The following is a 142,719-nucleotide window of genomic DNA, read 5'->3' as shown; positions in this document are numbered from 1 at the left end:
CTATAGAAATGTTTGGGAATCCAAATGGTTAGACAGACTCTTGTGGAAGAGAAGGGAAGGGGTCTTCAGCTCACCCCTCAGCAGGAGAGGGATGCTGCCAAAGAGAGCCAGCAAAATATGGAACAAGAGACACTGAACCTGAAGCCAAATTCCCATAGCTGAGATCAGCAGGGTGAGTTGAGGACTCCACTGTACCTCTGGGATCCTGGTTCTGGTAGGGGAGAGGTACTCAGAGGGGGCAGGTCCCTACAGTCCCATCCCCCCCTGTAGTTGGAGAGCAGCAATTTTTTAAGTGCTCCAGCTGAAGAGCTACAGGAGCTGCATGTGGGGCCCTCTACACCTGAAAATGTTTCAAATGCTATGTCTGTCTCTTCCCTCAGTCATCAGTATGCAAGACAGGTGACAGAAAGCATCATCCACCACATTCAGTTTCACCTTTGAAGCTGTAGCAGGCAGGGAGAGAACAAGGACAGTCTCAGGGGGCGCATCTACATGACACATTTACTGCAAAGCTGACTCATTAGTTCCACTGTAAACCTCTCCCATCTCCCGTCTCCCATCTACCCAATTAGGCAGGAGTAAACTACTTAACTCTGCAGCAGGATAGTACATATAAATACAAGTATTATCCTGCTGCAGGGTGTTTTACTCTACAGCAATGCACATGTAGACAGAGTAGACACGGGAGGGGTTGGCTGGGACATGAGGGTGCTTCAGTGTGCAGGCTGCCTGGCAGCTAGCTGGGCACTAGAGCATTCTCGTGCCCCGGCCAGCCCCTCTGCAGCACTTTGAGCCAGGTCAGAGCAGGCCCAGGCTGGCAGATTGACCCCAGGGTATGTTGCTAGCCAGGGCTGCTCCACCCTGTGGGGGCCAAGGGGGATCCGGGAAAGGGTCGGCTGGGTTGTAGCCACAAACCCAGCACATACAGAAGGGTACTTTTTCTACCACTGGAGTAGAATTAGGCACAAACGCATACTGGTTCAAACAAAGATGGCTTTACTTACACTGTCAAGATGTACAGCGTAGGAAGAAAGTTAACTTCAAACTTCAGTTTCAGTTTAACCGAGGAGTTCTGATAAGACGAGATATCTTTAATACAAGCATGCAGGACACGGGGGTACGTCGGGGTCGGTCGGCGGCGGGGAGTCATCGGCGGTTGATCAGTCCGCCACGTTCACTCCAAGATGAGCGCGGAGTTCTCCAACTTGGGCGGAAACTGCTCCAACCTTTTATACGGCTAGCGAGCCAATTGCTAGTCGCCACGTAGGAATAATTTAGAACCGGCCAATATTAAGGTGTGAATTTGCATATGAGTGGCGGGAACCTTTCCACGCCGGGGTTCTCCACCGTGCCGAGAAATTCCCTCGTACAAAATCTCACCGTGCCTTGTGCTAGAAAGTTCCACTGTGCTGAGGCACTTCAACCACTAGGCTCTGACACACCCCAGCTCAACATGCTGTGGTCCCACGTGCACGTGTAAACACAGCACCTGGGAAGCAATACATTCCAGTGTGATATGCACTGGAATGTATTGCTTCCACTTAATTGCACCCAAGGTGGAGTTACACATTACATTTATACCAAATTAAATCTGTGTAATGTTAAGTGATTTTAAAGTTAGAATGTACTGTGAACAGTCACATGTTAAGGGTTAATACCATTAATCCATTCTTCTCCAGAGGATAACAGTGTACAAGAAAGCCAGGGAAACTGAGGCATGTATCATCGTCATCATCATCATCATCATCATCATTATTATTATTATTACTATTATATGAAAGACCTGTTTAACCCAGAAATATTACAAAAAGTATCATGCTCTGTCACATGGAGAAATCCTAATTTACACTAGTATGGCAGCAGTCCCATTAATGCTGATTTACACTAACATTGACTTCAACAGCACCAGCTGAGGATCTGACTTACCTACTCCAATCTAGCCGCCTTACAAAAGATACGGTAGTATTCATGAAGCTGGGATTGTTCCTCAGCCTGAATTCATGGTGGACCCCCCAGAAGCCTGCATCATACTTTTCGACACCCGAAGTCACTGTCAGCCATAACTAAAGTATTCCTTACTGGGGCCAAGCCACCCAATGCATGACTTCTTGAGTTAGGGGAGCAGTAGGTATGCTGTGTCTGCAATGACCAAGGAGGGAATAGTCAGCCTGTCCAAGTCCCATCTCCTTTCCCCCACATCATTTCTGGGAAATCAGAGTTCCTGAATACATGAGCATCATGTACATCTCCCAGTCATTGGGTAATGCTGATGTTAGTGGAGTGCCCCAGGTGTTCCATAACTGCCTTGAATATAACCGAAAAGAACCCCTTACAATTGATGTAACTTGAGACACAGGGAGTGGGGCATAGAATGGGTATGTGGGCCCTATCAAAGACCCCCACGTGGTTCAGGAAGTCCAACTATTTGAAAACAGCAATGACCTCCTGCAGATCCTTGAGCTGGATGAAGCAAAGCCCCAGCTCCTCAATTATGGCATTGCATACTTTGTTCATGGACATTGTTGCCATTGACTTTCCCATGCTGACCTGGTTGGCAATGAAACAGAGGCTGTTGGTGTGTGCCATCTTCCAGATCACCAGGCTCACACCTTTCTCTGTGGACATGGGACATCAAAGCCCAGTGTTATGATGCTTTAGAAGATAAACCAGTGAAAATGGCTGGTTTCCCTGGCACATGGCCTGAAAGATGCAGTAAATTCCAAATACTCATCCCCAAGATTGTGAGAGCCTTAGTAGTGGCCAGAGGAATGTCCACATTGAGTTAAACTGTTGGCCCGTTGATGCATAATACATATCTACAAGAGTCATTAACTTTCCATTCATTTTAATCGGATTTGGATCATTGTCATCATCTTCATCTGAAGTAACAAGCCAAGGTAGGTGCCTAATTATCTTTCAGAACCTGGCTCTAAAATCTCCAAACACCAATCTAAGATCTATTGGATACCATTACAGAATCCAAGATACTATATACCTGAACTGGAAAATCACACCTGCCTCAACATATTAGATTAGAAAATGGGATTTCAAAAGTACCTAAAGGATTTAGGAGCACAACTCCTGATGGTGTCAGAGGGACCTGTGTTTCTCATTCACAAATCAGTGGGAGTTAGATGCCTAAATACATATGAGGATCAGGATAACCTCATGCTTTTATGCATAAAATCACATCTAGGCAGACAACTAGGTGCAACAGATAAGTACAGTAGTAAGGTAGGGTGGTACACCTAGGTCCTCAGGTCACCTGGCTTCAAGTCTCTCCTCTCGCACAACTGCTCTGTCTAGGAATGTATGTCTGGCTACAAAGTTCACTCACCTGCAATTGCAGATAGTCATGAAATAGACACTAAGACCAAAAGAGTCAGACTTGCTGGATTTGAATTAATGAAATGATGTATTATTGTGATTTATAAATCACACAAAGGATCTACTGAAAACATTTACCAAAAGTAGACTTCACTGGGTGCATCTATGCTTGCAATTAGCACATAGAAATAAACTCTGGCACAGTTTGTGCAGGAAATTGTTGCTCCCAAGTGCAGCATGTACACGTGTGCCTACAACACAGCATGTTGAGCCAGGTCAGAGCACCCCCAGCTGATCACCCTGCCAGCCCAGGGCTGCTCCGCTCTGGCTCAACATGCTGCATAGGGGTTGGCTAGGGCACCAGGGTGCTGTTGTGCCTGGCTAGCCAGCAGGCAGCCGCCACACAGTAGCACCCTTGCGCCCCAGCCATTCTTGGTCACCATCTATATGTGAACTTCGGCTCACATAACTACTCCACTGTATAATAGTACTTGTCCCAGACAGTACTATACTACAGCAGAGTTAATTTACTGTGCCCTTGTTAGGGCAGTGACACTTTACTGTGGAGATAATTAGTCAGCTTCACAGGAAAGTGCATGACTAGATGCACCCACTAAGAATAAAACTGGGCATTACCATACAGCATTTAAATCTTAAATTAGAAGGTTCTGAGAAAGTTAGGCTGTGAGGTTATGTAGCCTTCTCACAAGGCTAACAGGTAAGGGTGATTTATTAGACTAGATAGTCCACCAAAACAAGGATGTACAAGGATTAACAGAAAACATCTTTTCCTACTTTGTGGGAAGGCTGCAAAATCTGGTGTAACTAAGACGTGTATGATGTCATTGAAAGAGGTTTTAGTATTTGGTGAGAACTAATGTGGAGTTTTTGTACTAGCCATGGAACGCATATCTGATAATCATGCCTACACCTTACTACAACTACCCTGTATGACTCAGAGGTTATGCATGCTAGTGTTTAGGTGCTTTGTAGATGATAAATCTGGTGGAGCTTTTGCCACTCTAAACCGAGCCTGTGGTCATTCTTTTTGTAACAATGAAGTTTTCAGGTGAGATAAACTATCTTCAGCAGCAACACAGACAGCATCTTGCACGATGTGCACAAAGACCACCCAGACTTAGAGAATCCAACAGGGTCTACAGGAGCAGCCATTCTGGCCCCCCCCCCCCCCCCCAAAGTAGTCAGTATTTCTCCCTGTAAAGGCCCTTAGGCACTGAAAATACAGTGAGAAATACACTTATTCTGCATTTAAAGGCTGCAGGTGATGGAGAATTTACCATATTCCTCAGCAAACTGTTCAAATGAAAAATTACTTTTATTCAAGAAGATGGATAGTTTATGTGACGCCCAGAAGCACAGATGTTTCAATCCACCCCACTGTTTTATACTCATTCAAAGAAACTGTTTTCTGTCCTTAACTCTAGATTTGCTTCATGCTTTAAGAAAAAAACTCCTGTGTTCAGGTACAACTAATTTAATTTGCTCTTTCATTGAGCCAAGGTCACCTATTTTGCCGAGGTCCATTTGAAGTTCCTCATGCTCATAACATCCTAAATGTTTGTCTTCCCTTCCAACTTTTCAGTCTCCCTTCTAATACTTGTTCTCAGGTCACCAGTAATATGTTAACTATTTGTGATACCTTCACAATTAAATTGATTGGGGGTTTTTTCCAACTATTTTATTTTTTCTGATTTCTAGACCTGACCTTGAATTTGAAGAAGTAATTTCTTTCTCCCCTGAAAAATGTTGATCATTAAAACTGAAGGCAAGTCTCCCATCTCAAAAAAAAAAGTTGGGAAAATACTTATTTTGTTAAAATGCATGATATTGAGAGTTTCTAAATGAAAAAGTGGTTTGGTTACAAATTTACATTTAATTTTTAAAATAATTGAATATACACTAGGAAAGATTGAAAATGGACAAAAAGGGAAAACTTTAAAATGTTTTTTCTTGACCCTGACCAATTTCTATTGCTTTATTCTGGTGATTGCCTGAAGTTTCAACTTTTTCAGGTGTCAAATGTTAATTCTACTTGCTGCTGGAAAGAAATTTCAGCCTCACCAAAGCCTATTCTTAGCCAGTTTCTGATTCATGACAATATTTTCTTATTTTATTTTAGGGAGCTATCCCAAACCAGCCATTAGAGCAGGCCATAGAGGTATTTCCCCTCAAGAAACAGTGAGATTTACTACCTTAGGAGGGAAACTAGTGAGTTCTAATAATCCCAGGCACACTGTCTTGTCGATATGATTTTGGACCGGTCTTGTTCCTTCTTTATCTAATTCTCCCATCTAGAAAAGAAAGGAACAACATGTCACAGCCTGTGTACAGCAGCCTCATGTAAGAATTAACAATCAGCTAATATTTTTAAGGATAAATGGTGAAAAAATTCTTAAAGATTTTAAAACTTTATTTTAACATACTTCTTTAGGAATCAATTTATTATTGGTCTTGCATTTAAAACCCATAACTTAAATAATTTTGAGGTGATGCTGAGGTCAGAAATAAATAGCTTGTACATAAATAACTGAGCAACAATGCTGGAGTTTGTTTTTCTTTTTTTTAATGGAAAAGGCATCAGCATCGATGGCTAGGACCTCTCACTCAATCTGATGCCAATTTTGTAGCATAATAACTTGTGGTTGTCACATCAGACCAATTTCACAATTTAGGGAAGCCCCACGGTTGTGTTTGATTGATACTACAGTCCAGGGATAATACACAGGGCAAGAATTTCTCTAGGTGATTTTTGTTATTGGACTTAAGTCATCAAAAGACATGTCTAAGTGCCTTTGATCATCTAGTAAGGAACAACCAGGCAGATCAATGGAGGACGAACCTGTTTTTAAATTAAACTGCATCCTATTTAATATTCCCTCACTTTCACATTCAGCAACTGGGTTTCAGAGTCAAATCCACCCTAAAACTTGAGCCTGCTTAAAGTCTGAGATGGAGAAGTGCTGGGTTTTTGGTCATAGCTGTGTTGGTCTAAGGACATAGGCAGGCAAGATTCTTTGTGTAGATGTGATATCTTTGATTAGTCTAATAATATATATATATATATAATAAAACTTAAATATTATTAGATATCTTAAATATTTTAAATATGAAATATTTAATAACATTAAATCATACATGCTTTAATAATAAATTATTAAATAAATAATAGTTATAATAGTTAATAGCAATATTTGTGCTTTATTATATATAAAGCTTAAATATTATTAGACTAATATATACATACATACACATACACATATAGGTTTTATTATCTTTTATTAGTCTAATAATGTCTAAGTTCTTAGGCAGGCAAGGTTCTTTGGGTAGAGATATATCTTTTATTATTGGTCTAATAAAAGATATCACATCTACCTAAAGAACCTTGCCTGAGGTGGAGAAGTGGCTGTTCTGTTCTTCTTTTGGGAGGTTATGCGCTTAAATCAGTACACTATATATGCAGAGGAAATAGCTGTGTCATGGGACCTCCCTGGCCACCAAAGTGCAAACCCACCCTGCGCCCATTATATGCGAATCACGTTTTGGAGAAGCCGGCAATTGCCTGATGGCCCTTATTAACACCTTCCAGCTGATTGTGCTAACAGTGATTGCCCCTTAGCAGCCGAAAGGTGGGGGGAAAGACAGCTATGGGTCCAGGAAGCGTGGGAAAGGATTGCATAGGCAGAATTGGTGATGGAGGAAGAACAGGGGCCAAGGCATGGGGAGGGAGGGGTGATGTAGGCACACAAAACCCGGGTCCAGGTTTGGGACTCCTGGTGGGGGGGCAGAGGGCAAGTGGCCCCCTGCGAAAAAGGGGAAGAATTGAGGAACATAAACGGGGAAAAGGGGAATGAGGGCTTCCCAGAAAATGCAGGGGGCAGAAGAGGGGGCACGTGCCGGACGGGGAGCGCAGAGTGGGGGAGCTTCCATGGGGAGGAGGGGAAATGTGGGGGCTCGGGGCTCCTGGAAAGGGGAGTTCATGGGAGAGGGCAGGGCGGGAAAAGGACGAGAGACCCGTAGCGTAGGGAGGAGGCCGTGGAAAGGAGCGAGGGTAGAAGAAACCCCCTGGCAAAGGAGAAATTGAGGTGTCCCCAGAAGAAATTAGGGGCGCTGGGCTGGCCTGTGGGAAGAGGGACAGGTGCCAGGAGCACCTGGCGTGTGTCACTGGCAACGACAGGCTGTGCAGCCCCCAGGTTTTAGAAGACAGCAATTCAAATGGCGGGTGTCCCCGGCGCTGGGCTCCCCCTTTCACCGAGCATCCCGCAGGCAAATGTCTACTTGAAACCTGCCGCTCACGGGAGCGGAGGCGTCCGGGGCAGCGCGGCCCTGGCGGGGGCGGGGGCGGCCGCCTCGCGCTTCTCCCTGCCCCGAGCCGCAGCGCCCCGGACAGCCCGCGCCACACGCTTCATCCAGGGTTGTGTCTGTTTTCAGATTGGTTTAAACAATAATGGAGAAAGACGTCCAAGTACACACCTGCAGCAAGACTGGCACTTATGACACGTCACAGAATCACTGTGCCATACTATCCTGCGTATTTTATTCTATGTCCTATATAAAGCACGCTGTATACGCTTGTAGATAGCATGCATATCCAATGTATGCATTTAATACCTAGTATACGTAGGTGAGTGGCCCGGAATATAACTCCTTCAAAACAGGATGGGATTTTTGATGGAATCAAAACGATGGAATCAACACGGGGCTTAAGTGGAGATTAACTCGAATTGACTGACACTTAATACCTAGGTAGACTGATACCCAGCAGTGTATATGTATTTGATCCAGTGTATTTAGTGTATAAGGCAATCAGGACTCGTAGTAGAGATGAAATCTTCAGACCAACAAGATTTTTGCAAACAAACAAAATCTTTAAAATGTTAAAGAAATGTTTTAACTTAAAAATTAAAAATTTTTAAATTTAAAAACAAAGAAAAAAATTTAAAAACTTTTAAGAAATCAAAATTTTAAAATATTTTTAAATTAAAAAATATGAGTATGCATGTATTTTATCGAGTATATCTAATGTATGTAACGCGATCAGGACTCGTAGTAGAGATGAAATCTTCTTTAGACACACGATTTTTGCAATAAAAAAATCTTTACAAATTTAAAGTTTTAATTTAAAAATTAAAAAAATAAAAAATTTTAAAATGAAAAAGCCGAAAAATATTTTACATTATAAATTATTTTAAAAATAATTTAACTTTAAAAAAATTAAACATTAAAAATATTAAATTAGTTGTAATTAAAATATTTTTTAAATTTAAAATTAAGAAATATTTTTAAAAAATCAAAGAAATTTTTCTTTAACAATGTAAAGATTTTTTTTTTTTTGCAAAAATCTTGTTGGTCTAATAAAATAGATCATCTCTACTACGAGTCCTGATTGCCTTTTCCTCTAGACCAATACAGCTACAACCTGGAGATCTTATGTATATATAACTTATTCGGTTTAAGTGCATAACTTTACGAAGACAAAGTTCTTTGGGTGAATCTTAGGATTCCAACTATTTAAGTTGGTCTAATAAAAGATATCAGATTCACCCAAAGGACCTTGTCTGCCTATGCCCTTAAACCAACACGACTACAACCTACACCCCTGTAACTTTACGAAAACACAGATTTAAACGTCTAGATGCCGGGTTTTTTGCTTTTCTGAAGGGTTCAGACTGAGTAGACTTGGTTCAAAATGAGTGTTTCTTAGTTCTCATTTTATTGTCGACTTTATTCCCCCCCTTCAGACTTTAAACGGGCTCCAGTTCCAGGGCGGATTTGCGTCCTCCATCCAGTGGCTGAATACGAAGTTGAGCGACAGTTAACACACATGATTTAAACAGGTTCACACGCCATTGATCTGCCTGGCTGTGCCTCACTGAAGAATTAGGCTAAAATAGACGAACGGTGTGAATGTGGGCCAGCAAACCCCAGACCTTAGTGTCCCGCATTGTGCCCGTGAAGTACCCGCAGTGACACGTTGCTCAGAATGATCGAGTTAATCCCCACTTAAGCCCCGTGTTGATTCCATCGCTTTGATTCCATCAAAAATCCCATCCTCTGTTTTGAAGGAATCATTTCCCGGGCCAATCACCTCGGCATGAAACCAGCGGTGGTTTATTTGCCGCAGAGCCTTTTTTTGACTGCTAACTGCCAATGTGGATTTAGGAAAGAGACCAGAACTTGCAGAAGTACACACTAGAAAACATGAACGTCTCTTTGGCAGTGTCGAATGAGTGCAAGGGTTTGGGTGCATGTGGTTTTGGACGAGTGTGGGTTCCAGTGTGTATTCTTTTTAAACATGCTCATTCACATTGCCAGGGCACATGAGTGCTCGGTGGGGATCTAGTCACCAAATAAGGGATAAAAAAAAATCTCCTAGGGCACACACTGGATTTACCCTGGCCTGCAAACCTACATGTGATGGCCCAGGAAGTCCCTTCCAGCTCTGTGTTCCTGCGAATACATTTGTAGTTTTTCGTGTGTCCTTTTCTTTGTTGAGGTGTTAATGTGTTGTTTTTAAGGGCCTGAGTTTGATTTTTTTCGGAGAGTTTGTATTAGTGTTTGCACGTGTTTTGTTGGTTTTATCCGACTGTTTTTGAGCACTCTTGTTGTTTCGGCCTCTTCTATGCACAGTTTCCCGTGTTTAACTGCAGATATGGGGTTTCAAATAGATTTGAACGACGCTGTGTTTGAAAACCTTGACTTCAGTTGCATGCAACATGCCCCTTGCACCCGTTTTACATTGTGGTAGGTGAGCATGAAGAATAAATACTTGGCTATCGGTACTTTGGTACTCTGGCTCAAGCCATAACAGTGGAGGTTTGGAAATCATGCACGGATAGTTAAGCCCTGGGATGGCTCATTCGGGAAGGTTTTAGAATCGCCTTCGCTGGAGGTTTTTAAGAGAAGGGCAGACAAATATTTTGTCAGGAATGGTTTAAATGGGATTGAGCCTACCTTCCCGTGGTAGCTTTAACTTCCATTTTCTATTATTTCTGTCCTGTGAAAATGGTCCCTTTAGTTCAAAAGCAATGGGCTTTTCTGGGGAGGCCAGTCTAATGACTACAAGCTGCAAATGGAAGTCGCAGGTCGTGGGGTTGTCCCGCTACTTGACCTCAAGTTCCCCGAGTACCTGGTAGGCAATGAATAGGGTGCGGTCTATGATGATGATTAAAGACCTGATGATGATTAAAGAACAAAGAGACCTTTGGACAGAGGTGCTGTCCCAGCATATAAAAACCCAGTGCCCGTCCTGAGACAGACTCTTCCACTTGAGGCCAACCTTGCTGCCTTCAGCCGAGCCCTGCAGGAGAGGATAATTCTGACACGGAGATGCCCCGGGAGGATCGCGACCGATGCGCCTAGGAAAAGGTAGGTCTCGCTTGACTTTACGGAGTACTTCCTTGACGCTTAGCAAAATGGCTTGAACGTGCGTATGCTGGGTGGCAGGGAGAGCGTGCAGAAGGAGGTGGGATCTTCCCGGACACTCCTCTGGAGCAGCACCGGGAGAGTTTTTTAAGTCCCCAAAGCAGGGGAAATTTGTCCTCCCGTCCCCCACCCGCCACCAGCCGCTGCTTCTGTCTCCGCTGACCCGGGGCTGGGGGGTTTCAGAGCGGCCCCTGCCGGGCCGGGTGAGAAGGGCTGGGGCAGCGGGGAGAGCTCAGCCGCATGGCCGTGCGGGCTGGCACGCGCCCCGGATGCCCGTGTCGGTGTCCATTCTCTCCGAGCCGATTTCCCTCTCGGCCAGCTCTTGCCGAAGAAAGGCAGCTCTTTGGTGAAGGCGGCGGGTCGCACCCGTGCTGATCTCAGAGCCGAGCCGAGGGGAGTAGCCCTGCCGGGGACCGCAGTGGCAATGGCACGCATGGTCCCCTTCCAGCGCCCGCTCCCAGCAGAGGGGCGCCGAGGGAAGGTGGGTGGGTCTTTGGGTAAATTTGATAACTTTTATTAAACCAACTTAAATAGTTGGGGGGGAAACAATCCAACTATTTAATTTGGTCTAATAAAAGATATCAGATTCACCAAAAGAACCTATAAGGGAGCAGGACGGAGGAAACTGCCTAGGGCAGGGGGGCAGAGCTGCTCCCTGCGGGTTCCCCGGCTTCCCCCAGCCTCATCTGCCCGTGCCCCTGGTCTCCGCTGGATGCTGATCCCCTCGGGGGTGATCTCCAGGGGCCCCCTCGGATTTGCCTGGGGAATTGTTGTGTCTTTCCAGAAGGAGAAAGGTCGATTAGTCTCTCGGATGGGGACCGCCTGGGCTCTAACCCCAGGGGCGCTCTCTCTTGGTATGACTTTGGGCCGGTCTTTTTCCTTCTCTGTCCCAAGCTCCCATTTGCCAAAGCGAGGAACCCCATGTCCCAACCTATCTCATATTGATGAGCACCTTTGGGGACAACAGTATGAGAGCGGACAGTCGGCTGATATTTTTGCAGTCTTAGACCCAAACACCTTGCCTTGCCTATGCCCTTAACCCCGCAACCCTAAAGGTCACTTGAAACGTTTTAAAATGTCAGTGCTGCTTTTTCCCCCCGCTTTAATAGACACGCATCCATTTGTTGCTGGTCTTTAATGTAAAACCAATCATGTAAATGATTTCAAGGCCGTGTTGAGGCCAGAAGTAAACGGCCTGTTGGTCAAAACCTGCCAACAGTGCTGCAGCGGGGTTGCCCTTTCCTTTTGTGAGAGCACTGGCGGTGTATCAGGTGGTGGCTAGGATCTCTCTCTCACCCGATCTGCAGCTGGCTTGAAAGACAGTCATTTGTGATCGTGACAGCAGACCAGTTTCAGGGGATTCCCGTGGTAGTGGTGGAGTGATCTTGTAGCCATGACGGTCCAGGAATAGTGCGAGAAGCAATACGTTTTCTGGGAGGTATTTTCTATTGAACTTGAGTGATCAGAAGCAATGTTAGAAACTGCATCGGCGGGCTGTTATCTTTCCCGCTGCTTCACGTTCAGCCACTGAGTTGTGGACTCGGATCCACCCTAGGACTTGAGCCCCGCTTAAAGATGAAGTTACTTTTCTTTGAATGCGTGTGCTTTTGGTGAGGTTGTGCTCTTAAAGCCCTGCTAGTGTGGAATGAAGAGGGTTGCACAAGCAGAGCCCGTGGCATTGGCCCGATCCTGCCCTGGGCACGCTGCACCAGGGATGGGGTTGCAGGCAGGAGGTAGGATGGCCATCAGAGAGGACAGTCCGGTTGCCATCTGTCCTCTATTGATACAACACCCGATGCTTTTATGTCCTCTATTTGCTTTTGAAGAGAAAAATAGAGGACATAAAGGCGTAAAGATTTGTATCAATAGAGGGCAAAGTAGCAGAAAATCCTGATGTCCTGTGTGATGACCACCCTAGCAGGAGGGGAGCAGGAACAGTGCCCAGGGCTGGGGTCAGGATCTTGGGAGCAGTGATAGCATGGGGCCATGATCCCTCCCTGCAACACATGCTGGTCCTGCGGGCAAGGGCATGCGGGCATTGGATCGCGGCTCTGCCCAGAGGCACGGGCTTGAACTGTCATCACCCCAAAACCCTGATCTGGGCCATGGCTATGCAGCTCCCAAGCACTGCTCCCTGCCCACCTAAGGTCCCATCCCATTTCCCCAGGTGAGGGCACCCTGCCAGTCCAGTTCCTAGGTATATATATCTCCATTTCCAACCAGGAGCAGAGGCACTTACCAAGGTTTGGTGACTTGGGGTCCTCACCTGAACCCCGATAGCTCATCAAACTACCTAAGTGGCCCTCCAGCCCCAATAATTGCCTATCCCTGCTCTACTGTATATATATGGTATTCACATTAAGTGCATAACCTTAAAAAATACACACAGATTCAAAGAAAAGTAACTCCTAGATAAGCTTTTGATTTCTCTTCAGGGCTTCAGCTGATCTGGTGCAGTAAGAAAAATCGCAACCCGTTTCCAATTTATTAATCTTATATTAGACTAATAGCAAAAGGTTTCACTTCCAGAACTTTCGCAATACCATGAAGTGCAAAGAGTCCATAGCGCGTCCGGTTTGGCTTTTGATCCGTTACATAGAGCCAAACATAGACAGCGAGCTCTACTTCCAGCCTGTGCACTTACCCCAGCAAAGAAAAGCCACAGGGGCAGCTGCACGATAGTTGTGAGCCTCCATTTAATAGAAGAATCCATGACTTAGCATCCGAACCAGACCTCTGTGTCAGCCTCCTCCTCGGGAACCTTGAGGAAGATAGGCCTCTCCCCGCACATGGGGCACAAAATGAACATGAGCCTTGAGAGGGATTCTGGTCGGCGAAAGGACCGACGAGTACAAGTAGGAATAGGAACCTGGCCATGCCATTCCTTGCAAAGTGTGCAACAAGGTGACCACATCTTCCCAGGAACAGGATCCCATTGCAGGCATTCCCTGTGTTCAAAGACAGAAAGTGCTCCCTCATTTGGACACTGAACGTTTGGGGACAAACCACACAGAAACCTCTAGGTCCAATGCTAGCCTCGGCAGCTACACCTACAATGGCGGGACTCTGATGAGGAAGGTGACCCCAGACATAGCAGTGAGGAACTGCCCCATCTGAGCTCCTGAGATGAGCAGCTGTCAGAAGCGAGGATAGCGCCACAAACTTGCCAAGTCTTCCCAAGAACAGGATTCCAATACCAGCGCTCTCTGTGTTCAATGACAGAAAGTGCTCCCTCATTTGGACGCTGAACCTTTGGGGACAAACCGCACAGGAACCTCTCGGTCCAATGCCAGCCTCGGCAGCTACTCCTACAATGGCGGGACTCTGATGGAGAACATGACCCCAGACATAGCAGTGAGGAACTGCCCCTCCTGTCCTTCTGGGATCATACTTGCCACACCCATTTTAGACCCAGAAGCTGCGCGATGCCACGCAGTGCCCAGATTCCGTCCAGGCACAGGAGCCAAACGGCAGCACTCTCTCAGCCCAAAGCGTAGATAGTGTGTCCCGGTTTGGCTCTTGATCCTTCACATCAAGCCGCACAGGGACCGACAGCTCTGCTTCCAGCCTGTGCAGCTACCCCAGCGATGAAGAGCCACTGGGGCAGTTGCACTGCAGCTGTGAGCCACCCATGGAAAGGACAACCCATGACTTAGCGTCCCAACCAGAGCTCTTGCTCAAACATCCCTAAAAATAAGTGCTCCCGGGTGAGGCCGAGGTCACGGGTCATGCCAACTCCAACTTCAATGGGAAACACTCAATGTAGGAATCTAGAAAGCTTTTCGCCCTCAAGCCTCCAGGCCCCACTCTACACCCAAAGGTCAGGGGGAGATTCTTTCAGGCTCCACAGACCAGTCTTGCCAGTCTGAAAGATTCTCCACCGCCACAAGCCAGGTCTCTGGCAAGGAGATATCTGTGCCGGCCCCTCTTAAGGAACCTTGAGGAAGCCAGGCCTCTCCCTGGACATCGAGCAGGAAAAGAACATGAGCCTGGAGAGGGATTCTGGTGGGGGAAAGGACCGGCGAGTACGGGTCGGAATGGGAACCTGCCCTGCCCCACCCTTGCAGGCAGATTGTCTCTGTGCTCATGAAACGAGCAGCTGTCAGAAGCCAGGCAGTGCCACAAACTTGCCACATCTTCCCAGGAACAGGATCCAAATGCCAGCACCCTGTGCGTTCAAAGACTTCAAGAAAGTGCTTCCTCTTTTGGATGCTGCTCCTTTGGGGACGAGCCACACAGTATCCAATGCCAGCCTCACCATCTGCTCCTTAAATGATGGGATTCTGATGGAGAAGGGGAGCTCAGACAGGCCAATGAGGAGCTGCCCCTCCCGTCCTTCTCGGATAATACTCTGTCTCTACCCAAGACGTTTGGCTTCCAGAAACTGGACGAGGCCATGCAGTGCCCACATCCGTCCTGGCACGGGAGCCAAACGGCAGCACTCTCTCAGTCCAAAGAGTAGACAGTGCTCCCTGGTTTGGCTGCTGGTCCTGCACAGCAAGCCGCACGGGAATCTGCTTCCAGCAGGCACGGCTAGCCCACCGACGAGGAGCCACTTGGGGCAGTGGCACTGCACCTGCGAGCCACCCATGGCAAGCAGAATCCATGACTTAGCGTCCCAACCAGAGCTCTTGCTGGAACAACCCGAAACATCAGTGCCCCCGCTTGAGGCCTAGGTCACAGCACAAACCAGCTCCAACGGCGAAGGGTAACCCTCAGCCTAGGTATCTGGCAGGCTTTCGGCCCTCCCGCCTCAATTCCCCACTCTCAACCCAAAGCCAATGGAGGCATTCTTTCGGACGCTACAAACCAGTCTTCCCTGCCTGGAAGAGAGGTCACAGCCCCCGAGCCCGCTCTCTGGGAAGGGGATGTCCTTGCCAGCCCACCTCAGGGAACATGGGGAAGCCGTGAATCTCCCTACACAACTAGGTGCAAGCTGCTGTGGAACCTGGCAGGCGAGAATGGGTAGCAATAGGAAACTGCCCCCTTCCCCTATCCTTCTTGGCAAGTTCTCCCTCTCCGAGTGACACCATCAGCTGCCAGAAGCCACAATGGTACCACATCTTCCCAGGAACAGGATCCAAATGCCAGCACTCTCTGTGTTCAAAGACAAGAAAGTGCTTCCTCATTTGGATGCTGATCCTTTGGCGACGAACCACACGGGAACCTCTCGGTCCAGTGCCAGCCTCGGCATCTACTCCTAGAATGACGCGACTCGGATGGAGAATGTAGCAGTGAGCAAGTCCCCTCCTGTCCTGCTTTTGGAGAAAACTCCCCCTCCAACGTAGAAGTTTCGCTTCCAGAAGTTGGGCGATGCCACGCGCTGCCCACGGTTGTCCAGGCACAGGAGCCAAACGGCAGCACTCTCTCAGTCCAGAGAGTAGAAAGTGCGTCCCGGTTTGGCTCTTGATCCTTGGGATCAAGCTGCACAGGAACTGGCAGCCCTGCTTCCAGCGTGTGCAGCTATCCTACCAATGACGAGACACTGCGGCAGGTGAACTGCAGCTGGGAGCCAGCCATTCCAAGGGGAATCCATGACTTAGCGTCCCAACCAGAGCTCCTGCTGGAACATCCCTAAACGTAAGTGCTCCCAGTTGAGGCCTAGGTGACGGGTCAAGCCAACTCCAACTTCCATGGGAAACACTCAGCATAGAAAGCTTTTCACCCTCAAGCCTCCAGGCCCCAATCTAAACCCAAAGGTCATGGGGGGAGATGCCTTCAGGCTGCACAGGCCAGGCTTGCCAGTCTGAAAGATAGTCCACCGCCACGAGCCAGGTCTCTGGCAAGCAGATTTCTGTGCCAGCCCCTCTTCAACATGAGCCTGGAGAGGGATTCTGGTGGGGGAAAGGACCGGCGAGTACGGGTCGGAATGGGAACCTGCCCTGCCCCACCCTTGCAGGCAGATTGTCTCTGTGCTCATGAAACGAGCAGCTGTCAGAAGCCAGGCAGTGCCACAAACTTGCCACATCTTCCCAGGAACAGGATCCAAATGCCAGCACCCTCTGCGTTCAAAGACTTCAAGAAAGTGCTTCCTCTTTTGGATGCTGCTCCTTTGGGGACGAGCCACACAGGATCCAATGCCAGCCTCACCATCTGCTCCTTAAATGATGGGATTCTGATGGAGAAGGGGAGCTGAGACAGGCCAATGAGGAGCTGCCCCTCCCGTCCTTCTCGGATAATACTCTGTCTCTACCCAAGACGTTTGGCTTCCAGAAACTGGACGAGGCCATGCAGTGCCCACATCCGTCCTGGCACGGGAGCCAAACGGCAGCACTCTCTCAGTCCAAAGAGTAGACAGTGCTCCCTGGTTTGGCTGCTGGTCCTGCACAGCAAGCCGCACGGGAATCTGCTTCCAGCAGGCACGGCTAGCCCACCGACGAGGAGCCACTTGGGGCAGTGGCACTGCACCTGCGAGCCACCCATGGCAAGCAGAATCCATGACTTAGCGTCCCAACCAGAGCTCTTGCTGGAACAACCCGAAACATCAGTGCCCCCGCTTGAGGCCTAGGTCACAGCACAAACCAGCTCCAACGGCGAAGGGTAACCCTCAGCCTAGGTATCTGGCAGGCTTTCGGCCCTCCCGCCTCAATTCCCCACTCTCAACCCAAAGCCAATGGAGGCATTCTTTCGGACGCTACAAACCAGTCTTCCCTGCCTGGAAGAGAGGCCACAGCCCCCGAGCCCGCTCTCTGGGAAGGGGATGTCCTTGCCAGCCCACCTCAGGGAACATGGGGAAGCCGTGAATCTCCCTACACAACTAGGTGCAAGCTGCTGTGGAACCTGGCAGGCGAGAATGGGTAGCAATAGGAAACTGCCCCCTTCCCCTATCCTTCTTGGCAAGTTCTCCCTCTCCGAGTGACACCATCAGCTGCCAGAAGCCACAATGGTACCACATCTTCCCAGGAACAGGATCCAAATGCCAGCACTCTCTGTGTTCAAAGACAAGAAAGTGCTTCCTCATTTGGATGCTGATCCTTTGGCGACGAACCACACGGGAACCTCTCGGTCCAGTGCCAGCCTCGGCATCTACTCCTAGAATGACGCGACTCGGATGGAGAATGTAGCAGTGAGCAAGTCCCCTCCTGTCCTGCTTTTGGAGAAAACTCCCCCTCCAACGTAGAAGTTTCGCTTCCAGAAGTTGGGCGATGCCACGCGCTGCCCACGGTTGTCCAGGCACAGGAGCCAAACGGCAGCACTCTCTCAGTCCAGAGAGTAGAAAGTGCGTCCCGGTTTGGCTCTTGATCTTTGGGATCAAGCTGCACAGGAACTGGCAGCCCTGCTTCCAGCGTGTGCAGCTATCCTACCAATGACGAGACACTGCGGCAGGTGAACTGCAGCTGGGAGCCAGCCATTCCAAGGGGAATCCATGACTTAGCGTCCCAACCAGAGCTCCTGCTGGAACATCCCTCAACGTAAGTGCTCCCAGTTGAGGCCTAGGTGACGGGTCAAGCCAACTCCAACTTCCATGGGAAACACTCAGCATAGAAAGCTTTTCACCCTCAAGCCTCCAGGCCCCAATCTAAACCCAAAGGTCATGGGGGGAGATGCCTTCAGGCTGCACAGGCCAGGCTTGCCAGTCTGAAAGATAGTCCACCGCCACAAGCCAGGTCTCTGGCAAGCAGATTTCTGTGCCAGCCCCTCTTCAACATGAGCCTGGAGAGGGATTCTGGTGGGGGAAAGGACCGGCGAGTACGGGTCGGAATGGGAACCTGCCCTGCCCCACCCTTGCAGGCAGATTGTCTCTGTGCTCATGAAACGAGCAGCTGTCAGAAGCCAGGCAGTGCCACAAACTTGCCACATCTTCCCAGGAACAGGATCCAAATGCCAGCACCCTGTGCGTTCAAAGACTTCAAGAAAGTGCTTCCTCTTTTGGATGCTGCTCCTTTGGGGACGAGCCACACAGGATCCAATGCCAGCCTCAGCATCTGCTCCTTAAATGATGGGATTCTGATGGAGAAGGGGAGCTCAGACAGGCCAATGAGCAGCTGCCCCTCCCGTCCTTCTCGGATAATACTCTGTCTCTACCCATGACGTTTGGCTTCCAGAAACTGGACGAGGCCATGCAGTGCCCACATCCGTCCTGGCACGGGAGCCAAACGGCAGCACTCTCTCAGTCCAAAGAGTAGACAGTGCTCCCTGGTTTGGCTCCTGGTCCTGCACAGCAAGCCGCACGGGAATCTGCTTCCAGCAGGCACGGCTAGCCCACCGACGAGGAGCCACTTGGGGCAGTGGCACTGCACCTGCGAGCCACCCATGGCAAGCAGAATCCATGACTTAGCGTCCCAACCAGAGCTCTTGCTGGAACATCCCGAAACGTCAGTGCCCCCGCTTGAGGCCTAGGTCACAGCACAAACCAGCTCCAACGGCGAAGGGTAACCCTCAGCCTAGGTATCTGGCAGGCTTTCGGCCCTCCCGCCTTAATTCCCCACTCTCAACCCAAAGCCAATGGAGGCATTCTTTCGGACGCTACAAACCAGTCTTCCCTGCCTGGAAGAGAGGCCACAGCCCCCGAGCCCGCTCTCTGGGAAGGGGATGTCCTTGCCAGCCCACCTCAGGGAACATGGGGAAGCCGTGAATCTCCCTGCACAACTAGGTGCAAGCTGCTGTGGAACCTGGCAGGCGAGAATGGGTAGCAATAGGAAACTGCCCCCTTCCCCTATCCTTCTTGGCAAGTTCTCCCTCTCTGAGTGACACCATCAGCTGCCAGAAGCCACAATGGTACCACATCTTCCCAGGAACAGGATCCAAATGCCAGCACTCTCTGTCTTCAAAGACAAGAAAGTGCTTCCTCATTTGGATGCTGATCCTTTGGCGACGAACCACACGGGAACCTCTCGGTCCAGTGCCAGCCTCGGCATCTACCCCTAGAATGACGCGACTCGGATGGAGAATGTAGCAGTGAGCAAGTCCCCTCCTGTCCTGCCTTTGGAGAAAACTCCCCCTCCAACGTAGAAGTTTCGATTCCAGAAGTTGGGCGATGCCACGCGCTGCCCACGGTTGTCCAGGCACAGGAGCCAAACGGCAGCACTCTCTCGATCCAGAGAGTAGAAAATGCGTCCCGGTTTGGCTCTTGATCCTTGGGATCAAGCTGCACAGAAACTGGCAGCCCTGCTTCCCGCGTGTGCAGCTATCCTACCAATGACGAGACACTGCGGCAGGTGAATTGCAGCTGGGAGCCAGCCATTCCAAGGGGAATCCATGACTTAGCGTCCCAACCAGAGCTCCTGCTGGAACATCCCTAAACGTAAGTGCTCCCAGTTGAGGCCTAGGTGACGGGTCAAGCCAACTCCAACTTCCATGGGAAACACTCAGCATAGAAAGCTTTTCACCCTCAAGCCTCCAGGCCCCACTCTAAACCCAAAGGTCATGGGGGGAGATGCCTTCAGGCTGCACAGGCCAGGCTTGCCAGTCTGAAAGATACTCCACCGCCACAAGCCAGGTCTCTGGCAAGCAGATTTCTGTGCCAGCCCTTCTTGAACATGAGCCTGGAGAGGGATCCTGGTGGGGGAAAGGACCGGCGAGTCCGGGTAGGAATGGGAACCTGCCCTGCCCCACCCTTGCAGGCAGCTTGTTTCTCTCCTCGTGAGACGAGCAGCTGTCAGAAGCCAGGCAGTGCCACAGACTTGCCACATCTTCCCAGGAACAGGATCCAAATGCCAGCGCTCTCTGTGTTCAATGGCAGAAAGTGCTCCCTCATTTGGACGCTGAACCTTTGGGGACAAACCGCACAGGAACCTCTCGGTCCAATGCCAGCCTCGGCAGCTACTCCTACAATGGCGGGACTCTGATGGAGAAGGTGACCCCAGACATAGCAGTGAGGAACTGCCCCTCCTGTCCTTCTGGGATCATACTTGCCACACCCACTTTTGACCCAGAAGCTGCGCGATGCCACGCAGTGCCCAGATTCCGTCCAGGCACAGGAGCCAAACGGCAGCACTCTCTCAGCCCAAAGAGTAGATAGTGCGTCCCGGTTTGGCTCTTGATCCTTCACATCAAGCCGCACAGGGACCGGCAGCTCTGCTTCCAGCCTGTGCAGCTACCCCAGCGATGAAGAGCCACTGGGGCAGTTGCACTGCAGCTGTGAGCCACCCATGGAAAGGACAATCCATGACTTAGCGTCCCAACCAGAGCTCTTGCTCAAACATCCCTAAACGTAAGTGCTCCCGGGTGAGGCCGAGGTCACGGGTCATGCCAAATCCAACTTCAATGGGAAACACTCAATGTAGGAATCTAGAAAGCTTTTCGCCCTCAAGCCTCCAGGCCCCACTCTACACCCAAAAGTCAAGAGGAGATTCTTTCAGGCTCCGCAGACCAGTCTTGCCAGTCTGAAAGATACTCCACCACCACAAGCCAGGTCTCTGGAAAGGAGATAACTGTGCCGGCCCCTCTTAAGGAACCTTGAGGAAGCCAGGCCTCTCCCTGGACATCGGGAAGGAAAAGAACATGAGCCTGGAGAGGGATTCTGGTGGGGGAAAGGACCGGCGAGTACGGGTCGGAATGGGAACCTGCCCTGCCCCACCCTTGCAGGCAGATTGTCTCTGTGCTCATGAAACGAGCAGCTGTCAGAAGCCAGGCAGTGCCACAAACTTGCCACATCTTCCCAGGAACAGGATCCAAATGCCAGCACCCTGTGCGTTCAAAGACTTCAAGAAAGTGCTTCCTCTTTTGGATGCTGCTCCTTTGGGGACGAGCCACACAGGATCCAATGCCAGCCTCACCATCTGCTCCTTAAATGATGGGATTCTGATGGAGAAGGGGAGCTCAGACAGGCCAATGAGGAGCTGCCCCTCCCGTCCTTCTCGGATAATACTCTGTCTCTACCCATGACGTTTGGCTTCCAGAAACTGGACGAGGCCATGCAGTGCCCACATCCGTCCTGGCACGGGAGCCAAACGGCAGCACTCTCTCAGTCCAAAGAGTAGACAGTGCTCCCTGGTTTGGCTCCTGGTCCTGCACAGCAAGCCGCACGGGAATCTGCTTCCAGCAGGCACGGCTAGCCCACCGACGAGGAGCCACTTGGGGCAGTGGCACTGCACCTGCGAGCCACCCATGGCAAGCAGAATCTATGACTTAGCGTCCCAACCAGAGCTCTTGCTGGAACATCCCGAAACGTCAGTGCCCCCGCTTGAGGCCTAGGTCACAGCACAAACCAGCTCCAACGGCGAAGGGTAACCCTCAGCCTAGGTATCTGGCAGGCTTTCGGCCCTCCCGCCTTAATTCCCCACTCTCAACCCAAAGCCAATGGAGGCATTCTTTCGGACGCTACAAACCAGTCTTCCCTGCCTGGAAGAGAGGCCACAGCCCCCGAGCCCGCTCTCTGGGAAGGGGATGTCCTTGCCAGCCCACCTCAGGGAACATGGGGAAGCCGTGAATCTCCCTGCACAACTAGGTGCAAGCTGCTGTGGAACCTGGCAGGCGAGAATGGGTAGCAATAGGAAACTGCCCCCTTCCCCTATCCTTCTTGGCAAGTTCTCCCTCTCCGAGTGACACCATCAGCTGCCAGAAGCCACAATGGTACCACATCTTCCCAGGAACAGGATCCAAATGCCAGCACTCTCTGTCTTCAAAGACAAGAAAGTGCTTCCTCATTTGGATGCTGATCCTTTGGCGACGAACCACACGGGAACCTCCCGGTCCAGTGCCAGCCTCGGCATCTACTCCTAGAATGACGCGACTCGGATGGAGAATGTAGCAGTGAGCAAGTCCCCTCCTGTCCTGCTTTTGGAGAAAACTCCCCCTCCAACGTAGAAGTTTCGCTTCCAGAAGTTGGGCGATGCCACGCGCTGCCCACGGTTGTCCAGGCACAGGAGCCAAACGGCAGCACTCTCTCAGTCCAAAGAGTAGAAAGTGCGTCCCGGTTTGGCTCTTGATCCTTGGGATCAAGCTGCACAGGAACTGGCAGCCCTGCTTCCAGCGTGTGCAGCTATCCTACCAATGACGAGACACTGCGGCAGGTGAACTGCAGCTGGGAGCCAGCCATTCCAAGGGGAATCCATGACTTAGCGTCCCAACCAGAGCTCCTGCTGGAACATCCCTAAACGTAAGTGCTCCCAGTTGAGGCCTAGGTGACGGGTCAAGCCAACTCCAACTTCCATGGGAAACACTCAGCATAGAAAGCTTTTCACCCTCAAGCCTCCAGGCCCCACTCTAAACCCAAAGGTCATGGGGGGAGATGCCTTCAGGCTGCACAGGCCAGGCTTGCCAGTCTGAAAGATAGTCCACCGCCACGAGCCAGGTCTCTGGCAAGCAGATTTCTGTGCCAGCCCCTCTTCAACATGAGCCTGGAGAGGGATTCTGGTGGGGGAAAGGACCGGCGAGTACGGGTCGGAATGGGAACCTGCCCTGCCCCACCCTTGCAGGCAGATTGTCTCTGTGCTCATGAAACGAGCAGCTGTCAGAAGCCAGGCAGTGCCACAAACTTGCCACATCTTCCCAGGAACAGGATCCAAATGCCAGCACCCTGTGCGTTCAAAGACTTCAAGAAAGTGCTTCCTCTTTTGGATGCTGCTCCTTTGGGGACGAGCCACACAGGATCCAATGCCAGCCTCAGCATCTGCTCCTTAAATGATGGGATTCTGATGGAGAAGGGGAGCTCAGACAGGCCAATGAGGAGCTGCCCCTCCCGTCCTTCTCGGATAATACTCTGTCTCTACCCATGACGTTTGGCTTCCAGAAACTGGACGAGGCCATGCAGTGCCCACATCCGTCCTGGCACGGGAGCCAAACGGCAGCACTCTCTCAGTCCAAAGAGTAGACAGTGCTCCCTGGTTTGGCTCCTGGTCCTGCACAGCAAGCCGCACGGGAATCTGCTTCCAGCAGGCACGGCTAGCCCACCGACGAGGAGCCACTTGGGGCAGTGGCACTGCACCTGCGAGCCACCCATGGCAAGCAGAATCCATGACTTAGCGTCCCAACCAGAGCTCTTGCTGGAACATCCCGAAACGTCAGTGCCCCCGCTTGAGGCCTAGGTCACAGCACAAACCAGCTCCAACGGCGAAGGGTAACCCTCAGCCTAGGTATCTGGCAGGCTTTCGGCCCTCCCGCCTTAATTCCCCACTCTCAACCCAAAGCCAATGGAGGCATTCTTTCGGACGCTACAAACCAGTCTTCCCTGCCTGGAAGAGAGGCCACAGCCCCCGAGCCCGCTCTCTGGGAAGGGGATGTCCTTGCCAGCCCACCTCAGGGAACATGGGGAAGCCGTGAATCTCCCTGCACAACTAGGTGCAAGCTGCTGTGGAACCTGGCAGGCGAGAATGGGTAGCAATAGGAAACTGCCCCCTTCCCCTATCCTTCTTGGCAAGTTCTCCCTCTCTGAGTGACACCATCAGCTGCCAGAAGCCACAATGGTACCACATCTTCCCAGGAACAGGATCCAAATGCCAGCACTCTCTGTCTTCAAAGACAAGAAAGTGCTTCCTCATTTGGATGCTGATCCTTTGGCGACGAACCACACGGGAACCTCTCGGTCCAGTGCCAGCCTCGGCATCTACCCCTAGAATGACGCGACTCGGATGGAGAATGTAGCAGTGAGCAAGTCCCCTCCTGTCCTGCCTTTGGAGAAAACTCCCCCTCCAACGTAGAAGTTTCGATTCCAGAAGTTGGGCGATGCCACGCGCTGCCCACGGTTGTCCAGGCACAGGAGCCAAACGGCAGCACTCTCTCGATCCAGAGAGTAGAAAATGCGTCCCGGTTTGGCTCTTGATCTTTGGGATCAAGCTGCACAGAAACTGGCAGCCCTGCTTCCCGCGTGTGCAGCTATCCTACCAATGACGAGACACTGCGGCAGGTGAATTGCAGCTGGGAGCCAGCCATTCCAAGGGGAATCCATGACTTAGCGTCCCAACCAGAGCTCCTGCTGGAACATCCCTCAACGTAAGTGCTCCCAGTTGAGGCCTAGGTGACGGGTCAAGCCAACTCCAACTTCCATGGGAAACACTCAGCATAGAAAGCTTTTCACCCTCAAGCCTCCAGGCCCCAATCTAAACCCAAAGGTCATGGGGGGAGATGCCTTCAGGCTGCACAGGCCAGGCTTGCCAGTCTGAAAGATAGTCCACCGCCACAAGCCAGGTCTCTGGCAAGCAGATTTCTGTGCCAGCCCCTCTTCAACATGAGCCTGGAGAGGGATTCTGGTGGGGGAAAGGACCGGCGAGTACGGGTCGGAATGGGAACCTGCCCTGCCCCACCCTTGCAGGCAGATTGTCTCTGTGCTCATGAAACGAGCAGCTGTCAGAAGCCAGGCAGTGCCACAAACTTGCCACATCTTCCCAGGAACAGGATCCAAATGCCAGCACCCTGTGCGTTCAAAGACTTCAAGAAAGTGCTTCCTCTTTTGGATGCTGCTCCTTTGGGGACGAGCCACACAGGATCCAATGCCAGCCTCAGCATCTGCTCCTTAAATGATGGGATTCTGATGGAGAAGGGGAGCTCAGACAGGCCAATGAGGAGCTGCCCCTCCCGTCCTTCTCGGATAATACTCTGTCTCTACCCATGACGTTTGGCTTCCAGAAACTGGACGAGGCCATGCAGTGCCCACATCCGTCCTGGCACGGGAGCCAAACGGCAGCACTCTCTCAGTCCAAAGAGTAGACAGTGCTCCCTGGTTTGGCTCCTGGTCCTGCACAGCAAGCCGCACGGGAATCTGCTTCCAGCAGGCACGGCTAGCCCACCGACGAGGAGCCACTTGGGGCAGTGGCACTGCACCTGCGAGCCACCCATGGCAAGCAGAATCCATGACTTAGCGTCCCAACCAGAGCTCTTGCTGGAACATCCCGAAACGTCAGTGCCCCCGCTTGAGGCCTAGGTCACAGCACAAACCAGCTCCAACGGCGAAGGGTAACCCTCAGCCTAGGTATCTGGCAGGCTTTCGGCCCTCCCGCCTTAATTCCCCACTCTCAACCCAAAGCCAATGGAGGCATTCTTTCGGACGCTACAAACCAGTCTTCCCTGCCTGGAAGAGAGGCCACAGCCCCCGAGCCCGCTCTCTGGGAAGGGGATGTCCTTGCCAGCCCACCTCAGGGAACATGGGGAAGCCGTGAATCTCCCTGCACAACTAGGTGCAAGCTGCTGTGGAACCTGGCAGGCGAGAATGGGTAGCAATAGGAAACTGCCCCCTTCCCCTATCCTTCTTGGCAAGTTCTCCCTCTCTGAGTGACACCATCAGCTGCCAGAAGCCACAATGGTACCACATCTTCCCAGGAACAGGATCCAAATGCCAGCACTCTCTGTCTTCAAAGACAAGAAAGTGCTTCCTCATTTGGATGCTGATCCTTTGGCGACGAACCACACGGGAACCTCTCGGTCCAGTGCCAGCCTCGGCATCTACCCCTAGAATGACGCGACTCGGATGGAGAATGTAGCAGTGAGCAAGTCCCCTCCTGTCCTGCCTTTGGAGAAAACTCCCCCTCCAACGTAGAAGTTTCGATTCCAGAAGTTGGGCGATGCCACGCGCTGCCCACGGTTGTCCAGGCACAGGAGCCAAACGGCAGCACTCTCTCGATCCAGAGAGTAGAAAATGCGTCCCGGTTTGGCTCTTGATCCTTGGGATCAAGCTGCACAGAAACTGGCAGCCCTGCTTCCCGCGTGTGCAGCTATCCTACCAATGACGAGACACTGCGGCAGGTGAATTGCAGCTGGGAGCCAGCCATTCCAAGGGGAATCCATGACTTAGCGTCCCAACCAGAGCTCCTGCTGGAACATCCCTAAACGTAAGTGCTCCCAGTTGAGGCCTAGGTGACGGGTCAAGCCAACTCCAACTTCCATGGGAAACACTCAGCATAGAAAGCTTTTCACCCTCAAGCCTCCAGGCCCCACTCTAAACCCAAAGGTCATGGGGGGAGATGCCTTCAGGCTGCACAGGCCAGGCTTGCCAGTCTGAAAGATACTCCACCGCCACAAGCCAGGTCTCTGGCAAGCAGATTTCTGTGCCAGCCCTTCTTGAACATGAGCCTGGAGAGGGATCCTGGTGGGGGAAAGGACCGGCGAGTCCGGGTAGGAATGGGAACCTGCCCTGCCCCACCCTTGCAGGCAGCTTGTTTCTCTCCTCGTGAGACGAGCAGCTGTCAGAAGCCAGGCAGTGCCACAGACTTGCCACATCTTCCCAGGAACAGGATCCAAATGCCAGCGCTCTCTGTGTTCAATGGCAGAAAGTGCTCCCTCATTTGGACGCTGAACCTTTGGGGACAAACCGCACAGGAACCTCTCGGTCCAATGCCAGCCTCGGCAGCTACTCCTACAATGGCGGGACTCTGATGGAGAAGGTGACCCCAGACATAGCAGTGAGGAACTGCCCCTCCTGTCCTTCTGGGATCATACTTGCCACACCCACTTTTGACCCAGAAGCTGCGCGATGCCACGCAGTGCCCAGATTCCGTCCAGGCACAGGAGCCAAACGGCAGCACTCTCTCAGCCCAAAGAGTAGATAGTGCGTCCCGGTTTGGCTCTTGATCCTTCACATCAAGCCGCACAGGGACCGGCAGCTCTGCTTCCAGCCTGTGCAGCTACCCCAGCGATGAAGAGCCACTGGGGCAGTTGCACTGCAGCTGTGAGCCACCCATGGAAAGGACAATCCATGACTTAGCGTCCCAACCAGAGCTCTTGCTCAAACATCCCTAAACGTAAGTGCTCCCGGGTGAGGCCGAGGTCACGGGTCATGCCAAATCCAACTTCAATGGGAAACACTCAATGTAGGAATCTAGAAAGCTTTTCGCCCTCAAGCCTCCAGGCCCCACTCTACACCCAAAAGTCAAGAGGAGATTCTTTCAGGCTCCGCAGACCAGTCTTGCCAGTCTGAAAGATACTCCACCACCACAAGCCAGGTCTCTGGAAAGGAGATAACTGTGCCGGCCCCTCTTAAGGAACCTTGAGGAAGCCAGGCCTCTCCCTGGACATCGGGAAGGAAAAGAACATGAGCCTGGAGAGGGATTCTGGTGGGGGAAAGGACCGGCGAGTACGGGTCGGAATGGGAACCTGCCCTGCCCCACCCTTGCAGGCAGATTGTCTCTGTGCTCATGAAACGAGCAGCTGTCAGAAGCCAGGCAGTGCCACAAACTTGCCACATCTTCCCAGGAACAGGATCCAAATGCCAGCACCCTGTGCGTTCAAAGACTTCAAGAAAGTGCTTCCTCTTTTGGATGCTGCTCCTTTGGGGACGAGCCACACAGGATCCAATGCCAGCCTCACCATCTGCTCCTTAAATGATGGGATTCTGATGGAGAAGGGGAGCTCAGACAGGCCAATGAGGAGCTGCCCCTCCCGTCCTTCTCGGATAATACTCTGTCTCTACCCATGACGTTTGGCTTCCAGAAACTGGACGAGGCCATGCAGTGCCCACATCCGTCCTGGCACGGGAGCCAAACGGCAGCACTCTCTCAGTCCAAAGAGTAGACAGTGCTCCCTGGTTTGGCTCCTGGTCCTGCACAGCAAGCCGCACGGGAATCTGCTTCCAGCAGGCACGGCTAGCCCACCGACGAGGAGCCACTTGGGGCAGTGGCACTGCACCTGCGAGCCACCCATGGCAAGCAGAATCTATGACTTAGCGTCCCAACCAGAGCTCTTGCTGGAACATCCCGAAACGTCAGTGCCCCCGCTTGAGGCCTAGGTCACAGCACAAACCAGCTCCAACGGCGAAGGGTAACCCTCAGCCTAGGTATCTGGCAGGCTTTCGGCCCTCCCGCCTTAATTCCCCACTCTCAACCCAAAGCCAATGGAGGCATTCTTTCGGACGCTACAAACCAGTCTTCCCTGCCTGGAAGAGAGGCCACAGCCCCCGAGCCCGCTCTCTGGGAAGGGGATGTCCTTGCCAGCCCACCTCAGGGAACATGGGGAAGCCGTGAATCTCCCTGCACAACTAGGTGCAAGCTGCTGTGGAACCTGGCAGGCGAGAATGGGTAGCAATAGGAAACTGCCCCCTTCCCCTATCCTTCTTGGCAAGTTCTCCCTCTCCGAGTGACACCATCAGCTGCCAGAAGCCACAATGGTACCACATCTTCCCAGGAACAGGATCCACATGCCAGCACTCTCTGTCTTCAAAGACAAGAAAGTGCTTCCTCATTTGGATGCTGATCCTTTGGCGACGAACCACACGGGAACCTCCCGGTCCAGTGCCAGCCTCGGCATCTACTCCTAGAATGACGCGACTCGGATGGAGAATGTAGCAGTGAGCAAGTCCCCTCCTGTCCTGCTTTTGGAGAAAACTCCCCCTCCAACGTAGAAGTTTCGCTTCCAGAAGTTGGGCGATGCCACGCGCTGCCCACGGTTGTCCAGGCACAGGAGCCAAACGGCAGCACTCTCTCAGTCCAAAGAGTAGAAAGTGCGTCCCGGTTTGGCTCTTGATCCTTGGGATCAAGCTGCACAGGAACTGGCAGCCCTGCTTCCAGCGTGTGCAGCTATCCTACCAATGACGAGACACTGCGGCAGGTGAACTGCAGCTGGGAGCCAGCCATTCCAAGGGGAATCCATGACTTAGCGTCCCAACCAGAGCTCCTGCTGGAACATCCCTAAACGTAAGTGCTCCCAGTTGAGGCCTAGGTGACGGGTCAAGCCAACTCCAACTTCCATGGGAAACACTCAGCATAGAAAGCTTTTCACCCTCAAGCCTCCAGGCCCCACTCTAAACCCAAAGGTCATGGGGGGAGATGCCTTCAGGCTGCACAGGCCAGGCTTGCCAGTCTGAAAGATAGTCCACCGCCACGAGCCAGGTCTCTGGCAAGCAGATTTCTGTGCCAGCCCCTCTTCAACATGAGCCTGGAGAGGGATTCTGGTGGGGGAAAGGACCGGCGAGTACGGGTCGGAATGGGAACCTGCCCTGCCCCACCCTTGCAGGCAGATTGTCTCTGTGCTCATGAAACGAGCAGCTGTCAGAAGCCAGGCAGTGCCACAAACTTGCCACATCTTCCCAGGAACAGGATCCAAATGCCAGCACCCTCTGCGTTCAAAGACTTCAAGAAAGTGCTTCCTCTTTTGGATGCTGCTCCTTTGGGGACGAGCCACACAGGATCCAATGCCAGCCTCACCATCTGCTCCTTAAATGATGGGATTCTGATGGAGAAGGGGAGCTCAGACAGGCCAATGAGGAGCTGCCCCTCCCGTCCTTCTCGGATAATACTCTGTCTCTACCCATGACGTTTGGCTTCCAGAAACTGGACGAGGCCATGCAGTGCCCACATCCGTCCTGGCACGGGAGCCAAACGGCAGCACTCTCTCAGTCCAAAGAGTAGACAGTGCTCCCTGGTTTGGCTCCTGGTCCTGCACAGCAAGCCGCACAGGAATCTGCTTCCAGCAGGCACAGCTAGCCCACCGACGAGGAGCCACTTGGGGCAGTGGCACTGCACCTGCGAGCCACCCATGGCAAGCAGAATCCATGACTTAGCGTCCCAACCAGAGCCCTTGCTGGAACAACCCGAAACGTCAGTGCCCGCGCTTGAGGCCTAGGTCACAGCACAAACCAGCTCCAACGGCGAAGGGTAACCCTCAGCCTAGGTATCTGGCAGGCTTTCGGCCCTCCCGCCTCAATTCCCCACTCTCAACCCAAAGCCAATGGAGGCATTCTTTCGGACGCTACAAACCAGTCTTCCCTGCCTGGAAGAGAGGTCACAGCCCCCGAGCCCGCTCTCTGGGAAGGGGATGTCCTTGCCAGCCCACCTCAGGGAACATGGGGAAGCCGTGAATCTCCCTGCACAACTAGGTGCAAGCTGCTGTGGAACCTGGCAGGCGAGAATGGGTAGCAATAGGAAACTGCCCCCTTCCCCTATCCTTCTTGGCAAGTTCTCCCTCTCCGAGTGACACCATCAGCTGCCAGAAGCCACAATGGTACCACATCTTCCCAGGAACAGGATCCACATGCCAGCACTCTCTGTCTTCAAAGACAAGAAAGTGCTTCCTCATTTGGATGCTGATCCTTTGGCGACGAACCACACGGGAACCTCCCGGTCCAGTGCCAGCCTCGGCATCTACTCCTAGAATGACGCGACTCGGATGGAGAATGTAGCAGTGAGCAAGTCCCCTCCTGTCCTGCTTTTGGAGAAAACTCCCCCTCCAACGTAGAAGTTTCGCTTCCAGAAGTTGGGCGATGCCACGCGCTGCCCACGGTTGTCCAGGCACAGGAGCCAAACGGCAGCACTCTCTCAGTCCAAAGAGTAGAAAGTGCGTCCCGGTTTGGCTCTTGATCCTTGGGATCAAGCTGCACAGGAACTGGCAGCCCTGCTTCCAGCGTGTGCAGCTATCCTACCAATGACGAGACACTGCGGCAGGTGAACTGCAGCTGGGAGCCAGCCATTCCAAGGGGAATCCATGACTTAGCGTCCCAACCAGAGCTCCTGCTGGAACATCCCTAAACGTAAGTGCTCCCAGTTGAGGCCTAGGTGACGGGTCAAGCCAACTCCAACTTCCATGGGAAACACTCAGCATAGAAAGCTTTTCACCCTCAAGCCTCCAGGCCCCACTCTAAACCCAAAGGTCATGGGGGGAGATGCCTTCAGGCTGCACAGGCCAGGCTTGCCAGTCTGAAAGATAGTCCACCGCCACGAGCCAGGTCTCTGGCAAGCAGATTTCTGTGCCAGCCCCTCTTCAACATGAGCCTGGAGAGGGATTCTGGTGGGGGAAAGGACCGGCGAGTACGGGTCGGAATGGGAACCTGCCCTGCCCCACCCTTGCAGGCAGATTGTCTCTGTGCTCATGAAACGAGCAGCTGTCAGAAGCCAGGCAGTGCCACAAACTTGCCACATCTTCCCAGGAACAGGATCCAAATGCCAGCACCCTCTGCGTTCAAAGACTTCAAGAAAGTGCTTCCTCTTTTGGATGCTGCTCCTTTGGGGACGAGCCACACAGGATCCAATGCCAGCCTCACCATCTGCTCCTTAAATGATGGGATTCTGATGGAGAAGGGGAGCTCAGACAGGCCAATGAGGAGCTGCCCCTCCCGTCCTTCTCGGATAATACTCTGTCTCTACCCATGACGTTTGGCTTCCAGAAACTGGACGAGGCCATGCAGTGCCCACATCCGTCCTGGCACGGGAGCCAAACGGCAGCACTCTCTCAGTCCAAAGAGTAGACAGTGCTCCCTGGTTTGGCTCCTGGTCCTGCACAGCAAGCCGCACAGGAATCTGCTTCCAGCAGGCACGGCTAGCCCACCGACGAGGAGCCACTTGGGGCAGTGGCACTGCACCTGCGAGCCACCCATGGCAAGCAGAATCCATGACTTAGCGTCCCAACCAGAGCCCTTGCTGGAACAACCCGAAACGTCAGTGCCCGCGCTTGAGGCCTAGGTCACAGCACAAACCAGCTCCAACGGCGAAGGGTAACCCTCAGCCTAGGTATCTGGCAGGCTTTCGGCCCTCCCGCCTCAATTCCCCACTCTCAACCCAAAGCCAATGGAGGCATTCTTTCGGACGCTACAAACCAGTCTTCCCTGCCTGGAAGAGAGGTCACAGCCCCCGAGCCCGCTCTCTGGGAAGGGGATGTCCTTGCCAGCCCACCTCAGGGAACATGGGGAAGCCGTGAATCTCCCTACACAACTAGGTGCAAGCTGCTGTGGAACCTGGCAGGCGAGAATGGGTAGCAATAGGAAACTGCCCCCTTCCCCTATCCTTCTTGGCAAGTTCTCCCTCTCCGAGTGACACCATCAGCTGCCAGAAGCCACAATGGTACCACATCTTCCCAGGAACAGGATCCAAATGCCAGCACTCTCTGTCTTCAAAGACAAGAAAGTGCTTCCTCATTTGGATGCTGATCCTTTGGCGACGAACCACACGGGAACCTCTCGGTCCAGTGCCAGCCTCGGCATCTACTCCTAGAATGACGCGACTCGGATGGAGAATGTAGCAGTGAGCAAGTCCCCTCCTGTCCTGCTTTTGGAGAAAACTCCCCCTCCAACGTAGAAGTTTCGCTTCCAGAAGTTGGGCGATGCCACGCGCTGCCCACGGTTGTCCAGGCACAGGAGCCAAACGGCAGCACTCTCTCAGTCCAGAGAGTAGAAAGTGCGTCCCGGTTTGGCTCTTGATCTTTGGGATCAAGCTGCACAGGAACTGGCAGCCCTGCTTCCAGCGTGTGCAGCTATCCTACCAATGACGAGACACTGCGGCAGGTGAACTGCAGCTGGGAGCCAGCCATTCCAAGGGGAATCCATGACTTAGCGTCCCAACCAGAGCTCCTGCTGGAACATCCCTCAACGTAAGTGCTCCCAGTTGAGGCCTAGGTGACGGGTCAAGCCAACTCCAACTTCCATGGGAAACACTCAGCATAGAAAGCTTTTCACCCTCAAGCCTCCAGGCCCCAATCTAAACCCAAAGGTCATGGGGGGAGATGCCTTCAGGCTGCACAGGCCAGGCTTGCCAGTCTGAAAGATAGTCCACCGCCACAAGCCAGGTCTCTGGCAAGCAGATTTCTGTGCCAGCCCCTCTTCAACATGAGCCTGGAGAGGGATTCTGGTGGGGGAAAGGACCGGCGAGTACGGGTCGGAATGGGAACCTGCCCTGCCCCACCCTTGCAGGCAGATTGTCTCTGTGCTCATGAAACGAGCAGCTGTCAGAAGCCAGGCAGTGCCACAAACTTGCCACATCTTCCCAGGAACAGGATCCAAATGCCAGCACCCTGTGCGTTCAAAGACTTCAAGAAAGTGCTTCCTCTTTTGGATGCTGCTCCTTTGGGGACGAGCCACACAGGATCCAATGCCAGCCTCAGCATCTGCTCCTTAAATGATGGGATTCTGATGGAGAAGGGGAGCTCAGACAGGCCAATGAGGAGCTGCCCCTCCCGTCCTTCTCGGATAATACTCTGTCTCTACCCATGACGTTTGGCTTCCAGAAACTGGACGAGGCCATGCAGTGCCCACATCCGTCCTGGCACGGGAGCCAAACGGCAGCACTCTCTCAGTCCAAAGAGTAGACAGTGCTCCCTGGTTTGGCTCCTGGTCCTGCACAGCAAGCCGCACGGGAATCTGCTTCCAGCAGGCACGGCTAGCCCACCGACGAGGAGCCACTTGGGGCAGTGGCACTGCACCTGCGAGCCACCCATGGCAAGCAGAATCCATGACTTAGCGTCCCAACCAGAGCTCTTGCTGGAACATCCCGAAACGTCAGTGCCCCCGCTTGAGGCCTAGGTCACAGCACAAACCAGCTCCAACGGCGAAGGGTAACCCTCAGCCTAGGTATCTGGCAGGCTTTCGGCCCTCCCGCCTTAATTCCCCACTCTCAACCCAAAGCCAATGGAGGCATTCTTTCGGACGCTACAAACCAGTCTTCCCTGCCTGGAAGAGAGGCCACAGCCCCCGAGCCCGCTCTCTGGGAAGGGGATGTCCTTGCCAGCCCACCTCAGGGAACATGGGGAAGCCGTGAATCTCCCTGCACAACTAGGTGCAAGCTGCTGTGGAACCTGGCAGGCGAGAATGGGTAGCAATAGGAAACTGCCCCCTTCCCCTATCCTTCTTGGCAAGTTCTCCCTCTCTGAGTGACACCATCAGCTGCCAGAAGCCACAATGGTACCACATCTTCCCAGGAACAGGATCCAAATGCCAGCACTCTCTGTCTTCAAAGACAAGAAAGTGCTTCCTCATTTGGATGCTGATCCTTTGGCGACGAACCACACGGGAACCTCTCGGTCCAGTGCCAGCCTCGGCATCTACCCCTAGAATGACGCGACTCGGATGGAGAATGTAGCAGTGAGCAAGTCCCCTCCTGTCCTGCCTTTGGAGAAAACTCCCCCTCCAACGTAGAAGTTTCGATTCCAGAAGTTGGGCGATGCCACGCGCTGCCCACGGTTGTCCAGGCACAGGAGCCAAACGGCAGCACTCTCTCGATCCAGAGAGTAGAAAATGCGTCCCGGTTTGGCTCTTGATCCTTGGGATCAAGCTGCACAGAAACTGGCAGCCCTGCTTCCCGCGTGTGCAGCTATCCTACCAATGACGAGACACTGCGGCAGGTGAATTGCAGCTGGGAGCCAGCCATTCCAAGGGGAATCCATGACTTAGCGTCCCAACCAGAGCTCCTGCTGGAACATCCCTAAACGTAAGTGCTCCCAGTTGAGGCCTAGGTGACGGGTCAAGCCAACTCCAACTTCCAGGGGAAACACTCAGCATAGAAAGCTTTTCACCCTCAAGCCTCCAGGCCCCACTCTAAACCCAAAGGTCATGGGGGGAGATGCCTTCAGGCTGCACAGGCCAGGCTTGCCAGTCTGAAAGATACTCCACCGCCACAAGCCAGGTCTCTGGCAAGCAGATTTCTGTGCCAGCCCTTCTTGAACATGAGCCTGGAGAGGGATCCTGGTGGGGGAAAGGACCGGCGAGTCCGGGTAGGAATGGGAACCTGCCCTGCCCCACCCTTGCAGGCAGCTTGTTTCTCTCCTCGTGAGACGAGCAGCTGTCAGAAGCCAGGCAGTGCCACAGACTTGCCACATCTTCCCAGGAACAGGATCCAAATGCCAGCGCTCTCTGTGTTCAATGGCAGAAAGTGCTCCCTCATTTGGACGCTGAACCTTTGGGGACAAACCGCACAGGAACCTCTCGGTCCAATGCCAGCCTCGGCAGCTACTCCTACAATGGCGGGACTCTGATGGAGAAGGTGACCCCAGACATAGCAGTGAGGAACTGCCCCTCCTGTCCTTCTGGGATCATACTTGCCACACCCACTTTTGACCCAGAAGCTGCGCGATGCCACGCAGTGCCCAGATTCCGTCCAGGCACAGGAGCCAAACGGCAGCACTCTCTCAGCCCAAAGAGTAGATAGTGCGTCCCGGTTTGGCTCTTGATCCTTCACATCAAGCCGCACAGGGACCGGCAGCTCTGCTTCCAGCCTGTGCAGCTACCCCAGCGATGAAGAGCCACTGGGGCAGTTGCACTGCAGCTGTGAGCCACCCATGGAAAGGACAATCCATGACTTAGCGTCCCAACCAGAGCTCTTGCTCAAACATCCCTAAACGTAAGTGCTCCCGGGTGAGGCCGAGGTCACGGGTCATGCCAAATCCAACTTCAATGGGAAACACTCAATGTAGGAATCTAGAAAGCTTTTCGCCCTCAAGCCTCCAGGCCCCACTCTACACCCAAAAGTCAAGAGGAGATTCTTTCAGGCTCCGCAGACCAGTCTTGCCAGTCTGAAAGATACTCCACCACCACAAGCCAGGTCTCTGGAAAGGAGATAACTGTGCCGGCCCCTCTTAAGGAACCTTGAGGAAGCCAGGCCTCTCCCTGGACATCGGGAAGGAAAAGAACATGAGCCTGGAGAGGGATTCTGGTGGGGGAAAGGACCGGCGAGTACGGGTCGGAATGGGAACCTGCCCTGCCCCACCCTTGCAGGCAGATTGTCTCTGTGCTCATGAAACGAGCAGCTGTCAGAAGCCAGGCAGTGCCACAAACTTGCCACATCTTCCCAGGAACAGGATCCAAATGCCAGCACCCTGTGCGTTCAAAGACTTCAAGAAAGTGCTTCCTCTTTTGGATGCTGCTCCTTTGGGGACGAGCCACACAGGATCCAATGCCAGCCTCACCATCTGCTCCTTAAATGATGGGATTCTGATGGAGAAGGGGAGCTCAGACAGGCCAATGAGGAGCTGCCCCTCCCGTCCTTCTCGGATAATACTCTGTCTCTACCCATGACGTTTGGCTTCCAGAAACTGGACGAGGCCATGCAGTGCCCACATCCGTCCTGGCACGGGAGCCAAACGGCAGCACTCTCTCAGTCCAAAGAGTAGACAGTGCTCCCTGGTTTGGCTCCTGGTCCTGCACAGCAAGCCGCACGGGAATCTGCTTCCAGCAGGCACGGCTAGCCCACCGACGAGGAGCCACTTGGGGCAGTGGCACTGCACCTGCGAGCCACCCATGGCAAGCAGAATCTATGACTTAGCGTCCCAACCAGAGCTCTTGCTGGAACATCCCGAAACGTCAGTGCCCCCGCTTGAGGCCTAGGTCACAGCACAAACCAGCTCCAACGGCGAAGGGTAACCCTCAGCCTAGGTATCTGGCAGGCTTTCGGCCCTCCCGCCTTAATTCCCCACTCTCAACCCAAAGCCAATGGAGGCATTCTTTCGGACGCTACAAACCAGTCTTCCCTGCCTGGAAGAGAGGCCACAGCCCCCGAGCCCGCTCTCTGGGAAGGGGATGTCCTTGCCAGCCCACCTCAGGGAACATGGGGAAGCCGTGAATCTCCCTGCACAACTAGGTGCAAGCTGCTGTGGAACCTGGCAGGCGAGAATGGGTAGCAATAGGAAACTGCCCCCTTCCCCTATCCTTCTTGGCAAGTTCTCCCTCTCCGAGTGACACCATCAGCTGCCAGAAGCCACAATGGTACCACATCTTCCCAGGAACAGGATCCAAATGCCAGCACTCTCTGTCTTCAAAGACAAGAAAGTGCTTCCTCATTTGGATGCTGATCCTTTGGCGACGAACCACACGGGAACCTCCCGGTCCAGTGCCAGCCTCGGCATCTACTCCTAGAATGACGCGACTCGGATGGAGAATGTAGCAGTGAGCAAGTCCCCTCCTGTCCTGCTTTTGGAGAAAACTCCCCCTCCAACGTAGAAGTTTCGCTTCCAGAAGTTGGGCGATGCCACGCGCTGCCCACGGTTGTCCAGGCACAGGAGCCAAACGGCAGCACTCTCTCAGTCCAAAGAGTAGAAAGTGCGTCCCGGTTTGGCTCTTGATCCTTGGGATCAAGCTGCACAGGAACTGGCAGCCCTGCTTCCAGCGTGTGCAGCTATCCTACCAATGACGAGACACTGCGGCAGGTGAACTGCAGCTGGGAGCCAGCCATTCCAAGGGGAATCCATGACTTAGCGTCCCAACCAGAGCTCCTGCTGGAACATCCCTAAACGTAAGTGCTCCCAGTTGAGGCCTAGGTGACGGGTCAAGCCAACTCCAACTTCCATGGGAAACACTCAGCATAGAAAGCTTTTCACCCTCAAGCCTCCAGGCCCCACTCTAAACCCAAAGGTCATGGGGGGAGATGCCTTCAGGCTGCACAGGCCAGGCTTGCCAGTCTGAAAGATAGTCCACCGCCACAAGCCAGGTCTCTGGCAAGCAGATTTCTGTGCCAGCCCCTCTTCAACATGAGCCTGGAGAGGGATTCTGGTGGGGGAAAGGACCGGCGAGTACGGGTCGGAATGGGAACCTGCCCTGCCCCACCCTTGCAGGCAGATTGTCTCTGTGCTCATGAAACGAGCAGCTGTCAGAAGCCAGGCAGTGCCACAAACTTGCCACATCTTCCCAGGAACAGGATCCAAATGCCAGCACCCTCTGCGTTCAAAGACTTCAAGAAAGTGCTTCCTCTTTTGGATGCTGCTCCTTTGGGGACGAGCCACACAGGATCCAATGCCAGCCTCACCATCTGCTCCTTAAATGATGGGATTCTGATGGAGAAGGGGAGCTCAGACAGGCCAATGAGGAGCTGCCCCTCCCGTCCTTCTCGGATAATACTCTGTCTCTACCCATGACGTTTGGCTTCCAGAAACTGGACGAGGCCATGCAGTGCCCACATCCGTCCTGGCACGGGAGCCAAACGGCAGCACTCTCTCAGTCCAAAGAGTAGACAGTGCTCCCTGGTTTGGCTCCTGGTCCTGCACAGCAAGCCGCACGGGAATCTGCTTCCAGCAGGCACGGCTAGCCCACCGACGAGGAGCCACTTGGGGCAGTGGCACTGCACCTGCAAGCCACCCATGGCAAGCAGAATCCATGACATAGCGTCCCAACCAGAGCTCTTCCTGGAACATCCCGAAACGTCAGTGCCCCCGCTTGAGGCCTAGGTCACAGCACAAACCAGCTCCAACGGCGAAGGGTAACCCTCAGCCTAGGTATCTGGCAGGCTTTCGGCCCTCCCGCCTTAATTCCCCACTCTCAACCCAAAGCCAATGGAGGCATTCTTTCGGACGCTACAAACCAGTCTTCCCTGCCTGGAAGAGAGGCCACAGCCCCCGAGCCCGCTCTCTGGGAAGGGGATGTCCTTGCCAGCCCACCTCAGGGAACATGGGGAAGCCGTGAATCTCCCTGCACAACTAGGTGCAAGCTGCTGTGGAACCTGGCAGGCGAGAATGGGTAGCAATAGGAAACTGCCCCCTTCCCCTATCCTTCTTGGCAAGTTCTCCCTCTCCGAGTGACACCATCAGCTGCCAGAAGCCACAATGGTACCACATCTTCCCAGGAACAGGATCCAAATGCCAGCACTCTCTGTCTTCAAAGACAAGAAAGTGCTTCCTCATTTGGATGCTGATCCTTTGGCGACGAACCACACGGGAACCTCTCGGTCCAGTGCCAGCCTCGGCATCTACTCCTAGAATGACGCGACTCGGATGGAGAATGTAGCAGTGAGCAAGTCCCCTCCTGTCCTGCTTTTGGAGAAAACTCCCCCTCCAACGTAGAAGTTTCGCTTCCAGAAGTTGGGCGATGCCACGCGCTGCCCACGGTTGTCCAGGCACAGGAGCCAAACGGCAGCACTCTCTCAGTCCAAAGAGTAGAAAGTGCGTCCCGGTTTGGCTCTTGATCCTTGGGATCAAGCTGCACAGGAACTGGCAGCCCTGCTTCCAGCGTGTGCAGCTATCCTACCAATGACGAGACACTGCGGCAGGTGAACTGCAGCTGGGAGCCAGCCATTCCAAGGGGAATCCATGACTTAGCGTCCCAACCAGAGCTCCTGCTGGAACATCCCTAAACGTAAGTGCTCCCAGTTGAGGCCTAGGTGACGGGTCAAGCCAACTCCAACTTCCATGGGAAACACTCAGCATAGAAAGCTTTTCACCCTCAAGCCTCCAGGCCCCACTCTAAACTCAAAGGTCATGGGGGGAGATGCCTTCAGGCTGCACAGGCCAGGCTTGCAAGTCTGAAAGATAGTCCACCGCCACAAGCCAGGTCTCTGGCAAGCAGATTTCTGTGCCAGCCCCTCTTCAACATGAGCCTGGAGAGGGATTCTGGTGGGGGAAAGGACCGGCGAGTACGGGTCGGAATGGGAACCTGCCCTGCCCCACCCTTGCAGGCAGATTGTCTCTGTGCTCATGAAACGAGCAGCTGTCAGAAGCCAGGCAGTGCCACAAACTTGCCACATCTTCCCAGGAACAGGATCCAAATGCCAGCACCCTCTGCGTTCAAAGACTTCAAGAAAGTGCTTCCTCTTTTGGATGCTGCTCCTTTGGGGACGAGCCACACAGGATCCAATGCCAGCCTCACCATCTGCTCCTTAAATGATGGGATTCTGATGGAGAAGGGGAGCTCAGACAGGCCAATGAGGAGCTGCCCCTCCCGTCCTTCTCGGATAATACTCTGTCTCTACCCATGACGTTTGGCTTCCAGAAACTGGACGAGGCCATGCAGTGCCCACATCCGTCCTGGCACGGGAGCCAAACGGCAGCACTCTCTCAGTCCAAAGAGTAGACAGTGCTCCCTGGTTTGGCTCCTGGTCCTGCACAGCAAGCCGCACGGGAATCTGCTTCCAGCAGGCACGGCTAGCCCACCGACGAGGAGCCACTTGGGGCAGTGGCACTGCACCTGCGAGCCACCCATGGCAAGCAGAATCCATGACTTAGCGTCCCAACCAGAGCTCTTGCTGGAACATCCCGAAACGTCAGTGCCCCCGCTTGAGGCCTAGGTCACAGCACAAACCAGCTCCAACGGCGAAGGGTAACCCTCAGCCTAGGTATCTGGCAGGCTTTCGGCCCTCCCGCCTTAATTCCCCACTCTCAACCCAAAGCCAATGGAGGCATTCTTTCGGACGCTACAAACCAGTCTTCCCTGCCTGGAAGAGAGGCCACAGCCCCCGAGCCCGCTCTCTGGGAAGGGGATGTCCTTGCCAGCCCACCTCAGGGAACATGGGGAAGCCGTGAATCTCCCTGCACAACTAGGTGCAAGCTGCTGTGGAACCTGGCAGGCGAGAATGGGTAGCAATAGGAAACTGCCCCCTTCCCCTATCCTTCTTGGCAAGTTCTCCCTCTCCGAGTGACACCATCAGCTGCCAGAAGCCACAATGGTACCACATCTTCCCAGGAACAGGATCCAAATGCCAGCACTCTCTGTCTTCAAAGACAAGAAAGTGCTTCCTCATTTGGATGCTGATCCTTTGGCGACGAACCACACGGGAACCTCTCGGTCCAGTGCCAGCCTCGGCATCTACTCCTAGAATGACGCGACTCGGATGGAGAATGTAGCAGTGAGCAAGTCCCCTCCTGTCCTGCTTTTGGAGAAAACTCCCCCTCCAACGTAGAAGTTTCGCTTCCAGAAGTTGGGCGATGCCACGCGCTGCCCACGGTTGTCCAGGCACAGGAGCCAAACGGCAGCACTCTCTCAGTCCAAAGAGTAGAAAGTGCGTCCCGGTTTGGCTCTTGATCCTTGGGATCAAGCTGCACAGGAACTGGCAGCCCTGCTTCCAGCGTGTGCAGCTATCCTACCAATGACGAGACACTGCGGCAGGTGAACTGCAGCTGGGAGCCAGCCATTCCAAGGGGAATCCATGACTTAGCGTCCCAACCAGAGCTCCTGCTGGAACATCCCTCAACGTAAGTGCTCCCAGTTGAGGCCTAGGTGACGGGTCAAGCCAACTCCAACTTCCATGGGAAACACTCAGCATAGAAAGCTTTTCACCCTCAAGCCTCCAGGCCCCACTCTAAACCCAAAGGTCATGGGGGGAGATGCCTTCAGGCTGCACAGGCCAGGCTTGCAAGTCTGAAAGATAGTCCACCGCCACAAGCCAGGTCTCTGGCAAGCAGATTTCTGTGCCAGCCCCTCTTCAACATGAGCCTGGAGAGGGATTCTGGTGGGGGAAAGGACCGGCGAGTACGGGTCGGAATGGGAACCTGCCCTGCCCCACCCTTGCAGGCAGATTGTCTCTGTGCTCATGAAACGAGCAGCTGTCAGAAGCCAGGCAGTGCCACAAACTTGCCACATCTTCCCAGGAACAGGATCCAAATGCCAGCACCCTCTGCGTTCAAAGACTTCAAGAAAGTGCTTCCTCTTTTGGATGCTGCTCCTTTGGGGACGAGCCACACAGGATCCAATGCCAGCCTCACCATCTGCTCCTTAAATGATGGGATTCTGATGGAGAAGGGGAGCTCAGACAGGCCAATGAGGAGCTGCCCCTCCCGTCCTTCTCGGATAATACTCTGTCTCTACCCATGACGTTTGGCTTCCAGAAACTGGACGAGGCCATGCAGTGCCCACATCCGTCCTGGCACGGGAGCCAAACGGCAGCACTCTCTCAGTCCAAAGAGTAGACAGTGCTCCCTGGTTTGGCTCCTGGTCCTGCACAGCAAGCCGCACGGGAATCTGCTTCCAGCAGGCACGGCTAGCCCACCGACGAGGAGCCACTTGGGGCAGTGGCACTGCACCTGCGAGCCACCCATGGCAAGCAGAATCCATGACTTAGCGTCCCAACCAGAGCTCTTGCTGGAACATCCCGAAACGTCAGTGCCCCCGCTTGAGGCCTAGGTCACAGCACAAACCAGCTCCAACGGCGAAGGGTAACCCTCAGCCTAGGTATCTGGCAGGCTTTCGGCCCTCCCGCCTTAATTCCCCACTCTCAACCCAAAGCCAATGGAGGCATTCTTTCGGACGCTACAAACCAGTCTTCCCTGCCTGGAAGAGAGGCCACAGCCCCCGAGCCCGCTCTCTGGGAAGGGGATGTCCTTGCCAGCCCACCTCAGGGAACATGGGGAAGCCGTGAATCTCCCTGCACAACTAGGTGCAAGCTGCTGTGGAACCTGGCAGGCGAGAATGGGTAGCAATAGGAAACTGCCCCCTTCCCCTATCCTTCTTGGCAAGTTCTCCCTCTCTGAGTGACACCATCAGCTGCCAGAAGCCACAATGGTACCACATCTTCCCAGGAACAGGATCCAAATGCCAGCACTCTCTGTCTTCAAAGACAAGAAAGTGCTTCCTCATTTGGATGCTGATCCTTTGGCGACGAACCACACGGGAACCTCTCGGTCCAGTGCCAGCCTCGGCATCTACCCCTAGAATGACGCGACTCGGATGGAGAATGTAGCAGTGAGCAAGTCCCCTCCTGTCCTGCCTTTGGAGAAAACTCCCCCTCCAACGTAGAAGTTTCGATTCCAGAAGTTGGGCGATGCCACGCGCTGCCCACGGTTGTCCAGGCACAGGAGCCAAACGGCAGCACTCTCTCGATCCAGAGAGTAGAAAATGCGTCCCGGTTTGGCTCTTGATCCTTGGGATCAAGCTGCACAGAAACTGGCAGCCCTGCTTCCCGCGTGTGCAGCTATCCTACCAATGACGAGACACTGCGGCAGGTGAATTGCAGCTGGGAGCCAGCCATTCCAAGGGGAATCCATGACTTAGCGTCCCAACCAGAGCTCCTGCTGGAACATCCCTAAACGTAAGTGCTCCCAGTTGAGGCCTAGGTGACGGGTCAAGCCAACTCCAACTTCCATGGGAAACACTCAGCATAGAAAGCTTTTCACCCTCAAGCCTCCAGGCCCCACTCTAAACCCAAAGGTCATGGGGGGAGATGCCTTCAGGCTGCACAGGCCAGGCTTGCCAGTCTGAAAGATACTCCACCGCCACAAGCCAGGTCTCTGGCAAGCAGATTTCTGTGCCAGCCCTTCTTGAACATGAGCCTGGAGAGGGATCCTGGTGGGGGAAAGGACCGGCGAGTCCGGGTAGGAATGGGAACCTGCCCTGCCCCACCCTTGCAGGCAGCTTGTTTCTCTCCTCGTGAGACGAGCAGCTGTCAGAAGCCAGGCAGTGCCACAGACTTGCCACATCTTCCCAGGAACAGGATCCAAATGCCAGCGCTCTCTGTGTTCAATGGCAGAAAGTGCTCCCTCATTTGGACGCTGAACCTTTGGGGACAAACCGCACAGGAACCTCTCGGTCCAATGCCAGCCTCGGCAGCTACTCCTACAATGGCGGGACTCTGATGGAGAAGGTGACCCCAGACATAGCAGTGAGGAACTGCCCCTCCTGTCCTTCTGGGATCATACTTGCCACACCCACTTTTGACCCAGAAGCTGCGCGATGCCACGCAGTGCCCAGATTCCGTCCAGGCACAGGAGCCAAACGGCAGCACTCTCTCAGCCCAAAGAGTAGATAGTGCGTCCCGGTTTGGCTCTTGATCCTTCACATCAAGCCGCACAGGGACCGGCAGCTCTGCTTCCAGCCTGTGCAGCTACCCCAGCGATGAAGAGCCACTGGGGCAGTTGCACTGCAGCTGTGAGCCACCCATGGAAAGGACAATCCATGACTTAGCGTCCCAACCAGAGCTCTTGCTCAAACATCCCTAAACGTAAGTGCTCCCGGGTGAGGCCGAGGTCACGGGTCATGCCAAATCCAACTTCAATGGGAAACACTCAATGTAGGAATCTAGAAAGCTTTTCGCCCTCAAGCCTCCAGGCCCCACTCTACACCCAAAAGTCAAGAGGAGATTCTTTCAGGCTCCGCAGACCAGTCTTGCCAGTCTGAAAGATACTCCACCACCACAAGCCAGGTCTCTGGAAAGGAGATAACTGTGCCGGCCCCTCTTAAGGAACCTTGAGGAAGCCAGGCCTCTCCCTGGACATCGGGAAGGAAAAGAACATGAGCCTGGAGAGGGATTCTGGTGGGGGAAAGGACCGGCGAGTACGGGTCGGAATGGGAACCTGCCCTGCCCCACCCTTGCAGGCAGATTGTCTCTGTGCTCATGAAACGAGCAGCTGTCAGAAGCCAGGCAGTGCCACAAACTTGCCACATCTTCCCAGGAACAGGATCCAAATGCCAGCACCCTGTGCGTTCAAAGACTTCAAGAAAGTGCTTCCTCTTTTGGATGCTGCTCCTTTGGGGACGAGCCACACAGGATCCAATGCCAGCCTCACCATCTGCTCCTTAAATGATGGGATTCTGATGGAGAAGGGGAGCTCAGACAGGCCAATGAGGAGCTGCCCCTCCCGTCCTTCTCGGATAATACTCTGTCTCTACCCATGACGTTTGGCTTCCAGAAACTGGACGAGGCCATGCAGTGCCCACATCCGTCCTGGCACGGGAGCCAAACGGCAGCACTCTCTCAGTCCAAAGAGTAGACAGTGCTCCCTGGTTTGGCTCCTGGTCCTGCACAGCAAGCCGCACGGGAATCTGCTTCCAGCAGGCACGGCTAGCCCACCGACGAGGAGCCACTTGGGGCAGTGGCACTGCACCTGCGAGCCACCCATGGCAAGCAGAATCTATGACTTAGCGTCCCAACCAGAGCTCTTGCTGGAACATCCCGAAACGTCAGTGCCCCCGCTTGAGGCCTAGGTCACAGCACAAACCAGCTCCAACGGCGAAGGGTAACCCTCAGCCTAGGTATCTGGCAGGCTTTCGGCCCTCCCGCCTTAATTCCCCACTCTCAACCCAAAGCCAATGGAGGCATTCTTTCGGACGCTACAAACCAGTCTTCCCTGCCTGGAAGAGAGGCCACAGCCCCCGAGCCCGCTCTCTGGGAAGGGGATGTCCTTGCCAGCCCACCTCAGGGAACATGGGGAAGCCGTGAATCTCCCTGCACAACTAGGTGCAAGCTGCTGTGGAACCTGGCAGGCGAGAATGGGTAGCAATAGGAAACTGCCCCCTTCCCCTATCCTTCTTGGCAAGTTCTCCCTCTCCGAGTGACACCATCAGCTGCCAGAAGCCACAATGGTACCACATCTTCCCAGGAACAGGATCCAAATGCCAGCACTCTCTGTCTTCAAAGACAAGAAAGTGCTTCCTCATTTGGATGCTGATCCTTTGGCGACGAACCACACGGGAACCTCCCGGTCCAGTGCCAGCCTCGGCATCTACTCCTAGAATGACGCGACTCGGATGGAGAATGTAGCAGTGAGCAAGTCCCCTCCTGTCCTGCTTTTGGAGAAAACTCCCCCTCCAACGTAGAAGTTTCGCTTCCAGAAGTTGGGCGATGCCACGCGCTGCCCACGGTTGTCCAGGCACAGGAGCCAAACGGCAGCACTCTCTCAGTCCAGAGAGTAGAAAGTGCGTCCCGGTTTGGCTCTTGATCTTTGGGATCAAGCTGCACAGGAACTGGCAGCCCTGCTTCCAGCGTGTGCAGCTATCCTACCAATGACGAGACACTGCGGCAGGTGAACTGCAGCTGGGAGCCAGCCATTCCAAGGGGAATCCATGACTTAGCGTCCCAACCAGAGCTCCTGCTGGAACATCCCTCAACGTAAGTGCTCCCAGTTGAGGCCTAGGTGACGGGTCAAGCCAACTCCAACTTCCATGGGAAACACTCAGCATAGAAAGCTTTTCACCCTCAAGCCTCCAGGCCCCAATCTAAACCCAAAGGTCATGGGGGGAGATGCCTTCAGGCTGCACAGGCCAGGCTTGCCAGTCTGAAAGATAGTCCACCGCCACAAGCCAGGTCTCTGGCAAGCAGATTTCTGTGCCAGCCCCTCTTCAACATGAGCCTGGAGAGGGATTCTGGTGGGGGAAAGGACCGGCGAGTACGGGTCGGAATGGGAACCTGCCCTGCCCCACCCTTGCAGGCAGATTGTCTCTGTGCTCATGAAACGAGCAGCTGTCAGAAGCCAGGCAGTGCCACAAACTTGCCACATCTTCCCAGGAACAGGATCCAAATGCCAGCACCCTGTGCGTTCAAAGACTTCAAGAAAGTGCTTCCTCTTTTGGATGCTGCTCCTTTGGGGACGAGCCACACAGGATCCAATGCCAGCCTCAGCATCTGCTCCTTAAATGATGGGATTCTGATGGAGAAGGGGAGCTCAGACAGGCCAATGAGGAGCTGCCCCTCCCGTCCTTCTCGGATAATACTCTGTCTCTACCCATGACGTTTGGCTTCCAGAAACTGGACGAGGCCATGCAGTGCCCACATCCGTCCTGGCACGGGAGCCAAACGGCAGCACTCTCTCAGTCCAAAGAGTAGACAGTGCTCCCTGGTTTGGCTCCTGGTCCTGCACAGCAAGCCGCACGGGAATCTGCTTCCAGCAGGCACGGCTAGCCCACCGACGAGGAGCCACTTGGGGCAGTGGCACTGCACCTGCGAGCCACCCATGGCAAGCAGAATCCATGACTTAGCGTCCCAACCAGAGCTCTTGCTGGAACATCCCGAAACGTCAGTGCCCCCGCTTGAGGCCTAGGTCACAGCACAAACCAGCTCCAACGGCGAAGGGTAACCCTCAGCCTAGGTATCTGGCAGGCTTTCGGCCCTCCCGCCTTAATTCCCCACTCTCAACCCAAAGCCAATGGAGGCATTCTTTCGGACGCTACAAACCAGTCTTCCCTGCCTGGAAGAGAGGCCACAGCCCCCGAGCCCGCTCTCTGGGAAGGGGATGTCCTTGCCAGCCCACCTCAGGGAACATGGGGAAGCCGTGAATCTCCCTGCACAACTAGGTGCAAGCTGCTGTGGAACCTGGCAGGCGAGAATGGGTAGCAATAGGAAACTGCCCCCTTCCCCTATCCTTCTTGGCAAGTTCTCCCTCTCTGAGTGACACCATCAGCTGCCAGAAGCCACAATGGTACCACATCTTCCCAGGAACAGGATCCAAATGCCAGCACTCTCTGTCTTCAAAGACAAGAAAGTGCTTCCTCATTTGGATGCTGATCCTTTGGCGACGAACCACACGGGAACCTCTCGGTCCAGTGCCAGCCTCGGCATCTACCCCTAGAATGACGCGACTCGGATGGAGAATGTAGCAGTGAGCAAGTCCCCTCCTGTCCTGCCTTTGGAGAAAACTCCCCCTCCAACGTAGAAGTTTCGATTCCAGAAGTTGGGCGATGCCACGCGCTGCCCACGGTTGTCCAGGCACAGGAGCCAAACGGCAGCACTCTCTCGATCCAGAGAGTAGAAAATGCGTCCCGGTTTGGCTCTTGATCCTTGGGATCAAGCTGCACAGAAACTGGCAGCCCTGCTTCCCGCGTGTGCAGCTATCCTACCAATGACGAGACACTGCGGCAGGTGAATTGCAGCTGGGAGCCAGCCATTCCAAGGGGAATCCATGACTTAGCGTCCCAACCAGAGCTCCTGCTGGAACATCCCTAAACGTAAGTGCTCCCAGTTGAGGCCTAGGTGACGGGTCAAGCCAACTCCAACTTCCATGGGAAACACTCAGCATAGAAAGCTTTTCACCCTCAAGCCTCCAGGCCCCACTCTAAACCCAAAGGTCATGGGGGGAGATGCCTTCAGGCTGCACAGGCCAGGCTTGCCAGTCTGAAAGATACTCCACCGCCACAAGCCAGGTCTCTGGCAAGCAGATTTCTGTGCCAGCCCTTCTTGAACATGAGCCTGGAGAGGGATCCTGGTGGGGGAAAGGACCGGCGAGTCCGGGTAGGAATGGGAACCTGCCCTGCCCCACCCTTGCAGGCAGCTTGTTTCTCTCCTCGTGAGACGAGCAGCTGTCAGAAGCCAGGCAGTGCCACAGACTTGCCACATCTTCCCAGGAACAGGATCCAAATGCCAGCGCTCTCTGTGTTCAATGGCAGAAAGTGCTCCCTCATTTGGACGCTGAACCTTTGGGGACAAACCGCACAGGAACCTCTCGGTCCAATGCCAGCCTCGGCAGCTACTCCTACAATGGCGGGACTCTGATGGAGAAGGTGACCCCAGACATAGCAGTGAGGAACTGCCCCTCCTGTCCTTCTGGGATCATACTTGCCACACCCACTTTTGACCCAGAAGCTGCGCGATGCCACGCAGTGCCCAGATTCCGTCCAGGCACAGGAGCCAAACGGCAGCACTCTCTCAGCCCAAAGAGTAGATAGTGCGTCCCGGTTTGGCTCTTGATCCTTCACATCAAGCCGCACAGGGACCGGCAGCTCTGCTTCCAGCCTGTGCAGCTACCCCAGCGATGAAGAGCCACTGGGGCAGTTGCACTGCAGCTGTGAGCCACCCATGGAAAGGACAATCCATGACTTAGCGTCCCAACCAGAGCTCTTGCTCAAACATCCCTAAACGTAAGTGCTCCCGGGTGAGGCCGAGGTCACGGGTCATGCCAAATCCAACTTCAATGGGAAACACTCAATGTAGGAATCTAGAAAGCTTTTCGCCCTCAAGCCTCCAGGCCCCACTCTACACCCAAAAGTCAAGAGGAGATTCTTTCAGGCTCCGCAGACCAGTCTTGCCAGTCTGAAAGATACTCCACCACCACAAGCCAGGTCTCTGGAAAGGAGATAACTGTGCCGGCCCCTCTTAAGGAACCTTGAGGAAGCCAGGCCTCTCCCTGGACATCGGGAAGGAAAAGAACATGAGCCTGGAGAGGGATTCTGGTGGGGGAAAGGACCGGCGAGTACGGGTCGGAATGGGAACCTGCCCTGCCCCACCCTTGCAGGCAGATTGTCTCTGTGCTCATGAAACGAGCAGCTGTCAGAAGCCAGGCAGTGCCACAAACTTGCCACATCTTCCCAGGAACAGGATCCAAATGCCAGCACCCTGTGCGTTCAAAGACTTCAAGAAAGTGCTTCCTCTTTTGGATGCTGCTCCTTTGGGGACGAGCCACACAGGATCCAATGCCAGCCTCACCATCTGCTCCTTAAATGATGGGATTCTGATGGAGAAGGGGAGCTCAGACAGGCCAATGAGGAGCTGCCCCTCCCGTCCTTCTCGGATAATACTCTGTCTCTACCCATGACGTTTGGCTTCCAGAAACTGGACGAGGCCATGCAGTGCCCACATCCGTCCTGGCACGGGAGCCAAACGGCAGCACTCTCTCAGTCCAAAGAGTAGACAGTGCTCCCTGGTTTGGCTCCTGGTCCTGCACAGCAAGCCGCACGGGAATCTGCTTCCAGCAGGCACGGCTAGCCCACCGACGAGGAGCCACTTGGGGCAGTGGCACTGCACCTGCGAGCCACCCATGGCAAGCAGAATCTATGACTTAGCGTCCCAACCAGAGCTCTTGCTGGAACATCCCGAAACGTCAGTGCCCCCGCTTGAGGCCTAGGTCACAGCACAAACCAGCTCCAACGGCGAAGGGTAACCCTCAGCCTAGGTATCTGGCAGGCTTTCGGCCCTCCCGCCTTAATTCCCCACTCTCAACCCAAAGCCAATGGAGGCATTCTTTCGGACGCTACAAACCAGTCTTCCCTGCCTGGAAGAGAGGCCACAGCCCCCGAGCCCGCTCTCTGGGAAGGGGATGTCCTTGCCAGCCCACCTCAGGGAACATGGGGAAGCCGTGAATCTCCCTGCACAACTAGGTGCAAGCTGCTGTGGAACCTGGCAGGCGAGAATGGGTAGCAATAGGAAACTGCCCCCTTCCCCTATCCTTCTTGGCAAGTTCTCCCTCTCCGAGTGACACCATCAGCTGCCAGAAGCCACAATGGTACCACATCTTCCCAGGAACAGGATCCACATGCCAGCACTCTCTGTCTTCAAAGACAAGAAAGTGCTTCCTCATTTGGATGCTGATCCTTTGGCGACGAACCACACGGGAACCTCCCGGTCCAGTGCCAGCCTCGGCATCTACTCCTAGAATGACGCGACTCGGATGGAGAATGTAGCAGTGAGCAAGTCCCCTCCTGTCCTGCTTTTGGAGAAAACTCCCCCTCCAACGTAGAAGTTTCGCTTCCAGAAGTTGGGCGATGCCACGCGCTGCCCACGGTTGTCCAGGCACAGGAGCCAAACGGCAGCACTCTCTCAGTCCAAAGAGTAGAAAGTGCGTCCCGGTTTGGCTCTTGATCCTTGGGATCAAGCTGCACAGGAACTGGCAGCCCTGCTTCCAGCGTGTGCAGCTATCCTACCAATGACGAGACACTGCGGCAGGTGAACTGCAGCTGCGAGCCAGCCATTCCAAGGGGAATCCATGACTTAGCGTCCCAACCAGAGCTCCTGCTGGAACATCCCTAAACGTAAGTGCTCCCAGTTGAGGCCTAGGTGACGGGTCAAGCCAACTCCAACTTCCATGGGAAACACTCAGCATAGAAAGCTTTTCACCCTCAAGCCTCCAGGCCCCACTCTAAACCCAAAGGTCATGGGGGGAGATGCCTTCAGGCTGCACAGGCCAGGCTTGCCAGTCTGAAAGATAGTCCACCGCCACGAGCCAGGTCTCTGGCAAGCAGATTTCTGTGCCAGCCCCTCTTCAACATGAGCCTGGAGAGGGATTCTGGTGGGGGAAAGGACCGGCGAGTACGGGTCGGAATGGGAACCTGCCCTGCCCCACCCTTGCAGGCAGATTGTCTCTGTGCTCATGAAACGAGCAGCTGTCAGAAGCCAGGCAGTGCCACAAACTTGCCACATCTTCCCAGGAACAGGATCCAAATGCCAGCACCCTCTGCGTTCAAAGACTTCAAGAAAGTGCTTCCTCTTTTGGATGCTGCTCCTTTGGGGACGAGCCACACAGGATCCAATGCCAGCCTCACCATCTGCTCCTTAAATGATGGGATTCTGATGGAGAAGGGGAGCTCAGACAGGCCAATGAGGAGCTGCCCCTCCCGTCCTTCTCGGATAATACTCTGTCTCTACCCATGACGTTTGGCTTCCAGAAACTGGACGAGGCCATGCAGTGCCCACATCCGTCCTGGCACGGGAGCCAAACGGCAGCACTCTCTCAGTCCAAAGAGTAGACAGTGCTCCCTGGTTTGGCTCCTGGTCCTGCACAGCAAGCCGCACAGGAATCTGCTTCCAGCAGGCACAGCTAGCCCACCGACGAGGAGCCACTTGGGGCAGTGGCACTGCACCTGCGAGCCACCCATGGCAAGCAGAATCCATGACTTAGCGTCCCAACCAGAGCCCTTGCTGGAACAACCCGAAACGTCAGTGCCCGCGCTTGAGGCCTAGGTCACAGCACAAACCAGCTCCAACGGCGAAGGGTAACCCTCAGCCTAGGTATCTGGCAGGCTTTCGGCCCTCCCGCCTCAATTCCCCACTCTCAACCCAAAGCCAATGGAGGCATTCTTTCGGACGCTACAAACCAGTCTTCCCTGCCTGGAAGAGAGGTCACAGCCCCCGAGCCCGCTCTCTGGGAAGGGGATGTCCTTGCCAGCCCACCTCAGGGAACATGGGGAAGCCGTGAATCTCCCTACACAACTAGGTGCAAGCTGCTGTGGAACCTGGCAGGCGAGAATGGGTAGCAATAGGAAACTGCCCCCTTCCCCTATCCTTCTTGGCAAGTTCTCCCTCTCCGAGTGACACCATCAGCTGCCAGAAGCCACAATGGTACCACATCTTCCCAGGAACAGGATCCAAATGCCAGCACTCTCTGTGTTCAAAGACAAGAAAGTGCTTCCTCATTTGGATGCTGATCCTTTGGCGACGAACCACACGGGAACCTCTCGGTCCAGTGCCAGCCTCGGCATCTACTCCTAGAATGACGCGACTCGGATGGAGAATGTAGCAGTGAGCAAGTCCCCTCCTGTCCTGCTTTTGGAGAAAACTCCCCCTCCAACGTAGAAGTTTCGCTTCCAGAAGTTGGGCGATGCCACGCGCTGCCCACGGTTGTCCAGGCACAGGAGCCAAACGGCAGCACTCTCTCAGTCCAGAGAGTAGAAAGTGCGTCCCGGTTTGGCTCTTGATCTTTGGGATCAAGCTGCACAGGAACTGGCAGCCCTGCTTCCAGCGTGTGCAGCTATCCTACCAATGACGAGACACTGCGGCAGGTGAACTGCAGCTGGGAGCCAGCCATTCCAAGGGGAATCCATGACTTAGCGTCCCAACCAGAGCTCCTGCTGGAACATCCCTCAACGTAAGTGCTCCCAGTTGAGGCCTAGGTGACGGGTCAAGCCAACTCCAACTTCCATGGGAAACACTCAGCATAGAAAGCTTTTCACCCTCAAGCCTCCAGGCCCCAATCTAAACCCAAAGGTCATGGGGGGAGATGCCTTCAGGCTGCACAGGCCAGGCTTGCCAGTCTGAAAGATAGTCCACCGCCACAAGCCAGGTCTCTGGCAAGCAGATTTCTGTGCCAGCCCCTCTTCAACATGAGCCTGGAGAGGGATTCTGGTGGGGGAAAGGACCGGCGAGTACGGGTCGGAATGGGAACCTGCCCTGCCCCACCCTTGCAGGCAGATTGTCTCTGTGCTCATGAAACGAGCAGCTGTCAGAAGCCAGGCAGTGCCACAAACTTGCCACATCTTCCCAGGAACAGGATCCAAATGCCAGCACCCTGTGCGTTCAAAGACTTCAAGAAAGTGCTTCCTCTTTTGGATGCTGCTCCTTTGGGGACGAGCCACACAGGATCCAATGCCAGCCTCAGCATCTGCTCCTTAAATGATGGGATTCTGATGGAGAAGGGGAGCTCAGACAGGCCAATGAGGAGCTGCCCCTCCCGTCCTTCTCGGATAATACTCTGTCTCTACCCATGACGTTTGGCTTCCAGAAACTGGACGAGGCCATGCAGTGCCCACATCCGTCCTGGCACGGGAGCCAAACGGCAGCACTCTCTCAGTCCAAAGAGTAGACAGTGCTCCCTGGTTTGGCTCCTGGTCCTGCACAGCAAGCCGCACGGGAATCTGCTTCCAGCAGGCACGGCTAGCCCACCGACGAGGAGCCACTTGGGGCAGTGGCACTGCACCTGCGAGCCACCCATGGCAAGCAGAATCCATGACTTAGCGTCCCAACCAGAGCTCTTGCTGGAACATCCCGAAACGTCAGTGCCCCCGCTTGAGGCCTAGGTCACAGCACAAACCAGCTCCAACGGCGAAGGGTAACCCTCAGCCTAGGTATCTGGCAGGCTTTCGGCCCTCCCGCCTTAATTCCCCACTCTCAACCCAAAGCCAATGGAGGCATTCTTTCGGACGCTACAAACCAGTCTTCCCTGCCTGGAAGAGAGGCCACAGCCCCCGAGCCCGCTCTCTGGGAAGGGGATGTCCTTGCCAGCCCACCTCAGGGAACATGGGGAAGCCGTGAATCTCCCTGCACAACTAGGTGCAAGCTGCTGTGGAACCTGGCAGGCGAGAATGGGTAGCAATAGGAAACTGCCCCCTTCCCCTATCCTTCTTGGCAAGTTCTCCCTCTCTGAGTGACACCATCAGCTGCCAGAAGCCACAATGGTACCACATCTTCCCAGGAACAGGATCCAAATGCCAGCACTCTCTGTCTTCAAAGACAAGAAAGTGCTTCCTCATTTGGATGCTGATCCTTTGGCGACGAACCACACGGGAACCTCTCGGTCCAGTGCCAGCCTCGGCATCTACCCCTAGAATGACGCGACTCGGATGGAGAATGTAGCAGTGAGCAAGTCCCCTCCTGTCCTGCCTTTGGAGAAAACTCCCCCTCCAACGTAGAAGTTTCGATTCCAGAAGTTGGGCGATGCCACGCGCTGCCCACGGTTGTCCAGGCACAGGAGCCAAACGGCAGCACTCTCTCGATCCAGAGAGTAGAAAATGCGTCCCGGTTTGGCTCTTGATCCTTGGGATCAAGCTGCACAGAAACTGGCAGCCCTGCTTCCCGCGTGTGCAGCTATCCTACCAATGACGAGACACTGCGGCAGGTGAATTGCAGCTGGGAGCCAGCCATTCCAAGGGGAATCCATGACTTAGCGTCCCAACCAGAGCTCCTGCTGGAACATCCCTAAACGTAAGTGCTCCCAGTTGAGGCCTAGGTGACGGGTCAAGCCAACTCCAACTTCCATGGGAAACACTCAGCATAGAAAGCTTTTCACCCTCAAGCCTCCAGGCCCCACTCTAAACCCAAAGGTCATGGGGGGAGATGCCTTCAGGCTGCACAGGCCAGGCTTGCCAGTCTGAAAGATACTCCACCGCCACAAGCCAGGTCTCTGGCAAGCAGATTTCTGTGCCAGCCCTTCTTGAACATGAGCCTGGAGAGGGATCCTGGTGGGGGAAAGGACCGGCGAGTCCGGGTAGGAATGGGAACCTGCCCTGCCCCACCCTTGCAGGCAGCTTGTTTCTCTCCTCGTGAGACGAGCAGCTGTCAGAAGCCAGGCAGTGCCACAAACTTGCCACATCTTCCCAGGAACAGGATCCAAATGCCAGCGCTCTCTGTGTTCAATGGCAGAAAGTGCTCCCTCATTTGGACGCTGAACCTTTGGGGACAAACCGCACAGGAACCTCTCGGTCCAATGCCAGCCTCGGCAGCTACTCCTACAATGGCGGGACTCTGATGGAGAAGGTGACCCCAGACATAGCAGTGAGGAACTGCCCCTCCTGTCCTTCTGGGATCATACTTGCCACACCCACTTTTGACCCAGAAGCTGCGCGATGCCACGCAGTGCCCAGATTCCGTCCAGGCACAGGAGCCAAACGGCAGCACTCTCTCAGCCCAAAGAGTAGATAGTGCGTCCCGGTTTGGCTCTTGATCCTTCACATCAAGCCGCACAGGGACCGGCAGCTCTGCTTCCAGCCTGTGCAGCTACCCCAGCGATGAAGAGCCACTGGGGCAGTTGCACTGCAGCTGTGAGCCACCCATGGAAAGGACAATCCATGACTTAGCGTCCCAACCAGAGCTCTTGCTCAAACATCCCTAAACGTAAGTGCTCCCGGGTGAGGCCGAGGTCACGGGTCATGCCAAATCCAACTTCAATGGGAAACACTCAATGTAGGAATCTAGAAAGCTTTTCGCCCTCAAGCCTCCAGGCCCCACTCTACACCCAAAAGTCAAGAGGAGATTCTTTCAGGCTCCGCAGACCAGTCTTGCCAGTCTGAAAGATACTCCACCACCACAAGCCAGGTCTCTGGAAAGGAGATAACTGTGCCGGCCCCTCTTAAGGAACCTTGAGGAAGCCAGGCCTCTCCCTGGACATCGGGAAGGAAAAGAACATGAGCCTGGAGAGGGATTCTGGTGGGGGAAAGGACCGGCGAGTACGGGTCGGAATGGGAACCTGCCCTGCCCCACCCTTGCAGGCAGATTGTCTCTGTGCTCATGAAACGAGCAGCTGTCAGAAGCCAGGCAGTGCCACAAACTTGCCACATCTTCCCAGGAACAGGATCCAAATGCCAGCACCCTGTGCGTTCAAAGACTTCAAGAAAGTGCTTCCTCTTTTGGATGCTGCTCCTTTGGGGACGAGCCACACAGGATCCAATGCCAGCCTCACCATCTGCTCCTTAAATGATGGGATTCTGATGGAGAAGGGGAGCTCAGACAGGCCAATGAGGAGCTGCCCCTCCCGTCCTTCTCGGATAATACTCTGTCTCTACCCATGACGTTTGGCTTCCAGAAACTGGACGAGGCCATGCAGTGCCCACATCCGTCCTGGCACGGGAGCCAAACGGCAGCACTCTCTCAGTCCAAAGAGTAGACAGTGCTCCCTGGTTTGGCTCCTGGTCCTGCACAGCAAGCCGCACGGGAATCTGCTTCCAGCAGGCACGGCTAGCCCACCGACGAGGAGCCACTTGGGGCAGTGGCACTGCACCTGCGAGCCACCCATGGCAAGCAGAATCTATGACTTAGCGTCCCAACCAGAGCTCTTGCTGGAACATCCCGAAACGTCAGTGCCCCCGCTTGAGGCCTAGGTCACAGCACAAACCAGCTCCAACGGCGAAGGGTAACCCTCAGCCTAGGTATCTGGCAGGCTTTCGGCCCTCCCGCCTTAATTCCCCACTCTCAACCCAAAGCCAATGGAGGCATTCTTTCGGACGCTACAAACCAGTCTTCCCTGCCTGGAAGAGAGGCCACAGCCCCCGAGCCCGCTCTCTGGGAAGGGGATGTCCTTGCCAGCCCACCTCAGGGAACATGGGGAAGCCGTGAATCTCCCTGCACAACTAGGTGCAAGCTGCTGTGGAACCTGGCAGGCGAGAATGGGTAGCAATAGGAAACTGCCCCCTTCCCCTATCCTTCTTGGCAAGTTCTCCCTCTCCGAGTGACACCATCAGCTGCCAGAAGCCACAATGGTACCACATCTTCCCAGGAACAGGATCCAAATGCCAGCACTCTCTGTCTTCAAAGACAAGAAAGTGCTTCCTCATTTGGATGCTGATCCTTTGGCGACGAACCACACGGGAACCTCCCGGTCCAGTGCCAGCCTCGGCATCTACTCCTAGAATGACGCGACTCGGATGGAGAATGTAGCAGTGAGCAAGTCCCCTCCTGTCCTGCTTTTGGAGAAAACTCCCCCTCCAACGTAGAAGTTTCGCTTCCAGAAGTTGGGCGATGCCACGCGCTGCCCACGGTTGTCCAGGCACAGGAGCCAAACGGCAGCACTCTCTCAGTCCAAAGAGTAGAAAGTGCGTCCCGGTTTGGCTCTTGATCCTTGGGATCAAGCTGCACAGGAACTGGCAGCCCTGCTTCCAGCGTGTGCAGCTATCCTACCAATGACGAGACACTGCGGCAGGTGAACTGCAGCTGGGAGCCAGCCATTCCAAGGGGAATCCATGACTTAGCGTCCCAACCAGAGCTCCTGCTGGAACATCCCTAAACGTAAGTGCTCCCAGTTGAGGCCTAGGTGACGGGTCAAGCCAACTCCAACTTCCATGGGAAACACTCAGCATAGAAAGCTTTTCACCCTCAAGCCTCCAGGCCCCACTCTAAACCCAAAGGTCATGGGGGGAGATGCCTTCAGGCTGCACAGGCCAGGCTTGCCAGTCTGAAAGATAGTCCACCGCCACAAGCCAGGTCTCTGGCAAGCAGATTTCTGTGCCAGCCCCTCTTCAACATGAGCCTGGAGAGGGATTCTGGTGGGGGAAAGGACCGGCGAGTACGGGTCGGAATGGGAACCTGCCCTGCCCCACCCTTGCAGGCAGATTGTCTCTGTGCTCATGAAACGAGCAGCTGTCAGAAGCCAGGCAGTGCCACAAACTTGCCACATCTTCCCAGGAACAGGATCCAAATGCCAGCACCCTCTGCGTTCAAAGACTTCAAGAAAGTGCTTCCTCTTTTGGATGCTGCTCCTTTGGGGACGAGCCACACAGGATCCAATGCCAGCCTCACCATCTGCTCCTTAAATGATGGGATTCTGATGGAGAAGGGGAGCTCAGACAGGCCAATGAGGAGCTGCCCCTCCCGTCCTTCTCGGATAATACTCTGTCTCTACCCATGACGTTTGGCTTCCAGAAACTGGACGAGGCCATGCAGTGCCCACATCCGTCCTGGCACGGGAGCCAAACGGCAGCACTCTCTCAGTCCAAAGAGTAGACAGTGCTCCCTGGTTTGGCTCCTGGTCCTGCACAGCAAGCCGCACGGGAATCTGCTTCCAGCAGGCACGGCTAGCCCACCGACGAGGAGCCACTTGGGGCAGTGGCACTGCACCTGCAAGCCACCCATGGCAAGCAGAATCCATGACATAGCGTCCCAACCAGAGCTCTTCCTGGAACATCCCGAAACGTCAGTGCCCCCGCTTGAGGCCTAGGTCACAGCACAAACCAGCTCCAACGGCGAAGGGTAACCCTCAGCCTAGGTATCTGGCAGGCTTTCGGCCCTCCCGCCTTAATTCCCCACTCTCAACCCAAAGCCAATGGAGGCATTCTTTCGGACGCTACAAACCAGTCTTCCCTGCCTGGAAGAGAGGCCACAGCCCCCGAGCCCGCTCTCTGGGAAGGGGATGTCCTTGCCAGCCCACCTCAGGGAACATGGGGAAGCCGTGAATCTCCCTGCACAACTAGGTGCAAGCTGCTGTGGAACCTGGCAGGCGAGAATGGGTAGCAATAGGAAACTGCCCCCTTCCCCTATCCTTCTTGGCAAGTTCTCCCTCTCCGAGTGACACCATCAGCTGCCAGAAGCCACAATGGTACCACATCTTCCCAGGAACAGGATCCAAATGCCAGCACTCTCTGTCTTCAAAGACAAGAAAGTGCTTCCTCATTTGGATGCTGATCCTTTGGCGACGAACCACACGGGAACCTCTCGGTCCAGTGCCAGCCTCGGCATCTACTCCTAGAATGACGCGACTCGGATGGAGAATGTAGCAGTGAGCAAGTCCCCTCCTGTCCTGCTTTTGGAGAAAACTCCCCCTCCAACGTAGAAGTTTCGCTTCCAGAAGTTGGGCGATGCCACGCGCTGCCCACGGTTGTCCAGGCACAGGAGCCAAACGGCAGCACTCTCTCAGTCCAAAGAGTAGAAAGTGCGTCCCGGTTTGGCTCTTGATCCTTGGGATCAAGCTGCACAGGAACTGGCAGCCCTGCTTCCAGCGTGTGCAGCTATCCTACCAATGACGAGACACTGCGGCAGGTGAACTGCAGCTGGGAGCCAGCCATTCCAAGGGGAATCCATGACTTAGCGTCCCAACCAGAGCTCCTGCTGGAACATCCCTAAACGTAAGTGCTCCCAGTTGAGGCCTAGGTGACGGGTCAAGCCAACTCCAACTTCCATGGGAAACACTCAGCATAGAAAGCTTTTCACCCTCAAGCCTCCAGGCCCCACTCTAAACCCAAAGGTCATGGGGGGAGATGCCTTCAGGCTGCACAGGCCAGGCTTGCAAGTCTGAAAGATAGTCCACCGCCACAAGCCAGGTCTCTGGCAAGCAGATTTCTGTGCCAGCCCCTCTTCAACATGAGCCTGGAGAGGGATTCTGGTGGGGGAAAGGACCGGCGAGTACGGGTCGGAATGGGAACCTGCCCTGCCCCACCCTTGCAGGCAGATTGTCTCTGTGCTCATGAAACGAGCAGCTGTCAGAAGCCAGGCAGTGCCACAAACTTGCCACATCTTCCCAGGAACAGGATCCAAATGCCAGCACCCTCTGCGTTCAAAGACTTCAAGAAAGTGCTTCCTCTTTTGGATGCTGCTCCTTTGGGGACGAGCCACACAGGATCCAATGCCAGCCTCACCATCTGCTCCTTAAATGATGGGATTCTGATGGAGAAGGGGAGCTCAGACAGGCCAATGAGGAGCTGCCCCTCCCGTCCTTCTCGGATAATACTCTGTCTCTACCCATGACGTTTGGCTTCCAGAAACTGGACGAGGCCATGCAGTGCCCACATCCGTCCTGGCACGGGAGCCAAACGGCAGCACTCTCTCAGTCCAAAGAGTAGACAGTGCTCCCTGGTTTGGCTCCTGGTCCTGCACAGCAAGCCGCACGGGAATCTGCTTCCAGCAGGCACGGCTAGCCCACCGACGAGGAGCCACTTGGGGCAGTGGCACTGCACCTGCGAGCCACCCATGGCAAGCAGAATCCATGACTTAGCGTCCCAACCAGAGCCCTTGCTGGAACAACCCGAAACGTCAGTGCCCGCGCTTGAGGCCTAGGTCACAGCACAAACCAGCTCCAACGGCGAAGGGTAACCCTCAGCCTAGGTATCTGGCAGGCTTTCGGCCCTCCCGCCTCAATTCCCCACTCTCAACCCAAAGCCAATGGAGGCATTCTTTCGGACGCTACAAACCAGTCTTCCCTGCCTGGAAGAGAGGTCACAGCCCCCGAGCCCGCTCTCTGGGAAGGGGATGTCCTTGCCAGCCCACCTCAGGGAACATGGGGAAGCCGTGAATCTCCCTACACAACTAGGTGCAAGCTGCTGTGGAACCTGGCAGGCGAGAATGGGTAGCAATAGGAAACTGCCCCCTTCCCCTATCCTTCTTGGCAAGTTCTCCCTCTCCGAGTGACACCATCAGCTGCCAGAAGCCACAATGGTACCACATCTTCCCAGGAACAGGATCCAAATGCCAGCACTCTCTGTGTTCAAAGACAAGAAAGTGCTTCCTCATTTGGATGCTGATCCTTTGGCGACGAACCACACGGGAACCTCTCGGTCCAGTGCCAGCCTCGGCATCTACTCCTAGAATGACGCGACTCGGATGGAGAATGTAGCAGTGAGCAAGTCCCCTCCTGTCCTGCTTTTGGAGAAAACTCCCCCTCCAACGTAGAAGTTTCGCTTCCAGAAGTTGGGCGATGCCACGCGCTGCCCACGGTTGTCCAGGCACAGGAGCCAAACGGCAGCACTCTCTCAGTCCAGAGAGTAGAAAGTGCGTCCCGGTTTGGCTCTTGATCTTTGGGATCAAGCTGCACAGGAACTGGCAGCCCTGCTTCCAGCGTGTGCAGCTATCCTACCAATGACGAGACACTGCGGCAGGTGAACTGCAGCTGGGAGCCAGCCATTCCAAGGGGAATCCATGACTTAGCGTCCCAACCAGAGCTCCTGCTGGAACATCCCTCAACGTAAGTGCTCCCAGTTGAGGCCTAGGTGACGGGTCAAGCCAACTCCAACTTCCATGGGAAACACTCAGCATAGAAAGCTTTTCACCCTCAAGCCTCCAGGCCCCAATCTAAACCCAAAGGTCATGGGGGGAGATGCCTTCAGGCTGCACAGGCCAGGCTTGCCAGTCTGAAAGATAGTCCACCGCCACAAGCCAGGTCTCTGGCAAGCAGATTTCTGTGCCAGCCCCTCTTCAACATGAGCCTGGAGAGGGATTCTGGTGGGGGAAAGGACCGGCGAGTACGGGTCGGAATGGGAACCTGCCCTGCCCCACCCTTGCAGGCAGATTGTCTCTGTGCTCATGAAACGAGCAGCTGTCAGAAGCCAGGCAGTGCCACAAACTTGCCACATCTTCCCAGGAACAGGATCCAAATGCCAGCACCCTGTGCGTTCAAAGACTTCAAGAAAGTGCTTCCTCTTTTGGATGCTGCTCCTTTGGGGACGAGCCACACAGGATCCAATGCCAGCCTCAGCATCTGCTCCTTAAATGATGGGATTCTGATGGAGAAGGGGAGCTCAGACAGGCCAATGAGGAGCTGCCCCTCCCGTCCTTCTCGGATAATACTCTGTCTCTACCCATGACGTTTGGCTTCCAGAAACTGGACGAGGCCATGCAGTGCCCACATCCGTCCTGGCACGGGAGCCAAACGGCAGCACTCTCTCAGTCCAAAGAGTAGACAGTGCTCCCTGGTTTGGCTCCTGGTCCTGCACAGCAAGCCGCACGGGAATCTGCTTCCAGCAGGCACGGCTAGCCCACCGACGAGGAGCCACTTGGGGCAGTGGCACTGCACCTGCGAGCCACCCATGGCAAGCAGAATCCATGACTTAGCGTCCCAACCAGAGCTCTTGCTGGAACATCCCGAAACGTCAGTGCCCCCGCTTGAGGCCTAGGTCACAGCACAAACCAGCTCCAACGGCGAAGGGTAACCCTCAGCCTAGGTATCTGGCAGGCTTTCGGCCCTCCCGCCTTAATTCCCCACTCTCAACCCAAAGCCAATGGAGGCATTCTTTCGGACGCTACAAACCAGTCTTCCCTGCCTGGAAGAGAGGCCACAGCCCCCGAGCCCGCTCTCTGGGAAGGGGATGTCCTTGCCAGCCCACCTCAGGGAACATGGGGAAGCCGTGAATCTCCCTGCACAACTAGGTGCAAGCTGCTGTGGAACCTGGCAGGCGAGAATGGGTAGCAATAGGAAACTGCCCCCTTCCCCTATCCTTCTTGGCAAGTTCTCCCTCTCTGAGTGACACCATCAGCTGCCAGAAGCCACAATGGTACCACATCTTCCCAGGAACAGGATCCAAATGCCAGCACTCTCTGTCTTCAAAGACAAGAAAGTGCTTCCTCATTTGGATGCTGATCCTTTGGCGACGAACCACACGGGAACCTCTCGGTCCAGTGCCAGCCTCGGCATCTACCCCTAGAATGACGCGACTCGGATGGAGAATGTAGCAGTGAGCAAGTCCCCTCCTGTCCTGCCTTTGGAGAAAACTCCCCCTCCAACGTAGAAGTTTCGATTCCAGAAGTTGGGCGATGCCACGCGCTGCCCACGGTTGTCCAGGCACAGGAGCCAAACGGCAGCACTCTCTCGATCCAGAGAGTAGAAAATGCGTCCCGGTTTGGCTCTTGATCCTTGGGATCAAGCTGCACAGAAACTGGCAGCCCTGCTTCCCGCGTGTGCAGCTATCCTACCAATGACGAGACACTGCGGCAGGTGAATTGCAGCTGGGAGCCAGCCATTCCAAGGGGAATCCATGACTTAGCGTCCCAACCAGAGCTCCTGCTGGAACATCCCTAAACGTAAGTGCTCCCAGTTGAGGCCTAGGTGACGGGTCAAGCCAACTCCAACTTCCATGGGAAACACTCAGCATAGAAAGCTTTTCACCCTCAAGCCTCCAGGCCCCACTCTAAACCCAAAGGTCATGGGGGGAGATGCCTTCAGGCTGCACAGGCCAGGCTTGCCAGTCTGAAAGATACTCCACCGCCACAAGCCAGGTCTCTGGCAAGCAGATTTCTGTGCCAGCCCTTCTTGAACATGAGCCTGGAGAGGGATCCTGGTGGGGGAAAGGACCGGCGAGTCCGGGTAGGAATGGGAACCTGCCCTGCCCCACCCTTGCAGGCAGCTTGTTTCTCTCCTCGTGAGACGAGCAGCTGTCAGAAGCCAGGCAGTGCCACAAACTTGCCACATCTTCCCAGGAACAGGATCCAAATGCCAGCGCTCTCTGTGTTCAATGGCAGAAAGTGCTCCCTCATTTGGACGCTGAACCTTTGGGGACAAACCGCACAGGAACCTCTCGGTCCAATGCCAGCCTCGGCAGCTACTCCTACAATGGCGGGACTCTGATGGAGAAGGTGACCCCAGACATAGCAGTGAGGAACTGCCCCTCCTGTCCTTCTGGGATCATACTTGCCACACCCACTTTTGACCCAGAAGCTGCGCGATGCCACGCAGTGCCCAGATTCCGTCCAGGCACAGGAGCCAAACGGCAGCACTCTCTCAGCCCAAAGAGTAGATAGTGCGTCCCGGTTTGGCTCTTGATCCTTCACATCAAGCCGCACAGGGACCGGCAGCTCTGCTTCCAGCCTGTGCAGCTACCCCAGCGATGAAGAGCCACTGGGGCAGTTGCACTGCAGCTGTGAGCCACCCATGGAAAGGACAATCCATGACTTAGCGTCCCAACCAGAGCTCTTGCTCAAACATCCCTAAACGTAAGTGCTCCCGGGTGAGGCCGAGGTCACGGGTCATGCCAAATCCAACTTCAATGGGAAACACTCAATGTAGGAATCTAGAAAGCTTTTCGCCCTCAAGCCTCCAGGCCCCACTCTACACCCAAAAGTCAAGAGGAGATTCTTTCAGGCTCCGCAGACCAGTCTTGCCAGTCTGAAAGATACTCCACCACCACAAGCCAGGTCTCTGGAAAGGAGATAACTGTGCCGGCCCCTCTTAAGGAACCTTGAGGAAGCCAGGCCTCTCCCTGGACATCGGGAAGGAAAAGAACATGAGCCTGGAGAGGGATTCTGGTGGGGGAAAGGACCGGCGAGTACGGGTCGGAATGGGAACCTGCCCTGCCCCACCCTTGCAGGCAGATTGTCTCTGTGCTCATGAAACGAGCAGCTGTCAGAAGCCAGGCAGTGCCACAAACTTGCCACATCTTCCCAGGAACAGGATCCAAATGCCAGCACCCTGTGCGTTCAAAGACTTCAAGAAAGTGCTTCCTCTTTTGGATGCTGCTCCTTTGGGGACGAGCCACACAGGATCCAATGCCAGCCTCACCATCTGCTCCTTAAATGATGGGATTCTGATGGAGAAGGGGAGCTCAGACAGGCCAATGAGGAGCTGCCCCTCCCGTCCTTCTCGGATAATACTCTGTCTCTACCCATGACGTTTGGCTTCCAGAAACTGGACGAGGCCATGCAGTGCCCACATCCGTCCTGGCACGGGAGCCAAACGGCAGCACTCTCTCAGTCCAAAGAGTAGACAGTGCTCCCTGGTTTGGCTCCTGGTCCTGCACAGCAAGCCGCACGGGAATCTGCTTCCAGCAGGCACGGCTAGCCCACCGACGAGGAGCCACTTGGGGCAGTGGCACTGCACCTGCGAGCCACCCATGGCAAGCAGAATCTATGACTTAGCGTCCCAACCAGAGCTCTTGCTGGAACATCCCGAAACGTCAGTGCCCCCGCTTGAGGCCTAGGTCACAGCACAAACCAGCTCCAACGGCGAAGGGTAACCCTCAGCCTAGGTATCTGGCAGGCTTTCGGCCCTCCCGCCTTAATTCCCCACTCTCAACCCAAAGCCAATGGAGGCATTCTTTCGGACGCTACAAACCAGTCTTCCCTGCCTGGAAGAGAGGCCACAGCCCCCGAGCCCGCTCTCTGGGAAGGGGATGTCCTTGCCAGCCCACCTCAGGGAACATGGGGAAGCCGTGAATCTCCCTGCACAACTAGGTGCAAGCTGCTGTGGAACCTGGCAGGCGAGAATGGGTAGCAATAGGAAACTGCCCCCTTCCCCTATCCTTCTTGGCAAGTTCTCCCTCTCCGAGTGACACCATCAGCTGCCAGAAGCCACAATGGTACCACATCTTCCCAGGAACAGGATCCAAATGCCAGCACTCTCTGTCTTCAAAGACAAGAAAGTGCTTCCTCATTTGGATGCTGATCCTTTGGCGACGAACCACACGGGAACCTCCCGGTCCAGTGCCAGCCTCGGCATCTACTCCTAGAATGACGCGACTCGGATGGAGAATGTAGCAGTGAGCAAGTCCCCTCCTGTCCTGCTTTTGGAGAAAACTCCCCCTCCAACGTAGAAGTTTCGCTTCCAGAAGTTGGGCGATGCCACGCGCTGCCCACGGTTGTCCAGGCACAGGAGCCAAACGGCAGCACTCTCTCAGTCCAAAGAGTAGAAAGTGCGTCCCGGTTTGGCTCTTGATCCTTGGGATCAAGCTGCACAGGAACTGGCAGCCCTGCTTCCAGCGTGTGCAGCTATCCTACCAATGACGAGACACTGCGGCAGGTGAACTGCAGCTGGGAGCCAGCCATTCCAAGGGGAATCCATGACTTAGCGTCCCAACCAGAGCTCCTGCTGGAACATCCCTAAACGTAAGTGCTCCCAGTTGAGGCCTAGGTGACGGGTCAAGCCAACTCCAACTTCCATGGGAAACACTCAGCATAGAAAGCTTTTCACCCTCAAGCCTCCAGGCCCCACTCTAAACCCAAAGGTCATGGGGGGAGATGCCTTCAGGCTGCACAGGCCAGGCTTGCCAGTCTGAAAGATAGTCCACCGCCACAAGCCAGGTCTCTGGCAAGCAGATTTCTGTGCCAGCCCCTCTTCAACATGAGCCTGGAGAGGGATTCTGGTGGGGGAAAGGACCGGCGAGTACGGGTCGGAATGGGAACCTGCCCTGCCCCACCCTTGCAGGCAGATTGTCTCTGTGCTCATGAAACGAGCAGCTGTCAGAAGCCAGGCAGTGCCACAAACTTGCCACATCTTCCCAGGAACAGGATCCAAATGCCAGCACCCTCTGCGTTCAAAGACTTCAAGAAAGTGCTTCCTCTTTTGGATGCTGCTCCTTTGGGGACGAGCCACACAGGATCCAATGCCAGCCTCACCATCTGCTCCTTAAATGATGGGATTCTGATGGAGAAGGGGAGCTCAGACAGGCCAATGAGGAGCTGCCCCTCCCGTCCTTCTCGGATAATACTCTGTCTCTACCCATGACGTTTGGCTTCCAGAAACTGGACGAGGCCATGCAGTGCCCACATCCGTCCTGGCACGGGAGCCAAACGGCAGCACTCTCTCAGTCCAAAGAGTAGACAGTGCTCCCTGGTTTGGCTCCTGGTCCTGCACAGCAAGCCGCACGGGAATCTGCTTCCAGCAGGCACGGCTAGCCCACCGACGAGGAGCCACTTGGGGCAGTGGCACTGCACCTGCAAGCCACCCATGGCAAGCAGAATCCATGACATAGCGTCCCAACCAGAGCTCTTCCTGGAACATCCCGAAACGTCAGTGCCCCCGCTTGAGGCCTAGGTCACAGCACAAACCAGCTCCAACGGCGAAGGGTAACCCTCAGCCTAGGTATCTGGCAGGCTTTCGGCCCTCCCGCCTTAATTCCCCACTCTCAACCCAAAGCCAATGGAGGCATTCTTTCGGACGCTACAAACCAGTCTTCCCTGCCTGGAAGAGAGGCCACAGCCCCCGAGCCCGCTCTCTGGGAAGGGGATGTCCTTGCCAGCCCACCTCAGGGAACATGGGGAAGCCGTGAATCTCCCTGCACAACTAGGTGCAAGCTGCTGTGGAACCTGGCAGGCGAGAATGGGTAGCAATAGGAAACTGCCCCCTTCCCCTATCCTTCTTGGCAAGTTCTCCCTCTCCGAGTGACACCATCAGCTGCCAGAAGCCACAATGGTACCACATCTTCCCAGGAACAGGATCCAAATGCCAGCACTCTCTGTCTTCAAAGACAAGAAAGTGCTTCCTCATTTGGATGCTGATCCTTTGGCGACGAACCACACGGGAACCTCTCGGTCCAGTGCCAGCCTCGGCATCTACTCCTAGAATGACGCGACTCGGATGGAGAATGTAGCAGTGAGCAAGTCCCCTCCTGTCCTGCTTTTGGAGAAAACTCCCCCTCCAACGTAGAAGTTTCGCTTCCAGAAGTTGGGCGATGCCACGCGCTGCCCACGGTTGTCCAGGCACAGGAGCCAAACGGCAGCACTCTCTCAGTCCAAAGAGTAGAAAGTGCGTCCCGGTTTGGCTCTTGATCCTTGGGATCAAGCTGCACAGGAACTGGCAGCCCTGCTTCCAGCGTGTGCAGCTATCCTACCAATGACGAGACACTGCGGCAGGTGAACTGCAGCTGGGAGCCAGCCATTCCAAGGGGAATCCATGACTTAGCGTCCCAACCAGAGCTCCTGCTGGAACATCCCTAAACGTAAGTGCTCCCAGTTGAGGCCTAGGTGACGGGTCAAGCCAACTCCAACTTCCATGGGAAACACTCAGCATAGAAAGCTTTTCACCCTCAAGCCTCCAGGCCCCACTCTAAACCCAAAGGTCATGGGGGGAGATGCCTTCAGGCTGCACAGGCCAGGCTTGCAAGTCTGAAAGATAGTCCACCGCCACAAGCCAGGTCTCTGGCAAGCAGATTTCTGTGCCAGCCCCTCTTCAACATGAGCCTGGAGAGGGATTCTGGTGGGGGAAAGGACCGGCGAGTACGGGTCGGAATGGGAACCTGCCCTGCCCCACCCTTGCAGGCAGATTGTCTCTGTGCTCATGAAACGAGCAGCTGTCAGAAGCCAGGCAGTGCCACAAACTTGCCACATCTTCCCAGGAACAGGATCCAAATGCCAGCACCCTCTGCGTTCAAAGACTTCAAGAAAGTGCTTCCTCTTTTGGATGCTGCTCCTTTGGGGACGAGCCACACAGGATCCAATGCCAGCCTCACCATCTGCTCCTTAAATGATGGGATTCTGATGGAGAAGGGGAGCTCAGACAGGCCAATGAGGAGCTGCCCCTCCCGTCCTTCTCGGATAATACTCTGTCTCTACCCATGACGTTTGGCTTCCAGAAACTGGACGAGGCCATGCAGTGCCCACATCCGTCCTGGCACGGGAGCCAAACGGCAGCACTCTCTCAGTCCAAAGAGTAGACAGTGCTCCCTGGTTTGGCTCCTGGTCCTGCACAGCAAGCCGCACGGGAATCTGCTTCCAGCAGGCACGGCTAGCCCACCGACGAGGAGCCACTTGGGGCAGTGGCACTGCACCTGCGAGCCACCCATGGCAAGCAGAATCCATGACTTAGCGTCCCAACCAGAGCTCTTGCTGGAACATCCCGAAACGTCAGTGCCCCCGCTTGAGGCCTAGGTCACAGCACAAACCAGCTCCAACGGCGAAGGGTAACCCTCAGCCTAGGTATCTGGCAGGCTTTCAGCCCTCCCGCCTTAATTCCCCACTCTCAACCCAAAGCCAATGGAGGCATTCTTTCGGACGCTACAAACCAGTCTTCCCTGCCTGGAAGAGAGGCCACAGCCCCCGAGCCCGCTCTCTGGGAAGGGGATGTCCTTGCCAGCCCACCTCAGGGAACATGGGGAAGCCGTGAATCTCCCTGCACAACTAGGTGCAAGCTGCTGTGGAACCTGGCAGGCGAGAATGGGTAGCAATAGGAAACTGCCCCCTTCCCCTATCCTTCTTGGCAAGTTCTCCCTCTCCGAGTGACACCATCAGCTGCCAGAAGCCACAATGGTACCACATCTTCCCAGGAACAGGATCCAAATGCCAGCACTCTCTGTCTTCAAAGACAAGAAAGTGCTTCCTCATTTGGATGCTGATCCTTTGGCGACGAACCACACGGGAACCTCTCGGTCCAGTGCCAGCCTCGGCATCTACTCCTAGAATGACGCGACTCGGATGGAGAATGTAGCAGTGAGCAAGTCCCCTCCTGTCCTGCTTTTGGAGAAAACTCCCCCTCCAACGTAGAAGTTTCGCTTCCAGAAGTTGGGCGATGCCACGCGCTGCCCACGGTTGTCCAGGCACAGGAGCCAAACGGCAGCACTCTCTCAGTCCAAAGAGTAGAAAGTGCGTCCCGGTTTGGCTCTTGATCCTTGGGATCAAGCTGCACAGGAACTGGCAGCCCTGCTTCCAGCGTGTGCAGCTATCCTACCAATGACGAGACACTGCGGCAGGTGAACTGCAGCTGGGAGCCAGCCATTCCAAGGGGAATCCATGACTTAGCGTCCCAACCAGAGCTCCTGCTGGAACATCCCTAAACGTAAGTGCTCCCAGTTGAGGCCTAGGTGACGGGTCAAGCCAACTCCAACTTCCATGGGAAACACTCAGCATAGAAAGCTTTTCACCCTCAAGCCTCCAGGCCCCACTCTAAACCCAAAGGTCATGGGGGGAGATGCCTTCAGGCTGCACAGGCCAGGCTTGCAAGTCTGAAAGATAGTCCACCGCCACAAGCCAGGTCTCTGGCAAGCAGATTTCTGTGCCAGCCCCTCTTCAACATGAGCCTGGAGAGGGATTCTGGTGGGGGAAAGGACCGGCGAGTACGGGTCGGAATGGGAACCTGCCCTGCCCCACCCTTGCAGGCAGATTGTCTCTGTGCTCATGAAACGAGCAGCTGTCAGAAGCCAGGCAGTGCCACAAACTTGCCACATCTTCCCAGGAACAGGATCCAAATGCCAGCACCCTCTGCGTTCAAAGACTTCAAGAAAGTGCTTCCTCTTTTGGATGCTGCTCCTTTGGGGACGAGCCACACAGGATCCAATGCCAGCCTCACCATCTGCTCCTTAAATGATGGGATTCTGATGGAGAAGGGGAGCTCAGACAGGCCAATGAGGAGCTGCCCCTCCCGTCCTTCTCGGATAATACTCTGTCTCTACCCATGACGTTTGGCTTCCAGAAACTGGACGAGGCCATGCAGTGCCCACATCCGTCCTGGCACGGGAGCCAAACGGCAGCACTCTCTCAGTCCAAAGAGTAGACAGTGCTCCCTGGTTTGGCTCCTGGTCCTGCACAGCAAGCCGCACGGGAATCTGCTTCCAGCAGGCACGGCTAGCCCACCGACGAGGAGCCACTTGGGGCAGTGGCACTGCACCTGCGAGCCACCCATGGCAAGCAGAATCCATGACTTAGCGTCCCAACCAGAGCTCTTGCTGGAACATCCCGAAACGTCAGTGCCCCCGCTTGAGGCCTAGGTCACAGCACAAACCAGCTCCAACGGCGAAGGGTAACCCTCAGCCTAGGTATCTGGCAGGCTTTCAGCCCTCCCGCCTTAATTCCCCACTCTCAACCCAAAGCCAATGGAGGCATTCTTTCGGACGCTACAAACCAGTCTTCCCTGCCTGGAAGAGAGGCCACAGCCCCCGAGCCCGCTCTCTGGGAAGGGGATGTCCTTGCCAGCCCACCTCAGGGAACATGGGGAAGCCGTGAATCTCCCTGCACAACTAGGTGCAAGCTGCTGTGGAACCTGGCAGGCGAGAATGGGTAGCAATAGGAAACTGCCCCCTTCCCCTATCCTTCTTGGCAAGTTCTCCCTCTCCGAGTGACACCATCAGCTGCCAGAAGCCACAATGGTACCACATCTTCCCAGGAACAGGATCCAAATGCCAGCACTCTCTGTCTTCAAAGACAAGAAAGTGCTTCCTCATTTGGATGCTGATCCTTTGGCGACGAACCACACGGGAACCTCTCGGTCCAGTGCCAGCCTCGGCATCTACTCCTAGAATGACGCGACTCGGATGGAGAATGTAGCAGTGAGCAAGTCCCCTCCTGTCCTGCTTTTGGAGAAAACTCCCCCTCCAACGTAGAAGTTTCGCTTCCAGAAGTTGGGCGATGCCACGCGCTGCCCACGGTTGTCCAGGCACAGGAGCCAAACGGCAGCACTCTCTCAGTCCAAAGAGTAGAAAGTGCGTCCCGGTTTGGCTCTTGATCCTTGGGATCAAGCTGCACAGGAACTGGCAGCCCTGCTTCCAGCGTGTGCAGCTATCCTACCAATGACGAGACACTGCGGCAGGTGAACTGCAGCTGGGAGCCAGCCATTCCAAGGGGAATCCATGACTTAGCGTCCCAACCAGAGCTCCTGCTGGAACATCCCTAAACGTAAGTGCTCCCAGTTGAGGCCTAGGTGACGGGTCAAGCCAACTCCAACTTCCATGGGAAACACTCAGCATAGAAAGCTTTTCACCCTCAAGCCTCCAGGCCCCACTCTAAACCCAAAGGTCATGGGGGGAGATGCCTTCAGGCTGCACAGGCCAGGCTTGCAAGTCTGAAAGATAGTCCACCGCCACAAGCCAGGTCTCTGGCAAGCAGATTTCTGTGCCAGCCCCTCTTCAACATGAGCCTGGAGAGGGATTCTGGTGGGGGAAAGGACCGGCGAGTACGGGTCGGAATGGGAACCTGCCCTGCCCCACCCTTGCAGGCAGATTGTCTCTGTGCTCATGAAACGAGCAGCTGTCAGAAGCCAGGCAGTGCCACAAACTTGCCACATCTTCCCAGGAACAGGATCCAAATGCCAGCACCCTCTGCGTTCAAAGACTTCAAGAAAGTGCTTCCTCTTTTGGATGCTGCTCCTTTGGGGACGAGCCACACAGGATCCAATGCCAGCCTCACCATCTGCTCCTTAAATGATGGGATTCTGATGGAGAAGGGGAGCTCAGACAGGCCAATGAGGAGCTGCCCCTCCCGTCCTTCTCGGATAATACTCTGTCTCTACCCATGACGTTTGGCTTCCAGAAACTGGACGAGGCCATGCAGTGCCCACATCCGTCCTGGCACGGGAGCCAAACGGCAGCACTCTCTCAGTCCAAAGAGTAGACAGTGCTCCCTGGTTTGGCTCCTGGTCCTGCACAGCAAGCCGCACGGGAATCTGCTTCCAGCAGGCACGGCTAGCCCACCGACGAGGAGCCACTTGGGGCAGTGGCACTGCACCTGCGAGCCACCCATGGCAAGCAGAATCCATGACTTAGCGTCCCAACCAGAGCTCTTGCTGGAACATCCCGAAACGTCAGTGCCCCCGCTTGAGGCCTAGGTCACAGCACAAACCAGCTCCAACGGCGAAGGGTAACCCTCAGCCTAGGTATCTGGCAGGCTTTCGGCCCTCCCGCCTTAATTCCCCACTCTCAACCCAAAGCCAATGGAGGCATTCTTTCGGACGCTACAAACCAGTCTTCCCTGCCTGGAAGAGAGGCCACAGCCCCCGAGCCCGCTCTCTGGGAAGGGGATGTCCTTGCCAGCCCACCTCAGGGAACATGGGGAAGCCGTGAATCTCCCTGCACAACTAGGTGCAAGCTGCTGTGGAACCTGGCAGGCGAGAATGGGTAGCAATAGGAAACTGCCCCCTTCCCCTATCCTTCTTGGCAAGTTCTCCCTCTCTGAGTGACACCATCAGCTGCCAGAAGCCACAATGGTACCACATCTTCCCAGGAACAGGATCCAAATGCCAGCACTCTCTGTCTTCAAAGACAAGAAAGTGCTTCCTCATTTGGATGCTGATCCTTTGGCGACGAACCACACGGGAACCTCTCGGTCCAGTGCCAGCCTCGGCATCTACCCCTAGAATGACGCGACTCGGATGGAGAATGTAGCAGTGAGCAAGTCCCCTCCTGTCCTGCCTTTGGAGAAAACTCCCCCTCCAACGTAGAAGTTTCGATTCCAGAAGTTGGGCGATGCCACGCGCTGCCCACGGTTGTCCAGGCACAGGAGCCAAACGGCAGCACTCTCTCGATCCAGAGAGTAGAAAATGCGTCCCGGTTTGGCTCTTGATCCTTGGGATCAAGCTGCACAGAAACTGGCAGCCCTGCTTCCCGCGTGTGCAGCTATCCTACCAATGACGAGACACTGCGGCAGGTGAATTGCAGCTGGGAGCCAGCCATTCCAAGGGGAATCCATGACTTAGCGTCCCAACCAGAGCTCCTGCTGGAACATCCCTAAACGTAAGTGCTCCCAGTTGAGGCCTAGGTGACGGGTCAAGCCAACTCCAACTTCCATGGGAAACACTCAGCATAGAAAGCTTTTCACCCTCAAGCCTCCAGGCCCCACTCTAAACCCAAAGGTCATGGGGGGAGATGCCTTCAGGCTGCACAGGCCAGGCTTGCCAGTCTGAAAGATACTCCACCGCCACAAGCCAGGTCTCTGGCAAGCAGATTTCTGTGCCAGCCCTTCTTGAACATGAGCCTGGAGAGGGATCCTGGTGGGGGAAAGGACCGGCGAGTCCGGGTAGGAATGGGAACCTGCCCTGCCCCACCCTTGCAGGCAGCTTGTTTCTCTCCTCGTGAGACGAGCAGCTGTCAGAAGCCAGGCAGTGCCACAGACTTGCCACATCTTCCCAGGAACAGGATCCAAATGCCAGCGCTCTCTGTGTTCAATGGCAGAAAGTGCTCCCTCATTTGGACGCTGAACCTTTGGGGACAAACCGCACAGGAACCTCTCGGTCCAATGCCAGCCTCGGCAGCTACTCCTACAATGGCGGGACTCTGATGGAGAAGGTGACCCCAGACATAGCAGTGAGGAACTGCCCCTCCTGTCCTTCTGGGATCATACTTGCCACACCCACTTTTGACCCAGAAGCTGCGCGATGCCACGCAGTGCCCAGATTCCGTCCAGGCACAGGAGCCAAACGGCAGCACTCTCTCAGCCCAAAGAGTAGATAGTGCGTCCCGGTTTGGCTCTTGATCCTTCACATCAAGCCGCACAGGGACCGGCAGCTCTGCTTCCAGCCTGTGCAGCTACCCCAGCGATGAAGAGCCACTGGGGCAGTTGCACTGCAGCTGTGAGCCACCCATGGAAAGGACAATCCATGACTTAGCGTCCCAACCAGAGCTCTTGCTCAAACATCCCTAAACGTAAGTGCTCCCGGGTGAGGCCGAGGTCACGGGTCATGCCAAATCCAACTTCAATGGGAAACACTCAATGTAGGAATCTAGAAAGCTTTTCGCCCTCAAGCCTCCAGGCCCCACTCTACACCCAAAAGTCAAGAGGAGATTCTTTCAGGCTCCGCAGACCAGTCTTGCCAGTCTGAAAGATACTCCACCACCACAAGCCAGGTCTCTGGAAAGGAGATAACTGTGCCGGCCCCTCTTAAGGAACCTTGAGGAAGCCAGGCCTCTCCCTGGACATCGGGAAGGAAAAGAACATGAGCCTGGAGAGGGATTCTGGTGGGGGAAAGGACCGGCGAGTACGGGTCGGAATGGGAACCTGCCCTGCCCCACCCTTGCAGGCAGATTGTCTCTGTGCTCATGAAACGAGCAGCTGTCAGAAGCCAGGCAGTGCCACAAACTTGCCACATCTTCCCAGGAACAGGATCCAAATGCCAGCACCCTGTGCGTTCAAAGACTTCAAGAAAGTGCTTCCTCTTTTGGATGCTGCTCCTTTGGGGACGAGCCACACAGGATCCAATGCCAGCCTCACCATCTGCTCCTTAAATGATGGGATTCTGATGGAGAAGGGGAGCTCAGACAGGCCAATGAGGAGCTGCCCCTCCCGTCCTTCTCGGATAATACTCTGTCTCTACCCATGACGTTTGGCTTCCAGAAACTGGACGAGGCCATGCAGTGCCCACATCCGTCCTGGCACGGGAGCCAAACGGCAGCACTCTCTCAGTCCAAAGAGTAGACAGTGCTCCCTGGTTTGGCTCCTGGTCCTGCACAGCAAGCCGCACGGGAATCTGCTTCCAGCAGGCACGGCTAGCCCACCGACGAGGAGCCACTTGGGGCAGTGGCACTGCACCTGCGAGCCACCCATGGCAAGCAGAATCTATGACTTAGCGTCCCAACCAGAGCTCTTGCTGGAACATCCCGAAACGTCAGTGCCCCCGCTTGAGGCCTAGGTCACAGCACAAACCAGCTCCAACGGCGAAGGGTAACCCTCAGCCTAGGTATCTGGCAGGCTTTCGGCCCTCCCGCCTTAATTCCCCACTCTCAACCCAAAGCCAATGGAGGCATTCTTTCGGACGCTACAAACCAGTCTTCCCTGCCTGGAAGAGAGGCCACAGCCCCCGAGCCCGCTCTCTGGGAAAGGGATGTCCTTGCCAGCCCACCTCAGGGAACATGGGGAAGCCGTGAATCTCCCTGCACAACTAGGTGCAAGCTGCTGTGGAACCTGGCAGGCGAGAATGGGTAGCAATAGGAAACTGCCCCCTTCCCCTATCCTTCTTGGCAAGTTCTCCCTCTCCGAGTGACACCATCAGCTGCCAGAAGCCACAATGGTACCACATCTTCCCAGGAACAGGATCCAAATGCCAGCACTCTCTGTCTTCAAAGACAAGAAAGTGCTTCCTCATTTGGATGCTGATCCTTTGGCGACGAACCACACGGGAACCTCCCGGTCCAGTGCCAGCCTCGGCATCTACTCCTAGAATGACGCGACTCGGATGGAGAATGTAGCAGTGAGCAAGTCCCCTCCTGTCCTGCTTTTGGAGAAAACTCCCCCTCCAACGTAGAAGTTTCGCTTCCAGAAGTTGGGCGATGCCACGCGCTGCCCACGGTTGTCCAGGCACAGGAGCCAAACGGCAGCACTCTCTCAGTCCAAAGAGTAGAAAGTGCGTCCCGGTTTGGCTCTTGATCCTTGGGATCAAGCTGCACAGGAACTGGCAGCCCTGCTTCCAGCGTGTGCAGCTATCCTACCAATGACGAGACACTGCGGCAGGTGAACTGCAGCTGGGAGCCAGCCATTCCAAGGGGAATCCATGACTTAGCGTCCCAACCAGAGCTCCTGCTGGAACATCCCTAAACGTAAGTGCTCCCAGTTGAGGCCTAGGTGACGGGTCAAGCCAACTCCAACTTCCATGGGAAACACTCAGCATAGAAAGCTTTTCACCCTCAAGCCTCCAGGCCCCACTCTAAACCCAAAGGTCATGGGGGGAGATGCCTTCAGGCTGCACAGGCCAGGCTTGCCAGTCTGAAAGATAGTCCACCGCCACAAGCCAGGTCTCTGGCAAGCAGATTTCTGTGCCAGCCCCTCTTCAACATGAGCCTGGAGAGGGATTCTGGTGGGGGAAAGGACCGGCGAGTACGGGTCGGAATGGGAACCTGCCCTGCCCCACCCTTGCAGGCAGATTGTCTCTGTGCTCATGAAACGAGCAGCTGTCAGAAGCCAGGCAGTGCCACAAACTTGCCACATCTTCCCAGGAACAGGATCCAAATGCCAGCACCCTCTGCGTTCAAAGACTTCAAGAAAGTGCTTCCTCTTTTGGATGCTGCTCCTTTGGGGACGAGCCACACAGGATCCAATGCCAGCCTCACCATCTGCTCCTTAAATGATGGGATTCTGATGGAGAAGGGGAGCTCAGACAGGCCAATGAGGAGCTGCCCCTCCCGTCCTTCTCGGATAATACTCTGTCTCTACCCATGACGTTTGGCTTCCAGAAACTGGACGAGGCCATGCAGTGCCCACATCCGTCCTGGCACGGGAGCCAAACGGCAGCACTCTCTCAGTCCAAAGAGTAGACAGTGCTCCCTGGTTTGGCTCCTGGTCCTGCACAGCAAGCCGCACGGGAATCTGCTTCCAGCAGGCACGGCTAGCCCACCGACGAGGAGCCACTTGGGGCAGTGGCACTGCACCTGCAAGCCACCCATGGCAAGCAGAATCCATGACATAGCGTCCCAACCAGAGCTCTTCCTGGAACATCCCGAAACGTCAGTGCCCCCGCTTGAGGCCTAGGTCACAGCACAAACCAGCTCCAACGGCGAAGGGTAACCCTCAGCCTAGGTATCTGGCAGGCTTTCGGCCCTCCCGCCTTAATTCCCCACTCTCAACCCAAAGCCAATGGAGGCATTCTTTCGGACGCTACAAACCAGTCTTCCCTGCCTGGAAGAGAGGCCACAGCCCCCGAGCCCGCTCTCTGGGAAGGGGATGTCCTTGCCAGCCCACCTCAGGGAACATGGGGAAGCCGTGAATCTCCCTGCACAACTAGGTGCAAGCTGCTGTGGAACCTGGCAGGCGAGAATGGGTAGCAATAGGAAACTGCCCCCTTCCCCTATCCTTCTTGGCAAGTTCTCCCTCTCCGAGTGACACCATCAGCTGCCAGAAGCCACAATGGTACCACATCTTCCCAGGAACAGGATCCAAATGCCAGCACTCTCTGTCTTCAAAGACAAGAAAGTGCTTCCTCATTTGGATGCTGATCCTTTGGCGACGAACCACACGGGAACCTCTCGGTCCAGTGCCAGCCTCGGCATCTACTCCTAGAATGACGCGACTCGGATGGAGAATGTAGCAGTGAGCAAGTCCCCTCCTGTCCTGCTTTTGGAGAAAACTCCCCCTCCAACGTAGAAGTTTCGCTTCCAGAAGTTGGGCGATGCCACGCGCTGCCCACGGTTGTCCAGGCACAGGAGCCAAACGGCAGCACTCTCTCAGTCCAAAGAGTAGAAAGTGCGTCCCGGTTTGGCTCTTGATCCTTGGGATCAAGCTGCACAGGAACTGGCAGCCCTGCTTCCAGCGTGTGCAGCTATCCTACCAATGACGAGACACTGCGGCAGGTGAACTGCAGCTGGGAGCCAGCCATTCCAAGGGGAATCCATGACTTAGCGTCCCAACCAGAGCTCCTGCTGGAACATCCCTAAACGTAAGTGCTCCCAGTTGAGGCCTAGGTGACGGGTCAAGCCAACTCCAACTTCCATGGGAAACACTCAGCATAGAAAGCTTTTCACCCTCAAGCCTCCAGGCCCCACTCTAAACCCAAAGGTCATGGGGGGAGATGCCTTCAGGCTGCACAGGCCAGGCTTGCAAGTCTGAAAGATAGTCCACCGCCACAAGCCAGGTCTCTGGCAAGCAGATTTCTGTGCCAGCCCCTCTTCAACATGAGCCTGGAGAGGGATTCTGGTGGGGGAAAGGACCGGCGAGTACGGGTCGGAATGGGAACCTGCCCTGCCCCACCCTTGCAGGCAGATTGTCTCTGTGCTCATGAAACGAGCAGCTGTCAGAAGCCAGGCAGTGCCACAAACTTGCCACATCTTCCCAGGAACAGGATCCAAATGCCAGCACCCTGTGCGTTCAAAGACTTCAAGAAAGTGCTTCCTCTTTTGGATGCTGCTCCTTTGGGGACGAGCCACACAGGATCCAATGCCAGCCTCACCATCTGCTCCTTAAATGATGGGATTCTGATGGAGAAGGGGAGCTCAGACAGGCCAATGAGGAGCTGCCCCTCCCGTCCTTCTCGGATAATACTCTGTCTCTACCCATGACGTTTGGCTTCCAGAAACTGGACGAGGCCATGCAGTGCCCACATCCGTCCTGGCACGGGAGCCAAACGGCAGCACTCTCTCAGTCCAAAGAGTAGACAGTGCTCCCTGGTTTGGCTCCTGGTCCTGCACAGCAAGCCGCACGGGAATCTGCTTCCAGCAGGCACGGCTAGCCCACCGACGAGGAGCCACTTGGGGCAGTGGCACTGCACCTGCGAGCCACCCATGGCAAGCAGAATCCATGACTTAGCGTCCCAACCAGAGCTCTTGCTGGAACATCCCGAAACGTCAGTGCCCCCGCTTGAGGCCTAGGTCACAGCACAAACCAGCTCCAACGGCGAAGGGTAACCCTCAGCCTAGGTATCTGGCAGGCTTTCGGCCCTCCCGCCTTAATTCCCCACTCTCAACCCAAAGCCAATGGAGGCATTCTTTCGGACGCTACAAACCAGTCTTCCCTGCCTGGAAGAGAGGCCACAGCCCCCGAGCCCGCTCTCTGGGAAGGGGATGTCCTTGCCAGCCCACCTCAGGGAACATGGGGAAGCCGTGAATCTCCCTGCACAACTAGGTGCAAGCTGCTGTGGAACCTGGCAGGCGAGAATGGGTAGCAATAGGAAACTGCCCCCTTCCCCTATCCTTCTTGGCAAGTTCTCCCTCTCCGAGTGACACCATCAGCTGCCAGAAGCCACAATGGTACCACATCTTCCCAGGAACAGGATCCAAATGCCAGCACTCTCTGTCTTCAAAGACAAGAAAGTGCTTCCTCATTTGGATGCTGATCCTTTGGCGACGAACCACACGGGAACCTCTCGGTCCAGTGCCAGCCTCGGCATCTACTCCTAGAATGACGCGACTCGGATGGAGAATGTAGCAGTGAGCAAGTCCCCTCCTGTCCTGCTTTTGGAGAAAACTCCCCCTCCAACGTAGAAGTTTCGCTTCCAGAAGTTGGGCGATGCCACGCGCTGCCCACGGTTGTCCAGGCACAGGAGCCAAACGGCAGCACTCTCTCAGTCCAAAGAGTAGAAAGTGCGTCCCGGTTTGGCTCTTGATCCTTGGGATCAAGCTGCACAGGAACTGGCAGCCCTGCTTCCAGCGTGTGCAGCTATCCTACCAATGACGAGACACTGCGGCAGGTGAACTGCAGCTGGGAGCCAGCCATTCCAAGGGGAATCCATGACTTAGCGTCCCAACCAGAGCTCCTGCTGGAACATCCCTAAACGTAAGTGCTCCCAGTTGAGGCCTAGGTGACGGGTCAAGCCAACTCCAACTTCCATGGGAAACACTCAGCATAGAAAGCTTTTCACCCTCAAGCCTCCAGGCCCCACTCTAAACCCAAAGGTCATGGGGGGAGATGCCTTCAGGCTGCACAGGCCAGGCTTGCAAGTCTGAAAGATAGTCCACCGCCACAAGCCAGGTCTCTGGCAAGCAGATTTCTGTGCCAGCCCCTCTTCAACATGAGCCTGGAGAGGGATTCTGGTGGGGGAAAGGACCGGCGAGTACGGGTCGGAATGGGAACCTGCCCTGCCCCACCCTTGCAGGCAGATTGTCTCTGTGCTCATGAAACGAGCAGCTGTCAGAAGCCAGGCAGTGCCACAAACTTGCCACATCTTCCCAGGAACAGGATCCAAATGCCAGCACCCTCTGTGTTCAAAGACTTCAAGAAAGTGCTTCCTCTTTTGGATGCTGCTCCTTTGGGGACGAGCCACACAGGATCCAATGCCAGCCTCACCATCTGCTCCTTAAATGATGGGATTCTGATGGAGAAGGGGAGCTCAGACAGGCCAATGAGGAGCTGCCCCTCCCGTCCTTCTCGGATAATACTCTGTCTCTACCCATGACGTTTGGCTTCCAGAAACTGGACGAGGCCATGCAGTGCCCACATCCGTCCTGGCACGGGAGCCAAACGGCAGCACTCTCTCAGTCCAAAGAGTAGACAGTGCTCCCTGGTTTGGCTCCTGGTCCTGCACAGCAAGCCGCACGGGAATCTGCTTCCAGCAGGCACGGCTAGCCCACCGACGAGGAGCCACTTGGGGCAGTGGCACTGCACCTGCGAGCCACCCATGGCAAGCAGAATCCATGACTTAGCGTCCCAACCAGAGCTCTTGCTGGAACATCCCGAAACGTCAGTGCCCCCGCTTGAGGCCTAGGTCACAGCACAAACCAGCTCCAACGGCGAAGGGTAACCCTCAGCCTAGGTATCTGGCAGGCTTTCGGCCCTCCCGCCTTAATTCCCCACTCTCAACCCAAAGCCAATGGAGGCATTCTTTCGGACGCTACAAACCAGTCTTCCCTGCCTGGAAGAGAGGCCACAGCCCCCGAGCCCGCTCTCTGGGAAGGGGATGTCCTTGCCAGCCCACCTCAGGGAACATGGGGAAGCCGTGAATCTCCCTGCACAACTAGGTGCAAGCTGCTGTGGAACCTGGCAGGCGAGAATGGGTAGCAATAGGAAACTGCCCCCTTCCCCTATCCTTCTTGGCAAGTTCTCCCTCTCCGAGTGACACCATCAGCTGCCAGAAGCCACAATGGTACCACATCTTCCCAGGAACAGGATCCAAATGCCAGCACTCTCTGTCTTCAAAGACAAGAAAGTGCTTCCTCATTTGGATGCTGATCCTTTGGCGACGAACCACACGGGAACCTCTCGGTCCAGTGCCAGCCTCGGCATCTACTCCTAGAATGACGCGACTCGGATGGAGAATGTAGCAGTGAGCAAGTCCCCTCCTGTCCTGCTTTTGGAGAAAACTCCCCCTCCAACGTAGAAGTTTCGCTTCCAGAAGTTGGGCGATGCCACGCGCTGCCCACGGTTGTCCAGGCACAGGAGCCAAACGGCAGCACTCTCTCAGTCCAAAGAGTAGAAAGTGCGTCCCGGTTTGGCTCTTGATCCTTGGGATCAAGCTGCACAGGAACTGGCAGCCCTGCTTCCAGCGTGTGCAGCTATCCTACCAATGACGAGACACTGCGGCAGGTGAACTGCAGCTGGGAGCCAGCCATTCCAAGGGGAATCCATGACTTAGCGTCCCAACCAGAGCTCCTGCTGGAACATCCCTAAACGTAAGTGCTCCCAGTTGAGGCCTAGGTGACGGGTCAAGCCAACTCCAACTTCCATGGGAAACACTCAGCATAGAAAGCTTTTCACCCTCAAGCCTCCAGGCCCCACTCTAAACCCAAAGGTCATGGGGGGAGATGCCTTCAGGCTGCACAGGCCAGGCTTGCAAGTCTGAAAGATAGTCCACCGCCACAAGCCAGGTCTCTGGCAAGCAGATTTCTGTGCCAGCCCCTCTTCAACATGAGCCTGGAGAGGGATTCTGGTGGGGGAAAGGACCGGCGAGTACGGGTCGGAATGGGAACCTGCCCTGCCCCACCCTTGCAGGCAGATTGTCTCTGTGCTCATGAAACGAGCAGCTGTCAGAAGCCAGGCAGTGCCACAAACTTGCCACATCTTCCCAGGAACAGGATCCAAATGCCAGCACCCTCTGCGTTCAAAGACTTCAAGAAAGTGCTTCCTCTTTTGGATGCTGCTCCTTTGGGGATGAGCCACACAGGATCCAATGCCAGCCTCACCATCTGCTCCTTAAATGATGGGATTCTGATGGAGAAGGGGAGCTCAGACAGGCCAATGAGGAGCTGCCCCTCCCGTCCTTCTCGGATAATACTCTGTCTCTACCCATGACGTTTGGCTTCCAGAAACTGGACGAGGCCATGCAGTGCCCACATCCGTCCTGGCACGGGAGCCAAACGGCAGCACTCTCTCAGTCCAAAGAGTAGACAGTGCTCCCTGGTTTGGCTCCTGGTCCTGCACAGCAAGCCGCACGGGAATCTGCTTCCAGCAGGCACGGCTAGCCCACCGACGAGGAGCCACTTGGGGCAGTGGCACTGCACCTGCGAGCCACCCATGGCAAGCAGAATCCATGACTTAGCGTCCCAACCAGAGCTCTTGCTGGAACATCCCGAAACGTCAGTGCCCCCGCTTGAGGCCTAGGTCACAGCACAAACCAGCTCCAACGGCGAAGGGTAACCCTCAGCCTAGGTATCTGGCAGGCTTTCGGCCCTCCCGCCTTAATTCCCCACTCTCAACCCAAAGCCAATGGAGGCATTCTTTCGGACGCTACAAACCAGTCTTCCCTGCCTGGAAGAGAGGCCACAGCCCCCGAGCCCGCTCTCTGGGAAGGGGATGTCCTTGCCAGCCCACCTCAGGGAACATGGGGAAGCCGTGAATCTCCCTGCACAACTAGGTGCAAGCTGCTGTGGAACCTGGCAGGCGAGAATGGGTAGTAATAGGAAACTGCCCCCTTCCCCTATCCTTCTTGGCAAGTTCTCCCTCTCCGAGTGACACCATCAGCTGCCAGAAGCCACAATGGTACCACATCTTCCCAGGAACAGGATCCACATGCCAGCACTCTCTGTCTTCAAAGACAAGAAAGTGCTTCCTCATTTGGATGCTGATCCTTTGGCGACGAACCACACGGGAACCTCTCGGTCCAGTGCCAGCCTCGGCATCTACTCCTAGAATGACGCGACTCGGATGGAGAATGTAGCAGTGAGCAAGTCCCCTCCTGTCCTGCTTTTGGAGAAAACTCCCCCTCCAACGTAGAAGTTTCGCTTCCAGAAGTTGGGCGGTGCCACGCACTGCCCACGGTTGTCCAGGCACAGGAGCCAAACGGCAGCACTCTCTCAGTCCAAAGAGTAGAAAGTGCGTCCAGGTTTGGCTCTTGATCCTTGGGATCAAGCTTCACAGGAACTGGCAGCCCTGCTTCCAGCGTGTGCAGCTATCCTACCAATGACGAGACACTGCGGCAGGTGAACTGCAGCTGGGAGCCAGCCATTCCAAGGGGAATCCATGACTTAGCGTCCCAACCAGAGCTCCTGCTGGAACATCCCTAAACGTAAGTGCTCCCAGTTGAGTCCTAGGTGACGGGTCAAGCCAACTCCAACTTCCATGGGAAACACTCAGCATAGAAAGCTTTTCACCCTCAAGCCTCCAGGCCCCACTCTAAACCCAAAGGTCATGGGGGGAGATGCCTTCAGGCTGCACAGGCCAGGCTTGCAAGTCTGAAAGATAGTCCACCGCCACAAGCCAGGTCTCTGGCAAGCAGATTTCTGTACCAGCCCCTCTTGAACATGAGCCTGGAGAGGGATTCTGGTGGGGGAAAGGACCGGCGAGTACGGGTCGGAATGGGAACCTGCCCTGCCCCACCCTTGCAGGCAGATTGTCTCTGTGCTCATGAAACGAGCAGCTGTCAGAAGCCAGGCAGTGCCACAAACTTGCCACATCTTCCCAGGAACAGGATCCAAATGCCAGCACCCTCTGCGTTCAAAGACTTCAAGAAAGTGCTTCCTCTTTTGGATGCTGCTCCTTTGGGGACGAGCCACACAGGATCCAATGCCAGCCTCACCATCTGCTCCTTAAATGATGGGATTCTGATGGAGAAGGGGAGCTCAGACAGGCCAATGAGCAGCTGCCCCTCCCGTCCTTCTCGGATAATACTCTGTCTCTACCCATGACGTTTGGCTTCCAGAAACTGGACGAGGCCATGCAGTGCCCACATCCGTCCTGGCACGGGAGCCAAACGGCAGCACTCTCTCAGTCCAAAGAGTAGACAGTGCTCCCTGGTTTGGCTCCTGGTCCTGCACAGCAAGCCGCACGGGAATCTGCTTCCAGCAGGCACGGCTAGCCCACCGACGAGGAGCCACTTGGGGCAGTGGCACTGCACCTGCGAGCCACCCATGGCAAGCAGAATCCATGACTTAGCGTCCCAACCAGAGCTCTTGCTGGAACATCCCGAAACGTCAGTGCCCCCGCTTGAGGCCTAGGTCACAGCACAAACCAGCTCCAACGGCGAAGGGTAACCCTCAGCCTAGGTATCTGGCAGGCTTTCGGCCCTCCCGCCTTAATTCCCCACTCTCAACCCAAAGCCAATGGAGGCATTCTTTCGGACGCTACAAACCAGTCTTCCCTGCCTGGAAGAGAGGCCACAGCCCCCGAGCCCGCTCTCTGGGAAGGGGATGTCCTTGCCAGCCCACCTCAGGGAACATGGGGAAACCGTGAATCTCCCTGCACAACTAGGTGCAAGCTGCTGTGGAACCTGGCAGGCGAGAATGGGTAGCAATAGGAAACTGCCCCCTTCCCCTATCCTTCTTGGCAAGTTCTCCCTCTCCGAGTGACACCATCAGCTGCCAGAAGCCACAATGGTACCACATCTTCCCAGGAACAGGATCCAAATGCCAGCACTCTCTGTCTTCAAAGACAAGAAAGTGCTTCCTCATTTGGATGCTGATCCTTTGGCGACGAACCACACGGGAACCTCTCGGTCCAGTGCCAGCCTCGGCATCTACTCCTAGAATGACGCGACTCGGATGGAGAATGTAGCAGTGAGCAAGTCCCCTCCTGTCCTGCTTTTGGAGAAAACTCCCCCTCCAACGTAGAAGTTTCGCTTCCAGAAGTTGGGCGATGCCACGCACTGCCCACGGTTGTCCAGGCACAGGAGCCAAACGGCAGCACTCTCTCACTCCAAAGAGTAGAAAGTGCGTCCAGGTTTGGCTCTTGATCCTTGGGATCAAGCTGCACAGGAACTGGCAGCCCTGCTTCCAGCGTGTGCAGCTATCCTACCAATGACGAGACACTGCGGCAGGTGAACTGCAGCTGGGAGCCAGCCATTCCAAGGGGAATCCATGACTTAGCGTCCCAACCAGAGCTCCTGCTGGAACATCCCTAAACGTAAGTGCTCCCAGTTGAGGCCTAGGTGACGGGTCAAGCCAACTCCAACTTCCATGGGAAACACTCAGCATAGAAAGCTTTTCACCCTCAAGCCTCCAGGCCCCACTCTAAACCCAAAGGTCATGGGGGGAGATGCCTTCAGGCTGCACAGGCCAGGCTTGCAAGTCTGAAAGATAGTCCACCGCCACAAGCCAGGTCTCTGGCAAGCAGATTTCTGTGCCAGCCCCTCTTGAACATGAGCCTGGAGAGGGATTCTGGTGGGGGAAAGGACCGGTGAGTACGGGTCGGAATGGGAACCTGCCCTGCCCCACCCTTGCAGGCAGATTGTCTCTGTGCTCATGAAACGAGCAGCTGTCAGAAGCCAGGCAGTCCCACAAACTTGCCACATCTTCCCAGGAACAGGATCCAAATGCCAGCACCCTCTGCGTTCAAAGACTTCAAGAAAGTGCTTCCTCTTTTGGATGCTGCTCCTTTGGGGACGAGCCACACAGGATCCAATGCCAGCCTCACCATCTGCTCCTTAAATGATGGGATTCTGATGGAGAAGGGGAGCTCAGACAGGCCAATGAGGAGCTGCCCCTCCCGTCCTTCTCGGATAACACTCTGTCTCTACCCAAGACGTTTGGCTTCCAGAAACTGGACGAGGCCATGCAATGCCCACATCCGTCCTGGCACGGGAGCCAAACGGCAGCACTCTCTCAGTCCAAAGAGTAGACAGTGCTCCCTGGTTTGGCTGCTGGTCCTGCACAGCAAGCCGCACGGGAATCTGCTTCCAGCAGGCACGGCTAGCCCACCGACGAGGAGCCACTTGGGGCAGTGGCACTGCACCTGCGAGCCACCCATGGCAAGCAGAATCCATGACTTAGCGTCCCAACCAGAGCTCTTGCTGGAACATCCCGAAACGTCAGTGCCCCCGCTTGAGGACTAGGTCACAGCAGAAACCAGCTCCAACGGCGAAGGGTAACCCTCAGCCTAGGTATCTGGCAGGCTTTCGGCCCTCCCGCCTTAATTCCCCACTCTCAACCCAAAGCCAATGGAGGCATTCTTTCGGACGCTACAAACCAGTCTTCCCTGCCTGGAAGAGAGGCCACAGCCCCCGAGCCCGCTCTCTGGGAAGGGGATGTCCTTGCCAGCCCACCTCAGGGAACATGGGGAAGCCGTGAATCTCCCTGCACAACTAGGTGCAAGCTGCTGTGGAACCTGGCAGGCGAGAATGGGTAGCAATAGGAAACTGCCCCCTTCCCCTATCCTTCTTGGCAAGTTCTCCCTCTCCGAGTGACACCATCAGCTGCCAGAAGCCACAATGGTACCACATCTTCCCAGGAACAGGATCCAAATGCCAGCACTCTCTGTCTTCAAAGACAAGAAAGTGCTTCCTCATTTGGATGCTGATCCTTTGGCGACGAACCACACGGGAACCTCTCGGTCCAGTGCCAGCCTCGGCATCTACTCCTAGAATGACGCGACTCGGATGGAGAATGTAGCAGTGAGCAAGTCCCCTCCTGTCCTGCTTTTGGAGAAAACTCCCCCTCCAACGTAGAAGTTTCGCTTCCAGAAGTTGGGCGATGCCACGCGCTGCCCACGGTTGTCCAGGCACAGGAGCCAAACGGCAGCACTCTCCCAGTCCAAAGAGTAGAAAGTGCGTCCAGGTTTGGCTCTTGATCCTTGGGATCAAGCTTCACAGGAACTGGCAGCCCTGCTTCCAGCGTGTGCAGCTATCCTACCAATGACGAGACACTGCGGCAGGTGAACTGCAGCTGGGAGCCAGCCATTCCAAGGGGAATCCATGACTTAGCGTCCCAACCAGAGCTCCTGCTGGAACATCCCTAAACGTAAGTGCTCCCAGTTGAGGCCTAGGTGACGGGTCAAGCCAACTCCAACTTCCATGGGAAACACTCAGCATAGAAAGCTTTTCACCCTCAAGCCTCCAGGCCCCACTCTAAACCCAAAGGTCATGGGGGGAGATGCCTTCAGGCTGCACAGGCCAGGCTTGCAAGTCTGAAAGATAGTCCACCGCCACAAGCCAGGTCTCTGGCAAGCAGATTTCTGTACCAGCCCCTCTTCAACATGAGCCTGGAGAGGGATTCTGGTGGGGGAAAGGACCGGCGAGTACGGGTCGGAATGGGAACCTGCCCTGCCCCACCCTTGCAGGCAGATTGTCTCTGTGCTCATGAAACGAGCAGCTGTCAGAAGCCAGGCAGTGCCACAAACTTGCCACATCTTCCCAGGAACAGGATCCAAATGCCAGCACCCTCTGCGTTCAAAGACTTCAAGAAAGTGCTTCCTCTTTTGGATGCTGCTCCTTTGGGGACGAGCCACACAGGATCCAATGCCAGCCTCACCATCTGCTCCTTAAATGATGGGATTCTGATGGAGAAGGGGAGCTCAGACAGGCCAATGAGGAGCTGCCCCTCCCGTCCTTCTCGGATAATACTCTGTCTCTACCCATGACGTTTGGCTTCCAGAAACTGGACGAGGCCATGCAGTGCCCACATCCGTCCTGGCACGGGAGCCAAACGGCAGCACTCTCTCAGTCCAAAGAGTAGACAGTGCTCCCTGGTTTGGCTGCTGGTCCTGCACAGCAAGCCGCACGGGAATCTGCTTCCAGCAGGCACGGCTAGCCCACCGACGAGGAGCCACTTGGGGCAGTGGCACTGCACCTGCGAGCCACCCATGGCAAGCAGAATCCATGACTTAGCGTCCCAACCAGACCTCTTGCTGGAACAACCCGAAACATCAGTGCCCCCGCTTGCGGCCTAGGTCACAGCACAAACCAGCTCCAACGGCGAAGGGTAACCCTCAGCCTAGGTATCTGGCAGGCTTTCGGCCCTCCCGCCTCAATTCCCCACTCTCAACCCAAAGCCAATGGAGGCATTCTTTCGGACGCTACAAACCAGTCTTCCCTGCCTGGAAGAGAGGCCACAGCCCCCGAGCCCGCTCTCTGGGAAGGGGATGTCCTTGCCAGCCCACCTCAGGGAACATGGGGAAGCCGTGAATCTCCCTACACAACTAGGTGCAAGTTGCTGTGGAACCTGGCAGGCGAGAATGGGTAGCAATAGGAAACTGCCCCCTTCCCCTATCCTTCTTGGCAAGTTCTCCCTCTCCAAGTGACACCATCAGCTGGCAGAAGCCACAATGGTACCACATCTTCCCAGGAACAGGATCCAAATGCCAGCACTCTCTGTCTTCAAAGACAAGAAAGTGCTTCCTCATTTGGATGCTGATCCTTTGGCGACGAACCACACGGGAACCTCTCGGTCCAGTGCCAGCCTCGGCATCTACTCCTAGAATGACGCGACTCGGATGGAGAATGTAGCAGTGAGCAAGTCCCCTCCTGTCCTGCTTTTGGAGAAAACTCCCCCTCCAACGTAGAAGTTTCGCTTCCAGAAGTTGGGCGATGCCACGCACTGCCCACGGTTGTCCAGGCACAGGAGCCAAACGGCAGCACTCTCTCAGTCCAAAGAGTAGAAAGTGCGTCCAGGTTTGGCTCTTGATCCTTGGGATCAAGCTTCACAGGAACTGGCAGCCCTGCTTCCAGCGTGTGCAGCTATCCTACCAATGACGAGACACTGCGGCAGGTGAACTGCAGCTGGGAGCCAGCCATTCCAAGGGGAATCCATGACTTAGCGTCCCAACCAGAGCTCCTGCTGGAACATCCCTAAACGTAAGTGCTCCCAGTTGAGGCCTAGGTGACGGGTCAAGCCAACTCCAACTTCCATGGGAAACACTCAGCATAGAAAGCTTTTCACCCTCAAGCCTCCAGGCCCCACTCTAAACCCAAAGGTCATGGGGGGAGATGCCTTCAGGCTGCACAGGCCAGGCTTGCAAGTCTGAAAGATAGTCCACCGCCACAAGCCAGGTCTCTGGCAAGCAGATTTCTGTACCAGCCCCTCTTCAACATGAGCCTGGAGAGGGATTCTGGTGGGGGAAAGGACCGGCGAGTACGGGTCGGAATGGGAACCTGCCCTGCCCCACCCTTGCAGGCAGATTGTCTCTGTGCTCATGAAACGAGCAGCTGTCAGAAGCCAGGCAGTGCCACAAACTTGCCACATCTTCCCAGGAACAGGATCCAAATGCCAGCACCCTCTGCGTTCAAAGACTTCAAGAAAGTGCTTCCTCTTTTGGATGCTGCTCCTTTGGGGACGAGCCACACAGGATCCAATGCCAGCCTCACCATCTGCTCCTTAAATGATGGGATTCTGATGGAGAAGGGGAGCTCAGACAGGCCAATGAGCAGCTGCCCCTCCCGTCCTTCTCGGATAATACTCTGTCTCTACCCATGACGTTTGGCTTCCAGAAACTGGACGAGGCCATGCAGTGCCCACATCCGTCCTGGCACGGGAGCCAAACGGCAGCACTCTCTCAGTCCAGAGAGTAGACAGTGCTCCCTGGTTTGGCTCCTGGTCCTGCACAGCAAGCCGCACGGGAATCTGCTTCCAGCAGGCACGGCTAGCCCACCGACGAGGAGCCACTTGGGGCAGTGGCACTGCACCTGCGAGCCACCCATGGCAAGCAGAATCCATGACTTAGCGTCCCAACCAGACCTCTTGCTGGAACATCCCGAAACGTCAGTGCCCCCGCTTGAGGACTAGGTCACAGCACAAACCAGCTCCAACGGCGAAGGGTAACCCTCAGCCTAGGTATCTGGCAGGCTTTCGGCCCTCCCGCCTTAATTCCCCACTCTCAACCCAAAGCCAATGGAGGCATTCTTTCGGACGCTACAAACCAGTCTTCCCTGCCTGGAAGAGAGGCCACAGCCCCCGAGCCCGCTCTCTGGGAAGGGGATGTCCTTGCCAGCCCACCTCAGGGAACATGGGGAAGCCGTGAATCTCCCTGCACAACTAGGTGCAAGCTGCTGTGGAACCTGGCAGGCGAGAATGGGTAGCAATAGGAAACTGCCCCCTTCCCCTATCCTTCTTGGCAAGTTCTCCCTCTCCGAGTGACACCATCAGCTGCCAGAAGCCACAATGGTACCACATCTTCCCAGGAACAGGATCCAAATGCCAGCACTCTCTGTCTTCAAAGACAAGAAAGTGCTTCCTCATTTGGATGCTGATCCTTTGGCGACGAACCACACGGGAACCTCTCGGTCCAGTGCCAGCCTCGGCATCTACTCCTAGAATGACGCGACTCGGATGGAGAATGTAGCAGTGAGCAAGTCCCCTCCTGTCCTGCTTTTGGAGACAACTCCCCCTCCAACGTAGAAGTTTCGCTTCCAGAAGTTGGGCGATGCCACGCGCTGCCCACGGTTGTCCAGGCACAGGAGCCAAACGGCAGAACTCTCTCAGTCCAAAGAGTAGAAAGTGCGTCCCGGTTTGGCTCTTGATCCTTGGGATCAAGCTGCACAGGAACTGGCAGCCCTGCTTCCAGCGTGTGCAGCTATCCTACCAATGACGAGACACTGCGGCAGGTGAACTGCAGCTGGGAGCCAGCCATTCCAAGGGGAATCCATGACTTAGCGTCCCAACCAGAGCTCCTGCTGGAACATCCCTAAATGTAAGTGCTCCCAGTTGAGGCCTAGGTGACGGGTCAAGCCAACTCCAACTTCCATGGGAAACACTCAGCATAGAAAGCTTTTCACCCTCAAGCCTCCAGGCCCCACTCTAAACCCAAAGGTCATGGGGGGAGATGCCTTCAGGCTGCACAGGCCAGGCTTGCAAGTCTGAAAGATAGTCCACCGCCACAAGCCAGGTCTCTGGCAAGCAGATTTCTGTGCCAGCCCCTCTTGAACATGAGCCTGGAGAGGGATTCTGGTGGGGGAAAGGACCGGTGAGTACGGGTCGGAATGGGAACCTGCCCTGCCCCACCCTTGCAGGCAGATTGTCTCTGTGCTCATGAAACGAGCAGCTGTCAGAAGCCAGGCAGTGCCACAAACTTGCCACATCTTCCCAGGAACAGGATCCAAATGCCAGCACCCTCTGCGTTCAAAGACTTCAAGAAAGTGCTTCCTCTTTTGGATGCTGCTCCTTTGGGGACGAGCCACACAGGATCCAATGCCAGCCTCACCATCTGCTCCTTAAATGATGGGATTCTGATGGAGAAGGGGAGCTCAGACAGGCCAATGAGGAGCTGCCCCTCCCGTCCTTCTCGGATAATACTCTGTCTCTACCCAAGACGTTTGGCTTCCAGAAACTGGACGAGGCCATGCAATGCCCACATCCGTCCTGGCACGGGAGCCAAACGGCAGCACTCTCTCAGTCCAAAGAGTAGACAGTGCTCCCTGGTTTGGCTGCTGGTCCTGCACAGCAAGCCGCACGGGAATCTGCTTCCAGCAGGCACGGCTAGCCCACCGACGAGGAGCCACTTGGGGCAGTGGCACTGCACCTGCGAGCCACCCATGGCAAGCAGAATCCATGACTTAGCGTCCCAACCAGACCTCTTGCTGGAACAACCCGAAACATCAGTGCCCCCGCTTGAGGCCTAGGTCACAGCACAAACCAGCTCCAACGGCGAAGGGTAACCCTCAGCCTAGGTATCTGGCAGGCTTTCGGCCCTCCCGCCTCAATTCCCCACTCTCAACCCAAAGCCAATGGAGGCATTCTTTCGGACGCTACAAACCAGTCTTCCCTGCCTGGAAGAGAGGCCACAGCCCCCGAGCCCGCTCTCTGGGAAGGGGATGTCCTTGCCAGCCCACTTCAGGGAACATGGGGAAGCCGTGAATCTCCCTACACAACTAGGTGCAAGCTGCTGTGGAACCTGGCAAGCGAGAATGGGTAGCAATAGGAAACTGCCCCCTTCCCCTATCCTTCTTGGCAAGTTCTCCCTCTCCAAGTGACACCATCAGCTGCCAGAAGCCACAATGGTACCACATCTTCCCAGGAACAGGATCCAAATGCCAGCACTCTCTGTCTTCAAAGACAAGAAAGTGCTTCCTCATTTGGATGCTGATCCTTTGGCGACGAACCACACGGGAACCTCCCGGTCCAGTGCCAGCCTCGGCATCTACTCCTAGAATGACGCGACTCGGATGGAGAATGTAGCAGTGAGCAAGTCCCCTCCTGTCCTGCTTTTGGAGAAAACTCCCCCTCCAACGTAGAAGTTTCGCTTCCAGAAGTTGGGCGATGCCACGCACTGCCCACGGTTGTCCAGGCACAGGAGCAAAACGGCAGCACTCTCTCAGTCCAAAGAGTAGAAAGTGCGTCCAGGTTTGGCTCTTGATCCTTGGGATCAAGCTTCACAGGAACTGGCAGCCCTGCTTCCAGCGTGTGCAGCTATCCTACCAATGACGAGACACTGCGGCAGGTGAACTGCAGCTGGGAGCCAGCCATTCCAAGGGGAATCCATGACTTAGCGTCCCAACCAGAGCTCCTGCTGGAACATCCCTAAACGTAAGTGCTCCCAGTTGAGTCCTAGGTGACGGGTCAAGCCAACTCCAACTTCCATGGGAAACACTCAGCATAGAAAGCTTTTCACCCTCAAGCCTCCAGGCCCCACTCTAAACCCAAAGGTCATGGGGGGAGATGCCTTCAGGCTGCACAGGCCAGGCTTGCAAGTCTGAAAGATAGTCCACCGCCACAAGCCAGGTCTCTGGCAAGCAGATTTCTGTACCAGCCCCTCTTGAACATGAGCCTGGAGAGGGATTCTGGTGGGGGAAAGGACCGGCGAGTACGGGTCGGAATGGGAACCTGCCCTGCCCCACCCTTGCAGGCAGATTGTCTCTGTGCTCATGAAACGAGCAGCTGTCAGAAGCCAGGCAGTGCCACAAACTTGCCACATCTTCCCAGGAACAGGATCCAAATGCCAGCACCCTCTGCGTTCAAAGACTTCAAGAAAGTGCTTCCTCTTTTGGATGCTGCTCCTTTGGGGATGAGCCACACAGGATCCAATGCCAGCCTCACCATCTGCTCCTTAAATGATGGGATTCTGATGGAGAAGGGGAGCTCAGACAGGCCAATGAGCAGCTGCCCCTCCCGTCCTTCTCGGATAATACTCTGTCTCTACCCATGAAGTTTCGCTTCCAGAAACTGGACGAGGCCATGCAGTGCCCACATCCGTCCTGGCACGGGAGCCAAATGGCAGCACTCTCTCAGTCCAGAGAGTAGACAGTGCTCCCTGGTTTGGCTCCTGGTCCTGCACAGCAAGCCGCACGGGAATCTGCTTCCAGCAGGCACGGCTAGCCCACCGACGAGGAGCCACTTGGGGCAGTGGCACTGCACCTGCGAGCCACCCATGGCAAGCAGAATCCATGACTTAGCGTCCCAACGAGAGCTCTTGCTGGAACATCCCGAAACGTCAGTGCCCCCGCTTGAGGCCTAGGTCACAGCAGAAACCAGCTCCAACGGCGAAGGGTAACCCTCAGCCTCGGTATCTGGCAGGCTTTCGGCCCTCCCGCCTTAATTCCCCACTCTCAACCCAAAGCCAATGGAGGCATTCTTTCGGACGCTACAAACCAGTCTTCCCTGCCTGGAAGAGAGGCCACAGCCCCCGAGCCCGCTCTCTGGGAAGGGGATGTCCTTGCCAGCCCACCTCAGGGAACATGGGGAAGCCGTGAATCTCCCTGCACAACTAGGTGCAAGCTGCTGTGGAACCTGGCAGGCGAGAATGGGTAGCAATAGGAAACTGCCCCCTTTCCCTATCCTTCTTGGCAAGTTCTCCCTCTCCGAGTGACACCATCAGCTGCCAGAAGCCACAATGGTACCACATCTTCCCAGGAACAGGATCCAAATGCCAGCACTCTCTGTCTTCAAAGACAAGAAAGTGCTTCCTCATTTGGATGCTGATCCTTTGGCGACGAACCACACGGGAACCTCTCGGTCCAGTGCCAGCCTCGGCATCTACTCCTAGAATGACGCGACTCGGATGGAGAATGTAGCAGTGAGCAAGTCCCCTCCTGTCCTGCTTTTGGAGAAAACTCCCCCTCCAACGTAGAAGTTTCGCTTCCAGAAGTTGGGCGATGCCACGCACTGCCCACGGTTGTCCAGGCACAGGAGCCAAACGGCAGCACTCTCTCAGTCCAAAGAGTAGAAAGTGCGTCCCGGTTTGGCTCTTGATCCTTGGGATCAAGCTGCACAGGAACTGGCAGCCCTGCTTCCAGCGTGTGCAGCTATCCTACCAATGACGAGACACTGCGGCAGGTGAACTGCAGCTGGGAGCCAGCCATTCCAAGGGGAATCCATGACTTAGCGTCCCAACCAGAGCTCCTGCTGGAACATCCCTAAACGTAAGTGCTCCCAGTTGAGGCCTAGGTGACGGGTCAAGCCAACTCCAACTTCCATGGGAAACACTCAGCATAGAAAGCTTTTCACCCTCAAGCCTCCAGGCCCCACTCTAAACCCAAAGGTCATGGGGGGAGATGCCTTCAGGCTGCACAGGCCAGGCTTGCAAGTCTGAAAGATAGTCCACCGCCACAAGCCAGGTCTCTGGCAAGCAGATTTCTGTGCCAGCCCCTCTTGAACATGAGCCTGGAGAGGGATTCTGGTGGGGGAAAGGACCGGTGAGTACGGGTCGGAATGGGAACCTGCCCTGCCCCACCCTTGCAGGCAGATTGTCTCTGTGCTCATGAAACGAGCAGCTGTCAGAAGCCAGGCAGTGCCACAAACTTGCCACATCTTCCCAGGAACAGGATCCAAATGCCAGCACCCTCTGCGTTCAAAGACTTCAAGAAAGTGCTTCCTCTTTTGGATGCTGCTCCTTTGGGGACGAGCCACACAGGATCCAATGCCAGCCTCACCATCTGCTCCTTAAATGATGGGATTCTGATGGAGAAGGGGAGCTCAGACAGGCCAATGAGGAGCTGCCCCTCCCGTCCTTCTCGGATAATACTCTGTCTCTACCCAAGACGTTTGGCTTCCAGAAACTGGACGAGGCCATGCAATGCCCACATCCGTCCTGGCACGGGAGCCAAACGGCAGCACTCTCTCAGTCCAAAGAGTAGACAGTGCTCCCTGGTTTGGCTGCTGGTCCTGCACAGCAAGCCGCACGGGAATCTGCTTCCAGCAGGCACGGCTAGCCCACCGACGAGGAGCCACTTGGGGCAGTAGCACTGCACCAGCGAGCCACCCATGGCAAGCAGAATCCATGACTTAGCTTCCCAACCAGAGCTCTTGCTGGAACATCCCGAAACGTCAGTGCCCCGCTTGAGGCCTAGGTCACAGCACAAACCAGCTCCAACGGCGAAGGGTAACCCTCAGCCTAGGTATCTGGCAGGCTTTCGGCCCTCCCGCCTCAATTCCCCACTCTCAACCCAAAGCCAATGGAGGCATTCTTTCGGACGCTACAAACCAGTCTTCCCTGCCTGGAAGAGAGGCCACAGCCCCCGAGCCCGCTCTCTGGGAAGGGGATGTCCTTGCCAGCCCACCTCAGGGAACATGGGGAAGCCGTGAATCTCCCTGCACAACTAGGAGCAAGCTGCTGTGGAACATGGCAGGCGAGAATGGGTAGCAATAGGAAACTGCCCCCTTCCCCTATCCTTCTTGGCAAGTTCTCCCTCTCCGAGTGACACCATCAGCTGCCAGAAGCCACAATGGTACCACATCTTCCCAGGAACAGGATCCAAATGCCAGCAATCTCTGTCTTCAAAGACAAGAAAGTGCTTCCTCATTTGGATGCTGATCCTTTGGCGACGAACCACACGGGAACCTCTCGGTCCAGTGCCAGCCTCGGCATCTACTCCTAGAATGACGCGACTCGGATGGAGAATGTAGCAGTGAGCAAGTCCCCTCCTGTCCTGCTTTTGGAGAAAACTCCCCCTCCAACGTAGAAGTTTCGCTTCCAGAAGTTGGGCGATGCCACGCACTGCCCACGGTTGTCCAGGCACAGGAGCCAAACGGCAGCACTCTCTCAGTCCAAAGAGTAGAAAGTGCGTCCAGGTTTGGCTCTTGATCCTTGGGATCAAGCTTCACAGGAACTGGCAGCCCTGCTTCCAGCGTGTGCAGCTATCCTACCAATGACGAGACACTGCGGCAGGTGAACTGCAGCTGGGAGCCAGCCATTCCAAGGGGAATCCATGACTTAGCGTCCCAACCAGAGCTCCTGCTGGAACATCCCTAAACGTAAGTGCTCCCAGTTGAGTCCTAGGTGACGGGTCAAGCCAACTCCAACTTCCATGGGAAACACTCAGCATAGAAAGCTTTTCACCCTCAAGCCTCCAGGCCCCACTCTAAACCCAAAGGTCATGGGGAGAGATGCCTTCAGGCTGCACAGGCCAGGCTTGCAAGTCTGAAAGATAGTCCACCGCCACAAGCCAGGTCTCTGGCAAGCAGATTTCTGTGCCAGCCCCTCTTGAACATGAGCCTGGAGAGGGATTCTGGTGGGGGAAAGGACCGGCGAGTACGGGTCGGAATGGGAACCTGCCCTGCCCCACCCTTGCAGGCAGATTGTCTCTGTGCTCATGAAACGAGCAGCTGTCAGAAGCCAGGCAGTGCCACAAACTTGCCACATCTTCCCAGGAACAGGATCCAAATGCCAGCACCCTCTGCGTTCAAAGACTTCAAGAAAGTGCTTCCTCTTTTGGATGCTGCTCCTTTGGGGACGAGCCACACAGGATCCAATGCCAGCCTCACCATCTGCTCCTTAAATGATGGGATTCTGATGGAGAAGGGGAGCTCAGACAGGCCAATGAGGAGCTGCCCCTCCCGTCCTTCTCGGATAATACTCTGTCTCTACCCATGACGTTTCGCTTCCAGAAACTGGACGAGGCCATGCAGTGCCCACATCCGTCCTGGCACGGGAGCCAAACGGCAGCACTCTCTCAGTCCAGAGAGTAGACAGTGCTCCCTGGTTTGGCTCCTGGTCCTGCACAGCAAGCCGCACGGGAATCTGCTTCCAGCAGGCACGGCTAGCCCACCGACGAGGAGCCACTTGGGGCAGTGGCACTGCACCTGCGAGCCACCCATGGCAAGCAGAATCCATGACTTAGCGTCCCAACCAGAGCTCTTGCTGGAACATCCAGAAACGTCAGTGCCCCCGCTTGAGGCCTAGGTCACAGCAGAAACCAGCTCCAACGGCGAAGGGTAACCCTCAGCCTAGGTATCTGGCAGGCTTTCGGCCCTCCCGCCTTAATTCCCCACTCTCAACCCAAAGCCAATGGAGGCATTCTTTCGGACGCTACAAACCAGTCTTCCCTGCCTGGAAGAGAGGCCACAGCCCCCGAGCCCGCTCTCTGGGAAGGGGATGTCCTTGCCAGCCCACCTCAGGGAACATGGGGAAGCCGTGAATCTCCCTGCACAACTAGGTGCAAGCTGCTGTGGAACCTGGCAGGCGAGAATGGGTAGCAATAGGAAACTGCCCCCTTCCCCTATCCTTCTTGGCAAGTTCTCCCTCTCCGAGTGACACCATCAGCTGCCAGAAGCCACAATGGTACCACATCTTCCCAGGAACAGGATCCAAATGCCAGCACTCTCTGTCTTCAAAGACAAGAAAGTGCTTCCTCATTTGGATGCTGATCCTTTGGCGACGAACCACACGGGAACCTCCCGGTCCAGTGCCAGCCTCGGCATCTACTCCTAGAATGACGCGACTCGGATGGAGAATGTAGCAGTGAGCAAGTCCCCTCCTGTCCTGCTTTTGGAGAAAACTCCCCCTCCAACGTAGAAGTTTCGCTTCCAGAAGTTGGGCGATGCCACGCGCTGCCCACGGTTGTCCAGGCACAGGAGCCAAACGGCAGCACTCTCTCAGTCCAAAGAGTAGAAAGTGCGTCCCGGTTTGGCTCTTGATCCTTGGGATCAAGCTGCACAGGAACTGGCAGCCCTGCTTCCAGCGTGTGCAGCTATCCTACCAATGACGAGACACTGCGGCAGGTGAACTGCAGCTGGGAGCCAGCCATTCCAAGGGGAATCCATGACTTAGCGTCCCAACCAGAGCTCCTGCTGGAACATCCCTAAACGTAAGTGCTCCCAGTTGAGGCCTAGGTGACGGGTCAAGCCAACTCCAACTTCCATGGGAAACACTCAGCATAGAAAGCTTTTCACCCTCAAGCCTCCAGGCCCCACTCTAAACCCAAAGGTCATGGGGGGAGATGCCTTCAGGCTGCACAGGCCAGGCTTGCAAGTCTGAAAGATAGTCCACCGCCACAAGCCAGGTCTCTGGCAAGCAGATTTCTGTGCCAGCCCCTCTTGAACATGAGCCTGGAGAGGGATTCTGGTGGGGGAAAGGACCGGCGAGTACGGGTCGGAATGGGAACCTGCCCTGCCCCACCCTTGCAGGCAGATTGTCTCTGTGCTCATGAAACGAGCAGCTGTCAGAAGCCAGGCAGTGCCACAAACTTGCCACATCTTCCCAGGAACAGGATCCAAATGCCAGCACCCTCTGCGTTCAAAGACTTCAAGAAAGTGCTTCCTCTTTTGGATGCTGCTCCTTTGGGGACGAGCCACACAGGATCCAATGCCAGCCTCACCATCTGCTCCTTAAATGATGGGATTCTGATGGAGAAGGGGAGCTCAGACAGGCCAATGAGCAGCTGCCCCTCCCGTCCTTCTCGGATAATACTCTGTCTCTACCCATGACGTTTGGCTTCCAGAAACTGGACGAGGCCATGCAGTGCCCACATCCGTCCTGGCACGGGAGCCAAACGGCAGCACTCTCTCAGTCCAAAGAGTAGACAGTGCTCCCTGGTTTGGCTCCTGGTCCTGCACAGCAAGCCGCACGGGAATCTGCTTCCAGCAGGCACGGCTAGCCCACCGACGAGGAGCCACTTGGGGCAGTGGCACTGCACCTGCGAGCCACCCATGGCAAGCAGAATCCATGACTTAGCGTCCCAACCAGAGCTCTTGCTGGAACATCCCGAAACGTCAGTGCCCCCGCTTGAGGCCTAGGTCACAGCAGAAACCAGCTCCAACGGCGAAGGGTAACCCTCAGCCTAGGTATCTGGCAGGCTTTCGGCCCTCCCGCCTTAATTCCCCACTCTCAACCCAAAGCCAATGGAGGCATTCTTTCGGACGCTACAAACCAGTCTTCCCTGCCTGGAAGAGAGGCCACAGCCCCCGAGCCCGCTCTCTGGGAAGGGGATGTCCTTGCCAGCCCACCTCAGGGAACATGGGGAAGCCGTGAATCTCCCTGCACAACTAGGTGCAAGCTGCTGTGGAACCTGGCAGGCGAGAATGGGTAGCAATAGGAAACTGCCCCCTTCCCCTATCCTTCTTGGCAAGTTCTCCCTCTCCGAGTGACACCATCAGCTGCCAGAAGCCACAATGGTACCACATCTTCCCAGGAACAGGATCCAAATGCCAGCACTCTCTGTCTTCAAAGACAAGAAAGTGCTTCCTCATTTGGATGCTGATCCTTTGGCGACGAACCACACGGGAACCTCCCGGTCCAGTGCCAGCCTCGGCATCTACTCCTAGAATGACGCGACTCGGATGGAGAATGTAGCAGTGAGCAAGTCCCCTCCTGTCCTGCTTTTGGAGAAAACTCCCCCTCCAACGTAGAAGTTTCACTTCCAGAAGTTGGGCGATGCCACGCGCTGCCCACGGTTGTCCAGGCACAGGAGCCAAACGGCAGCACTCTCTCAGTCCAAAGAGTAGAAAGTGCGTCCCGGTTTGGCTCTTGATCCTTGGGATCAAGCTGCACAGGAACTGGCAGCCCTGCTTCCAGCGTGTGCAGCTATCCTACCAATGACGAGACACTGCGGCAGGTGAACTGCAGCTGGGAGCCAGCCATTCCAAGGGGAATCCATGACTTAGCGTCCCAACCAGAGCTCCTGCTGGAACATCCCTAAACGTAAGTGCTCCCAGTTGAGGCCTAGGTGACGGGTCAAGCCAACTCCAACTTCCATGGGAAACACTCAGCATAGAAAGCTTTTCACCCTCAAGCCTCCAGGCCCCACTCTAAACCCAAAGGTCATGGGGGGAGATGCCTTCAGGCTGCACAGGCCAGGCTTGCAAGTCTGAAAGATAGTCCACCGCCACAAGCCAGGTCTCTGGCAAGCAGATTTCTGTGCCAGCCCCTCTTGAACATGAGCCTGGAGAGGGATTCTGGTGGGGGAAAGGACCGGCGAGTACGGGTCGGAATGGGAACCTGCCCTGCCCCACCCTTGCAGGCAGATTGTCTCTGTGCTCATGAAACGAGCAGCTGTCAGAAGCCAGGCAGTGCCACAAACTTGCCACATCTTCCCAGGAACAGGATCCAAATGCCAGCACCCTCTGCGTTCAAAGACTTCAAGAAAGTGCTTCCTCTTTTGGATGCTGCTCCTTTGGGGACGAGCCACACAGGATCCAATGCCAGCCTCACCATCTGCTCCTTAAATGATGGGATTCTGATGGAGAAGGGGAGCTCAGACAGGCCAATGAGGAGCTGCCCCTCCCGTCCTTCTCGGATAATACTCTGTCTCTACCCAAGACGTTTGGCTTCCAGAAACTGGACGAGGCCATGCAATGCCCACATCCGTCCTGGCACGGGAGCCAAACGGCAGCACTCTCTCAGTCCAAAGAGTAGACAGCGCTCCCTGGTTTGGCTCCTGGTCCTGCACAGCAAGCCGCACGGGAATCTGCTTCCAGCAGGCACGGCTAGCCCACCGACGAGGAGCCACTTGGGGCAGTGGCACTGCACCTGCGAGCCACCCATGGCAAGCAGAATCCATGACTTAGCGTCCCAACCAGAGCTCTTGCTGGAACATCCCGAAACGTCAGTGCCCCCGCTTGAGGCCTAGGTCACAGCACAAACCAGCTCCAACGGCGAAGGGTAACCCTCAGCCTAGGTATCTGGCAGGCTTTCGGCCCTCCCGCCTTAATTCCCCACTCTCAACCCAAAGCCAATGGAGGCATTCTTTCGGACGCTACAAACCAGTCTTCCCTGCCTGGAAGAGAGGCCACAGCCCCCGAGCCCGCTCTCTGGGAAGGGGATGTCCTTGCCAGCCCACCTCAGGGAACATGGGGAAGCCGTGAATCTCCCTGCACAACTAGGTGCAAGCTGCTGTGGAACCTGGCAGGCGAGAATGGGTAGCAATAGGAAACTGCCCCCTTCCCCTATCCTTCTTGGCAAGTTCTCCCTCTCCGAGTGACACCATCAGCTGCCAGAAGCCACAATGGTACCACATCTTCCCAGGAACAGGATCCAAATGCCAGCACTCTCTGTCTTCAAAGACAAGAAAGTGCTTCCTCATTTGGATGCTGATCCTTTGGCGACGAACCACACGGGAACCTCTCGGTCCAGTGCCAGCCTCGGCATCTACTCCTAGAATGACGCGACTCGGATGGAGAATGTAGCAGTGAGCAAGTCCCCTCCTGTCCTGCTTTTGGAGAAAACTCCCCCTCCAACGTAGAAGTTTTGCTTCCAGAAGTTGGGCGATGCCACGCGCTGCCCACGGTTGTCCAGGCACAGGAGCCAAACGGCAGCACTCTCTCAGTCCAAAGAGTAGAAAGTGCGTCCCGGTTTGGCTCTTGATCCTTGGGATCAAGCTGCACAGGAACTGGCAGCCCTGCTTCCAGCGTGTGCAGCTATCCTACCAATGACGAGACACTGCGGCAGGTGAACTGCAGCTGGGAGCCAGCCATTCCAAGGGGAATCCATGACTTAGCGTCCCAACCAGAGCTCCTGCTGGAACATCCCTAAACGTAAGTGCTCCCAGTTGAGGCCTAGGTGACGGGTCAAGCCAACTCCAACTTCCATGGGAAACACTCAGCATAGAAAGCTTTTCACCCTCAAGCCTCCAGGCCCCACTCTAAACCCAAAGGTCATGGGGGGAGATGCCTTCAGGCTGCACAGGCCAGGCTTGCAAGTCTGAAAGATAGTCCACCGCCACAAGCCAGGTCTCTGGCAAGCAGATTTCTGTGCCAGCCCCTCTTCAACATGAGCCTGGAGAGGGATTCTGGTGGGGGAAAGGACCGGCGAGTACGGGTCGGAATGGGAACCTGCCCTGCCCCACCCTTGCAGGCAGATTGTCTCTGTGCTCATGAAACGAGCAGCTGTCAGAAGCCAGGCAGTGCCACAAACTTGCCACATCTTCCCAGGAACAGGATCCAAATGCCAGCACCCTCTGCGTTCAAAGACTTCAAGAAAGTGCTTCCTCTTTTGGATGCTGCTCCTTTGGGGACGAGCCACACAGGATCCAATGCCAGCCTCACCATCTGCTCCTTAAATGATGGGATTCTGATGGAGAAGGGGAGCTCAGACAGGCCAATGAGGAGCTGCCCCTCCCGTCCTTCTCGGATAATACTCTGCCTCTACCCAAGACGTTTGGCTTCCAGAAACTGGACGAGGCCATGCAGTGCCCACATCCGTCCTGGCACGGGAGCCAAACGGCAGCACTCTCTCAGTCCAAAGAGTTGACAGTGCTCCCTGGTTTGGCTCCTGGTCCTGCACAGCAAGCCGCACGGGAATCTGCTTCCAGCTGCCACGGCTAGCCCACCGACGAGGAGCCACTTGGGGCAGTGGCACTGCACCTGCGAGCCACCCATGGCAAGCAGAATCCATGACTTAGCGTCCCAACCAGAGCCCTTGCTGGAACATCCCGAAACGTCAGTGCCCCCGCTTGAGGCCTAGGTCACAGCACAAACCAGCTCCAACGGCGAAGGGTAACCCTCAGCCTAGGTATCTGGCAGGCTTTCGGCCCTCCCGCCTCAATTCCCCACTCTCAACCCAAAGCCAATGGAGGCATTCTTTCGGACGCTACAAACCAGTCTTCCCTGCCTGGAAGAGAGGCCACAGCCCCCGAGCCCGCTCTCTGGGAAGGGGATGTCCTTGCCAGCCCACCTCAGGGAACATGGGGAAGCCGTGAATCTCCCTACACAACTAGGTGCAAGCTGCTGTGGAACCTGGCAGGCGAGAATGGGTAGCAATAGGAAACTGCCCCCTTCCCCTATCCTTCTTGGCAAGTTCTCCCTCTCCAAGTGACACCATCAGCTGCCAGAAGCCACAATGGTACCACATCTTCCCAGGAACAGGATCCAAATGCCAGCACTCTCTGTCTTCAAAGACAAGAAAGTGCTTCCTCATTTGGATGCTGATCCTTTGGCGACGAACCACACGGGAACCTCCCGGTCCAGTGCCAGCCTCGGCATCTACTCCTAGAATGACGCGACTCGGATGGAGAATGTTGCAGTGAGCAAGTCCAATCCTGTCCTGCTTTTGGAGAAAACTCCCCCTCCAACGTAGAAGTTTCGCTTCCAGAAGTTGGGCGATGCCACGCGCTGCCCACGGTTGTCCAGGCACAGGAGCCAAACGGCAGCACTCTCTCAGTCCAAAGAGTAGAAAGTGCGTCCCGGTTTGGCTCTTGATCCTTGGGAACAAGCTGCACAGGAACTGGCAGCCCTGCTTCCAGCGTGTGCAGCTATCCTACCAATGACGAGACACTGCGGCAGGTGAACTGCAGCTGGGAGCCAGCCATTCCAAGGGGAATCCATGACTTAGCGTCCCAACCAGAGCTCCTGCTGGAACATCCCTAAACGTAAGTGCTCCCAGTTGAGGCCTAGGTGACGGGTCAAGCCAACTCCAACTTCCATGGGAAACACTCAGCATAGAAAGCTTTTCACCCTCAAGCCTCCAGGCCCCACTCTAAACCCAAAGGTCATGGGGGGAGATGCCTTCAGGCTGCACAGGCCAGGCTTGCAAGTCTGAAAGATAGTCCACCGCCACAAGCCAGGTCTCTGGCAAGCAGATTTCTGTGCCAGCCCCTCTTGAACATGAGCCTGGAGAGGGATTCTGGTGGGGGAAAGGACCGGCGAGTACGGGTCGGAATGGGAACCTGCCCTGCCCCACCCTTGCAGGCAGATTGTCTCTGTGCTCATGAAACGAGCAGCTGTCAGAAGCCAGGCAGTGCCACAAACTTGCCACATCTTCCCAGGAACAGGATCCAAATGCCAGCACCCTCTGCGTTCAAAGACTTCAAGAAAGTGCTTCCTCTTTTGGATGCTGCTCCTTTGGGGACGAGCCACACAGGATCCAATGCCAGCCTCACCATCTGCTCCTTAAATGATGGGATTCTGATGGAGAAGGGGAGCTCAGACAGGCCAATGAGCAGCTGCCCCTCCCGTCCTTCTCGGATAATACTCTGTCTCTACCCATGACGTTTGGCTTCCAGAAACTGGACGAGGCCATGCAGTGCCCACATCCGTCCTGGCACGGGAGCCAAACGGCAGCACTCTCTCAGTCCAAAGAGTAGACAGTGCTCCCTGGTTTGGCTCCTGGTCCTGCACAGCAAGCCGCACGGGAATCTGCTTCCAGCAGGCACGGCTAGCCCACCGACGAGGAGCCACTTGGGGCAGTGGCACTGCCCCTGCGAGCCACCCATGGCAAGCAGAATCCATGACTTAGCGTCCCAACCAGAGCTCTTGCTGGAACATCCCGAAACGTCAGTGCCCCCGCTTGAGGCCTAGGTCACAGCACAAACCAGCTCCAACGGCGAAGGGTAACCCTCAGCCTAGGTATCTGGCAGGCTTTCGGCCCTCCCGCCTTAATTCCCCACTCTCAACCCAAAGCCAATGGAGGCATTCTTTCGGACGCTACAAACCAGTCTTCCCTGCCTGGAAGAGAGGCCACAGCCCCCGAGCCCGCTCTCTGGGAAGGGGATGTCCTTGCCAGCCCACCTCAGGGAACATGGGGAAGCCGTGAATCTCCCTGCACAACTAGGTGCAAGCTGCTGTGGAACCTGGCAGGCGAGAATGGGTAGCAATAGGAAACTGCCCCCTTCCCCTATCCTTCTTGGCAAGTTCTCCCTCTCCGAGTGACACCATCAGCTGCCAGAAGCCACAATGGTACCACATCTTCCCAGGAACAGGATCCAAATGCCAGCACTCTCTGTCTTCAAAGACAAGAAAGTGCTTCCTCATTTGGATGCTGATCCTTTGGCGACGAACCACACGGGAACCTCTCGGTCCAGTGCCAGCCTCGGCATCTACTCCTAGAATGACGCGACTCGGATGGAGAATGTAGCAGTGAGCAAGTCCCCTCCTGTCCTGCTTTTGGAGAAAACTCCCCCTCCAACGTAGAAGTTTTGCTTCCAGAAGTTGGGCGATGCCACGCGCTGCCCACGGTTGTCCAGGCACAGGAGCCAAACGGCAGCACTCTCTCAGTCCAAAGAGTAGAAAGTGCGTCCCGGTTTGGCTCTTGATCCTTGGGATCAAGCTGCACAGGAACTGGCAGCCCTGCTTCCAGCGTGTGCAGCTATCCTACCAATGACGAGACACTGCGGCAGGTGAACTGCAGCTGGGAGCCAGCCATTCCAAGGGGAATCCATGACTTAGCGTCCCAACCAGAGCTCCTGCTGGAACATCCCTAAACGTAAGTGCTCCCAGTTGAGGCCTAGGTGACGGGTCAAGCCAACTCCAACTTCCATGGGAAACACTCAGCATAGAAAGCTTTTCACCCTCAAGCCTCCAGGCCCCACTCTAAACCCAAAGGTCATGGGGGGAGATGCCTTCAGGCTGCACAGGCCAGGCTTGCAAGTCTGAAAGATAGTCCACCGCCACAAGCCAGGTCTCTGGCAAGCAGATTTCTGTGCCAGCCCCTCTTCAACATGAGCCTGGAGAGGGATTCTGGTGGGGGAAAGGACCGGCGAGTACGGGTCGGAATGGGAACCTGCCCTGCCCCACCCTTGCAGGCAGATTGTCTCTGTGCTCATGAAACGAGCAGCTGTCAGAAGCCAGGCAGTGCCACAAACTTGCCACATCTTCCCAGGAACAGGATCCAAATGCCAGCACCCTCTGCGTTCAAAGACTTCAAGAAAGTGCTTCCTCTTTTGGATGCTGCTCCTTTGGGGACGAGCCACACAGGATCCAATGCCAGCCTCACCATCTGCTCCTTAAATGATGGGATTCTGATGGAGAAGGGGAGCTCAGACAGGCCAATGAGGAGCTGCCCCTCCCGTCCTTCTCGGATAATACTCTGCCTCTACCCAAGACGTTTGGCTTCCAGAAACTGGACGAGGCCATGCAGTGCCCACATCCGTCCTGGCACGGGAGCCAAACGGCAGCACTCTCTCAGTCCAAAGAGTTGACAGTGCTCCCTGGTTTGGCTCCTGGTCCTGCACAGCAAGCCGCACGGGAATCTGCTTCCAGCTGCCACGGCTAGCCCACCGACGAGGAGCCACTTGGGGCAGTGGCACTGCACCTGCGAGCCACCCATGGCAAGCAGAATCCATGACTTAGCGTCCCAACCAGAGCCCTTGCTGGAACATCCCGAAACGTCAGTGCCCCCGCTTGAGGCCTAGGTCACAGCACAAACCAGCTCCAACGGCGAAGGGTAACCCTCAGCCTAGGTATCTGGCAGGCTTTCGGCCCTCCCGCCTCAATTCCCCACTCTCAACCCAAAGCCAATGGAGGCATTCTTTCGGACGCTACAAACCAGTCTTCCCTGCCTGGAAGAGAGGCCACAGCCCCCGAGCCCGCTCTCTGGGAAGGGGATGTCCTTGCCAGCCCACCTCAGGGAACATGGGGAAGCCGTGAATCTCCCTGCACAACTAGGTGCAAGCTGCTGTGGAACCTGGCAGGCGAGAATGGGTAGCAATAGGAAACTGCCCCCTTCCCCTATCCTTCTTGGCAAGTTCTCCCTCTCCAAGTGACACCATCAGCTGCCAGAAGCCACAATGGTACCACATCTTCCCAGGAACAGGATCCAAATGCCAGCACTCTCTGTCTTCAAAGACAAGAAAGTGCTTCCTCATTTGGATGCTGATCCTTTGGCGACGAACCACACGGGAACCTCCCGGTCCAGTGCCAGCCTCGGCATCTACTCCTAGAATGACGCGACTCGGATGGAGAATGTTGCAGTGAGCAAGTCCAATCCTGTCCTGCTTTTGGAGAAAACTCCCCCTCCAACGTAGAAGTTTCGCTTCCAGAAGTTGGGCGATGCCACGCGCTGCCCACGGTTGTCCAGGCACAGGAGCCAAACGGCAGCACTCTCTCAGTCCAAAGAGTAGAAAGTGCGTCCCGGTTTGGCTCTTGATCCTTGGGAACAAGCTGCACAGGAACTGGCAGCCCTGCTTCCAGCGTGTGCAGCTATCCTACCAATGACGAGACACTGCGGCAGGTGAACTGCAGCTGGGAGCCAGCCATTCCAAGGGGAATCCATGACTTAGCGTCCCAACCAGAGCTCCTGCTGGAACATCCCTAAACGTAAGTGCTCCCAGTTGAGGCCTAGGTGACGGGTCAAGCCAACTCCAACTTCCATGGGAAACACTCAGCATAGAAAGCTTTTCACCCTCAAGCCTCCAGGCCCCACTCTAAACCCAAAGGTCATGGGGGGAGATGCCTTCAGGCTGCACAGGCCAGGCTTGCCAGTCTGAAAGATATTCCACCGCCACAAGCCAGGTCTCTGGCAAGCAGATTTCTGTGCCAGCCCCTCTTCAACATGAGCCTGGAGAGGGATTCTGGTGGGGGAAAGGACCGGCGAGTACGGGTCGGAATGGGAACCTGCCCTGCCCCACCCTTGCAGGCAGATTGTCTCTGTGCTCATGAAACGAGCAGCTGTCAGAAGCCAGGCAGTGCCACAAACTTGCCACATCTTCCCAGGAACAGGATCCAAATGCCAGCACCCTCTGCGTTCAAAGACTTCAAGAAAGTGCTTCCTCTTTTGGATGCTGCTCCTTTGGGGACGAGCCACACAGGATCCAATGCCAGCCTCACCATCTGCTCCTTAAATGATGGGATTCTGATGGAGAAGGGGAGCTTAGACAGGCCAATGAGGAGCTGCCCCTCCCGTCCTTCTCGGATAATACTCTGCCTCTACCCAAGACGTTTCGCTTCCAGAAACTGGACGAGGCCATGCAGTGCCCACATCCGTCCTGGCACGGGAGCCAAACGGCAGCACTCTCTCAGTCCAAAGAGTAGACAGTGCTCCCTGGTTTGGCTCCTGGTCCTGCACAGCAAGCCGCACGGGAATCTGCTTCCAGCAGGCACGGCTAGCCCACCGACGAGGAGCCACTTGGGGCAGTGGCACTGCACCTGCGAGGCACCCATGGCAAGCAGAATCCATGACTTAGCATCCCAACCAGAGCTCTTGCTGGAACAACCCGAAACGTCAGTGCCCCCGCTTGAGGCCTAGGTCACAGCACAAACCAGCTCCAACAGCGAAGGGTAACCCTCAGCCTAGGTATCTGGCAGGCTTTCGGCCCTCCCGCCTCAGTTCCCCACTCTCAACCCAAAGCCAATGGAGGCATTCTTTCGGACGCTACAAACCAGTCTTCCCTGACTGGAAGAGAGGCCACAGCCCCCGAGCCCGCTCTCTGGGAAGGGGATGTCCTTGCCAGCCCACCTCAGGGAACATGGGGAAGCCGTGAATCTCCCTACACAACTAGGTGCAAGCTGCTGTGGAACCTGGCAGGCGAGAATGGGTAGCAATAGGAAACTGCCCCCTTCCCCTATCCTTCTTGGCAAGTTCTCCCTCTCCGAGTGACACCATCAGCTGCCAGAAACCACAATGGTACCACATCTTCCCAGGAACAGGATCCAAATGCCAGCACTCTCTGTGTTCAAAGACAAGAAAGTGCTTCCTCATTTGGACGCTGATCCTTTGGCGACGAAGCACACGGGAACCTCTCGGTCCAGTGCCAGCCTCGGCATCTACTCCTAGAATGACGCGACTCGGATGGAGAATGTAGCAGTGAGCAAGTCCCCTCCTGTCCTGCTTTTGGAGAAAACTCCCCCTCCAACGTAGAAGTTTCGCTTCCAGAAGTTGGGCGATGCCACGCGCTGCCCACGGTTGTCCAGGCACAGGAGCCAAACGGCAGCACTCTCTCAGTCCAAAGAGTAGAAAGTGCGTCCCGGTTTGGCTCTGATCCTTGGGAACAAGCTGCACAGGAACTGGCAGCCCTGCTTCCAGCGTGTGCAGCTATCCTACCAATGACGAGACACTGCGGCAGGTGAACTGCAGCTGGGAGCCAGCCATTCCAAGGGGAATCCATGACTTAGCGTCCCAACCAGAGCTCCTGCTGGAACATCCCTAAACGTAAGTGCTCCCAGTTGAGGCCTAGGTGACGGGTCAAGCCAACTCCAACTTCCATGGGAAACACTCAGCATAGAAAGCTTTTCACCCTCAAGCATCCAGGCCCCACTCTAAACCCAAAGGTCATGGGGGGAGATGCCTTCAGGCTGCACAGGCCAGGCTTGCCAGTCTGAAAGATATTCCACCGCCACAAGCCAGGTCTCTGGCAAGCAGATTTCTGTGCCAGCCCCTCTTCAACATGAGCCTGGAGAGGGATTCTGGTGGGGGAAAGGACCGGCGAGTACGGGTCGGAATGGGAACCTGCCCTGCCCCACCCTTGCAGGCAGATTGTCTCTGTGCTCATGAAACGAGCAGCTGTCAGAAGCCAGGCAGTGCCACAAACTTTCACATCTTCCCAGGAACAGGATCCAAATGCCAGCACCCTCTGCGTTCAAAGACTTCAAGAAAGTGCTTCCTCTTTTGGATGCTGCTCCTTTGGGGATGAGCCACACAGGATCCAATGCCAGCCTCACCATCTGCTCCTTAAATGATGGGATTCTGATGGAGAAGGGGAGCTCAGACAGGCCAATGAGGAGCTGCCCCTCCCGTCCTTCTCGGATAATACTCTGTCTCTACCCATGACGTTTGGCTTCCAGAAACTGGACGAGGCCATGCAGTGCCCACATCCGTCCTGGCACGGGAGCCAAACGGCAGCACTCTCTCAGTCCAAAGAGTAGACAGTGCTCCCTGGTTTGGCTCCTGGTCCTGCACAGCAAGCCGCACGGGAATCTGCTTCCAGCAGGCACGGCTAGCCCACCGACGAGGAGCCACTTGGGGCAGTGGCACTGCACCTGCGAGCCACCCATGGCAAGCAGAATCCATGACTTAGCGTCCCAACCAGAGCTCTTGCTGGAACATCCCGAAACGTCAGTGCCCCCGCTTGAGGCCTAGGTCACAGCACAAACCAGCTCCAACGGCGAAGGGTAACCCTCAGCCTAGGTATCTGGCAGGCTTTCGGCCCTCCCGCCTCAATTCCCCACTCTCAACCCAAAGCCAATGGAGGCATTCTTTCGGACGCTACAAACCAGTCTTCCCTGCCTGGAAGAGAGGCCACAGGCCCCGAGCCCGCTCTCTGGGAAGGGGATGTCCTTGCCAGCCCACCTCAGGGAACATGGGGAAGCCGTGAATCTCCCTACACAACTAGGTGCAAGCTGCTGTGGAACCTGGCAGGCGAGAATGGGTAGCAATAGGAAACTGCCCCCTTCCCCTATCCTTCTTGGCAAGTTCTCCCTCTCCGAGTGACACCATCAGCTGCCAGAAGCCACAATGGTACCACATCTTCCCAGGAACAGGATCCAAATGCCAGCACTCTCTGTGTTCAAAGACAAGAAAGTGCTTCCTCATTTGGACGCTGATCCTTTGGCGACGAAGCACACGGGAACCTCTCGGTAAAGTGCCAGCCTCGGCATCTACTCCTAGAATGACGCGACTCGGATGGAGAATGTAGCAGTGAGCAAGTCCCCTCCTGTCCTGCTTTTGGATAAAACTCCCCCTCCAACGTAGAAGTTTCGCTTCCAGAAGTTGGGCGATGCCACGCGCTGCCCACGGTTGTCCAGGCACAGGAGCCAAACGGCAGCACTCTCTCAGTCCAAAGAGTAGAAAGTGCGTCCCGGTTTGGCTCTTGATCCTTGGGATCAAGCTGCACAGGAACTGGCAGCCCTGCTTCCAGCGTGTGCAGCTATCCTACCAATGACGAGACACTGCGGCAGGTGAACTGCAGCTGGGAGCCAGCCATTCCAAGGGGAATCCATGACTTAGCGTCCCAACCAGAGCTCCTGCTGGAACATCCCTAAACATAAGTGCTCCCAGTTGAGGCCTAGGTGACGGGTCAAGCCAACTCCAACTTCCATGGGAAACACTCAGCATAGAAAGCTTTTCACCATCAAGCCTCCAGGCCCCACTCTAAACCCAAAGGTCATGGGGGGAGATGCCTTCAGGCTGCACAGGCCAGGCTTGCCAGTCTGAAAGATATTCCACCGCCACAAGCCAGGTCTCTGGCAAGCAGATTTCTGTGCCAGCCCCTCTTCAACATGAGCCTGGAGAGGGATTCTGGTGGGGGAAAGGACCGGTGAGTACGGGTCGGAATGGGAACCTGCCCTGCCCCACCCTTGCAGGCAGATTGTCTCTGTGCTCATGAAACGAGCAGCTGTCAGAAGCCAGGCAGTGCCACAAACTTTCACATCTTCCCAGGAACAGGATCCAAATGCCAGCACCCTCTGCGTTCAAAGACTTCAAGAAAGTGCTTCCTCTTTTGGATGCTGCTCCTTTGGGGATGAGCCACACAGGATCCAATGCCAGCCTCACCATCTGCTCCTTAAATGATGGGATTCTGATGGAGAAGGGGAGCTCAGACAGGCCAATGAGGAGCTGCCCCTCCCGTCCTTCTCGGATAATACTCTGTCTCTACCCAAGACGTTTGGCTTCCAGAAACTGGACGAGGCCATGCAGTGCCCACATCCGTCCTGGCACGGGAGCCAAACGGCAGCACTCTCTCAGTCCAAAGAGTAGACAGTGCTCCCTGGTTTGGTTCCTGGTCCTGCACAGCAAGCCGCACGGGAATCTGCTTCCAGCAGGCACGGCTAGCCCACCGACGAGGAGCCACTTGGGGCAGTGGCACTGCACCTGCGAGCCACCCATGGCAAGCAGAATCCATGACTTAGCGTCCCAACCAGAGCTCTTGCTGGAACATCCCGAAACGTCAGTGCCCCCGCTTGAGGCCTAGGTCACAGCACAAACCAGCTCCAACGGCGAAGGGTAACCCTCAGCCTATGTATCTGGCAGGCTTTCGGCCCTCCCGCCTCAATTCCCCACTCTCAACCCAAAGCCAATGGAGGCATTCTTTCGGACGCTACAAACCAGTCTTCCCTGCCTGGAAGAGAGGCCACAGCCCCCGAGCCCGCTCTCTGGGAAGGGGATGTCCTTGCCAGCCCACCTCAGGGAACATGGGGAAGCCGTGAATCTCCCTGCACAACAAGGTGCAAGCTGCTGTGGAACCTGGCAGGCGAGAATGGGTAGCAATAGGAAACTGCCCCCTTCCCCTATCCTTCTTGGCAAGTTCTCCCTCTCCGAGTGACACCATCAGCTGCCAGAAGCCACAATGGTACCACATCTTCCCAGGAACAGGATCCAAATGCCAGCATACTCTGTCTTCAAAGACAAGAAAGTGCTTCCTCATTTGGATGCTGATCCTTTGGCGACGAACCACACGGGAACCTCTCGTTCCAGTGCCAGCCTCGGCATCTACACCTAGAATGACGCGACTCGGATGGAGAATGTAGCAGTGAGCAAGTCCCCTCCTGTCCTGCTTTTGGAGAAAACTCCCCCTCCAACGTAGAAGTTTCGCTTCCAGAAGTTGGGCGATGCCACGCGCTGCCCACGGTTGTCCAGGCACAGGAGCCAAACGGCAGCACTCTCTCAGTCCAAAGAGTAAAAAGTGCGTCCCTGTTTGGCTCTTGATCCTTGGGATCAAGCTGCACAGGAACAGGCAGCCCTGCTTCCAGCGTGTGCAGCTATCCTACCAATGATGAGACACTGCGGCAGGTGAACTGCAGCTGGGAGCCAGCCATTCCAAGGGGAATCCATGACTTAGCATCCCAACCAGAGCTCCTGCTGGAACATCCCTAAACGTAAGTGCTCCCAGTTGAGGCCTAGGTGACGGGTCAAGCCAACTCCAACTTCCATGGGAAACACTCAGCATAGAAAGCTTTTCACCCTCAAGCCTCCAGGCCCCACTCTAATCCCAAAGGTCATGGGGGGAGATGCCTTCAGGCTGCACAGGCCAGGCTTGCCAGTCTGAAAGATATTCCACCGCCACAAGCCAGGTCTCTGGCAAGCAAATTTCTGTGCCAGCCCCTCTTCAACATGAGCCTGGAGAGGGATTCTGGTGGGGGAAAGGACCGGCGAGTACGGGTCGGAATGGGAACCTGCCCTGCCCCACCCTTGCAGGCAGATTGTCTCTGTGCTCATGAAACGAGCAGCTGTCAGAAGCCAGGCAGTGCCACAAACTTGCCACATCTTCCCAGGAACAGGATCCAAATGCCAGCACCCTCTGCGTTCAAAGACTTCAAGAAAGTGCTTCCTCTTTTGGATGCTGCTCCTTTGGGGACGAGCCACACAGGATCCAATGCCAGCCTCACCATCTGCTCCTTAAATGATGGGATTCTGATGGAGAAGGGGAGCTTAGACAGGCCAATGAGGAGCTGCCCCTCCCGTCCTTCTCGGATAATACTCTGCCTCTACCCAAGACGTTTCGCTTCCAGAAACTGGACGAGGCCATGCAGTGCCCACATCCGTCCTGGCACGGGAGCCAAACGGCAGCACTCTCTCAGTCCAAAGAGTAGACAGTGCTCCCTGGTTTGGCTCCTGGTCCTGCACAGCAAGCCGCACGGGAATCTGCTTCCAGCAGGCACGGCTAGCCCACCGACGAGGAGCCACTTGGGGCAGTGGCACTGCACCTGCGAGGCACCCATGGCAAGCAGAATCCATGACTTAGCATCCCAACCAGAGCTCTTGCTGGAACAACCCGAAACGTCAGTGCCCCCGCTTGAGGCCTAGGTCACAGCACAAACCAGCTCCAACAGCGAAGGGTAACCCTCAGCCTAGGTATCTGGCAGGCTTTCGGCCCTCCCGCCTCAGTTCCCCACTCTCAACCCAAAGCCAATGGAGGCATTCTTTCGGACGCTACAAACCAGTCTTCCCTGACTGGAAGAGAGGCCACAGCCCCCGAGCCCGCTCTCTGGGAAGGGGATGTCCTTGCCAGCCCACCTCAGGGAACATGGGGAAGCCGTGAATCTCCCTACACAACTAGGTGCAAGCTGCTGTGGAACCTGGCAGGCGAGAATGGGTAGCAATAGGAAACTGCCCCCTTCCCCTATCCTTCTTGGCAAGTTCTCCCTCTCCGAGTGACACCATCAGCTGCCAGAAACCACAATGGTACCACATCTTCCCAGGAACAGGATCCAAATGCCAGCACTCTCTGTGTTCAAAGACAAGAAAGTGCTTCCTCATTTGGACGCTGATCCTTTGGCGACGAAGCACACGGGAACCTCTCGGTCCAGTGCCAGCCTCGGCATCTACTCCTAGAATGACGCGACTCGGATGGAGAATGTAGCAGTGAGCAAGTCCCCTCCTGTCCTGCTTTTGGAGAAAACTCCCCCTCCAACGTAGAAGTTTCGCTTCCAGAAGTTGGGCGATGCCACGCGCTGCCCACGGTTGTCCAGGCACAGGAGCCAAACGGCAGCACTCTCTCAGTCCAAAGAGTAGAAAGTGCGTCCCGGTTTGGCTCTGATCCTTGGGAACAAGCTGCACAGGAACTGGCAGCCCTGCTTCCAGCGTGTGCAGCTATCCTACCAATGACGAGACACTGCGGCAGGTGAACTGCAGCTGGGAGCCAGCCATTCCAAGGGGAATCCATGACTTAGCGTCCCAACCAGAGCTCCTGCTGGAACATCCCTAAACGTAAGTGCTCCCAGTTGAGGCCTAGGTGACGGGTCAAGCCAACTCCAACTTCCATGGGAAACACTCAGCATAGAAAGCTTTTCACCCTCAAGCATCCAGGCCCCACTCTAAACCCAAAGGTCATGGGGGGAGATGCCTTCAGGCTGCACAGGCCAGGCTTGCCAGTCTGAAAGATATTCCACCGCCACAAGCCAGGTCTCTGGCAAGCAGATTTCTGTGCCAGCCCCTCTTCAACATGAGCCTGGAGAGGGATTCTGGTGGGGGAAAGGACCGGCGAGTACGGGTCGGAATGGGAACCTGCCCTGCCCCACCCTTGCAGGCAGATTGTCTCTGTGCTCATGAAACGAGCAGCTGTCAGAAGCCAGGCAGTGCCACAAACTTGCCACATCTTCCCAGGAACAGGATCCAAATGCCAGCACCTTCTGCGTTCAAAGACTTCAAGAAAGTGCTTCCTCGTTTGGATGCTGCTCCTTTGGGGACGAGCCACACAGGATCCAATGCCAGCCTCACCATCTGCTCCTTAAATCATGGGATTCTGATGGAGAAGGGGAGCTCAGACAGGCCAATGAGGAGCTGCCCCTCCCGTCCTTCTCGGATAATACTCTGTCTCTACCCAAGACGTTTGGCTTCCAGAAACTGGACGAGGCCATGCAATGCCCACATCCGTCCTGGCACGGGAGCCAAACGGCAGCACTCTCTCAGTCCAAAGAGTAAACAGTGCTCCCTGGTTTGGCTGCTGGTCCTGCACAGCAAGCCGCACAGGAATCTGCTTCCAGCAGGCACGGCTAGCCCACCGACGAGGAGCCACTTGGGGCAGTGGCACTGCACCTGCGAGCCACCCATGGCAAGCAGAATCCATGACTTAGCTTCCCAACCAGACCTCTTGCTGGAACAACCCGAAACGTCAGTGCCCCTGCTTGAGGCCTAGGTCACAGCAAAAACCAGCTCCAACGGCGAAGGGTTACCCTCAGCCTAGGTATCTGGCAGGCTTTCGGCCCTCCCGCCTCAGTTCCCCACTCTCAACCCAAAGCCAATGGAGGCATTCTTTCGGACGCTACAAACCAGTCTTCCCTGCCTGGCAGAGAGGCCACAGCCCCCGAGCCCGCTCTCTGGGAAGGGGATGTCCTTGCCAGCCCACCTCAGGGAACATGGGGAAGCCGTGAATCTCCCTACACAACTAGGTGCAAGCTGCTGTGGAACCTGGCAGGCGAGAATGGGTAGCAATAGGAAACTGCCCCCTTCCCCTATCCTTCTTGGCAAGTTCTCCCTCTCCGAGTGACACCATCAGCTGCCAGAAGCCACAATGGTACCACATCTTCCCAGGAACAGGATCCAAATGCCAGCACTCTCTGTGTTCAAAGACAAGAAAGTGCTTCCTCATTTGGACGCTGATCCTTTGGCGACGAAGCACACGGGAACCTCTCGGTCCAGTGCCAGCCTCGGCATCTACTCCTAGAATGACGCGACTCGGATGGAGAATGTAGCAGTGAGCAAGTCCAATCCTGTCCTGCTTTTGGAGAAAACTCCCCCTCCAACGTAGAAGTTTCGCTTCCAGAAGTTGGGCGATGCCACGCGCTGCCCACGGTTGTCCAGGCACAGGAGCCAAACGGCAGCACTCTCTCAGTCCAAAGGGTAGAAAGTGCGTCCCGGTTTGGCTCTTGATCCTTGGGATCAAGCTGCACAGGAACTGGCAGCCCTGCTTCCAGCGTGTGCAGCTATCCTACCAATGACGAGACACTGCGGCAGGTGAACTGCAGCTGGGAGCCAGCCATTCCAAGGGGAATCCATGACTTAGCGTCCCAACCAGAGCTCCTGCTGGAACATCCCTAAACGTAAGTGCTCCCAGTTGAGGCCTAGGTGACGGGTCAAGCCAACTCCAACTTCCATGGGAAACACTCAGCATAGAAAGCTTTTCACCCTCAAGCCTCCAGGCCCCACTCTAAACCCAAAGGTCATGGGGGGAGATGCCTTCAGGCTGCACAGGCCAGGCTTGCCAGTCTGAAAGATATTCCACCGCCACAAGCCAGGTCTCTGGCAAGCAGATTTCTGTGCCAGCCCCTCTTCAACATGAGCCTGGAGAGGGATTCTGGTGGGGGAAAGGACCGGCGAGTACGGGTCGGAATGGGAACCTGCCCTGCCCCACCCTTGCAGGCAGATTGTCTCTGTGCTCATGAAACGAGCAGCTGTCAGAAGCCAGGCAGTGCCACAAACTTTCACATCTTCCCAGGAACAGGATCCAAATGCCAGCACCCTCTGCGTTCAAAGACTTCAAGAAAGTGCTTCCTCTTTTGGATGCTGCTCCTTTGGGGATGAGCCACACAGGATCCAATGCCAGCCTCACCATCTGCTCCTTAAATGATGGGATTCTGATGGAGAAGGGGAGCTCAGACAGACCAATGAGGAGCTGCCCCTCCCGTCCTTCTCGGATAATACTCTGTCTCTACCCAAGACGTTTGGCTTCCAGAAACTGGACGAGGCCATGCAGTGCCCACATCCGTCCTGGCACGGGAGCCAAACGGCAGCACTCTCTCAGTCCAAAGAGTAGACAGTGCTCCCTGGTTTGGCTCCTGGTCCTGCACAGCAAGCCGCACGGGAATCTGCTTCCAGCAGGCACGGCTAGCCCACCGACGAGGAGCCACTTGGGGCAGTGGCACTGCACCTGCGAGCCACCCATGGCAAGCAGAATCCATGACTTAGCGTCCCAACCAGAGCTCTTGCTGGAACATCCCGAAACGTCAGTGCCCCCGCTTGAGGCCTAGGTCACAGCACAAACCAGCTCCAACGGCGAAGGGTAACCCTCAGCCTAGGTATCTGGCAGGCTTTCGGCCCTCCCGCCTCAATTCCCCACTCTCAACCCAAAGCCAATGGAGGCATTCTTTCGGACGCTACAAACCAGTCTTCCCTGCCTGGAAGAGAGGCCACAGGCCCCGAGCCCGCTCTCTGGGAAGGGGATGTCCTTGCCAGCCCACCTCAGGGAACATGGGGAAGCCGTGAATCTCCCTACACAACTAGGTGCAAGCTGCTGTGGAACCTGGCAGGCGAGAATGGGTAGCAATAGGAAACTGCCCCCTTCCCCTATCCTTCTTGGCAAGTTCTCCCTCTCCGAGTGACACCATCAGCTGCCAGAAGCCACAATGGTACCACATCTTCCCAGGAACAGGATCCAAATGCCAGCACTCTCTGTGTTCAAAGACAAGAAAGTGCTTCCTCATTTGGACGCTGATCCTTTGGCGACGAAGCACACGGGAACCTCTCGGTAAAGTGCCAGCCTCGGCATCTACTCCTAGAATGACGCGACTCGGATGGAGAATGTAGCAGTGAGCAAGTCCCCTCCTGTCCTGCTTTTGGATAAAACTCCCCCTCCAACGTAGAAGTTTCGCTTCCAGAAGTTGGGCGATGCCACGCGCTGCCCACGGTTGTCCAGGCACAGGAGCCAAACGGCAGCACTCTCTCAGTCCAAAGAGTAGAAAGTGCGTCCCGGTTTGGCTCTTGATCCTTGGGATCAAGCTGCACAGGAACTGGCAGCCCTGCTTCCAGCGTGTGCAGCTATCCTACCAATGACGAGACACTGCGGCAGGTGAACTGCAGCTGGGAGCCAGCCATTCCAAGGGGAATCCATGACTTAGCGTCCCAACCAGAGCTCCTGCTGGAACATCCCTAAACATAAGTGCTCCCAGTTGAGGCCTAGGTGACGGGTCAAGCCAACTCCAACTTCCATGGGAAACACTCAGCATAGAAAGCTTTTCACCATCAAGCCTCCAGGCCCCACTCTAAACCCAAAGGTCATGGGGGGAGATGCCTTCAGGCTGCACAGGCCAGGCTTGCCAGTCTGAAAGATATTCCACCGCCACAAGCCAGGTCTCTGGCAAGCAGATTTCTGTGCCAGCCCCTCTTCAACATGAGCCTGGAGAGGGATTCTGGTGGGGGAAAGGACCGGTGAGTACGGGTCGGAATGGGAACCTGCCCTGCCCCACCCTTGCAGGCAGATTGTCTCTGTGCTCATGAAACGAGCAGCTGTCAGAAGCCAGGCAGTGCCACAAACTTTCACATCTTCCCAGGAACAGGATCCAAATGCCAGCACCCTCTGCGTTCAAAGACTTCAAGAAAGTGCTTCCTCTTTTGGATGCTGCTCCTTTGGGGATGAGCCACACAGGATCCAATGCCAGCCTCACCATCTGCTCCTTAAATGATGGGATTCTGATGGAGAAGGGGAGCTCAGACAGGCCAATGAGGAGCTGCCCCTCCCGTCCTTCTCGGATAATACTCTGTCTCTACCCAAGACGTTTGGCTTCCAGAAACTGGACGAGGCCATGCAGTGCCCACATCCGTCCTGGCACGGGAGCCAAACGGCAGCACTCTCTCAGTCCAAAGAGTAGACAGTGCTCCCTGGTTTGGTTCCTGGTCCTGCACAGCAAGCCGCACGGGAATCTGCTTCCAGCAGGCACGGCTAGCCCACCGACGAGGAGCCACTTGGGGCAGTGGCACTGCACCTGCGAGCCACCCATGGCAAGCAGAATCCATGACTTAGCGTCCCAACCAGAGCTCTTGCTGGAACATCCCGAAACGTCAGTGCCCCCGCTTGAGGCCTAGGTCACAGCACAAACCAGCTCCAACGGCGAAGGGTAACCCTCAGCCTAGGTATCTGGCAGGCTTTCGTCCCTCCCGCCTCAATTCCCCACTCTCAACCCAAAGCCAATGGAGGCATTCTTTCGGACGCTACAAACCAGTCTTCCCTGCCTGGAAGAGAGGCCACAGCCCCCGAGCCCGCTCTCTGGGAAGGGGATGTCCTTGCCAGCCCACCTCAGGGAACATGGGGAAGCCGTGAATCTCCCTGCACAACAAGGTGCAAGCTGCTGTGGAACCTGGCAGGCGAGAATGGGTAGCAATAGGAAACTGCCCCCTTCCCCTATCCTTCTTGGCAAGTTCTCCCTCTCCGAGTGACACCATCAGCTGCCAGAAGCCACAATGGTACCACATCTTCCCAGGAACAGGATCCAAATGCCAGCATACTCTGTCTTCAAAGACAAGAAAGTGCTTCCTCATTTGGATGCTGATCCTTTGGCGACGAACCACACGGGAACCTCTCGTTCCAGTGCCAGCCTCGGCATCTACACCTAGAATGACGCGACTCGGATGGAGAATGTAGCAGTGAGCAAGTCCCCTCCTGTCCTGCTTTTGGAGAAAACTCCCCCTCCAACGTAGAAGTTTCGCTTCCAGAAGTTGGGCGATGCCACGCGCTGCCCACGGTTGTCCAGGCACAGGAGCCAAACGGCAGCACTCTCTCAGTCCAAAGAGTAAAAAGTGCGTCCCTGTTTGGCTCTTGATCCTTGGGATCAAGCTGCACAGGAACAGGCAGCCCTGCTTCCAGCGTGTGCAGCTATCCTACCAATGATGAGACACTGCGGCAGGTGAACTGCAGCTGGGAGCCAGCCATTCCAAGGGGAATCCATGACTTAGCATCCCAACCAGAGCTCCTGCTGGAACATCCCTAAACGTAAGTGCTCCCAGTTGAGGCCTAGGTGACGGGTCAAGCCAACTCCAACTTCCATGGGAAACACTCAGCATAGAAAGCTTTTCACCCTCAAGCCTCCAGGCCCCACTCTAATCCCAAAGGTCATGGGGGGAGATGCCTTCAGGCTGCACAGGCCAGGCTTGCCAGTCTGAAAGATATTCCACCGCCACAAGCCAGGTCTCTGGCAAGCAAATTTCTGTGCCAGCCCCTCTTCAACATGAGCCTGGAGAGGGATTCTGGTGGGGGAAAGGACCGGCGAGTACGGGTCGGAATGGGAACCTGCCCTGCCCCACCCTTGCAGGCAGATTGTCTCTGTGCTCATGAAACGAGCAGCTGTCAGAAGCCAGGCAGTGCCACAAACTTTCACATCTTCCCAGGAACAGGATCCAAATGCCAGCACCCTCTGCGTTCAAAGACTTCAAGAAAGTGCTTCCTCTTTTGGATGCTGCTCCTTTGGGGACGAGCCACACAGGATCCAATGCCAGCCTCACCATCTGCTCCTTAAATGATGGGATTCTGACGGAGAAGGGGAGCTCAGACAGGCCAATGAGGAGCTGCCCCTCCCGTCCTTCTCGGATAATACTCTGTCTCTACCCCAGACGTTTGCCTTCCAGAAACTGGACGAGGCCATGCAGTGCCCACATCCGTCCTGGCACGGGAGCCAAACGGCAGCACTCTCTCAGTCCAAAGAGTAGACAGGGCTCCCTGGTTTGGCTCCTGGTCCTGCACAGCAAGCTGCACGGGACTCTGCTTCCAGCAGGCACGGCTAGCCCACCGACGATGAGCCACTTGGGGCAGTGGCACTGCACCTGCGAGCCACCCATGGCAAGCAGAATCCATGACTTAGCGTCCCAACCAGAGCTCTTGCTGGAACATCCCGAAACGTCAGTGCCCCCGCTTGAGGCCTAGGTCACAGCACAAACCAGCTCCAACGGCGAAGGGTAACCCTCAGCCTAGGTATCTGGCAGGCTTTCGGCCCTCCCGCCTCAATTCCCCACTCTCAACCCAAAGCCAATGGAGGCATTCTTTCGGACGCTACAAACCAGTCTTCCCTGCCTGGAAGAGAGGCCACAGCCCCCGAGCCCGCTCTCTGGGAAGGGGATGTCCTTGCCAGCCCACCTCAGGGAACATGGGGAAGCCGTGAATCTCCCTACACAACTAGGTGCAAGCTGCTGTGGAACCTGGCAGGCGAGAATGGGTAGCAATAGGAAACTGCCCCCTTCCCCTATCCTTCTTGGCAAGTTCTCCCTCTCCGAGTGACACCATCAGCTGCCAGAAGCCACAATGGTACCACATCTTCCCAGGAACAGGATCCAAATGCCAGCACTCTCTGTCTTCAAAGACAAGAAAGTGCTTCCTCATTTGGATGCTGATCCTTTGGCGACGAACCACACGGGAACCTCTCGGTCCAGTGCCAGCCTCGGCATCTACTCCTAGAATGACGCGACTCGGATGGAGAATGTAGCAGTGAGCAAGTCCCCTCCTGTCCTGCTTTTGGAGAAAACTCCCCCTCCAACGTAGAAGTTTCGCTTCCAGAAGTTGGGCGATGCCACGCGCTGCCCACGGTTGCCCAGGCACAGGAGCCAAACGGCAGCGCTCTCTCAGTCCAAAGAGTAGAAAGTGCGTCCCGGTTTGGCTCTTGATTCTTGGGATCAAGCTGCACAGGAACTGGCAGCCCTGCTTCCAGCGTGTGCAGCTATCCTACCAATGACGAGACACTGCGGCAGGTGAACTGCAGCTGGGAGCCAGCCATTCCAAGGGGAATCCATGACTTAGCGTCGCAACCAGAGCTCCTGCTGGAACATCCCTAAACGTAAGTGCTCCCAGTTGAGGCCTAGGTGATGGGTCAAGCCAACTCCAACTTCCATGGGAAACACTCAGCATAGAAAGCTTTTCACCCTCAAGCCTCCAGGCCCCACTCTAAACCCAAAGGTCATGGGGGGAGATGCCTTCAGGCTGCACAGGCCAGGCTTGCCAGTCTGAAAGATATTCCACCGCCACAAGCCAGGTCTCTGGCAAGCAGATTTCTGTGCCAGCCCCTCTTCAACATGAGCCTGGAGAGGGATTCTGGTGGGGGAAAGGACCGGCGAGTACGGGTCGGAATGGGAACCTGCCCTGCCCCACCCTTGCAGGCAGATTGTCTCTGTGCTCATGAAACGAGCAGCTGTCAGAAGCCAGGCAGTGCCACAAACTTGCCACATCTTCCCAGGAACAGGATCCAAATGCCAGCACCCTCTGCGTTCAAAGACTTCAACAAAGTGCTTCCTCTTTTGGATGCTGCTCCTTTGGGGACGAGCCACACAGGATCCAATGCCAGCCTCACCATCTGCTCCTTAAATGATGGGATTCTGATGGAGAAGGGGAGTTCAGACAGGCCAATGAGGAGCTGCCCCTCCCGTCCTTCTCGGATAATACTCTGTCTCTACCCAAGACGTTTGGCTTCCAGAAACTGGACGAGGCCATGCAGTGCCCACATCCGTCCTGGCACTGGAGCCAAACGGCAGCGCTCTCTCAGTCCAAAGAGTAGACAGTGCTCCCTGGTTTGGCTCCTGGTCCTGCACAGCAAGCCGCACGGGAATCTGCTTCCAGCAGGCACGGCTAGCCCACCGACGAGGAGCCACTTGGGGCAGTGGCACTGCACCTGCGAGCCACCCATGGCAAGCAGAATCCATGACTTAGCGTCCCAACCAGAGCTCTTGCTGGAACATCCCGAAACGTCAGTGCCCCCGCTTGAGGCCTAGGTCACTGCACAAACCAGCTCCAACGGCGAAGGGTAACCCTCAGCCTAGGTATCTGGCAGGCTTTCGGCCCTCCCGCCTCAATTCCCCACTCTCAACCCAAAGCCAATGGAGGCATTCTTTCGGACGCTACAAACCAGTCTTCCCTGCCTGGAAGAAAGGCCACAGGCCCCGAGCCCGCTCTCTGGGAAGGGGATGTCCTTGCCAGCCCACCTCAGGGAACATGGGGAAGCCGTGAATCTCCCTACACAACTAGGTGCAAGCTGCTGTGGAACCTGGCAGGCGAGAATGGGTAGCAATAGGCAACTGCCCCCTTCCCCTATCCTTCTTGGCAAGTTCTCCCTCTCCGAGTGACACCATCAGCTGCCAGAAGCCACAATGGTACCACATCTTCCCAGGAACAGGATCCAAATGCCAGCACTCTCTGTCTTCAAAGACAAGAAAGTGCTTCCTCATTTGGATGCTGATCCTTTGGCGACGAACCACACGGGAACCTCTCGGTCCAGTGCCAGCCTCGGCATCTACTCCTAGAATGACGCGACTCGGATGGAGAATGTAGCAGTGAGCAAGTCCCCTCCTGTCCTGCTTTTGGAGAAAACTCCCCCTCCAACGTAGAAGTTTCGCTTCCAGAAGTTGGGCGATGCCACGCGCTGCCCACGGTTGTCCAGGCACAGGAGCCAAACTGCAGCGCTCTCTCAGTCCAAAGAGTAGAAAGTGCGTCCCGGTTTGGCTCTTGATTCTTGGGATCAAGCTGCACAGGAACTGGCAGCCCTGCTTCCAGCGTGTGCAGCTATCCTACCAATGACGAGACACTGCGGCAGGTGAACTGCAGCTGGGAGCCAGCCATTCCAAGGGGAATCCATGACTTAGCGTCGCAACCAGAGCTCCTGCTGGAACATCCCTAAACGTAAGTGCTCCCAGTTGAGGCCTAGGTGATGGGTCAAGCCAACTCCAACTTCCATGGGAAACACTCAGCATAGAAAGCTTTTCACCCTCAAGCCTCCAGGCCCCACTCTAAACCCAAAGGTCATGGGGGGAGATGCCTTCAGGCTGCACAGGCCAGGCTTGCCAGTCTGAAAGATATTCCACCGCCACAAGCCAGGTCTCTGGCAAGCAGATTTCTGTGCCAGCCCCTCTTCAACATGAGCCTGGAGAGGGATTCTGGTGGGGGAAAGGACCGGCGAGTACGGGTCGGAATGGGAACCTGCCCTGCCCCACCCTTGCAGGCAGATTGTCTCTGTGCTCATGAAACGAGCAGCTGTCAGAAGCCAGGCAGTGCCACAAACTTGCCACATCTTCCCAGGAACAGGATCCAAATGCCAGCACCCTCTGCGTTCAAAGACTTCAAGAAAGTGCTTCCTCTTTTGGATGCTGCTCCTTTGGGGACGAGCCACACAGGATCCAATGCCAGCCTCACCATCTGCTCCTTAAATGATGGGATTCTGATGGAGAAGGGGAGTTCAGACAGGCCAATGAGGAGCTGCCCCTCCCGTCCTTCTCGGATAATACTCTGTCTCTACCCAAGACGTTTGGCTTCCAGAAACTGGACGAGGCCATGCAGTGCCCACATCCGTCCTGGCACTGGAGCCAAACGGCAGCGCTCTCTCAGTCCAAAGAGTAGACAGTGCTCCCTGGTTTGGCTCCTGGTCCTGCACAGCAAGCCGCACGGGAATCTGCTTCCAGCAGGCACGGCTAGCCCACCGACGAGGAGCCACTTGGGGCAGTGGCACTGCACCTGCGAGCCACCCATGGCAAGCAGAATCCATGACTTAGCGTCCCAACCAGAGCTCTTGCTGGAACATCCCGAAACGTCAGTGCCCCCGCTTGAGGCCTAGGTCACTGCACAAACCAGCTCCAACGGCGAAGGGTAACCCTCAGCCTAGGTATCTGGCAGGCTTTCGGCCCTCCCGCCTCAATTCCCCACTCTCAACCCAAAGCCAATGGAGGCATTCTTTCGGACGCTACAAACCAGTCTTCCCTGCCTGGAAGAGAGGCCACAGCCCCCGGGCCCGCTCTCTGGGAAGGGGATGTCCTTGCCAGCCCACCTCAGGGAACATGGGGAAGCTGTGAATCTCCCTACACAACTAGGTGCAAGCTGCTGTGGAACCTGGCAGGCGAGAATGGGTAGCAATAGGAAACTGCCCCCTTCCCCTATCCTTCTTGGCAAGTTCTCCCTCTCCGAGTGACACCATCAGCTGCCAGAAGCCACAATGGTACCACATCTTCCCAGGAACAGGATCCAAATGCCAGCACTCTCTGTCTTCAAAGACAAGAAAGTGCTTCCTCATTTGGATGCTGATCCTTTGGCGACGAACCACACGGGAACCTCTCGGTCCAGTGCCAGCCTCGGCATCTACTCCTAGAATGACGCGACTCGGATGGAGAATGTAGCAGTGAGCAAGTCCCCTCCTGTCCTGCTTTTGGAGAAAACTCCCCCTCCAACGTAGAAGTTTCGCTTCCAGAAGTTGGGCGATGCCACGCGCTGCCCACGGTTGTCCAGGCACAGGAGCCAAAAGGCAGCACTCTCTCAGTCCAAAGAGTAAAAAGTGCGTCCAGGTTTGTCTTTTGATCCTTGGGATCAAGCTTCACAGGAACTGGCAGCCCTGCTTCCAGCGTGTGCAGCTATCCTACCAATGACGAGACACTGCGGCAGGTGAACTGCAGCTGGGAGCCAGCCATTCCAAGGGGAATCCATGACTCAGCGTCCCAACCAGAGCTCCTGCTGGAACATCCCTAAACGTAAGTGCTCCCAGTTGAGGCCTAGGTGATGGGTCAAGCCAACTCCAACTTCCATGGGAAACACTCAGCATAGAAAGCTTTTCACCCTCAAGCCTCCAGGCCCCACTCTAAACCCAAAGGTCATGGGGGGAGATGCCTTCAGGCTGCACAGGCCAGGCTTGCCAGTCTGAAAGATATTCCACCGCCACAAGCCAGGTCTCTGGCAAGCAGATTTCTGTGCCAGCCCCTCTTCAACATGAGCCTGGAGAGGGATTCTGGTGGGGGAAAGGACCGGCGAGTACGGGTCGGAATGGGAACCTGCCCTGCCCCACCCTTGCAGGCAGATTGTCTCTGTGCTCATGAAACGAGCAGCTGTCAGAAGCCAGGCAGTGCCACAAACTTTCACATCTTCCCAGGAACAGGATCCAAATGCCAGCACCCTCTGCGTTCAAAAACTTCATGAAAGTGCTTCCTCTTTTGGATGCTGCTCCTTTGGGGACGAGCCACACAGGATCCAATGCCAGCCTCACCATCTGCTCCTTAAATGATGGGATTCTGATGGAGAAGGGGAGCTCAGACAGGCCAATGAGGAGCTGCCCCTCCCGTCCTTCTCGGATAATACTCTGTCTCTACCCAAGACGTTTGGCTTCCAGAAACTGGACGAGGCCATGCAGTGCCCACATCCGTCCTGGCACGGGAGCCAAACGGCAGCACTCTCTCAGTCCAAAGAGTAGACAGTGCTCCCTGGTTTGGCTCCTGGTCCTGCACAGCAAGCCGCACGGGAATCTGCTTCCAGCAGGCACGGCTAGCCCACCGACGAGGAGCCACTTGGGGCAGTGGCACTGCACCTGCGAGCCACCCATGGCAAGCAGAATCCATGACTTAGCGTCCCAACCAGAGCTCTTGCTGGAACATCCCGAAACGTCAGTGCCCCCGCTTGAGGCCTAGGTCACAGCACAAACCAGCTCCAACGGCGAAGGGTAACCCTCAGCCTAGGTATCTGGCAGGCTTTCGGCCCTCCCGCCTCAATTCCCCACTCTCAACCCAAAGCCAATGGAGGCATTCTTTCGGACGCTACAAACCAGTCTTCCCTGCCTGGAAGAAAGGCCACAGGCCCCGAGCCCGCTCTCTGGGAAGGGGATGTCCTTGCCAGCCCACCTCAGGGAACATGGGGAAGCCGTGAATCTCCCTACACAACTAGGTGCAAGCTGCTGTGGAACCTGGCAGGCGAGAATGGGTAGCAATAGGCAACTGCCCCCTTCCCCTATCCTTCTTGGCAAGTTCTCCCTCTCCGAGTGACACCATCAGCTGCCAGAAGCCACAATGGTACCACATCTTCCCAGGAACAGGATCCAAATGCCAGCACTCTCTGTCTTCAAAGACAAGAAAGTGCTTCCTCATTTGGATGCTGATCCTTTGGCGACGAACCACACGGGAACCTCTCGGTCCAGTGCCAGCCTCGGCATCTACTCCTAGAATGACGCGACTCGGATGGAGAATGTAGCAGTGAGCAAGTCCCCTCCTGTCCTGCTTTTGGAGAAAACTCCCCCTCCAACGTAGAAGTTTCGCTTCCAGAAGTTGGGCGATGCCACGCGCTGCCCACGGTTGTCCAGGCACAGGAGCCAAACGGCAGCACTCTCTCAGTCCAAAGAGTAGAAAGTGCGTCCCGGTTTGGCTCTTGATCCTTGGGATCAAGCTGCACAGGAACTGACAGCCCTGCTTCCAGCGTGTGCAGCTATCCTACCAATGACGAGACACTGCGGCAGGTGAACTGCAGCTGGGAGCCAGCCATTCCAAGGGGAATCCATGACTTAGCGTCCCAACCAGAGCTCCTGCTGGAACATCCCTAAACGTAAGTGCTCCCAGTTGAGGCCTAGGTGACGGGTCAAGCCAACTCCAACTTCCACGGGAAACACTCAGCATAGAAAGCTTTTCACCCTCAAGCCTCCAGGCCCCACTCTAAACCCAAAGGTCATGGGGGGAGATGCCTTCAGGCTGCACAGGCCAGGCTTGCCAGTCTGAAAGATATTCCACCGCCACAAGCCAGGTCTCTGGCAAGCAGATTTCTGTGCCAGCCCCTCTTCAACATGAGCCTGGAGAGGGATTCTGGTGGGGGAAAGGACCGGCGAGTACGGGTCGGAATGGGAACCTGCCCTGCCCCACCCTTGCAGGCAGATTGTCTCTGTGCTCATGAAACGAGCAGCTGTCAGAAGCCAGGCAGTGCCACAAACTTGCCACATCTTCCCAGGAACAGGATCCAAATGCCAGCACCCTCTGCGTTCAAAGACTTCAAGAAAGTGCTTCCTCTTTTGGATGCTGCTCCTTTGGGGACGAGCCACACAGGATCCAATGCCAGCCTCACCATCTGCTCCTTAAATGATGGGATTCTGATGGAGAAGGGGAGCTCAGACAGGACAATGAGGAGCTGCCCCTCCCGTCCTTCTCGGATAATACTCTGTCTCTACCCAAGACGTTTGGCTTCCAGAAACTGGACGAGGCCATGCAGTGCCCACATCCGTCCTGGCACGGGAGCCAAACGGCAGCACTCTCTCAGTCCAAAGAGTAGACAGTGCTCCCTGGTTTGGCTCCTGGTCCTGCACAGCAAGCCGCACGGGAATCTGCTTCCAGCAGGCACGGCTAGCCCACCGACGAGGAGCCACTTGGGGCAGTGGCACTGCACCTGCGAGCCACCCATGGCAAGCAGAATCCATGACTTAGCGTCCCAACCAGAGCTCTTGCTGGAACATCCCGAAACGTCAGTGCCCCCGCTTGAGGCCTAGGTCACAGCACAAACCAGCTCCAACGGCAAAGGGTAACCCTCAGCCTAGGTATCTGGCAGGCTTTCGGCCCTCCCGCCTCAATTCCCCACTCTCAACCCAAAGCCAATGGAGGCATTCTTTCGGACGCTACAAACCAGTCTTCCCTGCCTGGAAGAGAGGCCACAGCCCCCGAGCCCGCTCTCTGGGAAGGGGATGTCCTTGCCAGCCCACCTCAGGGAACATGGGGAAGCCATGAATCTCCCTACACAACTAGGTGCAAGCTGCTGTGGAACCTGGCAGGCGAGAATGGGTAGCAATAGGAAACTGCCCCCTTCCCCTATCCTTCTTGGCAAGTTCTCCCTCTCCGAGTGACACCATCAGCTGCCAGAAGCCACAATGGTACCACATCTTCCCAGGAACAGGATCCAAATGCCAGCACTCTCTGTGTTTAAAGACAAGAAAGTGCTTCATCATTTGGATGCTGATCCTTTGGCGACGAACCACACGGGAACCTCTCGGTCCAGTGCCAGCCTTGGCATCTACTCCTAGAATGACGCGACTCGGATGGAGAATGTAGCAGTGAGCAAGTCCCCTCCTGTCCTGCTTTTGGAGAAAACTCCCCCTCCAACGTAGAAGTTTCGCTTCCAGAAGTTGGGCGATGCCACGCGCTGCCCACGGTTGTCCAGGCACAGGAGCCAAACGGCAGCACTCTCTCAGTCCAAAGAGTAGAAAGTGCGTCCCGGTTTGGCTCTTGATCCTTGGGATCAAGCTGCACAGGAACTGGCAGCCCTGCTTCCAGCGTGTGCAGCTATCCTACCAATGACGAGACACTGCGGCAGGTGAACTGCAGCTGGGAGCCAGCCATTCCAAGGGGAATCCATGACTTAGCGTCCCAACCAGAGCTCCTGCTGGAACATCCCTAAACGTAAGTGCTCCCAGTTGAGGCCTAGGTGACGGGTCAAGCCAACTCCAACTTCCATGGGAAACACTCAGCATAGAAAGCTTTTCACCCTCAAGCCTCCAGGCCCCACTCTAAACCCAAAGGTCATGGGGGGAGATGCCTTCAGGCTGCACAGGCCAGGCTTGCCAGTCTGAAAGATATTCCACCGCCACAAGCCAGGTCTCTGGCAAGCAGATTTCTGTGCCAGCCCCTCTTCAACATGAGCCTGGAGAGGGATTCTGGTGGGGGAAAGGACCGGCGAGTACGGGTCGGAATGGGAACCTGCCCTGCCCCACCCTTGCAGGCAGATTGTCTCTGTGCTCATGAAACGAGCAGCTGTCAGAAGCCAGGCAGTGCCACAAACTTTCACATCTTCCCAGGAACAGGATCCAAATGCCAGCACCCTGTGCGTTCAAAGACTTCAAGAAAGTGCTTCCTCTTTTGGATGCTGCTCCTTTGGGGACGAGCCACACAGGATCCAATGCCAGCCTCACCATCTGCTCCTTAAATGATGGGATTCTGATGGAGAAGGGGAGCTCAGACAGGCCAATGAGGAGCTGCCCCTCCCGTCCTTCTCGGATAATACTCTGTCTCTACCCAAGACGTTTGGCTACCAGAAACTGGACGAGGCCATGCAGTGCCCACATCCGTCCTGGCACGGGAGCCAAACGGCAGCACTCTCTCAGTCCAAAGAGTAGACAGTGCTCCCTGGTTTGGCTCCTGGTCCTGCACAGCAAGCCGCACGGGAATCTGCTTCCAGCAGGCACGGCTAGCCCACCGACGAGGAGCCACTTGGGGCAGTGGCACTGCACCTGCGAGCCACCCATGGCAAGCAGAATCCATGACTTAGCGTCCCAACCAGAGCTCTTGCTCGAACATCCCGAAACGTCAGTGCCCCCGCTTGAGGCCTAGGTCACAGCACAAACCAGCTCCAACGGCGAAGGGTAACCCTCAGCCTAGGTATCTGGCAGGCTTTCGGCCCTCCCGCCTCAATTCCCCACTCTCAACCCAAAGCCAATGGAGGCATTCTTTCGGACGCTACAAACCAGTCTTCCCTGCCTGGAAGAGAGGCCACAGCCCCCGAGCCCGCTCTCTGGGAAGGGGATGTCCTTGCCAGCCCACCTCAGGGAACATGGGGAAGCCGTGAATCTCCCTGCACAACTAGGTGCAAGCTGCTGTGGAACCTGGCAGGCGAGAATGGGTAGCAATAGGAAACTGCCCCCTTCCCCTATCCTTCTTGGCAAGTTCTCCCTCTCCGAGTGACACCATCAGCTGCCAGAAGCCACAATGGTACCACATCTTCCCAGGAACAGGATCCAAATGCCAGCACTCTCTGTCTTCAAAGACAAGAAAGTGCTTCCTCATTTGGATGCTGATCCTTTGGCGACGAACCACACGGGAACCTCTCGGTCCAGTGCCAGCCTCGGCATCTACTCCTAGAATGACGCGACTCGGATGGAGAATGTAGCAGTGAGCAAGTCCCCTCCTGTCCTGCTTTTGGAGAAAACTCCCCCTCCAACGTAGAAGTTTTGCTTCCAGAAGTTGGGCGATGCCACGCGCTGCCCACGGTTGTCCAGGCACAGGAGCCAAACGGCAGCGCTCTCTCAGTCCAAAGAGTAGAAAGTGCGTCCCGGTTTGGCTCTTGATTCTTGGGATCAAGCTGCACAGGAACTGGCAGCCCTGCTTCCAGCGTGTGCAGCTATCCTACCAATGACGAGACACTGCGGCAGGTGAACTGCAGCTGGGAGCCAGCCATTCCAAGGGGAATCCATGACTTAGCGTCGCAACCAGAGCTCCTGCTGGAACATCCCTAAACGTAAGTGCTCCCAGTTGAGGCCTAGGTGATGGGTCAAGCCAACTCCAACTTCCATGGGAAACACTCAGCATAGAAAGCTTTTCACCCTCAAGCCTCCAGGCCCCACTCTAAACCCAAAGGTCATGGGGGGAGATGCCTTCAGGCTGCACAGGCCAGGCTTGCCAGTCTGAAAGATATTCCACCGCCACAAGCCAGGTCTCTGGCAAGCAGATTTCTGTGCCAGCCCCTCTTCAACATGAGCCTGGAGAGGGATTCTGGTGGGGGAAAGGACCGGCGAGTACGGGTCGGAATGGGAACCTGCCCTGCCCCACCCTTGCAGGCAGATTGTCTCTGTGCTCATGAAACGAGCAGCTGTCAGAAGCCAGGCAGTGCCACAAACTTGCCACATCTTCCCAGGAACAGGATCCAAATGCCAGCACCCTCTGCGTTCAAAGACTTCAACAAAGTGCTTCCTCTTTTGGATGCTGCTCCTTTGGGGACGAGCCACACAGGTTCCAATGCCAGCCTCACCATCTGCTCCTTAAATGATGGGATTCTGATGGAGAAGGGGAGTTCAGACAGGCCAATGAGGAGCTGCCCCTCCCGTCCTTCTCGGATAATACTCTGTCTCTACCCAAGACGTTTGGCTTCCAGAAACTGGACGAGGCCATGCAGTGCCCGCATCCGTCCTGGCACTGGAGCCAAACGGCAGCGCTCTCTCAGTCCAAAGAGTAGACAGTGCTCCCTGGTTTGGCTCCTGGTCCTGCACAGCAAGCCGCACGGGAATCTGCTTCCAGCAGGCACGGCTAGCCCACCGACGAGGAGCCACTTGGGGCAGTGGCACTGCACCTGCGAGCCACCCATGGCAAGCAGAATCCATGACTTAGCGTCCCAACCAGAGCTCTTGCTGGAACATCCCGAAACGTCAGTGCCCCCGCTTGAGGCCTAGGTCACTGCACAAACCAGCTCCAACGGCGAAGGGTAACCCTCAGCCTAGGTATCTGGCAGGCTTTCGGCCCTCCCGCCTCAATTCCCCACTCTCAACCCAAAGCCAATGGAGGCATTCTTTCGGACGCTACAAACCAGTCTTCCCTGCCTGGAAGAGAGACCACAGCCCCCGGGCCCGCTCTCTGGGAAGGGGATGTCCTTGCCAGCCCACCTCAGGGAACATGGGGAAGCTGTGAATCTCCCTACACAACTAGGTGCAAGCTGCTGTGGAACCTGGCAGGCGAGAATGGGTAGCAATAGGAAACTGCCCCCTTCCCCTATCCTTCTTGGCAAGTTCTCCCTCTCCGAGTGACACCATCAGCTGCCAGAAGCCACAATGGTACCACATCTTCCCAGGAACAGGATCCAAATGCCAGCACTCTCTGTCTTCAAAGACAAGAAAGTGCTTCCTCATTTGGATGCTGATCCTTTGGCGACGAACCACACGGGAACCTCTCGGTCCAGTGCCAGCCTCGGCATCTACTCCTAGAATGACGCGACTCGGATGGAGAATGTAGCAGTGAGCAAGTCCCCTCCTGTCCTGCTTTTGGAGAAAACTCCCCCTCCAACGTAGAAGTTTCGCTTCCAGAAGTTGGGCAATGCCACGCGCTGCCCACGGTTGTCCAGGCACAGGAGCCAAAAGGCAGCACTCTCTCAGTCCAAAGAGTAAAAAGTGCGTCCAGGTTTCTCTTTTGATCCTTGGGATCAAGCTTCACAGGAACTGGCAGCCCTGCTTCCAGCGTGTGCAGCTATCCTACCAATGACGAGACACTGCGGCAGGTGAACTGCAGCTGGGAGCCAGCCATTCCAAGGGGAATCCATGACTCAGCGTCCCAACCAGAGCTCCTGCTGGAACATCCCTAAACGTAAGTGCTCCCAGTTGAGGCCTAGGTGATGGGTCAAGCCAACTCCAACTTCCATGGGAAACACTCAGCATAGAAAGCTTTTCACCCTCAAGCCTCCAGGCCCCACTCTAAACCCAAAGGTCATGGGGGGAGATGCCTTCAGGCTGCACAGGCCAGGCTTGCCAGTCTGAAAGATAGTCCACCGCCACAAGCCAGGTCTCTGGCAAGCAGATTTCTGTGCCAGCCCCTCTTCAACATGAGCCTGGAGAGGGATTCTGGTGGGGGAAAGGACCGGCGAGTACGGGTCGGAATGGGAACCTGCCCTGCCCCACCCTTGCAGGCAGATTGTCTCTGTGCTCATGAAACGAGCAGCTGTCAGAAGCCAGGCAGTGCCACAAACTTTCACATCTTCCCAGGAACAGGATCCAAATGCCAGCACCCTGTGCGTTCAAAGACTTCAAGAAAGTGCTTCCTCTTTTGGATGCTGCTCCTTTGGGGACGAGCCACACAGGATCCAATGCCAGCCTCACCATCTGCTCCTTAAATGATGGGATTCTGATGGAGAAGGGGAGCTCAGACAGGCCAATGAGGAGCTGCCCCTCCCGTCCTTCTCGGATAATACTCTGTCTCTACCCAAGACGTTTGGCTACCAGAAACTGGACGAGGCCATGCAGTGCCCACATCCGTCCTGGCACGGGAGCCAAACGGCAGCACTCTCTCAGTCCAAAGAGTAGACAGTGCTCCCTGGTTTGGCTCCTGGTCCTGCACAGCAAGCCGCACGGGAATCTGCTTCCAGCAGGCACGGCTAGCCCACCGACGAGGAGCCACTTGGGGCAGTGGCACTGCACCTGCGAGCCACCCATGGCAAGCAGAATCCATGACTTAGCGTCCCAACCAGAGCTCTTGCTCGAACATCCCGAAACGTCAGTGCCCCCGCTTGAGGCCTAGGTCACAGCACAAACCAGCTCCAACGGCGAAGGGTAACCCTCAGCCTAGGTATCTGGCAGGCTTTCGGCCCTCCCGCCTCAATTCCCCACTCTCAACCCAAAGCCAATGGAGGCATTCTTTCGGACGCTACAAACCAGTCTTCCCTGCCTGGAAGAAAGGCCACAGGCCCCGAGCCCGCTCTCTGGGAAGGGGATGTCCTTGCCAGCCCACCTCAGGGAACATGGGGAAGCCGTGAATCTCCCTACACAACTAGGTGCAAGCTGCTGTGGAACCTGGCAGGCGAGAATGGGTAGCAATAGGCAACTGCCCCCTTCCCCTATCCTTCTTGGCAAGTTCTCCCTCTCCGAGTGACACCATCAGCTGCCAGAAGCCACAATGGTACCACATCTTCCCAGGAACAGGATCCAAATGCCAGCACTCTCTGTCTTCAAAGACAAGAAAGTGCTTCCTCATTTGGATGCTGATCCTTTGGCGACGAACCACACGGGAACCTCTCGGTCCAGTGCCAGCCTCGGCATCTACTCCTAGAATGACGCGACTCGGATGGAGAATGTAGCAGTGAGCAAGTCCCCTCCTGTCCTGCTTTTGGAGAAAACTCCCCCTCCAACGTAGAAGTTTCGCTTCCAGAAGTTGGGCGATGCCACGCGCTGCCCACGGTTGTCCAGGCACAGGAGCCAAACGGCAGCACTCTCTCAGTCCAAAGAGTAGAAAGTGCGTCCCGGTTTGGCTCTTGATCCTTGGGATCAAGCTGCACAGGAACTGACAGCCCTGCTTCCAGCGTGTGCAGCTATCCTACCAATGACGAGACACTGCGGCAGGTGAACTGCAGCTGGGAGCCAGCCATTCCAAGGGGAATCCATGACTTAGCGTCCCAACCAGAGCTCCTGCTGGAACATCCCTAAACGTAAGTGCTCCCAGTTGAGGCCTAGGTGACGGGTCAAGCCATCTCCAACTTCCACGGGAAACACTCAGCATAGAAAGCTTTTCACCCTCAAGCCTCCAGGCCCCACTCTAAACCCAAAGGTCATGGGGGGAGATGCCTTCAGGCTGCACAGGCCAGGCTTGCCAGTCTGAAAGATATTCCACCGCCACAAGCCAGGTCTCTGGCAAGCAGATTTCTGTGCCAGCCCCTCTTCAACATGAGCCTGGAGAGGGATTCTGGTGGGGGAAAGGACCGGCGAGTACGGGTCGGAATGGGAACCTGCCCTGCCCCACCCTTGCAGGCAGATTGTCTCTGTGCTCATGAAACGAGCAGCTGTCAGAAGCCAGGCAGTGCCACAAACTTGCCACATCTTCCCAGGAACAGGATCCAAATGCCAGCACCCTCTGCGTTCAAAGACTTCAAGAAAGTGCTTCCTCTTTTGGATGCTGCTCCTTTGGGGACGAGCCACACAGGATCCAATGCCAGCCTCACCATCTGCTCCTTAAATGATGGGATTCTGATGGAGAAGGGGAGCTCAGACAGGACAATGAGGAGCTGCCCCTCCCGTCCTTCTCGGATAATACTCTGTCTCTACCCAAGACGTTTGGCTTCCAGAAACTGGACGAGGCCATGCAGTGCCCACATCCGTCCTGGCACGGGAGCCAAACGGCAGCACTCTCTCAGTCCAAAGAGTAGACAGTGCTCCCTGGTTTGGCTCCTGGTCCTGCACAGCAAGCCGCACGGGAATCTGCTTCCAGCAGGCACGGCTAGCCCACCGACGAGGAGCCACTTGGGGCAGTGGCACTGCACCTGCGAGCCACCCATGGCAAGCAGAATCCATGACTTAGCGTCCCAACCAGAGCTCTTGCTGGAACATCCCGAAACGTCAGTGCCCCCGCTTGAGGCCTAGGTCACAGCACAAACCAGCTCCAACGGCAAAGGGTAACCCTCAGCCTAGGTATCTGGCAGGCTTTCGGCCCTCCCGCCTCAATTCCCCACTCTCAACCCAAAGCCAATGGAGGCATTCTTTCGGACGCTACAAACCAGTCTTCCCTGCCTGGAAGAGAGGCCACAGCCCCCGAGCCCGCTCTCTGGGAAGGGGATGTCCTTGCCAGCCCACCTCAGGGAACATGGGGAAGCCATGAATCTCCCTACACAACTAGGTGCAAGCTGCTGTGGAACCTGGCAGGCGAGAATGGGTAGCAATAGGAAACTGCCCCCTTCCCCTATCCTTCTTGGCAAGTTCTCCCTCTCCGAGTGACACCATCAGCTGCCAGAAGCCACAATGGTACCACATCTTCCCAGGAACAGGATCCAAATGCCAGCACTCTCTGTGTTTAAAGACAAGAAAGTGCTTCATCATTTGGATGCTGATCCTTTGGCGACGAACCACACGGGAACCTCTCGGTCCAGTGCCAGCCTCGGCATCTACTCCTAGAATGACGCGACTCGGATGGAGAATGTAGCAGTGAGCAAGTCCCCTCCTGTCCTGCTTTTGGAGAAAACTCCCCCTCCAACGTAGAAGTTTCGCTTCCAGAAGTTGGGCGATGCCACGCGCTGCCCACGGTTGTCCAGGCACAGGAGCCAAATGGCAGCACTCTCTCAGTCCAAAGAGTAGAAAGTGCGTCCCGGTTTGGCTCTTGATCCTTGGGATCAAGCTGCACAGGAACTGGCAGCCCTGCTTCCAGCGTGTGCAGCTATCCTACCAATGACGAGACACTGCGGCAGGTGAACTGCAGCTGGGAGCCAGCCATTCCAAGGGGAATCCATGACTTAGCGTCCCAACCAGAGCTCCTGCTGGAACATCCCTAAACGTAAGTGCTCCCAGTTGAGGCCTAGGTGACGGGTCAAGCCAACTCCAACTTCCATGGGAAACACTCAGCATAGAAAGCTTTTCACCCTCAAGCCTCCAGGCCCCACTCTAAACCCAAAGGTCATGGGGGGAGATGCCTTCAGGCTGCACAGGCCAGGCTTGCCAGTCTGAAAGATATTCCACCGCCACAAGCCAGGTCTCTGGCAAGCAGATTTCTGTGCCAGCCCCTCTTCAACATGAGCCTGGAGAGGGATTCTGGTGGGGGAAAGGACCGGCGAGTACGGGTCGGAATGGGAACCTGCCCTGCCCCACCCTTGCAGGCAGATTGTCTCTGTGCTCATGAAACGAGCAGCTGTCAGAAGCCAGGCAGTGCCACAAACTTTCACATCTTCCCAGGAACAGGATCCAAATGCCAGCACCCTGTGCGTTCAAAGACTTCAAGAAAGTGCTTCCTCTTTTGGATGCTGCTCCTTTGGGGACGAGCCACACAGGATCCAATGCCAGCCTCACCATCTGCTCCTTAAATGATGGGATTCTGATGGAGAAGGGGAGCTCAGACAGGCCAATGAGGAGCTGCCCCTCCCGTCCTTCTCGGATAATACTCTGTCTCTACCCAAGACGTTTGGCTACCAGAAACTGGACGAGGCCATGCAGTGCCCACATCCGTCCTGGCACGGGAGCCAAACGGCAGCACTCTCTCAGTCCAAAGAGTAGACAGTGCTCCCTGGTTTGGCTCCTGGTCCTGCACAGCAAGCCGCACGGGAATCTGCTTCCAGCAGGCACGGCTAGCCCACCGACGAGGAGCCACTTGGGGCAGTGGCACTGCACCTGCGAGCCACCCATGGCAAGCAGAATCCATGACTTAGCGTCCCAACCAGAGCTCTTGCTCGAACATCCCGAAACGTCAGTGCCCCCGCTTGAGGCCTAGGTCACAGCACAAACCAGCTCCAACGGCGAAGGGTAACCCTCAGCCTAGGTATCTGGCAGGCTTTCGGCCCTCCCGCCTCAATTCCCCACTCTCAACCCAAAGCCAATGGAGGCATTCTTTCGGACGCTACAAACCAGTCTTCCCTGCCTGGAAGAGAGGCCACAGCCCCCGAGCCCGCTCTCTGGGAAGGGGATGTCCTTGCCAGCCCACCTCAGGGAACATGGGGAAGCCGTGAATCTCCCTGCACAACTAGGTGCAAGCTGCTGTGGAACCTGGCAGGCGAGAATGGGTAGCAATAGGAAACTGCCCCCTTCCCCTATCCTTCTTGGCAAGTTCTCCCTCTCCGAGTGACACCATCAGCTGCCAGAAGCCACAATGGTACCACATCTTCCCAGGAACAGGATCCAAATGCCAGCACTCTCTGTCTTCAAAGACAAGAAAGTGCTTCCTCATTTGGATGCTGATCCTTTGGCGACGAACCACACGGGAACCTCTCGGTCCAGTGCCAGCCTCGGCATCTACTCCTAGAATGACGCGACTCGGATGGAGAATGTAGCAGTGAGCAAGTCCCCTCCTGTCCTGCTTTTGGAGAAAACTCCCCCTCCAACGTAGAAGTTTTGCTTCCAGAAGTTGGGCGATGCCACGCGCTGCCCACGGTTGTCCAGGCACAGGAGCCAAACGGCAGCGCTCTCTCAGTCCAAAGAGTAGAAAGTGCGTCCCGGTTTGGCTCTTGATTCTTGGGATCAAGCTGCACAGGAACTGGCAGCCCTGCTTCCAGCGTGTGCAGCTATCCTACCAATGACGAGACACTGCGGCAGGTGAACTGCAGCTGGGAGCCAGCCATTCCAAGGGGAATCCATGACTTAGCGTCGCAACCAGAGCTCCTGCTGGAACATCCCTAAACGTAAGTGCTCCCAGTTGAGGCCTAGGTGATGGGTCAAGCCAACTCCAACTTCCATGGGAAACACTCAGCATAGAAAGCTTTTCACCCTCAAGCCTCCAGGCCCCACTCTAAACCCAAAGGTCATGGGGGGAGATGCCTTCAGGCTGCACAGGCCAGGCTTGCCAGTCTGAAAGATATTCCACCGCCACAAGCCAGGTCTCTGGCAAGCAGATTTCTGTGCCAGCCCCTCTTCAACATGAGCCTGGAGAGGGATTCTGGTGGGGGAAAGGACCGGCGAGTACGGGTCGGAATGGGAACCTGCCCTGCCCCACCCTTGCAGGCAGATTGTCTCTGTGCTCATGAAACGAGCAGCTGTCAGAAGCCAGGCAGTGCCACAAACTTGCCACATCTTCCCAGGAACAGGATCCAAATGCCAGCACCCTCTGCGTTCAAAGACTTCAACAAAGTGCTTCCTCTTTTGGATGCTGCTCCTTTGGGGACGAGCCACACAGGATCCAATGCCAGCCTCACCATCTGCTCCTTAAATGATGGGATTCTGATGGAGAAGGGGAGTTCAGACAGGCCAATGAGGAGCTGCCCCTCCCGTCCTTCTCGGATAATACTCTGTCTCTACCCAAGACGTTTGGCTTCCAGAAACTGGACGAGGCCATGCAGTGCCCGCATCCGTCCTGGCACTGGAGCCAAACGGCAGCGCTCTCTCAGTCCAAAGAGTAGACAGTGCTCCCTGGTTTGGCTCCTGGTCCTGCACAGCAAGCCGCACGGGAATCTGCTTCCAGCAGGCACGGCTAGCCCACCGACGAGGAGCCACTTGGGGCAGTGGCACTGCACCTGCGAGCCACCCATGGCAAGCAGAATCCATGACTTAGCGTCCCAACCAGAGCTCTTGCTGGAACATCCCGAAACGTCAGTGCCCCCGCTTGAGGCCTAGGTCACTGCACAAACCAGCTCCAACGGCGAAGGGTAACCCTCAGCCTAGGTATCTGGCAGGCTTTCGGCCCTCCCGCCTCAATTCCCCACTCTCAACCCAAAGCCAATGGAGGCATTCTTTCGGACGCTACAAACCAGTCTTCCCTGCCTGGAAGAGAGACCACAGCCCCCGGGCCCGCTCTCTGGGAAGGGGATGTCCTTGCCAGCCCACCTCAGGGAACATGGGGAAGCTGTGAATCTCCCTACACAACTAGGTGCAAGCTGCTGTGGAACCTGGCAGGCGAGAATGGGTAGCAATAGGAAACTGCCCCCTTCCCCTATCCTTCTTGGCAAGTTCTCCCTCTCCGAGTGACACCATCAGCTGCCAGAAGCCACAATGGTACCACATCTTCCCAGGAACAGGATCCAAATGCCAGCACTCTCTGTCTTCAAAGACAAGAAAGTGCTTCCTCATTTGGATGCTGATCCTTTGGCGACGAACCACACGGGAACCTCTCGGTCCAGTGCCAGCCTCGGCATCTACTCCTAGAATGACGCGACTCGGATGGAGAATGTAGCAGTGAGCAAGTCCCCTCCTGTCCTGCTTTTGGAGAAAACTCCCCCTCCAACGTAGAAGTTTCGCTTCCAGAAGTTGGGCAATGCCACGCGCTGCCCACGGTTGTCCAGGCACAGGAGCCAAAAGGCAGCACTCTCTCAGTCCAAAGAGTAAAAAGTGCGTCCAGGTTTCTCTTTTGATCCTTGGGATCAAGCTTCACAGGAACTGGCAGCCCTGCTTCCAGCGTGTGCAGCTATCCTACCAATGACGAGACACTGCGGCAGGTGAACTGCAGCTGGGAGCCAGCCATTCCAAGGGGAATCCATGACTCAGCGTCCCAACCAGAGCTCCTGCTGGAACATCCCTAAACGTAAGTGCTCCCAGTTGAGGCCTAGGTGATGGGTCAAGCCAACTCCAACTTCCATGGGAAACACTCAGCATAGAAAGCTTTTCACCCTCAAGCCTCCAGGCCCCACTCTAAACCCAAAGGTCATGGGGGGAGATGCCTTCAGGCTGCACAGGCCAGGCTTGCCAGTCTGAAAGATAGTCCACCGCCACAAGCCAGGTCTCTGGCAAGCAGATTTCTGTGCCAGCCCCTCTTCAACATGAGCCTGGAGAGGGATTCTGGTGGGGGAAAGGACCGGCGAGTACGGGTCGGAATGGGAACCTGCCCTGCCCCACCCTTGCAGGCAGATTGTCTCTGTGCTCATGAAACGAGCAGCTGTCAGAAGCCAGGCAGTGCCACAAACTTTCACATCTTCCCAGGAACAGGATCCAAATGCCAGCACCCTGTGCGTTCAAAGACTTCAAGAAAGTGCTTCCTCTTTTGGATGCTGCTCCTTTGGGGACGAGCCACACAGGATCCAATGCCAGCCTCACCATCTGCTCCTTAAATGATGGGATTCTGATGGAGAAGGGGAGCTCAGACAGGCCAATGAGGAGCTGCCCCTCCCGTCCTTCTCGGATAATACTCTGTCTCTACCCAAGACGTTTGGCTACCAGAAACTGGACGAGGCCATGCAGTGCCCACATCCGTCCTGGCACGGGAGCCAAACGGCAGCACTCTCTCAGTCCAAAGAGTAGACAGTGCTCCCTGGTTTGGCTCCTGGTCCTGCACAGCAAGCCGCACGGGAATCTGCTTCCAGCAGGCACGGCTAGCCCACCGACGAGGAGCCACTTGGGGCAGTGGCACTGCACCTGCGAGCCACCCATGGCAAGCAGAATCCATGACTTAGCGTCCCAACCAGAGCTCTTGCTCGAACATCCCGAAACGTCAGTGCCCCCGCTTGAGGCCTAGGTCACAGCACAAACCAGCTCCAACGGCGAAGGGTAACCCTCAGCCTAGGTATCTGGCAGGCTTTCGGCCCTCCCGCCTCAATTCCCCACTCTCAACCCAAAGCCAATGGAGGCATTCTTTCGGACGCTACAAACCAGTCTTCCCTGCCTGGAAGAGAGGCCACAGCCCCCGAGCCCGCTCTCTGGGAAGGGGATGTCCTTGCCAGCCCACCTCAGGGAACATGGGGAAGCCGTGAATCTCCCTGCACAACTAGGTGCAAGCTGCTGTGGAACCTGGCAGGCGAGAATGGGTAGCAATAGGAAACTGCCCCCTTCCCCTATCCTTCTTGGCAAGTTCTCCCTCTCCGAGTGACACCATCAGCTGCCAGAAGCCACAATGGTACCACATCTTCCCAGGAACAGGATCCAAATGCCAGCACTCTCTGTCTTCAAAGACAAGAAAGTGCTTCCTCATTTGGATGCTGATCCTTTGGCGACGAACCACACGGGAACCTCTCGGTCCAGTGCCAGCCTCGGCATCTACTCCTAGAATGACGCGACTCGGATGGAGAATGTAGCAGTGAGCAAGTCCCCTCCTGTCCTGCTTTTGGAGAAAACTCCCCCTCCAACGTAGAAGTTTTGCTTCCAGAAGTTGGGCGATGCCACGCGCTGCCCACGGTTGTCCAGGCACAGGAGCCAAACGGCAGCGCTCTCTCAGTCCAAAGAGTAGAAAGTGCGTCCCGGTTTGGCTCTTGATTCTTGGGATCAAGCTGCACAGGAACTGGCAGCCCTGCTTCCAGCGTGTGCAGCTATCCTACCAATGACGAGACACTGCGGCAGGTGAACTGCAGCTGGGAGCCAGCCATTCCAAGGGGAATCCATGACTTAGCGTCGCAACCAGAGCTCCTGCTGGAACATCCCTAAACGTAAGTGCTCCCAGTTGAGGCCTAGGTGATGGGTCAAGCCAACTCCAACTTCCATGGGAAACACTCAGCATAGAAAGCTTTTCACCCTCAAGCCTCCAGGCCCCACTCTAAACCCAAAGGTCATGGGGGGAGATGCCTTCAGGCTGCACAGGCCAGGCTTGCCAGTCTGAAAGATATTCCACCGCCACAAGCCAGGTCTCTGGCAAGCAGATTTCTGTGCCAGCCCCTCTTGAACATGAGCCTGGAGAGGGATTCTGGTGGGGGAAAGGACCGGCGAGTACGGGTCGGAATGGGAACCTGCCCTGCCCCACCCTTGCAGGCAGATTGTCTCTGTGCTCATGAAACGAGCAGCTGTCAGAAGCCAGGCAGTGCCACAAACTTGCCACATCTTCCCAGGAACAGGATCCAAATGCCAGCACCCTCTGCGTTCAAAGACTTCAACAAAGTGCTTCCTCTTTTGGATGCTGCTCCTTTGGGGACGAGCCACACAGGATCCAATGCCAGCCTCACCATCTGCTCCTTAAATGATGGGATTCTGATGGAGAAGGGGAGTTCAGACAGGCCAATGAGGAGCTGCCCCTCCCGTCCTTCTCGGATAATACTCTGTCTCTACCCAAGACGTTTGGCTTCCAGAAACTGGACGAGGCCATGCAGTGCCCGCATCCGTCCTGGCACTGGAGCCAAACGGCAGCGCTCTCTCAGTCCAAAGAGTAGACAGTGCTCCCTGGTTTGGCTCCTGGTCCTGCACAGCAAGCCGCACGGGAATCTGCTTCCAGCAGGCACGGCTAGCCCACCGACGAGGAGCCACTTGGGGCAGTGGCACTGCACCTGCGAGCCACCCATGGCAAGCAGAATCCATGACTTAGCGTCCCAACCAGAGCTCTTGCTGGAACATCCCGAAACGTCAGTGCCCCCGCTTGAGGCCTAGGTCACTGCACAAACCAGCTCCAACGGCGAAGGGTAACCCTCAGCCTAGGTATCTGGCAGGCTTTCGGCCCTCCCGCCTCAATTCCCCACTCTCAACCCAAAGCCAATGGAGGCATTCTTTCGGACGCTACAAACCAGTCTTCCCTGCCTGGAAGAGAGACCACAGCCCCCGGGCCCGCTCTCTGGGAAGGGGATGTCCTTGCCAGCCCACCTCAGGGAACATGGGGAAGCTGTGAATCTCCCTACACAACTAGGTGCAAGCTGCTGTGGAACCTGGCAGGCGAGAATGGGTAGCAATAGGAAACTGCCCCCTTCCCCTATCCTTCTTGGCAAGTTCTCCCTCTCCGAGTGACACCATCAGCTGCCAGAAGCCACAATGGTACCACATCTTCCCAGGAACAGGATCCAAATGCCAGCACTCTCTGTCTTCAAAGACAAGAAAGTGCTTCCTCATTTGGATGCTGATCCTTTGGCGACGAACCACACGGGAACCTC

This window comes from Alligator mississippiensis, chromosome 5 (genome assembly GCF_030867095.1).
Source record: "Alligator mississippiensis isolate rAllMis1 chromosome 5, rAllMis1, whole genome shotgun sequence".
Lineage (NCBI taxonomy): Eukaryota > Metazoa > Chordata > Crocodylia > Alligatoridae > Alligator > Alligator mississippiensis.
The sequence above is the reverse complement of the archived record's forward strand: the minus strand, read 5'-3'. Positions refer to the sequence as shown.